This window comes from Anastrepha ludens, chromosome 2 (assembly GCF_028408465.1).
Source record: "Anastrepha ludens isolate Willacy chromosome 2, idAnaLude1.1, whole genome shotgun sequence".
Lineage (NCBI taxonomy): Eukaryota > Metazoa > Arthropoda > Insecta > Diptera > Tephritidae > Anastrepha > Anastrepha ludens.
This window is the reverse complement of record NC_071498.1, coordinates 67,578,369-67,695,234: the sequence shown is the minus strand read 5'-3', so window position 1 is coordinate 67,695,234 and position 116,866 is coordinate 67,578,369. Positions and strand designations below refer to the sequence as shown.

At 37.0% G+C, this 116,866-nt stretch overlaps 4 protein-coding genes across 9 annotated transcripts; 1 reads left to right on the top strand and 3 right to left on the bottom strand.

Moving 5' to 3' along the window:
- The first annotated feature begins 53,188 nt into the window (after positions 1-53,188).
- On the top strand, positions 53,189-96,313 carry LOC128871719 (serine/threonine-protein kinase Pak). 5 transcript variants are annotated; one of them, XM_054113701.1, is made up of 9 exons: positions 53,189-53,467; positions 53,765-54,231; positions 74,950-75,276; positions 75,346-75,500; positions 91,345-91,510; positions 91,618-92,265; positions 93,410-94,188; positions 94,663-94,881; positions 94,953-96,313. In XM_054113701.1, the coding sequence occupies exons 3-9, from the start codon at positions 75,114-75,116 to the stop codon at positions 95,034-95,036; spliced, it is 2,214 nt and encodes a 737-aa protein (XP_053969676.1). In that variant the 5' UTR covers positions 53,189-53,467; positions 53,765-54,231; positions 74,950-75,113; the 3' UTR covers positions 95,037-96,313. The 5 variants fall into 5 exon arrangements, with proteins under 5 accessions (XP_053969676.1, XP_053969677.1, XP_053969675.1 ...); XM_054113702.1 differs by having other exon boundaries at positions 53,760-54,231; XM_054113700.1 differs by having other exon boundaries at positions 53,189-53,571.
- A 10,731-nt stretch (positions 96,314-107,044) lies between these two features.
- On the bottom strand, positions 107,045-107,924 carry LOC128871717 (39S ribosomal protein L51, mitochondrial). Its single transcript, XM_054113695.1, has one exon. It carries the CDS (start codon positions 107,824-107,826, stop codon positions 107,278-107,280), a length of 549 nt encoding a protein of 182 aa, XP_053969670.1. The 5' UTR covers positions 107,827-107,924; the 3' UTR covers positions 107,045-107,277.
- A 1,773-nt stretch (positions 107,925-109,697) lies between these two features.
- Positions 109,698-116,092, bottom strand: LOC128871716 (transcription elongation regulator 1). The gene is made up of 9 exons (XM_054113694.1): positions 115,775-116,092; positions 113,893-115,598; positions 113,688-113,821; positions 113,403-113,611; positions 113,184-113,334; positions 110,824-111,321; positions 110,351-110,688; positions 109,942-110,274; positions 109,698-109,877 (listed from the first exon to the last, which is right to left on the bottom strand). Exons 1-9 carry the CDS (start codon positions 115,978-115,980, stop codon positions 109,751-109,753), a joined length of 3,702 nt encoding a protein of 1,233 aa, XP_053969669.1. The 5' UTR covers positions 115,981-116,092; the 3' UTR covers positions 109,698-109,750.
- Positions 112,134-112,679, bottom strand: LOC128871718 (uncharacterized). 2 transcript variants are annotated; one of them, XM_054113696.1, is made up of 2 exons: positions 112,454-112,679; positions 112,134-112,379 (listed from the first exon to the last, which is right to left on the bottom strand). In XM_054113696.1, the coding sequence occupies exons 1-2, from the start codon at positions 112,676-112,678 to the stop codon at positions 112,296-112,298; spliced, it is 309 nt and encodes a 102-aa protein (XP_053969671.1). In that variant the 5' UTR covers position 112,679; the 3' UTR covers positions 112,134-112,295. The 2 variants fall into 2 exon arrangements, with proteins under 2 accessions (XP_053969671.1, XP_053969673.1); XM_054113698.1 differs by having other exon boundaries at positions 112,134-112,295.
- Positions 116,093-116,866: the final 774 nt, after the last annotated feature.

Sequence of the window (116,866 nt, the reverse complement as noted above, 5' to 3'; positions counted from 1 at the left end):
AATGGTACTATTTTCACTTCATTTTGTTTCCATATGTTTTTGATTTCTTGCGCAAGCTCTATGTATTTTTCAATTTTTTCTGTATATTTGTTGTGTATATTAACGTCATTAGGGACACTTATTTCTATGAACTGTGTGGTTTTTTCTTTCTTATCTATTATTGTTATATCTGGTCTATTGCATATTATTGTCTTGTCAGTGTATATGGTTCTGTCCCAGTATAGTTTAAAGTCTTCGTTTTCTAGTATGGTTTCAGGTGTATATTCATAATATGGTGCTGTGTCATTGGTTAAGTTGAGAAATGTGGCTATTTCCTTGTGGAAGATTTTGGCTACTGTATTGTGTCTTTGTGTGTATTTTGTCCCAGCAAGCATTGGGCATCCTGCTGTTATGTGGTCTATAGTTTCTGTGTGTATGTTACATTTACGGCATCTGTCGGATGTGATGGTTGATTCTTTAATTATGTATTTTCTGTAGTTTTTTGTGGCTATGATTTGGTCCTGTATTCCAATGATGAATCCTTCTGTTTCTGCTTGTAGATATCCTTTTCTTAGCCACGTATATGTGTTTTGCTGATCGATGTTTTCCGTATATTTGGTTTTGTTTAAATGCTGCTAGGGTTTCTTCTATTGTATGTTTTGGTAGAAGTATGTTGGTTGTAGAAGTATGTTCTTAAGTTATTTACTTGGTTGTTGTGCAGCTGATGGATATCAATAAGTCCCCTTCCTCCATTTTTTCTGGGTATTGTTATACGCTCTTTACATGAATGTGGGTGATGTTTATTATGTTTTGTTAATTTCGTTCTTGTGGCTATCTTTAGATTTTCGATATCTGTATCAATCCACTTGATTACTCCAAAAGAATATGTTAACAACCGTATCGCATATGTATTCATGGCTTTAAAAAGGTTTTTCGAGCTCAAGTAGCTTTTCAGGATCTTATTTATACGCGCTAGATACGCAGCGGTTAATTCTTTTTTAGTTGTTGTACGGTCTATTTTTATATTTTGTTTAAAACCTAGGTATTTATAAAACTCATTTTCTTCCATGTTTAGGTTTCATTATTTAGTGTTTCTATTCGTCCATTGTCCGCATTCTACATGTTGGATTTTGCATTTATCTATTCCAAATTCCATTTTTATATCTATAGTAAACTTCTCAGTTATTTTTATTAATCTTTGTGGTTCTTGTTGATTTTTCGCATATAGTTTTATATCGTCCATGTATAATAAGAGATTTATTTTGTGAATATTTTGTTTTTGACTTTTTATATCAAATCCATATTTTGTTTTATTGAGTATGTTTGAGAGTGGACTCAGACATATGCAAAACCATAGCGCACTTCCGGTTTTTATTTTAATTGCATCTGTTGTTATATTTATGGATGGGGTTTGTAAAAGTATTTTGGTTGTCCAGTTTTCCATATTTATTTTAAGGAATTATATATATTTTGGGTGTATTTTATATATTTTTAGAACTTGTAACAGCCAGGTATGTGGTATTTTGTCGAACGCTTTTTTGTAGTCAATATTATTATTATTATTATGTTTTTGTTATTACACTGTAAATCTTATAGTTAGGTGAGTCGGTGTGAGCCGCTTTAATCTTCGTTTGATATTTTCTGCCGGTACTGTTTTACGCATTTGTTCGTTTTGGTGGACTGACAGTCGCTGTATATACTTAGTGCTACATTTTGTGATTGCTTCTTGGATTGTGTCTAAGTTTAAGTTACAATGTATGGCTTCATTGGAAATAAACCAACCAGCATTTGCTATATTTTGGATTGTGCTCGCTGTAGGAGCTGAAGATTTGTGTTTTTAGCCGTTCCCCATATTTCTATTCCGTATTTCCAGATAGGAGTAATAATTGTTTTGTATATTATAGAGTGATAGTTATTATAGATAGTTTTGATGCTCGTCCTATTAGCCAACTTAATTGCCGGTACTTATTCTTAATTTGATTTTTTTTTGTTAATGATATGTTGTTTCCATGTTAGTTTTTCATCAATAGTTATTCCAAGATATTTTGCTGCTGGGCAGATTTTTATTTTGTTGTTTTTTAAAGTAAGATTATATTTTGATGTCTTTTTGTTTGTATATATATGTAAATTGTATAGATTTGTCTTTATTAACTTCTATACCCTATTCGTCAAACCAGTTTACTGTATTGTTTATTAATTTTTGAAGTGTAAAAGTCGCCAGTTTTTCGTCATTGTTTGATGCCATTAATACAATATCATCCGCGAACGTTACTATCATTGCATTATCTGTTGTCGGAGTAGGCACATCTGCTGTGTATATTAGATATAAAAGAGGACCTAATACACTGCCTTGCGGTACTCCAGCTGTCATTGGTAGGATATCGGAATATTCGTATTCATATCTTATATAAAATTTTCGATCAGTTATGTAGTTCTTCAAAAGTTCAAAGTAATTTTGTGGATAGATTCGTTTGAGCTTATGCAAAAGTCCTTTATGCCAAACTTTATCAAAGGCTTTTGCAATGCCCAGGTATACAGCTACACAATATTTTTTGTCATTCATATAGTTAAGTATTTTGTTAGCAACCCTGTGGATTTGTTGGACTGTTGAGTGTTGCCGTCTAAATCCAAATTGATGCCTTGGTATCACTTTTTTTGTTGTCAAAATTGTTCGGTCGAACAATATTTTTTCAAACACTTTTGAAAGTATTGACAATAAGCTGATGGGTCGACATGCAGTTTTGGTGGCATCTTTTCCTGGTTTGGTTATGGCGGTAATTTGAGCAATTTTCCATAGTCGTGAGAAGTATTTAGTCTCTAACATGGTAACTCTTTTAAAATTTTTCCATTTATTAGATCATATCCTGAAGCTTTTATCGTTTAGCTGTCTTATTTGATTTTTAATTTCGCTTATGGTGGTATTTTTTGTTTTGATTTGCGGAACGTTCATTATTATGGTATCAGATTTAATGTTAATGTTTTGATTATCCATTTCGCTTATAAATGTGTCTAAGAAGTGTTTGGCTAGGGTATCGGCTTTTTCTTTGCTTGTTTTTTCCTATGTGCCGGCTTCTGTTTTGATGGAAGGTTTATGTATTACAGCGCCATAAGGAATAATTTGTAGATGCTGCTGTTCCCAGGTTTGCCATATAATTTCGAAGTTTACTCTCCTTGTGTTTTGTAAGTAATACTTTTAGCTCATTTGTCGCCTTATTAAGTTTGGTTTTATCTGCTGGATGTCTGGTGGTTTGCCATGTTTTGCGGAGTTTTCTTTTTTCGCCGATTTTCTCTTTAATGTAAGTTGGGATATTTTCTTTATTTGTCATTTTCGGTGTTGGTGTAGAGGAAGCAACTGCTTGTATTACGCAATCATTGAAATATACAATAGCGGAGTCAATTTCATCTTTAGTTTAAAGGAAGGAAATCACCAAAAAAGACAAGATTTGTGGGAAGACCACTCGTGAATTTCGCACCATGGTAACGCACCGTCACACAGTACCATCATTATCCGTGAATGTGTGACCAAGAACGAAACGAATACCATCCAACAGCTATCAAATTCACCTGCAATTTTTTTCTGTTTAATCGATTCAAAAAACCACTACGAGGAACGCGTTTTAGCAACTGAATGGAACTAATGGAAAATAGAGTTCCAGAAATATTTCGAGAACTGGATCAAATGCTAGATCAAGTGCGTAGCAGTTGATGGGGAGTACTTTGAGGACGATGCTATCGCTTTTGAGGAATAAATCTGTATTTGAATTTTCGGAATATATACTGAGAACTTTTTGATCAAAAATTAAATTTTGTTTATTTTAACTTTATTGTTGTGAACCCAAAACCTAGGTATAATTAGTTCCCTTTTAAATTAATAAATACCAAAAAAAAAAAACAAATATCATCAAACACTGCTTTTAGTACTGCGATTTTATGCTTATCTATTACGATCCACTTGAACAAGCTTTAATTCTATGAATTGGGAATTTGTGAGTGATATGGCACCGGCAGATGACCAAATTAACTTTCTCCGAGAAAGCATCAACAATCTTTTTGATCACCAACTGGCTTAATAATTCCCAACCAAACGTGTACCGATCTTGGTTCAATGTAAAGATAAAAAATGTAATTGCTCATAAGAATGACGCATATCATAAACGGAAACGCTTTATAAATAATGTCTTATACCCTGAATATAAGAAGCTCAGGTCTAAGCAAACCTGAAAACGTTTTCGTAAAATAGTTATCACTAGCAAAGACAATCCAGCTTCTGCGCCAAATTGTTAGACCTCCATAAAACCAGCATGATGTCAGGCATATTCAAAGAATTTCATCCAAAACTTTAGTTTTGTACGCGTCGATGACTGCGGCATTATTGAGTCACTATTTTAATTAAAATTTACTTACATTTAAATCGAACGCAACTGATTTAATGGAATACACTCGAAATATTTTACAGTTATTCTACCAAAGATCTTACCATGTGTCACGCACACACTGAAACCCCTCTTCGTGACATCAGACTTTTCAACCTGTTAGAAAAAATTAAAAAAGGAAATATTTTTTTAGTAATCGACTGTCAATCTGGGCTCAGATTCTACAGAATTATTCAACGAATTCAACAATTCTGAAATTCAACGAACAACGAGTCAAAGACGGAAATTGTTCATCACGAAACGAAAACACAATCCGAAGTTCTCAATCGAGAACTGGAGCGTGAATACCATTATGATTGTAATGAACTAAACACATTTGTAACATCAAATATATCGTAATTGAATGACCAACAGCAACATGTTTATGATACAATCATGAATAATGTTAGCCATGGAACTGGTGGATTGTTTTTCTTGGATGCTCCTGAGGGAACAGGAAAGACCTTTTTGATTTCATTGATATTAGCAACAATTCGATCAGATAATAACGTTGCATTGGCAATCGCTTCTTCCGGAATTGCGGCTACATTACTGGAAGGCGGTCGCACAGCACATTCTACATTAAAGTTGCCTTTGAATATGCAGGTAAATGAAACACCAACATGTAATATTTCGAAAACATCTGGAATGGCAAAAGTTCTTAAAATATGTAAGCTTATCGTATGGGACGAGTGTACTATGGCACACAAGAAACCATTGGAAGCACTTGATAGAACTTTGAAAGATCTACGAGGAAGCCGAACAGTCTTTGTAGGTGCCATGATTTTATTGGCTGGAGACTTCAGGCAAACATTACCTGTGATCCCAAAATCTTCGGCTGCAGATGATATCAATGCATGCTTAAAATCATCGTATTTATGGAGACATGTAAACACGCTTACACTTGCTACAAACGTACGTGTTCAACTACAGAACGATCCGTCAGCAGCTGAATTTTCACACCAATTACTGAAAATCGGAAATGGCCAAATGTCTGTCGATCCAACAGGAATGATTACATTGCCTAACAATTTCTGCACTTTTGCACAGTCTAAAGAGGCATTGATACAGAGTGTATTTCCAAACATAGTTCAACATTACAAAAACCATGGTTGGCTCAGCGAAAGAGCAATTTTAGTTGGGAAAAATAAGGGCATCAATGATATAAATGCAGCTATTTTGGATCAAATACCTGGTAACATAGTTGCATATAAGTAAGTCAATGGACACTATTACTGATCAAGATGATGTCGTAAATTATCCAACTGAGTTCTTAAACTCACTCGATTTGCCAGGCCTACCACCTGATAATTTACTATTAAAAATTGGAGCACTGATTAATATGCTGCGCAACATTAATGTGCCACGATTTTGCAACGGTACCAGACTCGCTGTGACGAAGCTAATGGGTAACGTTATCGAAGCAACAATTTTGAAAGGGAAGTACAAAGGAGAAGACGTTTTGATACCCTGAATTCCACTGATTCCGACGGATTTACCATTCGATTTCAAACGTTTGCAGTTCCCTATTCGCCTTGCCTTCGCTATGAGAATTAATAAGGCGCAAGGACAGTCTCTACAAATGTGCGGTATTAATTTAGAATACCCAATTCTTTCTCATGGACAATTGTATGTAGCTTGCTCACGAGTAGGCAAACCATCGTCATTATTCATTTACGCGAAAGATGGAAAAACCAAAAACGTTGTCTACCAAAAAGTGTTACAATAAAGTTCGAATGAAATTGTATCAAATAATTTGCTTTGTTTCGTATTAATTTTATTCTCTTTCAGCAAATCATTGAATTTATCGCCTAGCGAAGCGGGCGAGGGTACGCTAGTTATTATATATTTCCTGTAAAATCTATCTGGCCCAATATATGGAATTAACTCGTAAAAATTTACGTGCTGTGATTTATTATGATTTTTGACGTGAATTATAGACACGAAGTACCACACCTACCCACTATGACATGGCGGCGGCTAGATGAATTTCGAGAAGACCGTCCAAAAACAGATGCTGTGCATCAGTTGATAGCGCAAAGATGCAAAGTCGCATAATTTGACAATTGATCAAAAAAAGGACTCGTATCGATTTGGGTAAAGAAATGTGCGAGAAATGCAGCCGCGGTGCTTCGAATTACATGCTCGATATCGTAACAGGTGACAAATCTTGGAGCCATGCATATGGGCTGACAACAAAAAAAAACAATCGACAGTATGGGTATCGCAAGGTCAGCTTAAGTTGCTCACACAAGAAACACAAGCGTGGATTGCATGTTGCAACTGTCATTTGTTTGCCATGAGTTTTCGGAGAATTATTCAAAACCAACCGCCGAAAACGAAATCATCCTTCGCCAAGTCAATGAGCGCTTCTGAGCACTTTTGTTTTGGCACCTACTGATTTCTTTTTTTCTCGAACATGTACAATAAAATGCGAGGTCAACGTTTTTCAAAAAACTTCAAGCTTTTAGAAAGCTTAGAAAAGAAATTTTGGAGGTATCCACTTCCAAGTGGCAAAAGTGTTTTTAAAATTGATTGAAGCGAATGAAAAAGTATATTGACTTCCAAGGAGAATATTTTGAAAAACAATAAAACCATTTTTATGAATTTTTTACAACGTTTTCATTATTGGGCGTAATATCAAAGGAAACCCTCATCCAGTCCATTGGACTCATTTTTTCAAGGGCCTTTCGATAAAAACTCAACAAATATCGTTCCATAACCACCACATTTGCTTAACAAAACACTTTGTTACCTCAAGTTGTTGCCACAAGAGGCTGTTTCGAGTCATTCTGGAAATCGACTTAAAGCACCATTACGTGGGTTGGAAAAACCTATGGCAGGAATGTTTTGTAACCGAGGAAAGTATTTTGAAGGTGATAAAATAGATTTATTTAATTTATTTATTTAATTCAATTAATAGTCTAAAAATACAGTATTTCTTACAGACTATGAAAACAGATTAATGCTAAATTAATTAAACAAAGTAAAATTAAACTTATAATTAACTAGCTTCAATTGCAATGAGTAAAAGAAAAAGATAAAATTTCTAATAACTTACAGAGAGGATTAATTCATTTTAGTAAGTCAAGAAATACAAAGTTTCTTACTGACTACATAGAACTAAGAGTATTTATATAGAAGTAGTTGACAAAATTAAAGCTTATTGAACTAAATTAACAAAATATATTAGGTAATTATTTAGAATTCTTACAAAGGAAGAAATTTTTTAATTGGGTATTAAATAGATGTTTCGCTCTGGAAAAGTCTAGATCCAAAAGGGAGGCGAGATAGCTAATGTCAGACAGCGTTCTAACAAGAGGTGCTTTGGAACTAAATAATGTCCTCCTAACGCCAACATGAAAAATTTTGACACGGCGAAAGTTCCTGCAAGGAACATTAAAATGTATTCTTTCAAGAAGAAACGGGAGTCAATTAGTCCATTAACAAGATCGAAAATAAAAGAAACTGCCTGAAACGTACCTCTGTCACTTAATGGACAGAGACTAATCAAACGACAGCGTGAGGCGTATGATGGTTTGGGGTCTGAGAAATGGAGTGAATGTAGCGCGAAACGCACAAAAATTTTTTGAACCCTCTCCACTCGATTTATATGAACTGCATGATAAGGCCTCCAAATAAAAGAGGCATAATCTAATTTGGACCGCACAAACGCAGAGTATAAAATCTTAAGAGTATATGGATCAGTGAAGTGCGATAGCAAGAGAATTGGAAACGGCATAATTTAGGTGCGTGATAAAATTAAACTTTGAATCAAAGAAAACCCCTAAATCTTTTATCACATCAGACGAGGCAAGATATGTATAATTGATATGATAAGAGGTGTTGAGGGGGTTTTGAAGCTTAGAAAATGTGATTTTATGACTTTTTCAATATTAAGAAATAGACGATTTATAAGGCACCAGGAAAATAAATTATTCAACTCGGACTGTAGGGCGGCTGAATCACTAGAATTTCTTATTTCAGCGTACACTTTAAGATCATCAGCATAGAGAAGAAAATTAGTAAAGGAAAAACATGAGTAAATATCATTAATAAACAAAAAAAAATAACAAAGGTCCTAAAATACGACCCAGAGGTACACCAGAGGTGGCAGTGTAGTGTTTCGAAGAAACACCATCGATAACTAAAGTGCAGCATCGCTTTATTAAAAGGACCGAACCCAATCAAGAAACAGTTTTAATAGAAATAATGAGTGTCATAAAAAATATGTAATAGAAAAGGAAAGGCAATAATCTTTAGATCATTTTTTTCATTTATTTATAGAAGCGAGCTCTCTGAGGACTCTGCAAAAGGAAATTTAACCGATTTCCGAGGTATTATTACCTTTCGATATCGGTCGTCATCAACGTCATCAATGAATGCAACTCCTTGGGGACCTTCCAAAAAATGAGGACCAATGATAGCTCCGAATGCAGCATAATAGATCTTTTAGAGCGCAGTGCTGTATGCCCTTATAATATATTAGTAAATATAATAATGCCTCTGTATTTGGTGAGTTTTTCAGGTGTAGAGCTTGATGAATCTCTCTCGGAATTTCGTCACTATAAATCTGACAAATTTGTTTGTTTACGAAGCCACTTAACTAAAAATGAGCTTAATCATTGGGAATGATTTGCTTCACGAATATTTCGAGACACTGATAAAAAATTAAAAAAAAAACTGTCAAAGCGTTGTTTAGTCATGCATCATTCCTTTATTAAACTTCGAGTCACAGAAAGTATTTTAACCAAATTTTATAGCTATAGCCTCTATATTTTCAAAGCTCGAGCGCACCCATTGAAAACATCTTTTAGCACGAACATTGTAGTTGTATTAGCGGAATGAAATTAAAGAAAACGTGTATAAAACTGCGTAAATCAATCAAAAACGGGCAGTCCTAAAATAAAACAGCAACATTGTATTTCTCTAAATGCACTCACAAAAATAAACATTAATTATAGTCAAAATATAACATTACATGCACTTGGAACGGGAAGTGTTGTAATCCCGCCTATTTGTTGTGTTTTTGGCAGCGGCCTTCGTAGCCCAGAACTTTTGAAGAACGTTTATTGCAATTGTGTCTTACATGATTTTACACTTGGTTAATTAACTTGGCTACGCGGCAACTGAATAGCCAACCAACCAACCAACCGAGTAGCCGAGCAAACAACACCAATTGTGCACTGGGTCAATGAATTTAATTGAGCTTGGCAAAAATTTATAAAAATCATTAATTTGTTATTAGTCGTAGCACCAAAATAGTAGCTGCCATGCAATTTGTTGCATAATATGACAAAAACAACACACACAAAAAACAACGCAAACAAGAAACAAAAGCAGTTTAAGGCCACACTTAGAGAGTGAAAAATAAGTTAATAACAAAAAGTTTGACGGTAACGAAGTCAAAGAAGTGAATAAGCAAATTTTTTTGATTCGGCGTTTGCAGCCAGAAGAACCAAAATGCATTTGAAGTGTTTTATTTTTGTTGTTTGAAAACGGTGCTTGTAATTAAATTCTAGGAGTGTAAAAACAAGCGCGCACTCAGTCAGTAAATCAGTAAATCACTAAATCGTATGAGTAATTATAGCAGCAAATAATTAGAGCTCATCGAAAGATTATGAAATAAATGTGTAGACGAAAAAAGTGTTGGGTTTTATGGATATTAATTGCAAATGTTTTTGCAGCTTAAGGGTAAATATGAATATAATAATTGTAAGCACAAGTAAATGTGTTTAGCCTTGAAATTATGTATGTTTACAAGAAAATGAAAGTAGCACTAATGCAAATTCTATGTACATACATATTATTAAACCAAATATGAATATTAAAAGTTTTAGTAACATTCTTAATGGACCTTGATAAGTCTTATACTGCTTAATATTTATGAATGCATAATGGGTAAAATGTCTGAAACTTTAAGCTGAAAATCTTAACGGTGATTTCAGAGACTCAATAATGCCGAAAATTTTATCTTACATGCGATACAAAGAATATAAAATGGATCGTATTGTGAAGATGGTTTGGCTCCGTTCGGTCGTCCATCTACTTCTGTGACTTACGAAAACCTCACAGAAGTTCATGAAATCGATCTGCTAGGCTTTGTTGTCACGCAATCAGAGTGGCGGCAGAGATTTGATCAGATAATCACTGAAGATGGGAGCTAAAAATATGGAGATAACCCCGAGCTCCGTAAATAAAGTTGGCAATGAACGTCATAACCTCGATATTTGAGTAAACATAGTCAGCAGAGGATGGAAATGTATGGTGAGCGGTCACAGAAAATGAGGAAGTCCAAGTCAAAGTAATGTTAATAGTTCATCTACATCTTGAATAAGATGACAGATAGTATTGCACCGGCCCATTCCTCGATTTTTGACGTACTTATCTTATAGCCTCGATACCGTCGCCTGAAAATGTTGAATCACTAAAGTGAAGTTGCACCTAAAGAAAGCTTGTCATGGAGATAAAACGCGGTGCTGAACAAACTATTTCCAATAGTACTTCAATCATGCGAACAACGTTGAATTCATTGCGTAAAATTAAAAGTTAAAGTTACCAATGCTGAGATCGATAATAAAATTTTGCTCTAATTTGGCATAAGTTGACCAGAGGATCCGATTGTTCTCATTCACTTCGCATTCAAGCCAAGGGCGAGTTGATGTTTTGTACTGATCCTTAAGTATATTAATGCTTCATTGGAATAATACGAAGAAGGTTTTTCAGACACAAAATGTAGCACTCCAACTTTCATTCTAGGTTCAGAACAACCAAACTCGATTTATATTCATATAATAGTTTTTTTAGCTTTCGATAGGTATTTATGTTAAAGTCTAGGTAAACTCGTATTATTCAAATTCCAGTACCGGATATTCGTAGCCGCCGTCGCCGAATGGGTTGGTGCATGACTACCACTTAGTACATACATAAATTCGAATCTTCGTGCATGAAACACCAAAATGGTTTCTAATAGCGATTGCCGCTCGGCAGGCAATAACAAATCTCCGAGTGTATTTCTGCCATGAAAAGGCTCCTCATAAAAACAAAAATATTCTGCAGTTCGGAGCCGACTTCAAGCTGTAGGTCCCTCGATTTGTGGAACAGATCAAACACCCACGGTCTACCATCACTTTTAAGACTAATTTTCATCCAATACGTCTTCACACTGTAAGTGTGAAATAAGCCATCAGCGCTGTAGCGCGAGTGTGACAGAGCAGCCAAATTTTTCTATCCGTCGCTGTTATGAGTAACTCAGCCCATTTTGAGAAAAAATGTTGACTTACAATTACATACATATCTATATGGAATCTAACTGGTGCAGGAATATAAGCCATGGGACCGTCGTTTGTTTTGCATTTGTTTTAATTTACTATGCTGATTTACAATTTACTTGTTACATACATTAGTGAGATGAGGCTAGATCCGTTGAAAATGGTTCAATAAAGCGAAAATATTTATCAATTGAAAAACACGTTTATCTTCCCTGACTTTTATATCTTCTGATCGTTCTCAATTTGCTGTTATTTTAGGGATTGCTGTCAACAACCGACTGAATACAACCTATTATTTCTGCCATTTTGTTACATTATTGTGATTGGCCCTAAAATGCTAGATACATAATTTTTTACAATCCCACCAAACTTATCGCAAAACCTTCTTGGCTTTCAACTCGCGTTCGGCGATCACTTAGCCCGGTTCAAAAATTTCGCATCAGCATAGAGTCCCATGCGCCAATTGGGTCCAAAAATGGTAATTCGTCAAATCGAGCTTCTTTTTGAGACCAGTTATATGAAAAATAGAATAAGTGTGAATATACTATTCCGATTCCGCGATTTCTATCACTCTATTGGTCTACCGAGCGAGCCTCATCTTCGAAGTCCTTATTACCAGAGTGGAATCATATAGCATTAGGTACATGGTATTTGATTCGGTTGTAGCGGTTATCCCCTATAGGATACATTCAGTAGTATAGACCATTGCTACTTGTGCCGATCTCTCCTAAAATCCATGAGAACTGTTCAAAAGATTTCGAAGTTTCCTAACTTCTACAGAGCTGAGATCTTCCAGCTTATTTAAAAATTCTCTCTCTAACGTGGTGAAATTTTTTCTGGGTAGGGCAAGTCTACGTTCATTTTTTGCGCGGCTAGCTTCTCAGCGTGCTAAAGCTGTACTAATTTTCATTCAGAGAGCTTCTGAGCGTTTAACATTAAGGGTCGGCATATTTGCTCGAAGACTATGCACCTGGGTAACGGGAAATAGCCGGAATTTCTTACTGTACCTAATATGATTTCCCAAGTCTTAAGCCTATCAAGTATTTTTACACACCCATTTATGTCTATTGGCACAACAGGTTCTTGCGCCCTGTGGGCGCGTGGAGACTTTCCGCCATCGATGGTAGCCATCCCACTGCGTTCAAAAGCGGTTGTAAAGGAAATGAAACATGAATATGCAATAGTCTGATTCTCATAAACAATTGTCTTGTCTTCTGTGTAATACTGTAATAACTCAATCGCCTGTATCTACCGTCGGTTTGTCTAAAACAGTTCATCTCCACTGCCAAGCTGATAGTAAAGGAACATGTCCCGGACATGCCTACTCCAGCACTGCTCGTTCTTCACTGAAACGTTTGCAGTGGAGGGCCACATGCTTCGCGCTCTCAACTATATTCAAGCCAGCTGGAAACGGTGTAGGTATTCCAAGAAGCAGCTGTGTCCGGTGAGTATCTGAGTTAGGTAGTAGTCGATATCGCAATGCTTCCTACTCACCCACCCTACAAAATTAGGCATGAGTTTGTCTGTGCACATCCCATCACCATCCCATCTGTTTTGCCATTCGCCCATCGATCGCATTCCTTCTTGCAGCTTTTTCTGCTGCCGACGTCATACATACCTAGATCAACTGAAATATTCATAGTCCAACGTAAAAACATAAGCCTGCACGTATATCCGTGTTTCCAAATTGCTAATTGAAATGAGAAGTACTCATTTCTACAGCCGCATTGCCACAACATTAAAATAGTAAATGCTGCTGCATAAAAGTACTGGCAATTCAGTGTCAAAGCAACACGACGTCAATCACAAAGGCGCTTGTTCACCACAAACGACAGTCAAAGCGCATGCGCATATTGCAAGCGCTAGACCGAATTGAAGCGCTCACAATACAGTTGTTGTTGTTCTTGTTTTGCTATTTTCATTTTAATCAGACGGTTAGTCATTCAGTTGGTCACATCGACGACCACACAGTCGCAAACATTCGAGCCAACAGCATTATGACCATGGCGGTTCACTGTTGATTGTTTGCTGCTACTGCTGGCTTAAATCACCAGTGGTGGCCTTACTGTTTAGTGGTAGCTACAGCTACTGCCGCAGCGCTGCTCAAAACACAATGACCTTGGGTGAAAGTAGCAGCAACGACTGCTCTCCATTTTGCCACTTTTTTTCCTCTTGCCATTTTACGATATTGTGATTTTGTGATTTTGTTGTCATTTGTACGTGTCTTACTTTTTGTTTCGTTTTTTCTTTTCATTATATCTATTTTCTTTGGTTCGATTTTCACTCGTTCCGTGCCTCCAGCATTTGCCCCCGCATTACTATGCCACGATGACCAATGTGACTATTTGTGGCGGTAGTTTGTTTGCTTTAGTTGTGATTGCTGTTGATATACCAATTGGTATTGTTATTCGTGCTATTATTGGTGTTGTTGTTGATAGTTTTATTTACATTTGCCGTTGTCATTTGCTTTTGTAATGAATTTTCTGTTATTATTGCAACCTCAATATTTTCTCACACATACACACATATATCAATATGTAAATACATAAACATATACATATGCATATGCATAGATATATATACACACACGTATATCTATTTATTTAACTATTTTGTACTTACTTTCTTGCTGCTGCTTTTCTAATATTGTTTGCTCTGAATGTAATTGTAATTCTGTTTACGCTGGTATTTCTCATTTCGATTTTCATTCGCCACTTTTCCATTTGCAATAATAACAACTGCCACTTTTTTCTGTATCGCCGCTATATCGCTAACGCTCTTATTATTTTAGCAGTTGCCAGCATATGCATACTATGTTGCATGCCACAATCGCTAATAAATGTGTTGCAACCACAATAACAATTATGGTAGTAATGACAATGTTTGTTCATTCTGTTTCCATTTGTTATCGGTAGATCTTGGTGGCTCGTAAATATGCAAAAAATGTTAGGCAAACCTTCCGCTGTTTAAATGAAACAATTGTGGTCAATAATGGACCACAGCCAAGGTATTATATATGCGTATGTTAAATTTGTTAAATTCGCGCCAGCCGTTTCTTCCTCGTGCTAACCGATGTCAGTTCATTGCACCAAGTGAAGCTGGTGCCTCTCCACCTGATCTATTCAACGCAAAGGAGACTTTTCTCCCTCTCTGCTACCACCAGCAGATATCGCAACGAGTATTTTTAGAGGTGGAGCATGTGTATCTATTTGGACGACATAACTTAGCCACGGAGTAGCAGGATTTTCATTCTCTGTACATAAAATATGTCGGAAGAAAAACAGAATCAGTACTATTTTTCCATCGGAATTATAAAAATTATTATATTTTAAGAGTTTCTCCAAAATATTACAAAAATATATTAAGATATAAGTGAGATTTAGGAGAGCTGAACCAATTTAAGAACACCCCAAAAAAATCGTGTTTTTTATAAATAAAATTTTTAAAAAAATATTTTTCAAACAGAAAAATAGGATGAAAAGAGGTGAAAAGGGTGAGAAAATACCTTTCTAGTAATATCTTAGAAATCTAAATCAGTAAAAAGTTAGATGAAATACTCAAACTTTTCTTCTAAAAAATTTTATTTTTTTTTCAGTTGATACATTTTTTAACACTTTTACTTATTATCTGATGTTAAAATAGTTTGTTAAATTAATTTAATTTAAAAAAACACACTTTTTTGTTGTATTTTCAAATCCCTTTAAAGCATGTAGATCTTTTTATTTGTTCAAATATTTTGGCAGAAGACTTCAAATAAAAAAAATTTTATAATTCTGATGTAAAATCTGCATATTTCTTTTGTGAGACCCCCTGCTCATATATGAACGCGACTTTATCAATAAAACGGTCCGCGGATGACATATGGCAAAAATAAATTTTTTGTTGGATGGTAGGACTGTTATAAGCTTACATGGCAAATTTCAGCGTGATATGTCACATAGTTTGTTTTCTGTGCTACTGTAAACAAGTCAAGCTCGAGTGTGTTTTTCGAATTTAACGATGGAATTGTTGAATTTTCTTCAAAAAGAACAACGCAAAACTGTCGCTAAGGAAATGCTCGCCATGACTGATACGGACATCCGGCACATCATAACTAGTGACGAGACTTGGGTTTATAAGTATGACGTCGAAACAGCCCAACAATCATCGGAATGGCCCTCCCCGGAGGAGCCGAAACCCAAAAAACCACGCCAAAGTCGCTCAAAAATTAAGGCTATGCTGACTGTTTTTTTCGATTACGAAAGTGTGGTGCTCTCGGAGTTCCTTCCGCAAGGCCGATCGGTTAACGCTGAATATTATTTAGACGTTTTAAAGCGTTTGCGCGAGAACATTCGTCTTAAAAGGAAGGAATTGTGGGACAACAAGTCATGGTTCTTGCATCACGATAATGCACCAGTTCACACATAACGTCTTGTTCGCGATTATTTGAACAACAATAATGTTAATATCGTTCCGCAAGCACCGTATTCGCCTGATATGGCTCCATGTGACTTTTTCCTGTTTCCCAAGCTCAAGTTGCCGCTCCGTGGAAAAGAGACAATTGAAGTCATAAAAGAGAACTCGAAGAAGGAACTGAAATCCATACCGAAATCGGCCTTCCAGAAATGCTATGATGGTTGGAAAAAACGTTAGCATATGTGTATTGCATCCAATGTTGATTACTTTGAAGGAGATAAAATAAAAATTGAACCATAATTAACCGTTTGTGTTTTATTAAATCAGTCCCGTTCATATTTGAGCAGAAATATATTTGGGGGTCGTTTGAAAAGTCCGTGCAAAAATATACACTACTTAATTGCTTAGGATACACGTTTTTATTTTCAGACTTAGTCTCTCTTTAGGCTTATATACTTCGTCCATCGCTATTCTAGTTTGTTGAGCCCTTCTGAATAATAGGATTTGTCCAAGTCTGAAAAATAGCCATTCCATCGCAATCACCTCCTCCTTTGAAAAAAATCTTTTCCTGCCTACCATTTCTTCAAATTGGAGAAAAAATAGTAGTCTGAGGGATCCAAGGCAGCCAAGCCTGGAGAATAAGGTGGATATGAAACGAGTTGGAACTCTATTTCTATTAATTTAGCGACCATAACTGCTGAGGCGTGAGCTGGTGCGTTGTCGTGATGAAAAAGCAAAATCGCTGGGTTCACATGAATGCCAAACACAAAGAAATAAAACGGCTTAAACTTGGTTTGTGTTCTTCGAATGATGCAACTTACTATGCATAGCCTTGATACGCGCCGGTAGTACCCTCTCTCTGACTTTGGATGGGACTTTCAAACGACCCTATTACATATTTATCACTTTGGAGAGTTGCGTCTTTGGTAGTCTTAGATGCTCCCTCGACAACCTCCGATTCACCTGTGGCCAGAGAAACACCGTGACCTCGCATGTCATTGTTCCGGCAACCTGACTTGAGGGCCACCTATCGAATAGTAGAATACAGGTAAACAAAGTTACCTCCAAACTCTCTTTGCCCCAAGGGATCATAAGTGCACTACCCAGCCAAGTCAGCAGCCATTCAATCATACAAGCCTGATAAGTAAGTTTAGGGTTTTGAAATATTTGAATTGTAAAAAATTATTCTCTACGCTCTTCGCATCGCACTCCAAAAATTGCTGATATTTAAAGAATTAATTTTTTCATAGCTTCTTGACATGTGCTCAATGGTTTCCAATCACAATTGTCAACCTTTCTCCTAAAGTCATAATGCACTGCTAATTTCACTTCACTTTTAAAAATGTACATATATTTGGGCCATCTTGCATAAAAATTAAATGAAGTCAATTGACAGTTTTCTTTAAGGCGCCGCGCCGATTTTCAGTTTTTCTGCGGAAAGTCAATAGTCGCAGTTTTCGAGACACTACATTTGAACTCACTTCCAAGAAAGGAACGAAAATCCCATTCAAGGATATGGGGCATGGACATTCTGGCGATGCAGAATAATATTTTGAAGATTTTGACTGTAGCAGCAAAAAAATCGATGATATGAGACTGAAGACTGAAGAGTATAATGAGAGGTTACATACTTGAACAAATATGAATGGGCCTAACAGGATTGCTTTCCCAGGATAAATAAAATTATAGCTCTATGGATGTCTACTATTTGTCAATCAATAAATTTTCAACTATTTTTCCTTTATTTTTTGTTATGCTGGATCCTTGTCAAACCTGTCTTTTTGTCACCAACCGGCTGGTTAGTACATTATGATAATATGTAGGTATGTGTACAAGCGACCAGTTCTCATAAAATTCGGAATACTAAAATGAAAAGTGAGAAATAAATACGGTGAAACCTCCCACAAGCGGACACTCACGGTTCCACAATTTTCGTCCGCTTATGGGGAGTGTCCGCTTATGGGGGTTGAAAAAAAAACTCTAGGTTAAAATTACTATCCCACCTCTTTAAATAATTTTTTTATGTTCTTTTATGGTACGTTCAGTTTTTTTCATATTTATTGAAAAATATATATGCATGTATGTACATTTTTATATTGGGACAATGAGTATATTTACACATTTGAATATACATATTTGATTAAACATATTTATATTTTAGGCTTCAAAAATTCATATACCGTAGTCTGTCGTAGATTTTCCTGTTTATGTTTCAGAAAAAGGTTTTCAAGATGACATTCTAAAGTCTTGGTGTATTGGAATCCAGTAATATCGTCTCTTAGAAATTGTTTAATGCTTCAGGATATGACTTGATCTGACATTCATCCTGGACACATACATGATTTGAGTCTCCGCTTTCTCCGTCAGATAATTCCTCAGTATTAATTTCGTCAATGACAACGTCAATATTATTATCTTCTGTATTAACAACTTCGTCGATTAACAAAAACTCTTCAGTATACTGACCTTGCTGATTTTCATTTAAAATCTTTATCAAAGCCGCTAGTGTCGATATGGGAATATCATCCTCTGCCTCGAAGTCAAAACATTCAAGCGGAGGTTTTTGAAACCCGGCTTTCGAAAGACAATTCTTAATTGTTTCTGCCGTTACGTTGTCCCATGAAGATTTAATAAAAAAAACAGCCTCCAAAATGTCAAAAGTCCATTGGAATGCCTCCTAATTTTGTCAAAATATGTTTGATTATATGGCATCTGTAATGACACTTAAAATTTTGTATTATACCCTGATCTAGGGGCTGACAAACGGATGTTGTATTAGCAGGTAAAGAGATCAACTTTATGTTATCTAGTTTAAAATCTCGAGGGTGAGTTGTAGCATTGTCCAAAAATAATAACATTTTTCTCTTCTGGCAGCCCATTTTTTTTACCAAGCATTTCTAGCCACTCACACATAATTTCACGAGACATCCAAGTTTTCCGGTTTGACTTCCATTCCACTGGCAAACTTCCTATATTGCCTCTTTTAAAGGCGCGTGGGCATGCTGCTTTTCCGATAACCAATGGCTTTTCTTTATCTCCAACCATATTGGCACACAATCCTCGAAATTAACCTCGGAAGATTCCCAACATATTCTTTTGAAAGCCACATTATGACGCCTACGCCATTTCTCCAACCATCCATTTGACGCAGAAAAATTTTGAATACCTAATCGGCCAGCGATTTCTTTTGCTTTTTCCTTTATAATAATACCCGATATTGGTATATTTTGGCTTCTGGCCTTAACGAACCATTCGAAACTCAAATGGTCAATTTTTGAGCCATCCGCGTTTAAGAACTTTTTCTTTTTGTTGACGATATCACCGCCCATCCATATTCTTTTAATATCTTTTATTTCAACTATTGTCTATCTACTATCTTTGTTGTATCGCGTCCGCTTATGAGAGGTTTTTATTGTTTTCTTTACACATTTGTTCAGTGATATATTTTGCTTGTCCGTTACCGAGAGGTCCGCGTCCGCTTTCGAAAGGTGATTAGAACAAAAAAAATGAGAAAAAGTGTCCGCGTCCGGTTATTAGAGTGTCCGGTTATTAGAGTGGAATTCGTTCTAAAAACCCAACATAAATTTTGGTTCCTCAGTTTTTGTCCGGTTTTGGGGAGTGTCCGCTTATTGGAGGTGTCCGCAAGGGGAGGTTTCACTGGGGAGGTTTCTTATTTTTCAGAAGTCAAAAGATGATCACAAAAGCATTTGGCAATCATTGAACAGCATTACTGAGTTTCCAGTGACGGTTAAGTCTCTTCTGAGGTTTTGGTCATAGTACAGGGTCCGGTACTAAAAAGGACAAATGTAACCAATTAGTTTGGAAAATTACTTTTATTCAATTTAAAGTAAAAAATGTGTGAAAATAATGCAAAATTAAGAATCAATTTACTTTTGCGCGATATTACAGCCCTTTGCCTTGACTATGGCCTTGAGACGGGCCAAAAACTGGTTTTCTTCAGCACCTCGAGATTGGTAAATCTTTCAGTTCGGGCCTTGCTCTCCAAATTACCCAAAGAGAATAATCCATCGGATTCACCTCTGGTAAATTTGAGAGCCATTGTGTGGACGTTATAAAGTTCGGAACGTTGTTTTTAGCCATTCTTGATTCACTTGAGCTTTATCAGAGTCCTGTTGAAACGTCCATGGTCTGCCACCGAAATGTTTGTCTGCCCACGGCTTCAAAGCAACCTCCATAATACTTTCCCGATAATATTTCGCATTTACCTTGACGCCAGACTCGATGAAAATGCTTGGAGAGCGCCCATTTGCGGTTACAGCGGCCCAAACCATTACCTGTGGCGGGTGCTGCCTCCTTGTGGCCAATGAATGACTCAAATTCAAGATTTGAAGTCTTTTGATGACCACCTCCATGACGATGAACAAAAACTTTATTTACTTTAAGGTACTCGAGCTCACGAATAATCGCTGGTTGTGATTTTCCAGCCAAATATATATAAGGCAATCACACTATTACGTTTGAATCCATGCTTTTACTCTCGGCAAAATGCTTCCTCGCGCTTATAAACAATACTCTGGGCTGTCATTTAGCCAACTAACAGACAGCTGCGCGAGCGGTCTGAAGTTGGTTACACTTCGAGCGCCGGACCCTGTAATGGTAAAAAAATAAACACACTGCTACCATTCGGTATGGACGAAATTTCAGCTGGAAATGACGTTAGATTCGTATTAGTTTTTGATAAAAATCCGAATTAAAATCTTATGACTATCACAGCTGCTCACTGTCACTAAGTGGAAGGCACTATTTGTCTTCAGTTGAAAAGTAAAACTCGTGGGATGACAAAAATGATTGCTTCGACCCTACACAACATCATATCATTTATCTTGGAATGATACCACATGGGAATTTCAAGCAGAGTCCTCTTTCTCTCTCCAGCACAGAAGTAATTGCCCCTTTCTCAAGCCACCATTAATTGGTCCAGCATTTGCATCTTTTCAAAATATTATATTATAATCTTAGTAGCAGATCGCTAAAATGTGTCTCAAATGTATTTAGAGGTCTCACACCTAAAGCACACATTCCAGCTTTGCCTCCCTGCAAGAAAACTTTGGTACAAATGCTACAAAATTCAATCTCCACGGCGAAGTGTTTGGGAACTAACTAAGAGAAACCGATTACGCTTAGTTTAGAAATAGGTCAATCGGTTCCAACAGAAAAAATTAATTTTTAAGAGCATAATACTGCTGGTGAACCTAATGTCGACTCTTGTTAATAAACCCTATTCAAGGTGGTCGAAGTTTAATGGAAGAGTTTGCAGAGGACTATTTTTAAATAAGTAGCAGGTTGGCTGTATACTTGTGTAATTACTGTACAGGAAGAAAATATCTTGCTCTGGCCACGTGTGGATCGGAGGGGAGGAGTTCGAGAGAGCTTCTAAACGTAACAAAACCTCAGGTCTCGAGTTTTGTGGGTGCCCTAACAAGACATTGTCTGAGTGGTATGCTTGCCGCTCAACCATCTTTTTCGATTAACAGAGCTTTCGAGTTGAAATATTATATTATATTGGGAAATACGGGCACTGAGGAATGTATGGAATTTTATCTGTTTTTGCTATCATTTTTGAACGCTGTATCACACAGTAGTTTTCAAAACACAAACCTGAAATAAAAACAGAGAAAATTCGATGCATTCATCAGTGATATTACGGCTAAGAATAAAATTAGAAGAGGTGGACAAAATAATTAACTGTTTATGGACTCAATACAGTATTGAATTCAACAGCAAAAAAGTGGATTCATTGATTTCGTTCTGAATGTCGAAGACGAGGCACGCTTTGATTAATCAATTGTCGAAAATGTCTATAAAAGCATAGAAGTCATGGAATCGAGCCGAAATTCAAGTATTTATTCCATTGCTGAAGACTAACCTAAAGAAGAAGCTTGAGTGTTACATCAGTTGCCGCAAAAAAATCTTTCAGACCGAATAGTGTCAACTCTTTATCGATTTTTGAAATGAATGATAACTGGCGATAAAAAAATTATTCCCTTATGACAACAACATCCCAAAAATATCGTAGTCAATTCACAGTGAGCCGGCCGAAGAAATAGCTAAGCGAAAATAAATGGGCAAAAAGGAAACGAATTATTTACTATGGACTACTTCCATCGTGGAAAACACCCAAATCAAACATCTACTGCCCAAAGTTGGTTAATTAAGATAGGCGTTCAAAAAGAAACGACCAGAATTGGTGGCAAGGACGAGTGAAAAGCCCGGAGAACTTAGATGGGAGTTTTAACGCATTCGCATTATAATCGAAACCTGGCACCAAGCGATTGTTAACTTTTTAAGCTTTTGCAAAATTTGCTTGATCGTGCAAAATGAGCCTCAAGAGAGGCTTATGAAAATGAGTATGTCAAGAGTCTTGACAATGAGAGGAGGATTTCTTCAAACGCGGAGTTGTGAAATTTTGTGAAAAATAGACAGTTATATAGTTTTTACTTACAATTTAATCGCCAAAATAAAGCCGAAAAGCGTTCAACACAATTACTTTAATTTTTATATTTGAAATTAAAATTTTTCAGAGGCTATATGAATATGCATACATATATATGTAACCGTCAATAACAAAAGACTCTTTCATGTTCATAGTTTTATTGGTCAACAGTTATTTACAATAATTATATTTTTAACAAAACACTGAATCCTTAAAAACTAAGAAAATTTCTCCCTGTTACAACCGATTTCGAAAATTGAAATGTATTACCAGAAAAAAGATAATTTTCAGTGAAATTACAGTTCAGGCTGATTATTACAATTTTATAATTTCGTTATTTATACTTTAAGTGGAAAAAAAAATCAGATTTATTGATACTGATGCCAAAAAAAAACAAAAAACTCTGCATATCCCGCAAAAGGGCTACGTTGTTGAATGATTACCCTTGCATACATTTCATGAAATAAATAATAATCTACTGGATTTTGCTTTGTGATTCATGCCTCAAGATCTGGAAACAAAATATGCAGAGTCTATAATTATTTGCTTGAGATTTTCAACGGAAAATACAAGATCCGTGCCGACAGCAATGCAAGATATGTACCTACATATATACACATGTACACAGTAACAGCATATCAGCAAAGTTCAATTGGCAAACGAAAGACTTAAGCGACAAACTTGTTGAACGATGAACGTCGATTCCTGGTCAAAGGAGTGAATTGCCTGGTTGTGCCTTTTTTGGGGTGGAAAGAGTTACAGCAAGCGGCAGACAATCAATTGTAATCATTTTGTAAAACCAGCCAAATAGCCAGTTAGTCAGTAAGCCAGCTAACCAGCCAACTAACTACCAGCGGCGCAGTCATTCAGTCTTTCAGTCAATTGGCAGTTTAACCTAAATTGCGTGCTGCCTTCGCGTTCAGTTTGAATTTTGTGTGCGCACACATTCAATCACGATGTAACGACGTCAAACGCAGTGGAGGAGCGCGTGGAGTATGAAGCTTGGCAAACGGTGCACTTGAACGTGATGGTGTTACAACAACACCGGCAACAATATACCAGCCGCAAAAGCAACGGCAATCGAGTTATAAAATAACCAGAACACGACATCAGCAAGTGCCGCAACGATGTAGTGGAGGTGGGTAGTCGAAAAGGAGAAAGGGGGACGCATGCGAGGCAGGTGTGGCGAAGAGTGCAGCGCGGCAAGTCGCGTGTGCACATTTTTAAAAGTGAAATTCAAAGTAGAACAACAATGCTGGCTGACTAGCTGACTGGCTCACTGGCTGGCTGACCAAAGTAACTGATTGTTGCTGGTTGTCGTTTTTGTTGTTGCTGACTGCGCATTTGAATGTTGCTGTGATTTTGTATGTGTTGGGGCTTGTTGTCATGTGTACTGGTATAAACGCTACCTAGTATTGTTGGTGTTGTTGCTGCTTTGCTTGTAACTGTGGTGAATATCGTTATTTTATTATTTTTGTTGTTGTTGTGGCTTTTGCTGCTGCTGCCGCCGCGATTACTACTCACGACTGCCAACGTGTTGCTGTTGTTTGCCATACAAAATGAAATGAGGTCGCGCGTAGTTCGTATAAGAAAAACAAAAACAACAAACAACAACAGCAGGCGAAAAAGCGAAAAGAAAGCGCTGAGAAAAATTATGAATAAAACTACAAAAGCAGGAGAGAAGAAGGAGAGATGTCGAAAAAAGATGGTGGAAACAAGTTGCTGAAACAAGAGTTATATTAAAGGTATCGCCTTTGCAGATTGTGATCTCAAGACAGTAGCGGTAACGAAATTTGCATTATTTGGAAGTTTGCAAGTTTGAGGAGTCTGGCCAAGCTTCTTCAACGATTCGTGGTGTTCTTGCGATTTGCTACAAATTGGGAAGGGTACAGTTTATATGGATTTCGAACGGCAGATGGTTTTATGAGAACTTTTTTAATGGTAGAAACGCATATATACTTTATTGCAAATTTTTCTAAATCGACATTCCGGAAGTCATAAAGAAACGCAATGGCTTTTTGTAGGCTCTTTACACTGCTGCATATACCGGGTCTTTCTAATTTATTTTAAATTTTATTTCTCCAATTCACAAACTAAACTGAATCGAAAAAAAATATTTTTATTGAGTACATAGCAAATTTCAAAATGAAATAGATTTTATTGCCTAAATTTTTATCTATACATATACACTTTTTTTCAAGCATATACACCGTTTATTCATCTCCATACTCCTAATATTCACCATTTTTTCTTTCATTACACTGTAAATACTATTTCACAGTAATTCGGGCACCACTTTTTTCGATTGAAATTTACCAGCTAAGATTTGTGCATATTTTTCTATTACAAAATTATATTTACACGCCATATAGAAACATATAAGGTACAGCCAATTCCCTTGTTGCTCTCGTCTCCTCTGGGTTTGATCAAATTAAAGAAATATTTTGAATGGCAACTCATTATCTGTTTATCGGCATTTGTAGTAGAAGAACTGAAGTTTATGAAATAATATTCCCCAAATGCCACCCCTGTTTCGGTAATGATACTCTAACGAAAACAGCCATTTACGAGTGGCACGAACGCTTCAGAAGAGATCGTGGTTCACCGAGGATGACGAACAAAGTGGCAGGTCGTCGTCATCGAAAACTGATGAAAACATCAATAAAGTGAAATGAATAGTTGATCAACAACCGCAAATTAACCATCAGAGAGTTGGCGGAGGAGTCGAACATTGCTTATGGATCTATTCAGGACATTGTAATAGTCAATGATTTGAGTTTGCGCTGTGTTGCTGCAAAGATGGTCCCAAAAGAGTTGAATTTCATGCAAAAAAGGAACCGCATTGCTATCGCCATAGACATGATTTCCAAGACTGAATTGGATCCCACATTAATCAAATGCATAATTACTGGAGACGGAACGTGGGTTTATGAGTGTGACACGTAATTCAGAATCAGGCGAATGAGTGGAGAGCTAAGAAAGAATCAAGATAAAAAAACCACGTCGATTTCAGTCAAAAAAAGCGATACTCACGGTTTTTGTGGATTACGGCGGTATTGTGCATCACGAATTTTCGCCAGAAGGTCTGACAGTTAATAAGGCCTATTATTTGGGCATTATGAGACATTTACGTAGAGCAATTCGCCAAAAAAGGAAGTATTTACGGGAAAACAACTCATGGACTTTGCGCTATGATAACGCACTGTCGGGAAATGCGATCATTAACCATGAATGTTTAACCGAGGATGAAACAGGGTATTCAACAGCCATTGAATTCACCTGAAAATATCATATAATATGTAAAAAAATGGAAGGACCACATAAACACACAACCAACGCAAACACGTGCAATATCAACAGAGCAATATGAAGCAATCGAAGTAACATATAATAATAACAACACATCAATGGCCGGTCCCACACAGTGTACTATCCTGGTCCCAAACACACACCACACAATAGGAGAAATAGAAAACAAACTAATCACAAACACAATAAAATAGAAAAATACGGACCCAAAAACCAGACCTTCACTTCCAAAATTAATTTTTAAAGAATATACAAACACATATATATTATATATTGTATTATATAAATCGATACCTAACGGGCAACCAAACATATTTAGAAGAAACACAGAACTTGGAAGAATACCAAACATTGATATACACAGTCGCAACAACAGTAATAGAACTAAATCAACAAAAAATATCCAACAATAAACACACAATAACCAGAAAACGAGCCACAAAATGACAAACTCGTTTAAATACAAAAATTAATAAATTAAGAAAGGACATAGCAATAATCACACAATACAATAGAGGAAATACATCGAAGAAAGTCACCAAACACCTGAAGCGGTTGACAGGGAAGAGCGAATCCCTTCCAATCACGCTGGATATCTTGAAAAAAAATTAAAAGTATACGCATATAGGCTACGTAAATATAAAGAATAAAATGAACGGAAGAAACAAAATAAAATAGAGTATTTAAGTACAACGAAAAAACCTTTTATAAAACTCTAACAGAAAACAATCATCAATTAAACATAAGTCCTCCAACAAAACAGCAAATACCAACATACTGGCAAGATATATGGTCAAAATATGAAGAACATAATAACAATAACAATGTGGAACAACATCAACACGCACACCACAAATAGGAGGAGGAGCTCGGCCAAGCACCTAACAGAAGTGTACGCGCCAATTAAAAAAAAAAAAAAAAAAAAAAAAAATAACACATGGATAAAACAGGAAGAAGAAACACACAGTACTATCCCAACACAAGAAAACAACACAATAACCCTACCAGAACTTACAACAACTTTCAAAAACACACACAGTTGGAAATATCCAGGAATAGACCACATCCACAACTATTGGTACAAAACAATAACATCGATACATACAATAAACCAATCAAACACTTTACCAGTTTTTCTTACTCAAGGAATAACATTTATTAAACCAAAGAATGATCATACCAATAATCCAGCAAATTACAGACCAATCACAAGCTTCCCACTCTTTACAAAATTATCACATCATTAATGTCTCAAAAAATATACACGCACCTAATAAACAATAACATTTTAACAAATGAACAAAAAGGATGTAGAAAACAAAGCCAAGGCTGTAAAGAACAAATAATAATATACCAAACCCAAAAACCCATGTCCTTGGTGTGGATCACTTTCCACGGTCGACCACTTACTAGATGAATGCCCCAAAATCCGAAGCCACAGGATCAAAATATTTGGCGACATTAAACCCTCCGCACTTCTTGAAAAACCTGCTTCTGAAAACATTCACAAAATATATAACTTTCTGAAACAATGTAAGTCAATAAAGATTATTTAAACTCCATATTAGAACTAAATCAACACAGGTATTATATACTTAAAGAAAGAGTCGTAAGCCCTGGCAGCTAGTACTCCTCTATATTTAGATATAAGCATTTTGATATATCTAATAAATAATAATAATAATAATAGACCAAACAATCACACAACAAGCCATTAAAGAGCAAAGAAATCTACATACATGTTATATTGACTACCAAAAACCGTTCGACAAGATACCACATAGCTGGCTGTTACAAGTTCTAAATATATATAAAATACATCCAAAATATATACAACAAAAATACTTTTACAAACCCCATCCATAAATATAACAACAGATGCAATTAAAATAAAAACCGGAATATTTCAAGGAGATGCACTAAGTGCTCTATGGTTTTGTATATGACTGAATCCACTCTCAAACATACTCAATAAAACAAAATATGGATTTGATATAAAAAGTCAAAAACAAAATATTCACAAAATAAATCACCTAATATACATGGACGATATAAAGTTATATGCGAAAAATCAACAAGAACCACAAAGATTAATAAAAATTACTGAGAAATTTACTATAGATATAAAAATGGAATTTGGAATAGATAAATGCAAAATCCAACATGTAGAACGCGGACAATGGACGAACAGAAACACAATAGAAACACTAAATAATGAAACTCTCCTAAACATGGAAGAAAATGAATTTTATAAAGACCTAGGTTTTAAACAAAATAAAAAAATAGACCATACAGTAACTAAAAACGTATTAACCGCTGCGTATCTAGCGCGTACAAATAAGATCCTGAAAAGCTACTTGAACTCGGTAAACCTTTTTAAAGCCATGAATACATATGCGATACCGTTGTTAACATATTCTTTTGGAGTAATCAAGTGGAATGATACAGATATCGAAAATCTAACGAAAGCCACCAGAACAAAATTAACAAAACATAATAAACATCAGGAACATTCATGTAAAGAGCGTATAACAATACCCAGAAAAAATGGAGGAAGGGGACTTATTGATATCCATGAGCTGCACAATAACCAAATAAATAACTTAAGAAGATACTTCTACAACCAACATACTTCTACCAAAACATACAATAGAAGAAACCCTAGCAGCATTTAAACAAAACCAAATATACGGAAAACATCGATCAGCAAAACACATATACGTGGCTAAGAAAAGGATATCTACAAGCAGAAACAGAAGGATTCATCATTGGAATACAGGACCAAATCATAGCCACAAAAAACTACAGAAAATACATAATTAAAGAATCAACCATCACATCCGACAGATGCCGTAAATGTAACATACACACAGAAACTATAGACCACATAACAGCAGGATGCCCAATGCTTGCTGGGACAAAATACACCCAAAGACACAATACAGTAGCCAAAATCTTCCACAAGGAAATAGCCACATTTCTCAACTTAACCAATGACACAGCACCATATTATGAATATACATCTGAAACCATACTAGAAAACGAAGACTTTAAACTATACTGGGACAGAACCATATACACTGACAAGACAATAATATGCAATAGACCAGATATAACAATAATAGATAAGAAAGAAAAAACCACACAGTTCATAGAAATAAGTGTCCCTAATGACGTTAATATACACAGCAAATATACAGAAAAAATTGAAAAATACATAGAGCTTGCGCAAGAAATCAAAAACATATGGAAACAAAATGAAGTGAAAATACAAATTGCTCGTTAGTATCTTTATTTCGTTGTACTAGTTGTAATTTCTAAACGTTATTCTGCTTATACTTTACGATGCGTTAATAAAACAAAAAAAAAAAAAGAAAAAAAAACAGGAATATGACACAACATTTTCATACAAAACCTAAAATCCATAGATATAAACGAAAAAACGCACGCACAAATACAAAAAGCTGTTATACTGAAAACTTGTAATATAGTAAGGTCCTTTCTAAACCAGATCTATTAAAATTTCACACTCTTGCAACACTCTTAACACAAAACAACAGAGCATTGTCCCTTGATACCGATATCCGGGACACATGTTATCTCCGGTAGTTGCGAACCCTACCGAGATGGAGTAACTGTATAATAATAATAATGATGATAGGTTAAGGTTAAGTTTCGTGCATATTTTTTCCAAATTTTTTTCATCATCTGCCACGTAGTCTTGGACTACCGCGGATGTCTAGTATACAATCATACCATAAAATAACTGATTATCTCGTCTTCTTTCGCTTTCCTACATTATTCACTTCAGCATTTAAATTTTCGTGTTTAAAATTTTAGCTTTTACAAGTTATTCTACTTAGCGTGGTCAAGTATTACCATGAACCTACACATACACATTCCTCTATGGATAAGTATGCATTTAAAGTATGCATTATCTTCTTCTTGCTTATTATTCTGTCATTAACTGTTTGTGCATTTTTACTATACCTTTTTATTTTTCCTTCCTCTTCTTCGCCTTCTACTTCAATCTTTTTCTTTGCTGGTCTGCACGTCAGCAAATTTTCGCTTTCTTCTGCCCTTTTGCTTGCCTTCTCGCACTTCTGGTACCTTCTAGCTTCGGCACACCGGCGCGAGTCGCTGTATTTTCGTCAAAATTGCACTTTCTTTTGCGTTTGCGCGCTTAGCTTTTATCGCGATGAGACGGCATTGTCGACGTTGTCAACAACAATAAAAGAAACGTTGGCACACAACAGTCACTGGCAGGCCAAAGCCTAAACCAAAGTCAAAGCCAAAGCAAAAGCTTTACCCACTGTGCGAAGACCACGTTTCTTGGCAATTGTTGCGCATGCGCTGTCCATACGAAATCAGTTAACACCACTGCTGGCACTTCTACGTACTCACATATTTTCAAAAATAACACAAGCAACTATTTGCAACCGCATTGTCGTTCGTAATTTGTTCTATTTTAATGCACGTGCCACACAATTCCCCTTGTCCACCTGCATGCCCCCATCTTACTCTCTCTACCTCTCTCTATCTGTCCTTGTGGTTGTTTTACTGTTTACTGGTTTAGTGTTTGTTGCTCGGCTGCTATTACGAATGCAAATTGCCAATTGTACTCATTTTGCCCCCTACGTTTTTTCTCCGCCCCCCGTCATACATGCCAATTGAATTGGCTACTTGCATATTGAACACGGCTTTTTGCGTTGGCTAAGTCCATTTATTCGTTTACTCGTTTGTAGTAAATATTTACTAGAGGCAGCGAATTTCAAATGCTACTGAATATTGGAATTACTCACTTTTTTTGCTTTTGTTGTTGCATTATTAAAATTCATAAACACGCCGACACTTTTAATTTGGGTCTCCAACGTGATAGTCATGGATCAACAATTGCATGCAATGATGAATATGAATAGACAATGCTTTGCATTTTTATACACAACTCGTTTCTGGGTACATTTTTTAGTAATAAAAAAAAATTTAAATCAGAAAAACTCTGTCAAACCACGTCAGCAAATTTCTATTTCATTATATATATAATTGGCGCGTACACCCTTTTTGGGTGTTTGGCCGAGCTCCTCTTCCTATTTGTGGTGTGCGTCTTGATGTTGTTCCACAAATGGAGAGACCTACAGTTTGAAGCCGACTCCGAACGGCAGATATTATTACTATGAGCTTTTTCGTGGCAGAAATACACTCGGAGGTTTGCCCTTGCCTGCCGAGGGGCCACCGTTATTAGAAAAATGTTTTTCTTAATTTTGGTGTTTCACCGAGATTCGAACCTACGTTCTCTCTGTGAATTCCGAATGGTAGTCACGCACCAACCCATTCGACTACGGCGGCCGCCAATTTCATTACTCCACACTAAAATGCCGTCCAGCCCCACTTCGCTAAATAAAGCCTTCTTTCGCGTTTATGTATTTCTTCAACCAACAATAGACCGCTCGACTGACGGATGCTTGATGGCTATTCAAGTTCAAGTTTCTAAGGTTGGACGTGCTGTCATTGTGTCTATGTATTTGTAGGACCATACATTGTTATTTTTGCTTTACAGTCATCTGCATTTTTTGTAGATTTAAATGGCCATTAAATTGAGTAGCCGTTTGACCAGCGTGTTCTAGATATTAGCGGCGGTTATTGTCCTGGATGTAAATGAAATTTAATAACCTAACGAAATGGGCCGGTTAACTTAAAAAAAAAAATACCCAATTTTGGAAATTGTACACGAAATGTCGGTATATATAATACTTTACATATATATAATATGTACATATTGCTGAGAAATATTTCATTATTATTATTTTTATTAAATTATTACATTTAATACATTTCTTGTGCCAAATCAGCAAACTTTGAAAACGATTTGCAATTTTACCGTCTGTCGAAGTGATTTTCTCATAAAAATGTACCAGACTCACTGTTACCTCTCCGTGGTTACGTGGAAACCATGGCATACTATAGCCACCAATTAATGGACAAACTCACCCAATTTCATCCAGCGCAAAGTAGTTAGGAGTACTCTTTGACTCCAAACTTAACTGGAAACTGAACATTGAATAACAGGTACAGAAAGCAGAAATTGCCCTGTATGCCTGCATACGTATGCTTGAAAGGAGATGGGGTTTTCAACCTAGTATACTTTATGATCCGTAATCGGTAGTTTGATGGAGAGCTCTTGGAGGAGATTACAATATAAAACTACTTAGTAGGATTCAAAGATTAGCCTGTGCAATTACGGTCGACGCATCTCGATAATGCCCTAGGGAGACTCTTAATGCACTGACACATGTTACTCCAGTAGCTCTCTATATCAAGAAGATGGCTACCATGAGTGCATTTAGGTTAAATGAACCGGGCGCTTGAGGGAAAAAAATCCGTATGGTCATGTCAGTCTATTATTGCGATAAACTCAGTTCACTTCGGGGAGGACTGATTACATCACCCAAATGGTGACATTCAATAGGAATTTCCCTTGAAACGAAGGGATGCCTGCTGAAAATGGGCTCACAACACACACTATCACAGTTGTAAGCAACCAGAGAAAAAGGAAACGACTTTTCATTTCCTCTGTGAATGCTTGCCTTATGAAAGGAGAGAATATCAGCGCTTGGCAAACCACTGATCGGCAGTTTCGAACAACTATCTGGCTTAGACGCCAACAACCTAAAAAGGTTTTTAAACTGCACAAACTGGATATAGCCGTACTGTAAATAACCATTAAACAAGTTGCTAGCGAGGATGTGGTAACAAATACTTGCAGAAGCGCTATTTGGATTCTGGATGAATCACCACTGACACCATTGCCATTTCTGAAAAATACTAATATTTTGAGTTGCGCGAGCATAGCGTTCGACTAAACCAAATATACCCCAAGTCAGTCGGTGCTACATTACTGTAATGATCCGTTCAAAGACTGTCACTTCGGCAGGATTATTTTATGCTGCTAAAACAACAACAACTCGCATACGGTCAACATTAAGCAATGTGCAATCTTAAAAGCACTATAGCTAGCTCTAGGTCGGAAGTATTCAACTTTGAGTACCAGCTGAAATAATGTTGGACGTATTTTTGGACATTTTTGTGCTATTTCAACCAATTATTACGCTCCTCATGCACCGAACGACTTATAATTGGTAGTTAAGTAAAAAATTGTTAGGCCTTTCGGAGCAAAGAAGGGTTTTCGGTTAATTTGTGAAACGAATTCGGTTAAATGTAATCATTTAGAATAATAGTATTATCACATTTGTAAGCGAACGCGATTTCTGTAAAATCCACAATACTACCTCCATAAATAACGGCACTTAGAGGCATCAATGACCAGATTAATCCTGGTAAAATGTAAAATATGGATATCAAATAAAAAAAGAACATCATTATCGAATTAATTTTAAAGAGTGTTGTCTCTTGGTAACCAATATCGTAGATAATGGAACCTGTTTCAAAATAGTGGGCTTAAAAGGTCTAAATTCGGTGAACTTCGATTGAATGTAACACAGACATGTACTACAATTTGGGTATCAAACGAAAGGTATTTAAAAAACACATCGTCACGCAAATAATTTAAAGCAGCGTTTCGACTTAGTTCTTAAATTCGGTTTTAGGAGTTAAAGGTCGGTATTATAATATTGTTATCAATCGAATGTTATTTGCATTTTATTGAAACTTGAATTAATTTAATTAAGTTGAAACAATTAGGCCCCGTGCTTCAATTAGGAATGGTGATAAAATATATATATATTAAAACAATATAAGTAATATGAAAGGTATTTAATAATACTTTCTCTCCGGTAATGATTTGAACTTAGTAGCCACCATTTTCAATACGAGCAGTCATCCTAATTCATAGCACTCTCTATTTTTAATTTTAATTTACTTTGCTTGCAAAAGCAAAAGTTTTCATATTTTATTCTAATACCCTTACGCACATATCTTTCCCGAACATTTTTTGCTCGTGTTGCCGTAAGTTGGATATATATCCATCCTGGTGGCATCATCATCTATCATAGCATAAAAACGCGGATTGTGTTAAAGCTTCCTTCACAATGCTTCTCCAAAGCGCTCGATCTTGAACTTTTGCTTCGTAGTTACGAACTCTCAAATCTTTGAGATCATTTTCTACTGCCTTATCCATTGGTTCCATGGTCTGCCTGTGACTTTCACGCCTATTAGCTTCCTTCACATGACTTTCTTCAAGGTACATAGACATACGAGTAACGTAACTTATCCATTTTATGCGATGTGCTTTAACAAATCGCACAACTGTGTCGTTCTGAGTAAAATCGTTTAGTTCCGAGTAATACCGGATTCCATTCTTATTGGTCCAAAAATCTTTCTTAAAATTGTTCCCTCCATATGCACATCCAGCTAACTTAAGAGTCCACACATCACATCCATACATTAAACTTGGTCGGATAAGGATTTTGTACATTGTTAACTTTGTACTTTTAGTTAAGAACCGAAACTTGAAAAAACTACGGTGAACATAACTCCCAAATATTTCAAATGAAGCGTTGCTTCAAAAGTGACAATTTGGTACCTGCCTAAGCCGCCTCGATTTCAACAAATACTTGGTTTTACTCTCGTTTACTAAAAGGGTAATATCATCAGCATAAGCACATAACTATTTGGGTTGTTTTAAATAACAATACCTTTGTTGACGGCCGCCTTAGTCTAATGAGTTGATGTGTGATAACCATTCGGGAGTTCATGGGTTCGGATCTTCGTGCGCGAAACACCAAAATTATAAAAAAGTTTTTTCTAATAGCGGTCGCCCCTCGGCAGGCAATGACAAACCTCCGAGTGTATTTCTGCCATGAAAAAACTCCTCATAAAAACCATTTGCGTTAGGAGGCGGCTTTAAACTGCAGGTCTCTCCATTTGTGGAACAACGTCAAGGCGCAAACCACAAATGGGGAAGAGGAGCTCGGCCAAACACCTAACATAAGTGTACGCGGCAATTATTTATTTTTTTAATTTTATTTATTTGTTGACTTGTTTTAGGACGAAGTGACAGTATCAAATTGAATATGGCAGTGGATAGAGCATCACTTTGTTTCACACCTGTTTTATTTTTAAATTTTTTGGGACCTAAGTTTGGAGCTTTGTGATGGCCAATCCAGCATTGCTATTCTTTCTTTGGAAAGCCAATTTTTCACCACTTTTGCTTCAGGTGTGGTGTCGTTATCATGGATGAGTACTTAGTTTAGTGGCAGGGACTCGAAGGAATATGGCTCTGTCGTATTTTTGAGATTATCAAAATTAGCCAACTAATCCATATTGCCATTTTTTCTCACTATTGGTTCAACTGCATTCCATGAAATGATCTCAAAACTTTCCAGTTGTCCTCACTGTACTTTACGGTCTTTGTTTTGTACCGCGAATTGAACTCTGGGCTTTATTATAATAAACGAAAGCCTTCCCAGCAGGACCAATCACATTAATTATAGTTTCATCCCTAAAAAGTATTTTTTCAGAATTTATCGTTTTTTCGACAGTTACGGTTTTTTTTGACAGTAACGGTTTTTTTTGACAGACACGCCCATACAATTTATTTTCATGAAGGTGTATTCGCACAAGTCTTCATTTATTTTCGGTGTTACTGCTCGAAAGGACTTAACAGGGTTACCTTACTTTTTTGAACGAAGTCCTTGTCCTGCTAAATTGTGGTTTTCACCTTACCTCACCCATCAAAAAAAAAAATTGAGGACACTATAAGTGCGCTATTTCTCCGACCACAGCTGCATATTCTATTATCCCAGATTAAAAACTTTCAGAAAAACTTCATGACATAAAATTTCTACACAGTCATCAATCCGCCTTAGTTCAACTAAATTACTTAAATGCTTTCCTTAAGATTAGCCCGAAAATAATTTGTAAATATGCCCTTAAAGCGAGCTACACCTTCCATCATCAACCACAAATGCAAGCTTTTTGTGCATACACATGTGTGTGTATGTGTTTGTTAATATGTATACGCTGCACTTCCAAACAATCACTTTAATTTTTCCGCTCAATTATATTTTTAAATGACTTCAAAAGAAAAAAGTTTAAAACTCCATACCATTACATTGGTAAATTGTTTTAGTGACCTTGTTCCTCGACGATGGTCATGACCATTGGTTGAATGATGCCGAATCAAATTTAGCTAATCAAGCAAGCTAATAGTATGTAATTCATGCATACCACATAAAAAGCATACAAAATTTTGGCAATGCATAAAAGGTATGAAATGAACAGTTGAATGACTGTAAAAGTGGAGGAAGTAAATACAAAAAAGTGAAGAAATAGACTGCAACTTTTTATGAAAAGAAGAAAAACAAATCACACATACACAGCTACTTAAGATATAGGCACCCAAAAACTGTAACCTTTAAATGCAAAACTAACTTTGCATTTAATCGCCTTAATGCTTTTGGTAGCCACTGTACAGCTTATGTTCATATAAATAGTCCGCTGTAACAAAGCATCTACATAAATGAATAGTTGGACAACGAAAACAAACGTCAACATCAACGGTTACACCACTGCAAGCTGTAACGACGCATTATCGCTCACAAACGCGCGAGCGCACACCCACACATTCATGTAGCACTGTATTTATTTCCTCAAGTATGAAAGCATTGAAAAAAAGCGCTGCTTAACAATGCATGCAAAGTAAACAAACAATAGCAACCAAATTCAACAGGCAACAGCCAACAACATTTAACTTGATAGCTGCAACCTCAAACTTCAACTTTAGCCTTAAAGTGTCACTGTCATGGCCCTTTTCACTGCATTGACTTTGAACAGTTCGGTGATTGCTGTTATGCCTATCGTGTTGTTATTGTGCTTCTTGTTGGCACCGATATCCAATACCAACACGAAGTACTGGTATATACGATCGAGCCTTCGTACATTGGCGGTATTCGTGTTGTTCGTGTAATACCAATTTTCTGATCTGCGATCGCATTATGGCGGAAGGTGTATTAGTGTGAATGTGATTTGCGCCACATCTCTGTATGTATGTTCTGGCTTTATATGTATAACCTGTTGGAAATTTACTTTAAGAGAAGTTTTTTCTTCTCATAGCTTAAACATAAAAGGTCTACTTGCTTGCACAGTGGGCGTAACTGGCACATCTTGTGAAAATGCGGGGATATTTTTATAATAATATAAGTTTTGAAGTTTTTTGTAATACCTCCTTTTCATAATAACATTTTTGATAACAAAGAGTGACATTCTAGTGAAAACGTTTGCCTTTTTGGCTGATTTCGATTTCAAACCGTGCAAAATTTTAAAATTACATCATTTTGCATTTCATGTCAAATTATGTTTCAAAAATAGTATAAAAATCATTCATAACTTAGAGAGAAATTTTTACAGGATTTATTTTATTAAAAGTGTTGTCCATTGGCTTAACAACGACTATCACCCATCTTTCTGGCGATTACACATCCTGCGCTGAAAATATTTTTCGTCATTTGGGACGATCCAAGCATCAACAAAATTTTTGGAGTCCTGATCGCTCAAGCCATGGTATAATGCGCCATATCTAGAGAATAAAGCTTGGGGCAGGACATACACCTCATTGAAGAGAGTTTCTTTCACTACCGTCGCAAATTATGGACGAACGTTGTCACTTCTTCATGTCGTTTGCATATTGGTTCGTTTGAGCATAATTTTCGGCATAATTGTAGAAATCGTTGTTTGTAAAGCTATCTAAGTTAGAGTAACTCAGCCAATAATTCATCATATTTAAACTCTCCTCTTTTCGCCTTCTTTATCACTTGTGTCAAACACCGCAACCATTGCTTCACATAAAAACATATTTCTTGTTACGCTGTCGTTAAAAAACGGAATCCGCCGGTACCTAATAGGATTAATTTTAAATTATCTTGTCGTGGCACTTTATGAAAAGTTTCTTTCTCCTGATATTTGGCCTGCTCTCGTTAATCTGTGACCTTTTCGCTTTTTCGAAAAGAAAATCAACAGGGATTAGTTTAAAAGTACCTTATTCGTAGGCCATAGGTATATTTGCCAAATATTTCCAGTCTTTGAGCTAAGTCTGAACGTGTTCATACTCTTAGCCCTAAACTTGAGTATGCCATTTTCGTCATTGTTGAGCTTTGGTATAAAGCTATAATAATTTCCTGGATGACGTTTTCGACTCTAAGTTGCATGACGTGTACCGAAAGGATAGAGATGTGATAAAAACTGGCTGTGTAAGAGGTGGTGGAGTTCTTATTGTAGTTCGGAGGAAGTTGCGTTCATATATGTTGCTTTATATGGTTGGTCCTCTTCTAAAGCATTTCTTTTCTTTATCGCCGGCTTGCTGATAACATAAGATCCTTGTTTTCGAAGAGGTTAGCAGGTAATACTTAACGCATTTTGGGTGGTTTTAACCTTTGCAGCGTGTCTTGCTTCGGGTATTTCTCAAATTTGGGCCATATATCCACTAAAATTACGGCGTACCATAAGTTTTATTTCCTTGATAGTATTTCATGTCTTAACATAATGCAAATTAGTAATTATTATAATAAATTAAATGGAATTCTCGAACTTGTCCCTGTAAATGACAACATCAATTGAATAATATTATTCTCCTATGTCTCTTTCTAGTAAGCAACATGTGTCTTAAGTTCTCAAATTTGATTTCTTTAATTTTTCAAACTCTCCCACCTCCAAAATAATAGTTTTTTTCTAACTTAAATTACATCATTTCTGAAATTGATTGGCACCAAATTTTGGTTCCTATTCATGTCTGTAGATCTTACTTTATTCTTCAAGCTCTATTATTTGAGTTTTGCGTTAATAATATTCCTGTTATTACGAAAATACCATATAAGCTTCCATGGTATAGTTTACGATTAAACAAAAATAAAAAATATAGAAAAAAAGGGAATCAGATCTTCTTAGTTAATATAAGAAATTTTAAAAGCAATTTTATTGTTTAGGAATATTTTTTACAGAATTATTGAATCAAAAATTAAGTCTAAACCGAAGTCTTTCTGGCGTTTCAAGCGAAACAATCTGTATGTAGTTCCGCCATATCTTCCGCTGTTTCTTTTTTCCAAAACAAACATGCTCACTAGAGTGGGCCGAAAAAAAATTTTTTTAGAATCGAATTCTAATAGTGCGGAAAAGTTGCACTGTTAGACTAATAGAATGTGTGCCAAAATTCAGCCCAATCGAACGATATCTTCTGTCGCCAGCAGAAGCCTCAAATTTTGAAATTTCAGTTGATATTCTAAAAAATTTTATTTTTTCAGGATACTTTTTTTCTCAATGCATACATTCCGGAGCACATTTCATACCAAAAATAAGGACTATAAACATTAGACATACATTTATCCAAGATTAAGGTTGCTGAAGGTTTCTGCACTTTGGGTTCCTATTTTTTTGTTTGTTTTGTTTTTTTAATTTTTATTTATTTTTCAACTTTTATTATTTTTCATTTTATTTATTTTTTAACTGGTCTTGTTCTTTTTTTTACGTTTTGCGCATGGGCCTGTGGCATAAATTAGATGGCATGGGCTTGGGCAATATGTGGTTTCAATAAGACGTCGCCTCTTGCCACATAGCGCATGGAACAATAGCTATATTGTAAAGAAGAAACAACGAGGTCAAATGGGCGCCGAGATCTTGCCTATGGCTACATGAAAATTGTGGCCTATGCCAATAAGCCCGAGTTGATTTCAGAGCTAATGAATGAAATCATACTCGTACTAAATAATATACAGCCCGAACTATGCCAAGAGGACATGAGGAATTAACAGCCATGGAATAAAAAACATCATGAAATAAAAAATTCCGCGAAGTATGCGGTCTTATCACCCTGCTCAATAAAAAAAGTCATACGGGAAATTTAAAAATACATATACATACAAATACACATATTAACATTGTACACTTTCTTTTGACGCTTGCCGTATGTAAATAATTTTTTTCATAGACGAGTACTCTATGTACTGTATACTTCGTAATCGATTCTGGGTCATTTCGTTCAAGTCTTTGAAGAGCCCGTGCAAAAATAAAAACTACTTAATTGTTTGGGGTAAATTTTTTTTTATTTTTTGAGATAGGCTTAGTGTAAGAAATGCTACTAAGTATACATAATCATCTCTCTGACTTTGGACGGACTTTTCAAACGACCCTCGTAGTATGAATTGATATGTAGCACTATTAACCAGCTTGTCTATCGATATTGTGTGCCTTACCTCACAAGTCCATCTGTAATTTATTATAACTCGGCAAGTGATTGAGTTTAGCCCATAAATTTTGCCTGTACCTCTTTTATTACAAGTATAGACAACATTGTTGTATCGCAGAACTATGTGTATTAACTTCACTCCTATGCCGAAATACTTTTGTACTTGACATGCTGTTACAAGCAAAACCGAGCAAATGGTAAAAGTCCAGATTTACAAATTTCTAAGAAACAAAGTAATAAATTTGCTTTGAGTAGTAAGACTCAACCCACTGTGCGTGCCAAAAAGCCACTTTGAAATGCGGGTATAAGTGAACAGACTCACAACCGGCAACTTGAACAATTACACACTCACAAAACACACATACTTACATACTTGTGTAGGAATATCTACCAATACATTCATACTATAAATACTCAATTATACACGAATGACCAACACCAACACGTAGCTTTTGAAAAAGAAAGACGAAGAAATGAAAAAGAAATGAAACGTGCAAAAGTAGGTCAACGTAAATTACAACAAGAAAAAATACAATCAGTAAAGCAGACAAGTCAACTTATGCTGTGAATAGTGAGCGAGTTGCTGGTTTGGCTGGCGTTTTGTTGGCTATTGGCTGTTAGCTGGTAGCTGGCTTTGCTTATTGTGGCTAAAGATGTCGAAGCCAAAGCTGCGACTAAGACTGAAACTGACGCCATGACAGTGGAGCTACGGAGCAGCTGAAGCTTGTAGTTGCTGATGTATGTATGCATGTATGTATGTATGAGGAGCTGCAGCTGTAGTTGATGTTAATTTTGATGCTAATGCCGCTGAATTGAAGCAGCGTCGAGTCAGTGGGACGCAATCTCGACTTGGTTGGTTATGCGTCTGGGCTTGTATATGTACATAGGTATATATGAATGTGTGTGTATGTTTGTTGAATCGTGCGTGTGCATTCAGCGAAGATGTAAGCAGACAAACGAGTTGAGGCGGCTGCTGCCACTCAAGACAGCAATCTCCGCCCAGCCTTTCCTCTCCTGTCACCACGCTGACCAACTTATTTATGTATGTACATATATGTATGCATGTATTCTACTTACGTATATGCAGCACCTTATTTTTAGCCGCTTTTACGCCCGCTTTGAGGGTGAAAAAGTGCAGCATCGTTTCTGAGGAGTGAAGATGAAAATTTTGTAGATTTAATGGTAAAGTATTCCACATAGGAATATTAAATTTAAGTTGGTATGTATGCAAGTGTCTATGTGTGTGCGTGTTTTACGCATCGCGGCTGGGTTGTTTAATTTTATAAAAATATTTTCAATCTGAATTTCATTGCTTCCCATTATATTTTGTTGTTGTATCATACTTGCTGCGGTCTATTGACAGAATTTATATATAATAAACTCGATTTAGGACTTACACATACACGCAGATATAAGCACGCATAGATATGTAGGTATAAATTTACTCAGGTCACCTAAATTGAATGTAAATATTATTTTTAAATTACCATAAATGCATAAATTTCATTCAAGCCGAAAATAAAACGTATAAGTCAAATTAAAAAAATACTAGTAAGCCCATAAGGTAGCGAAATTAATGACTCCGTCACAGCGTTTTTAATGGTAATCAAATGAGCTCTTGTGGATTTTTTAAATACATTTTATGGCTCTATAATGGGCGCATGCATGTAAAAATTTGGCGAAATGTGAATATAAAACCTATGCAAATGAAGGTAACGTGCTGCAAATATGACGTTAAAAGGCGTAGGTATCTTTTCGTTTTTAGTCACGAAAGCGCCTTGGAATTTAGTTCAGTTAAATAACTACGTTTTATTATAGTAAACAAATTAGCAAAGGTTAAAAATGTACCAAAATAAATGCGAAAAAAATGTATGAAAATTATAACAAATTATTAACGACAACCTAATCCCTCTTTTTCATGGAGAAAAGATATTACCTTTTTTAATTTATTGAGCGATTCCACATTAAGTGATCCAAATATTTTGGGCATAGTCTTGAAGTTTTCAGAAAATTTGTGTATTTGTAGACTTGAGTATAATAAGAAGTAAACTTTTTAAAAACTTTTTTTTGGAAGAAATTTTAATTTTTTGTTAAAAGGGGTTTTCCAATAACAGGTGTTATGAATGAATGGATTGCGCTATCGAGAGATGATTAACGATTTTTTATGGCCGAAATTGGGTGGTATTGATCTGGACAACGTTTATTTTCAACTAGATGGCGCTACGTGCTACACAAGCAACGAAACCATTCATCTTTTACGGGAAAAGTTTCCGGACCGTGTTATCTCTCGAAAGTGTTTTGTGATTTAACACCTTGTGACTTTTTACTTTGGGGCCACGTGAAAGAGAAGGTCTACGTCAACAGCCCAGGGTCGATTCAAGATCTCAAAGATGGAATTCGTGAGGCTATAGAGGACATAGGGCAGCCACTTTGCAATTCGGTTATGGAAAATTTCATGAAAAAGATATTGTCCTGTATGCGTGGTCGTGGAGGTCATTTGCCCTGATGTTATTTTCCACTATTAACGGCATACTTTCCTCTTTATAATGAAATAAACATCCGATCATTTATATTAAAAAAATAGGATTTTTCCTTGATCATCAAAAGGACACCTCTTATGGGAAAACCCTTTAGTAGTAAGAAACTCAGTCAAAAGAACTGCTCTAAGACTGAAGATGCAGCACAATTCTCACAGAGGCTTTCTGGTCACAGCAACATTCTGGATTCGAACGGAGGGTCAAGCTGCGTAATTCCAAGAGTTAAATTTGGCAAAAAGTCAAATGACGCTAGTCATTATAGAGCAAAATGGAAGGCAGAAAGGTCTAGAATTCACATACCATTCATACAATTCCTTTACAAATGAGTCCAAAATGGCGAAGGAGTAAGAGCGCCTGTCTATTGTCTGCAAACAGCCTTTCAGCCTCCCTAATTACAGTAATATATTTCCAGATGAAATCTATGCTCTTAATTCACTTAATATTCGGACAAACATTTTCCTTGATAGCCACGCGGCTATTAAACAATTACAGCTCCTTGCACTAATTCGGAATGTGTTCAAGAGTGCAGATCCAAAATGTATGAACTCTGCGGAAATGGGCAGGACACAATTTACTAAATACCAAGACAAAAAGGAATAGAAGGAAATGAGAGAGCTGAAGAGCAGGTATTAGCTTGCCAAGATTGAGTACGTCAGATATATACCCATAACTCTTCTGAAAATGGAACTAGCTCTGGAAACGCAGCCGATATGGGAACACTCATACAAAACTGTCAAAATTATGCTAAGGACTTGGAATACGAAAACTGCGAATTTTCTTTTATCGCTGTCTTGGAAAGCCCGCAATATATTGGTTGGAGTACTGACGGCAATGGAATTAGTCCAAAGCGAATGGTGTAAAATATGCAACGAAGCGAATGCTTGGGGTGTATGGAATCTCTACTTTACCGCTGCCCTACTCTTTGTAGGACAATGTGCTAGGATCAACATATTTTTATCCTTGAAGGGTATTGTTGACAAAAGGCTGAACGGCTTGTTAAAACTCTCGAAGACGTACATTAAGAATTACATAAAATAATATCTTCGACTCCAAATACACAGCACTTGCAACACAATGTGCCCTAGAGGTATAAGTGAGATCTTTTTATAGATCATCCAACGCTTCCCAACCTGACCTTGTGAAACACAAATGCCTCAAATTTTTTCTTATCTTTTTCATTAATAGCTGATACTACGTATGAAAGTTCAACTCAATTTACATTCAAATACAAAGGACCAGTGAAAAATACCATACCATATATTAGGTTGTTCAATAAGTTTTGCGGTGCGATAAGAGAGGGCGTTGCTACTAGTCTAAATGTGTTTCGTTATATTAGTATCAGCGTGCCACAGTATTTTCTACAATGGAAAAAATAAAATATCGTGCCGCGATTTAAATTTTATTTTTGGAAGGCGTAGAAAGTGTATAAGGACTTTTCGCCATCAATTAGTACAGTAGAGCGTGTCACAAGAGCGTTTTGACATGATTAAAATACTTGAATTAAAGTCCAAGTTGTTGGAGCATCCACCGTATTAGCCAGATTTGGCCCCTAGTGACTTCCGTCTGCTTCAGACTTAAAAAATGCATGCTTGGAAAGTGTTTTTCATCAAATAATGAGGTCATAACATTTGCGGAAGCGTATTTGGTAGCCCTTCCACTTTCGCACTTCAGGGATGGCGTTCATAAATTGGAACAAGTGGATTGATGTTCAGGGAGACTATACTGAAAAATAAAGTGTATTTCAAACCATAAAATTGTATTTTTCTATCAAACCGCAAAACTTATTGAACAAACAAGATGCTTACAGACAGATGTGATAGATACATACAAATGAGTAACTCCTTAAAAGTAGACTCAGAGTAGATGTGGAATTGGGGTAATGTCCACCCAAAAGGAGCATTCATCGTATAAACAGTTTCAGCCATACCCATATAAAGCAATTCATTACAACGGAAAATGCGTGAAGAGCTTTGAAATGAGTTTTATTGAGCAGATACGGGCAATCTATTGAGCCTGCACACATCGACAATAGAACACGCCTAGACTCTGAAGACATGAGACTTATTAGTAAGCAACGAGATCGATACGACGTAATGGGATCAACGAATTTCATCGACCGCAAAGCAAAACGCCCAAAAACTCTCTGAACAGACTCTAATCTACAAGTATTAAGATGGACTGCATGAAACGGACTTCAAACGAATACCGCGTATTCTAACCAAGACCGAACTAAAGACGAGTACAAATGTTTGAGAGTATAGAGATCAGAAAACGAAGAACGAAGAACAATATTAGGAAAGGAAAAATTTATGTGAGTGCTAAAGTTGAGCTTAAAGTCAGAATAAATTGAAATTTGAAAAGGTCCAGCCAAGCTAAAAAGCCCATTGTATTTAAAGCTCTGGAAAGAAGGTAGATAGTCAAGGAGGGAAGGAGAAAAGTATCAGAGAAAGAGATAGGAAAGAATAGAGACAGAGATAGAGATAGTTAGTCCTGTGAGAATTTTCCAGATTCTTTGGCAAATCAGTAAATATCCTCCAGTTTTAGAGAACGAGTATTACTCATTCTCACGGCATCGGAACCCAAAACTCGTAGCCGTGCTCTAGCAAAGGCAGGACACTCACAGAGAAAGTGCTCAGTGCTATCCACCTCCTCCAAGCACGACAGCCACATTGGGTCCTCAATGATTCCAATGGTGGTCATATGCTGACCCCATGGGTTGTGTCCTGCAAATATACCGACAATCAACCGAACGTCTTTCCTTCCAAGTTTTAGTAGAAAGTATGACAGTTTGCTGTTCGGACTTGTCCCAAAACACTTTGCAGTTCTGCAGTCTAGAAGGCCATCCCTCTTTATATAGATTGTCTACATAATAGCTGATCCAATTCATGATTCTTGCGGAACTTATTCCGATTATTGGCTCTGGCCCTTGTGGGGGCCAGATCCACGGTTGGCCAATTCATCGGCAATTTCGTTTCCTTGAACACCGAAGTGTCCTGGAACCCATATAAGTACAAGCCTTTTTTGTCTTGCGACAAAATGAAGCTTCTTCTTTCATTCTTTAACAATCTTCGAGATTTGCTTTGCGTTCTCCAGGGTCCCAGTGCAGCCTGACTGTCACTTAAAACTCAAATCTGTTTCCCGCTCTATCTCCTCTCGATTATCCATTCGGCTACTTTCATGATGGCAAAAACTTCCGTTTGGAAAACAGTTGCCATTTCCCCCATAGCATAACGATACTTATTACTATCGTTTAAGTACCATTCGGCTCCAGACCCTATTTCATTCTTGAACACATCGGTAAAGTAAATATCCGTCAAACTTCCCTGCATGCATTCTGTACACATGGTACCCGTGATGCATAAACATACACTTCTTTGCAGCCTGTATAGTTCCCAGATTGTGGACTTAACCATGCTCCGTCGCCACCAGACCACAGGCGCGTAAGTGATGATTGGTCTGATAAGTGCTGTGTATAGATTTTGCCAAAGGCTCTGCGGCATTGCTGAAAAATCCTTAATGCGCGATTCACCTTCAGTGAAACGTGTGTCTCCCAAGTCAGCTTCTTATCCAAGATTACTTCTAGATATTTAACTTCATCGGAAAGACCAAGTGTCACACCTTTCAGTGTTGGAAGACTGAGTCCATCCAATTTCCGTTTTCTCGTAAACAAGACTATGGTTGTTTTGTTCGGATTAACGGAAAGACCTTGTCTCATGCACTAGTCATTTTGTCCAAAATCCTCTGCACTTTCGTGCAAAGCCTCCTTTATTTATTTTATCCAATGTTAGTGCACAGACATCGTCAGCATATACTTGGACATGAAAACCGAGTTCCTGCATCTCCGCTAGTAGAGAGTCTACGACCAAGCACTACAGCAGCGGAGAAAGAACACCCCCTTAGGGACTTCCTTGCTTGGCCCTGACGGTGATTAGTTCGTCACTGTTCTCACCAGCCGTTAACAGCCTCTCAGAGAGTATGTCCATTTTACAATGGTTTGATTAACTTCGTGTCGTTCGGCATTATCAAAAGCCCTCCCAAAGTCCACGAACACGCCCATTGTGTATTCGTCAGCTTCCAGCCCGACTTCAATCTTGCTAACAATATCGTTTAAGGCTGATTCACATGATTTTCCACTCTGGTAAGCGTGTCGATTTCTACTAAGTGGACTTCTCGACAATACCCCCACTCGAATATGTTTCTCCGCCACTCGTTTCAGACTTTTCAACACAACCGATGTCAAACTGATTAGTCTAAAACTGTTTGCTAGTGAATAATTGTCTTTTTCTGGTTTCGGAAGAAATACTACTCTGACGCGTCGCCATTGGGATGGTATATAACTAAGTGTAAGACAGGCTGTGAAGATCCTCTTCAGGGCCTCAATCAGCCTGTCTCCTTCTTTTTTAAGCATTGCTGGATATATTCCGTCAGGTCCAGGGGACCTAAAGTTCTGAAAGGAAGACAAGGAAAACCTTATCGATTCTTTTGTCACCATCCGACTAGCAATATATCAGCTCTACCTAGAGGTTCCACCGTTGCTACCGTTATTGTTCGTGCCACTCTCTACTTCAGAGAGAGTTCTACTACCCGGAAAACGGGTTTCGAGTACAGCATTAAACGTTTTGGATTTGGAAATAGTGTATGAACCATCAGGTTTTCGAATGGAATCTAGCTTTACTGAGCAGTCTAGATGAAGGACCTTACAAAGTCTCGCTGTTTCCCTCATTTATTCGACGTTACTGCAGAAATTTCTATAAGATTCAAGTTTGGCTTTCCGTACTTTTTCTTATATTCTCTCTGTGTAAGTCGATGATTAGCCCAGTCCTCTTCTGTTTAGGTTTTTAAGGCATTATTAAGAAGTTTTCTGGACTGTACACGAAGCTTCGACAGTTCAGGGTTCCACTAAGGAACCGCTTTCTCTGTGAATGTTTTGTGAATTTGCATCACATCCCATTATTAGCCCCAGATTATTGGATCCTGCATACTTGACTACTTGCAACATCGATATCTCCGGAGCATAGCTCTTTTAACATCGTGTGTTCGATCAACCTCGGCATGATAATACAGGTCTCACATTCCCTTCATAATGAAGTATTTGTCCCCACGACATAGCACCTAGACCACAGATACGCTTGTGACATATCCATGGTTCTTGCATTAGTATTATGTGTGGGTTTGTTTGCAGTTTTGCATGCCTACGGCACAGGAGAGCCGTAGACGCTTTGCTATGCTGCTGGACCCAGAATCCAGACACTCGCTCGTACCAGCCTTTCTTTGCTACTCTCAACAAGAATGAACATGCTGTTTTCGCAGGCTGGAATTTTTGCTATCTCTTTTTCCAGCCATTCTCGGGAAAAAGCATTGGAACAGTGCACCTTTACGATGCCGTCCACCACGCTTTTACCCTCGAAAGTCGGCGCGTCTTTCAACTCACCGATAACTTTCGAAAGATAGCTGTGAAGATAGTCTTGTTGCCCTTTGGACAGTAGACCGTCTTGTTTGTCAGTATGTATCTCTACCGTCATTTCCTTTGCTGCCATTCTCGCGAATGATTCGCCAGACGTTGACGGAAGAGTGTCATTCGACATTTAGGGTCCCTTAGCCTTTGCCTTGAGAGGTAAAGGTTTGTCTGCCTTGTATTGGGTCGAGGATGCAGGCATTCAACTCACGCTGGAGAATAGATGAATCGTTAATGAAGAGGACAAATAGTAACGGACTTAGGACTCTACCCTGGAGGACACCAAAGGAAGCAACAAAAGAATGCAATGTATGGTCGTACGTATCGAGTCGAACGACGATACGAAGTTATCCACTTCAGAAATTGAGAGTGATAGCTGAACTTGAGGGTTCCATTTTGGGTGAGACACCCTATCAAAAGCCTTAGAAGATTTGCGGAAATTGTGAACATTTGAAAGGCAGCTAATTTAACGTAGATCTACCCGCAATAAGAGCATGTTGACAAAAACAAAACCTGTTTACCAAAAATTTTGAACAAAAATTTTTTTAATTCCCGAATTTTTTTTTCAGTTGCATTTTATAGCCAAAAATTGACAAACAAAATTTGTTTAAAAATATTAAAATGAAACTAATATATGTACATATTTGATTTTAAAAACTCCATACTGAAATTTTCAACAATGAGGAAATCTCAAAATTAATAAATTTGTTTGAAACAATTTTCAGTTTGCTTCTTATTATGCTCAAGTGTGCAAAAAAAGAGGTTGTCTGTAAAGTCGGTTTACTGACGATAGTTTAACGTGACAACGTCATAAGAAAATATTGATGGAATGGTTGCAATTTTCAAAACAAAATTTTAATTTTATTTGTTTGATAGATATTTTGTATGGATATAGAGGAGGAGGTAAATGGAATTGCAATGGAATAGGTCAAGTTACATTTACACAAACGTGAAAAATGACGAAACATTTATCAAATTCATGAAAGATATGTTTAATTTCGATTGTGCATCAGACGTTAATAAGTCAACAACACTAAGTGGCACCATCATCGATTTGCCTTTTTCAAGACACTTTACACTCGAAACACTCCCTTTAATTTCCTACTTTTTCTATCATCGTCCTATTCTGAACAGAGAAATGGTTCATTACCATGCACACAGGAAGAAGGCATATGCAAATACAAGTATGTGTGCCGTTCGTTCCGCGCTCTCGCTTGCAGTTCAAGCACATTAGCTTACATTTGCTTGCGTACGGAATAGATTCGTATATTTGATATGTCCATATGACTTGTATGCATCTTTACATATAGATTTGTTCTTTTTGAAAATTGCGCGAAATTGTATATGTATATGCATGTTTATATACATATATTAGTATACAACATATCTTATAAGGTATATGGTAAATATTACTATACATCTTTTCCTTCATATATAATAAAAAAATTAATAATAATAGCATTAAAACAACAGGTATTATTAACAAACTTGGTTTTATTTTAAATTCTTCAAGTAAATCAAATTAATAATAATCAATAAGAAGGCATTTACAAATACAAATACGTGAATTTATATATGTACATATGCGCATATACATACATATATACGCTCACTTAAGTAGGAGAGAGCAAGATGTCGAACGTTGCCGTTCGTTTGCTTTGTCGTTCGTTCCGCGCTTTCGCTTGCAGTTCATTCAAGGTAACGACAATGAGCAAGGTAACGACAAATGAGCAAGGTGCGTGCAGCCGGCTAAATCGAATTATAAGACGTTATCACGTCAAAAAATAATTTAGAAAAAATTCAGACCATGTCCAAAGTACTTTGATCGCTCTATTCAAAACAAGTATAGAAGAGTGTAAGTTCGGGCGAAACCACACTTTAACATGTGCGGAATGAAATAGAGTGTAGGCTAACTGGTTTGCCCAAATGGGTAGATTCTTGCTCTGATAAAAATATTATTTTGTCATTCTTATGACGATTAGGTACTAATGAAATTCTTAAGAATAATTCTACATTTTTCATATTTATTTCAGTGGACTTGGTTAATGCTCGATTGGATTAATTTTTAATAACAGCCTATCTGGACGAAAGGCAACATATGTACCAAGTTTCATTTTGATCTTGCACTCGAGGTATCGAGTCTCAAGCATGGCTAAATCGAGAGGAATCATCTGAAAATTTTGATAGACAAATATATAAATTTACACTTCTTTAAGATTCGCTCAGGTGAAGACTAAATAATGGCGTTTTAATTCCAAAAACCCTGACTCCCCATCAGTGCAATTTGTTTCAGAAGAAACCTCTACTTTCTTCAAAAGAATTCACAAAAAATTACTACAGTCCGCAAGAAGATACTGTCGCGGCTTTTTAAAACAACGAGAGCTCACTTTTTCGGTTGAAACGAATATAAACAAACTTTTTCGGATGGAAAATTACATGTATGTTCGTCACCCCATCCAAGGGGTATAACCAAAATACACCCGCCCTACATGTTATTGTTGTTGAAAAAAGAGTACAAAGTTAACAAATATTTATAAACTATTTTACAAATACCAATGCATATTTTATAAAAAGAAGTTCTTAAAAGTGTTCGCACGGCAAGCAAGTTTGATCAAGCTAGTACAAGTTAGCACAAAATTTGATCAAACCGCTTTCCTTTACTCGAAAAACTTGCGAGGAAATAGTGCGCTGTGAAAGTTTTAGCCAGAAAAAACTTTTTTCAGATTTGATTTAGTTGTCTCATTTTTTTCTACTGCATCACGACGGTTTGGGGAACTTAGCAGATTATATCTGCCATAAGTTGCACTCTCGGATTCCGAACATCAGGGGGTAAGATACAAGTGAGGAGGAGCGATTTTGATGGGCAAATCTTCTCACGGAGGATGGTTTACCAAACCCCACTCCAGGCATAACGAAAGTCTCCGAATGACGAATTGCAACTGCAAACAACGCGCATAAGCGAAATAATTAATTTTAATTGAAATGAAAAATACTAATAATAAGTTTACATGATTCAATCAACTCATAAATCATATAATATTAAGTGGTTTTTTTTTGTTTTGTATGGGACATGCAAATACCGTTTTCACGGAGACTGCACGCACTTAATTTTTATGCGGAGGAAGTTTTCTTCTTCTTCTTCTTAATTGGCGCGATAACCGCTTACGCGATTTTGGCCGAGTTTAACAAAGCGCGCCAGTCGTTTCTTTCTCGTGCTAACCGGCGCCAATTGGTAAGGGATAAACGCTAAAAAAAACACTTTTTTCATGAATGTATTGTAGCGAAACGGTTCAAGTCAGTTTATTAAAAGTTGTTGCATATTATAAAGTAACATTTCAAGAATATTTGATAAAATTTTCATGTAAAAATATTGCAAAATGAGCGAATGAGAGCACATTTACGTAGACGTCTTTTCAAAAATACATTTTGCAGTAGTCAGCATATCTCAGCGTAGAATCATCTGAAATCAAAAAAATCGAATAATTTAGTTAAAGTATGAGTTAAACTTCCCCCCAACGTTTATTTTGACGATTTATTTTCATTTTCAGCCATTTGGTAGTCGTTTGAAGTAAAAAGTGATTTTTGACGAAAAAATGCCGCCATTTTGTAGGTGTAAAACCACCTTAATATAAAAAAAAATGGCGAAAAAAAACGTTGGGGGGAGGTTTTTTATATGTAAAATATGTGTGCAAAATTTCAAAAGGATCGGTTGAGTAGTTTTCAAATGCCAATGACTACGCACTTTAAAAAAAAGGTTCGAGAAAACCGCGTTTAAAGTTTGTAACGGACTACGCGCGCAACTGCTGCGTCTCGGCAGATGTTTGAGGCGGCTCGGCTTTATGCTCTATAACTTAAAAAGTTTTGCTCGGATTGACTTAAAATTTTAACACGGTATTTTTGAAATGTTTTACTACAATAACATGCAAAAAAAAAAAATCGATTTTTATCCCTTACCCCCCCCTTAAATTAATTACAGATCACTGAATTACATATCAAGTATATATTTTATTAATTTAAAGTACTTAATTGGGTACTTTTCACAATTTTTTCTCAGCATTCAACAGAACTCAAACAAAAGCAAACATTTATTACATGATTTTCTGCTCATCAGCCAGCTGTTTTTGGTATACAAATTTCGGTCGCCAAAGTGTCATGACCTCTTATTGATAGTTCGTTCATGTGCTAATGAAAGTAATTTGGACTTTGATGAAGACCCAACTGCCGAAGATGCTAAGGAATTTTTAAGTTATGATGAAGTACCCAGAAGAAATTGCGTACGAAATACTATTTTCCAAATTATTTAAAATCGTTTGAAAAGGAATATTTAATACTTTGTAATAGTGTATTACAATTCAGCCTTCATGCAAATATAATTGAAGAAAACACTCAAAGTTGAATTTAATAGCTTAGCGAGTATGTGTCAGTAGTTTTTCGTTTGCGCCTGCTGATTTTTAATTTTTTCAAATAAATTTTTTGTTATTTTTAACTATACAACGATATTAAACTTATTAAATAAAATAGAATAGGGCGTAGAATATACGTTCTCTATCCTTAATATTCCTAGTTTTTATTTTACGTGCGCCTAAAGATAGGCAAACAATTGCTTCCACTTAGGGTCTGTTCAATCTTCTCCTTTAAAAGATATTCGCTGTACACGTAGTTATAAAAGTTCCATAGTGATTGTTAAAGCAGGTAAAAAGTTTCCTTATAATACGTTCACATATAAGTAGATGATCTACTTTTTCGTGCTTAACTCCAAATCCGTAATTAAAAAGCGAGATTTCCCATACAACATTTTTCTCCCAAAATCTAAGATTATAATATAATTCTAGATAATAACCATACTTTTTGCCATACAACCCTGTGTTTTTTGTGTAATAGATCATTATTTTTACGAGTGTAAAGAAAAACGTCAAAGTAAAAACTAAATAAAATGAATGTCGGCAAAGAAAAAAGGTTTGTAGACATAATTCTAATAAAATGTTTGTCAGCTATTATTAAACTTATTGTTCGTATTACTGTTTGAGTGCCACTGAACGTGGCGACAGAATCGCTATACAACCCTGCAGCAATCCAATTGGAACAATACATGCATTTCATTCTAGCAAGCGACATTTTTTGAAAGGTGCGAGCGAGATATAAACACATAAATAAAAATTTGACAATCGCTACGAAATATGTGATCAAAAGGAAAACGCTAAATTGGCCTAAGCAAGTGTTGCCTGGTTGCGGTGTTGCTTTGAGAATTGCTCAAATAAGCAGCTAATATTTCTTTACATTAAATTTGATTGTGAAACAGATACAATTAGTTTTTAACATTACCAAATAACCTTGATTTGCTGACATTACATCCAATACTTGAGTGTGCAGCGTTCGGGGACATTAGAAATTTTCATTATCGCCCACGCTAAATGCAACCTTTTCCAATTGTGACGGCAACTGACTGCATTTCATTTTTTCCACGGTGTGTTTGTGTGCTCCAATAAACGTCTAAGCTTCGCTGAAAAACTGCTCCGCGAATGTATAAGCAAAATTAATTTTTTATTAATACTAGTGAAGAAGTAAAATGTATGTAAAATTCTTAAAATTTTTATGAAATCACTTAAACGCCGCGTTCACTATAGACAGATTTAACGTCCTTTTAAACATCTTTCCATTCTGTTCATCGGTGAATGTGCGATTCTTCATTTTTTTTATTACCTTTTCAATTCTTTATTCGCCTATTAATTTTTTTACCATAATGGTATGTTCAAAAGTGCAGAGCTGAAAAAATTATAGTGGAAAACGAAACTGAAGTAAAAGAATAAGCGAGAATTGACTACTAATCAACCGACCGAAAAGCAAGTGGACGCATTTCTAGCTCCACAAAAAGTTGAATGAAAAAAAAATACATTTTTCTTAAAAGAGAAAAAGAAGTTCGGTTGAAATGTGGAAAAAATTGTGAAGTACTAAAAGCGGCGTATCATAAAAAAGGGTAAAAGTAAGCAACGGAGAGTTCAACTGCAATTGTCACCAGCTGCTGTTGTTACAAATTTGCTTCCGCCAACTGCGCTCGAACTGCCGCTTGTGCTTTGTGCTGGAGCGCTTGTGGGACACCTTGTTGGTGACTTTCCGGATTCTGAAGCCGCCAGCGTTAATGCCATGCTGAAGTTTACCTCCTACACCCACATATAGCCCAACAAGTACGGAATCAAGTGTTTTACCCAACCTCTGCATTAATTTTGATAGGTGAGTAAAATTTTGTAATTAAAACGTCGCATTCAATATTAAACTTTCTACTTTCAATTACCTTTCTACATACCTCCATAATTTTGCCTATTTGGTTAAAAAACAATTAAATCTCTAAAGCGAACTGCCGCTAATTGCTGATCACATCGCAAGTCAAACTTTTAAATTGATTTTTCAACCTTAAACTATTAGATCCATTGTTAATGTTAATTTGTTTGTGTTAATTGAAGGTTGGTTGGTGTTGAAGCTTGCGCGGCTTGAATGTTTGGTCATTGTTAATTCAATTCCATGTTAAGGACATGATGTTCAAGCTATTTATAACTACCTATACAAATTGTTTAAAACCTGTGATGCTGCATACAGCAGACAAATGTCAATGATGCATGACATGATGGGCATCGGAAAAAATGATGTAGTAATTGAAAACAATGATTTTTATCTAACAACAGTGATAATTCGTATTTTTAATCAAAATATTAATAGTATAGGATATAAGCGAAACAGTTTTGTGTTTGAATTGAAATGAGTATATTTTGAGTAAATCTTCTCGATTGATAGGCCTGAAAAATAATATTGTCCTCTCGCCTAATTCCTCCAATCTAAGTTTAAGAAAATTGGCAGTTTTTTCATGCATTTAAAGTATAATAGGTGTCGGAGTTGCACACATACAGTTTTGTAAAATGTTTCAATCGTTTCAATAATGTAGACGAATTCCTCCAAGGAGGAGTTTCACCAAACAACCAACAAAGGACGTAAGCGTCAGCGTTAAGTATTTCTTATTCCCTCGAAATAGGTTCAGCGGGATTGCTCACAACTTAATCCCAGTAAACTAGCCCTTTCTACTGCGCTGAACCTCACAGCACAATCTCTTCCTCCATTTGACGGAAGTCTCTTATGTTGTGCAATAGTTTATGTAGCTCTGTTCAATATATCTTGGAATGATTCGTTCTGTGGCATTCCAACAAGTAAATTAAAAACTTCAGAACTTTTTAGTTTTCTAATCCATTTTTTTTAAGCTTTGAATTTTAACCCTTTTTCTACTTACGGATCGGTTATGCCAAAAACTTTTTAATTTTGGGGACCAGTTACAAATTTTTAATGAATGAATTTTTACTTGTGGCAGTTTACTCGGCAAGAGAAACAGCTGTTTACAAATTTGTGCTCATACAATAAACAAATAAAAAACTCAGTCTTGAAACATCTGTTAAGGAAATGTTTAAATAACAACAAATCAGCATAGGAAAAGTGCACGAAATACATATACTTAACCGAAGGATAACTCCCAAAATTACCTTTTTCATTGTCATGTAAAAACGTATTATTATATACAAATTTTATTTATACATATATATGGCATACAATTATTTTATTCCCTATAAATTGTGATGAATAATGGTGCCAGCAGTTCATATTTGTAAGCTTGACAATTTTCTCTGCAAGTTTGCTCATTTAGTAAAAACAAAGTGTGACACCAAATTCATGAACGCACTTATGGTTCGGCCCGCTTAATCAATGGTTCTTGTGTTAACCGCATTTTTAAATTAATGTTTAATTTATGTACATAAGTATATATGTACCTATAACTGATACTTAAATATGTAGGTATGTATGTCGCCATGTAAATAAGGCAACCTTCCGCTGGATGTGCATAGGCATATCAGATTTGCAAAACCCAACGGCTCTTCCGCCTAATGTCTTAGCACACGCTTCGACTATTTATCGGAATAAAGATGAAGTGTTTTGGACGTTGCTTGAGTTATTGGAAGTTTAGACGTTCAGTTGAGGCGTTTAGCCACTTACTTATTCTAGGCCCTTAGTTGTTCAGCCACTTATGATTTACATACAATATTTCATGCATGTATGTATGTGCACTCACCTTACTAATGTTGTTGCAAACCGTCCACTCACTTGAACACACTTTGAAATGCTGGCTTTGTCACACCCGCTTATGTGCTCTAACTGCAGCCACTGTAGCTGATGTTGTTTTTATTATTATAGCGACTGTGGTATATTGTTAATATTTAACAACTATAAGTAGTTGTTGGCATGTTCTTACATACATACGTAGATATGTATTAGTTGTGGTTGTTGGTGTTAGTTTTCCTTTTGCGGGTTTCACATTTCCGTTGTACAGTTCCGGCGGCACCTAAAGAAGCGCAATACAGCCACTACCACACGGCAACAACGACAATAACAAACCGACGATTTTGTCGTCAGCATTTTGCAAACAACCAACTATACAAAATTATTTACGCATGACATGTTTGTTTTTGCTATATTTGTACATAGTAGTTGAGAGAAAAGGTAGAAAAATGAAAAAATTTGAATAAAAAGTAGAAATGAAAACATTTCCGCCTTCAAGTGTGCCCTAAAAGTCCGCGCATAGAAGGAGGTTGGCGGACGGTGACGGATTGGAAAATGTGTTGTCTTGGTTGGTTAGCTTATTTTGGAGCAGCTTTACACGCTTGTTTGCAGTTAGAACTCGATTGTCTTGTTGTTTTCGTCTTTGCATTCGCTATATTATTAAAAAGATTTATTTTTGTAATAAAAATGTGTACGAAAAAGAAAAACTAAATGTTGTCAGATACATATTCACATGTGGATAGCTCTAAATGTACAAATGTACGTATGTATGTGCCTATGCAAATGTGCATTTGTAAAAAAATTTACTTGGGTATGTGTGTTTATAGGCATATTCATATCTGTTATTTTTACATTTGCAATGCGCCATAAGCTCCTACAACTACGTACAAATCGCTAATACCACCACAACACCGCAACCGGCACCGCTCTAGCCACTTCTGCCACTCCAATATACCTCCATATGTATCTGTACATACATATAAATATATCATAATCACCAGCTCATCGCCAAGTGGGTTGCTGTTGCAGCAGCAGAGTAGTGGCTAACCCCAAATACAACTGAGCGTTACACGCTGAAGACGTTTCTTGAAGTGGTGTAGAGGGGACACCAAAGAAAGCACCTACCAGGCAATGGCCCCAATAGTATAACTCACAGTACTGCATAGATAGTGTTGTTGGTGTCTCAACGACGACGGAACCGCAGCATATCGCTCTAGTGTGTTGCACCTTTGTTGCAACTGCATTAATATCTGCATATGCGGTAATGCCACTGCGCTTGACTGCGTTAAGCAGGCCGGCAGTCAGCCAGACATCCAAACAACCGAGTCGTATAGCCAGTCAGCCAAAAGCTAAAGAAGCCGAATAGCCAGCCAGCCCACTAACTATTCTTGATATTCTGCTTTACTTTTTTTAAATATGTTTTGTTGTTGTTTTCCTATACGACAAACCTTGTATGTGTGACACCTTTGTTCCGTATTCACTTCTTCCAGCCTATACTTAGTTACTTCGGCGTGCTCGCCAACTATTGCTAGATGGTGACTGGTGGCAAGCGGCAGTAGGTAATGCACAAGTGCGATGCTTTCGTGCATTCATTCTGCAAGTGCTTGCGTTCTTGCCTCTTTTGTTTTCTAACTGCGCCTGTGACTTGGGTTCATCTTCGCTGCCGCTATCGCTGCTTGCTGCCATGTTATCTATTTCTTCCACTGTCTATGTTTTTGCGAATTCCGTGCACGTGTGCATATTTTTCAAGCATGTTAGGTGGTTAATACGAGTAACGAACGTCTGACTGCTTCTATCGTTAAGGGGTTTGCAGGGGCGTATGTGTATGCATGATTTTGATGTTTGATATTTCAAACATACCTGCTAGTGCTAAGAGTAAAGAAGAAAAATCTGCGTGTGTTTTCATAACTACGGGACTTGCTAACATTTGTTTTTACTGTTTTGCTGTATAGTGAGCATTTTCATTCTCCAACTATTATAATAATACAATCGGGAACTAAAACTTTGATTAGTAAATATATTGAAAAATAAATAAGATATTCAATTGCATGTGGTTCTATTTCATGGTTTACAAAAACAAATGTAAATAATAATACAAGAATCTTTTAAAACCTATACCAACAAACAAGAAATATTCATGTGGTCATTAAAACAGGTTCGAAATAGAAATAAATACTATACAAAAACACTTAGTGATTTTATTAAAAATGCATGCTGTTTAAATTATCCAAGTTTAAGACTGTGTCCATCATGATTGTCACTGACTTTTTGTATTCTTGATTTGGCATAGAATTGATGATCCTACGGCAGATTTCTGAAGAGTCGCAATTAAATTATCAGTAGTGCAAGTCGTTTACTTTTTACCACCACGTCGTTCAGTGGATTTTTTGGACTTTACAACAAAAGTTTTGGACCGTCCAAGTGACTCAACGATAAATATGTACCATTTTTTTTGTTTTCGAAGATTGGCAACAATCATCCGCTCATGCTGCGCGCGAGCCATCTTTGAAAGAAATTCATATTAATTATCTATATATATAAAAATTAAGCCGAAAAAAAGTGTGCATTTGTCTCCGGTAATCTCAGCAACGCGTTTAAGGAAAACAATGAAAGTTTCACACATTGTTGGTGTTGCTTTGGCAAAGGTTTCTGTGAAGTTTGGTTGAAATCCAAAACCGCGTGTGTGTGCGGTGCGACGGTTATGTGAGTGTGTTTTTGCTATTTGCCGCACGTATTTTTTGTACCGCACATAGCATTCATTAGAATTGAATACATTTTGGTCGTGTGTGTCTCGGCCGATTATTATGAAATTTGGTATATATAAATATTTTTCCACGGTGAAGGTTAGTATAATATGCTTATTGATTCCACTCGCCACCAGGTGGCGCTGCCGAAGGCCAAAACGAGGACCCGGGTAACCCTAGGATGTGTTTTTACAATGTGGGTATCAAATCAAAGCTACTGATGAGTGCTTTAATATAGAGTATTTTTTAGATCTCTGAGTTACCAGGGTCTCGAGATATAGCCGAAAAGGTGGACCAAGGTACCCTTGGATGTGTTTGTACAATAAGGGTATCAGATGGAAGCTGTTGATGAAAGCTTTTAAGTGAAGTAATTTTTACTGCCTGTTTCCGGGATAAAGAAAGGAGATGGAGCTGGAGATGGAAGAGGAAAAGGAATAGCTACAGGAAGAGGAAGAGGAAGACCACTTATTATTAAAAATTAAAAAAAAAATTATAAAAAAATTTTAAAATGTTACATATACGCTTATTATATAAACGTTAATCTGAAGTCAGTTATAGTGAAAAATTCATTGTATCATTGCCGGCGTGATTGGTGATCGTTTCCTTAATTTTTTGCAGAAAGGTTATGCTAATATGAGATAGGTATTACCTATATCATTCATATATTTACGTATTACCTGTGTACTCACAAATATGCGGTTGAAGCAAATACATAGGCATATGTCAGTTTTTTTACTTCGCCTGGAAAAGTTTATATACATTTAAGAAGAGTAAATAGAACTTCTTTTATATCAGACTTCACGCAAAAAAGTCATTTGCACCTCAACACATAGCTGGGTTAAAGCGGGGGGGAATAGAACAGTTCTCTTCTCCTTCTCCGCTTTTTCGCACACGTAATTGTATGGGATGAGTGCCCGATGGCACATAAAAAGTCACTGGAAGCGCTTGATAGGACATTACGAGATTTACGTAGTAAAAATGAAATGTTTGGTCGTGCCTTAGTGCTGCTGGCAGGTGATTTTAGACAAACACTGCCTGTTATTCCTCGAGCAACTGTAGCAGGTGAATTGGCTGCATGTTTGAAATCATCATATTTGTGGAGACATGTTCAAACACTCAAACTAACTACAAATGTACGTGTTCTAATGCAAAATGATCCATCAGCTGCTGAGTTTTCACAGCAATTATTGGATATTGGAAATGGCAAAGTTTCTGTCGATAATTTAACTGGTTTAATAACTTTACAACCAAACTTTTGTCAAATAAGTCAAACGAAAGAACAGTTAATTCAAAGTATTTTCCCATATTTGCCTCAAAATTACAAAAATCATGATTGGCTTAGTGAACGAGCCATCATGGCTGGCAAAAATAAAGATGTGAATGAAGTGAATGCGGCTATTTTGGCTAACATACCAAGTCCAGAACAAACATATCGATCCGTTGACACTGTTACAAATCAAGATGATATTGTAAATTATCCCACTGAATTTTTGAATTCCCTTGATTTACCTGGATTACCGCCACACATGCTAAACTTGAAAATAGGAGCACCGATTATTATGTTGAGAAACATAAATCAACCACGACTATGTAATGGCACTCGATTAACAGTTAAGAGATTGATGAATAACGTCATTGAAGCAACAATTTTGAATGGAAAATACTCTGGTGAAGACGTTTGAATTCAAACGGCATATCCGATGGTATCATTGGTATTCGCGGTATTAATTTCCTGTTCGCTTTGCATTCGCGATTACTATTAATAAGTCACAAGGCCAAACTTTATCAATTTGTGGTATTGATTTAGAATACTCATGTTTTTCTCATGGCCAACTTTATGTTTCATGCTCAAGAGTTGGTAAGCCATCGGTATTGTTCACTTATTCAACAACGCATGGAAAAACGAAGAATATTGTATACCAAAGAGCATTACAATAAAAAAAGTAATAAAGTAAATCACATCAAACGTTTTTTAATTGCTACTACTATTCAAAACTTCTTTCATTACTATTCATGCGCGAGAATTTTTATAAAAAACACACAGTATTTTTCGGCTTAATTTAATTAATTAACCTAGGTTTTTTTAAAGACAACCAGCGGAACGGGCGGGTTTTCGCTAGTTAGTTATTAAAAGAACTATCTAATTCGCTACTTACCAATATAATTCCTTTATTGACTTAGTTCGGAAAATTCTTAAAAACATGGAATTTTGTTGTTGTAATAAGATATACAATTTCCACATCCCCAAACTGATAGGAACATCGTCACGGTGTCACAGAAGTAGAAAATTGTATAGCCCTGGCGAAGGGCAGCGGAAATGCAATACTCTTACATGAAAAGTATACAACGCAGGCTATAAGATCAGCGAAGTCCAATAGGGTGTGGCAGAGAGTGGCTAGAAGAAGTAATGGCGGGTTCGTGCCGGAGTGATGAGTTCATCCGGTGGTTTTAAACATATTACTTTGGGATTAAATTGGAGTTATACCTAACATGCACACAGTTAATGCTCACGTTCTTCGAAACCTGCAAAAGGCATCTCTTTGAACAGCGCTCGAAATTGGTTTCTTGGTCTCAGGTCTTAAATCGTAGCCGTTCACATTCAGTTTATTGCTCCTCTACTGCTCTCGAATCTTTATTTATTTATTTTAATAATCTACGGTACAATTTGTCATACAGACTAGACACAAATGCAAAAAACAAGCAAGCCAAATTTGGCAACTATAATATTAGCAATCAGTATAAATACAATATTAAATAACCAAATTAAAATTTTTTACAAAATTAGATCTGGATAATGCAAAATCAAGCAGACAGGTATTACATAATGAATTATAATCTCGAAGTGAGTGAGCAATGGGTGCATTACTCGCAAATTTAGTCTTAAAATTGTTATCCATAAAAGGGGTAAAAAATGTGAAGACTTCTTTGGGGAACATTATCCGCTCAAGTATATTTGGGCAGTCTACGATGCCATCAACAATACTGAAAATAAACGAAAGTGAAAGGACTGCCCTTCTCTTCTTAGGGAGATTCTAGATTAATTAGCTTTAGCCGGCGACAGATGAAGCCTAGAAACGAATACAATTTTGAAAGAATAAAATTAATGTTGGCACTGAAGAAAAATTTCGTATCGAATAATGCTCCAAGAACCTTAAACTCGTGTCACAAAAAAGAAGTGGCCCTAAGATGCTCCCTTGGGGGACACCTGCAGTAGCAACAAAGTGGTTCAATAAAACTCCATCAATTTTTACCACAAACCGTCTGTCCGTCAAATATGACTTAAGCCATTGCAGAAAGGTGGAGTGAAAGCCCAAGCACACCAACTTGTTTACTCGTGTCTCGTGCGACACTTTGTCAAATGCCTTAGAAAAGTCAGTATGTACGCAATCAACTTGGAGCCCTCTATAAAACGATAAAATAAAAAACTCGCTAAAAACAGCGAGATTAGTAGCTGTAGAACTGCTAGTTACAAAACCATGTAGGTTTGGGTTAATTAAAGACTTAACCGCAAAATCTATTTTGTCCTTTACAATGCATTCAAACAGTTTAGAGATAATTGATAGCTTGGAAATTGGCCTATAATTACGAACTTCATTTTTCTTCCACTTTTAAAAAAAGGTATAATGATTGTAAACTTTCAATCATTTAAGAAAGTGCCCGTCGAAAGAGATTTCGCCTTTTCCTCATGGGGTTTATTGGACCCGTCGAGTATATCTTTTCGAAAGTTTATGAAAAATGCTTGAAGCTTTTGAAACCACATGGACTGATCACTGCTGCTAAAACAACAGCAACATGTGTATAGTATTTATGATCATTCAACTAATAAAGTTGTGGAGAAACTAGGAAATTTCTTTCCAGGGCTCGAGAAGTCCTCCAATGCTTTCCTCTACCATCTAGTGGTTTCCATTTCATTCCGTCTTATTCTGTTTTCATATTAATGCTATGTTTGAACAATTTCTACAAAATAAGTCTCAATCCAATTTGCTTCCACACCCGTTTTATTGCGAACCAAATTTACATATGCGGTCAAGTTTTAAATTTACTCATAATTTCCTCTTTTACGCATTAATTACATGTTCACACCTTTCAATCTGTACCAACATAAGTTGTTTGGTGTAATTCAGCAACACTCTCGCTGCTCATGGCACACGAGTAAATTGCAAATTCCCCTGTTATAGCAATTCTATAATAATACTTACATTACTGACAATGTTCTTAGTTTCACACACATTTGCTATACAAGTGGCTATCCCTGCAACTCTCCCGCACTTTTGTAGTGATATCTCTAGTCAAATATTGGCGGCATGGCATAACAACACGCTGGTCTCGACCAAAGCCAGAGTCAGAGTCAGTGTGAGTTAGACTCACTTGGCTGCAGCCTTGCTTTCTGCCCTTTGCTGTCGACCAACGGCCGTCGACAGTCTGATAAAAATGAATCATACTCGCTGTCGCTACTGCTGCGTGCGTCAACATGCCGGAGCTATTGCTGTTTTACTTACATATGTTGCTGAACCCCACTGCGCTGTCCCTGTTACCACACTTTAATCGAGAATTTCCAATGCAGCAGCACTCAGTCATTCCCCCATTCATTTGTTGTCATCGCTGGTCGTACATACATTTGTATAGTACGAGTACCATTCACCAGCAAGAAAATTTACTAGTTCGAAAACTTGTGAACTCGTGATTTCGTGGCCATGGAAGTTCCCATTCCTTTTATTTTGTACAAATTCAAATTCGATATGATTTTGAACTAAATAAATATAAATACGAACATAAACTAGATCACAATTGAAAATTGTGGGGGTATGCTACAATAAACACATTGAGCTGCAAAGTGGGTAAATTGCTTATTAATTTTATTTATTAAATGCATACCCACTTGCAATTTACGAAAGTTTACAGTCGCAAAGAGCTTTATTTATTTGCATAAACTGATATGAGATTTGGCCAACTTTTTATGTGGCTTTTATGTCAGCGTCAGTGAATAGCTTCGTATTATACGCAGGGTGAAAGGTATACAAGGTCCTTCAGTGTGTTTTCTTTTTTAATATTGAGTATGGGAATAAGTTTTCGCCCTGGTAAAAGAGGTGTCGCTTCTGATACTATTTTTGTGTTCGCTCTAGTAATATACTGGTGATTTGAAGGTGAAGTCTCGATCGCAGAAGTTGACATTCGTTTAAAGCGTAAAGATCCTTTTTTATCTGACGTCAAAAATGCCTACGTTCGTCCCGAAAAGAACAGCATTTGCGGGAAGTCATGCTTCATTATTACCTTTTATAGAAAAGTGCAGCTGAAACGTGTCGTATATTTATCAATATTTACTGTAATCACGCTCCACCAAATACAACTAGTAAAGAGTGGTTTCGACGCTTCCAAAGTGACAATTTCGACGTGAATGATAAAGATCGCGAAGGGGCACCGAAAAAATTCTAAGATACTCAACTACAACAATTATTGGATGAAGACGCATGTCGAACCGTTGATGATACCTCTAAAGAGCTGGATTTTGACAGATCAACCGACGGTAAACGTTTGCACGCGATGGGAATGGTCCAGAAAGCAGATAACTGGGTGCAACATCAATTGAAGGAGAGGGATTTTAAGAGACGTTTGCCTACGTGGAAGATGCTTCTTGAACGGCCGAAAGGAAAAGGTTTTCTGCATCGCATCGTCACTGGCGATGAAAATTGGATCTATTAAGATAACCATAAGCGCCGAAAATGATGCAGCCTGCCAAGTGAACCAGGTCCATCGACAGCAAAAAAAAAATATATATGTATATATATTCATGCTTCAAAGGTTATGTTGTGCATCTGGTGGGATCAGAAGAGTGTCATCTATTATGACCTCCTTGAAATCGAGAAAAGCGGCCGGAATGGGACGGTAGACACGATAAACTGATTTTTCTGCATGACAACGCCAGGCCACACGTTGCAAAATCGGTCCAGAAATATTTAGAGGGACTGAATTGGGAAAACTTGCCCCACCCGCCGTATTCCCCAGACATTGCATCTTCGGATTACCATCTGTTCCGATCAATGCAGTCAGGCCTTATTGGAGAGCGGTTCACTTCTTACGAGAGCATCGCAAACTGGCTCAATGAACGGATCAAGTCAAAAGAACTCGAATTTTTCGGCAGAGGAATCCGTTTGCTGCCTGAAAGATGAAGTAAAGTTATAGCTTCCAATGGCACATACTTCACATAATACCATGTATTATTTAATTGTTTAAATAATTCGTAACTTTGGCTATGAAAAGACGGGACCAATAAATACATGGTCCTATTCTATAAGACTAAGGAACAATCTCACAAATGATCGTCTGCGATCGGATTTCTCTATCGAAAAAATTTTAGACGAAACGAACAATCACTAAGTCATAGTCAGAATAAGGCGTGGGGCCATTGTACTGGTGTCGTTCGTCGGATGTTACATATCATCAACATGATACATGTGAACACGTTTTGAGTCAATTGAGTCTTAAAAGAGAATTCGCTAAAGGAGTTGATGGTTTTAAATATTCAATATGTATGTATATATTTACATTCCTTAAACGACATACTTGAACACCAGGAGACAATAAAGACCTCCTAATATTGAGTTTGGAGCGTTTGACTGAAGGCGTATGCATCGGTGGTAATTCCACTTACTTACCTTAACATATTTTGCATCGTGACAAAACGGAGGTTGTAAAAAGTTGTCTCCCTGAAGGATTGGTATTTCTCTCCCAACCATCTCATTCGCTTTTTCAATATCTTTAGTATTATTATATCCGGGAACCCAGCAGAGAGTGCCGTGTTTGTGGCACAGCAACAATGTTGTAGACAATGTGTCTGTCTGATCTTCAGGTGCTCTTAATAAAGACCCACTCAAATTCCCCACTCCATCCTCTAGCCTTCATTGTTGCAGACTTTCCTGTTATAGGTCCGATTCCCTTTTTGGAAGCCATATGAGGATCATTGTACGGAAGTTCTAGACCAATGGATGACATTCAATTGTTATAGGTCCGATTCCCTTTTTGGAAGCCATATGAGGATCATTGCACGGAAGTTCTAGACCAATGGATGACATTCAATTGCCTCGGCTTTGAAACACGCCATAGGGCGGCATAAAACTGTAGGTATCCCCATTTGTAGGACGCTCGGCCAAACACCCAACAATGGATGTGCATGCCAATTATATATGAAACCCTTTTCTTTTAGGTCAGAAAACTTGAAAACAGCGTGGATTCTAGGCGTTTTGTTAGGTGAGCTCGGTAACATCAATTAACGGCATCGTCAATTTTGCAAGGACTTAGTAGTAAGGGGAATGTTTATGCTGCTACAACAACAAAAACAACGCCAATAAAATCATCCTTGAATGAAGCATAAAATTATGTGACAAAACTTGAATACTTTTCACAAAAAATATAATTAATTTCATTTCCACTTCAGTTTATGCTCACCTACAGTTAAACATCTGATTAAAAGCATTAATTCCCATGCAATTGTTATTATATTAAAGTTCGTTAAATCTTTAACTCAATTTAACTCAAGTTAACTACAAAGTTAACTACAAATAAATTTTTTTTTTTGCAACATACGTTCAGGCGCAGCTAGAAAAGAGATAAGCAAACAAAAAGGGATCATTGATTAAGTTTTATAAGACAGAATTTTAATACTAAAAATTTATTAGTGATTTATTTTTAGCCTAAATATGTATAACATCTCTAATAGACGAAGTAAATAATCCCGAATGCTTAAATGCGACCCAAAAATATGAAACTTGCCGAATGCTCTATTTACATAAAAATACAGTCAACCTCTTGTCAGCGGATCTCAAATTTAAGCAAAATTCAGCTGTTTGAGTTAAATCGATTGTAGCGAAAATGATTAATATTTCTGAAACTTAACAGAGCCCTTAACGGTAATGGGGTTTTTAATGGGGAATAGGCTACTACAAACGAAATCCTAATACATGCTTTAAGTTACTAAACTTTCATTTCAAGCAACGAATCTCTCTTCCATCTCTCTTTTCAACTGCTGAAAATCTAAGCATTACCAGACTAGTTTGCATTTACAGTAATATTAGAACTAACTCTGAACAATAAATTTATTTCAGCAGTTCAAATTCTTCCTGCGGGGGTTTTTCGTTGTTACTGCCGTCGCCGGTGGCTCATAATCAGTACATATCATTTACCACGCTATAATATTATGTGTAGTTTTTTTTTTTTGTGTATTTTACTACCATACTTGGTATTTTCGCTGATAATTTAAGCGCGACACTTTGCTTCTGTTCTCACCATATATTTATAATATTATTAATCATCACTTGCTTTGATTGCATGAATGACTCTTATGCTGTTGTATATGAGTAGTTTCCTTGTTTTTTGATTTTATTTTACTTATTTTATTTTGTTATTGAATTCTTGATTTAATTTACTGCAAGTATATCATTAACATTATAAACACAAACATTTCTTTCCCAAGGGATTTTTAATCAGTAATTTGATTATATTTCCTATGTATGGTACATTGCCCCTTTCGCTTCACGCCTTTCAGTGGCATCTCACAAATGTGACAGCTTCTACGTACTATATAAGTATTTTTTCCAAAGCAGCCACATCCAAAGCGACTGAGCACTATAGCACTATTTCATACTTGTTCACTCGTGATCTGCCCTTCTTATCGGGCGCGCAGCTGTCTCCTGGCTTCTGTAACCTGCCGCCGGCACTGCCTATAAGATAGCACACTATGCTCTGTTAAAATGGGTTTCTTTCATTTTTAGGTCTTTGGATTTTTTGTTATTGTCTCTGACGCTTTTGTGTTGCTGCAACAAATATTTTGAGTAGATTTGGCTTCCACGTTTGAATAGCTTCAGTGGATTTTATTTTTATCAACGTCGCAGCAAATTTATTGAAATTGAAATTATGGCCGACAAAATATGCTGCGGCTCACACGCACCGACCGTTGGTATGCAAATAAACACACATATACCTAGTGTATGTATCGGGTTCCACAATCGGAACGTACGAATTTTGTATATAAATTCAAACTCCTTAATATTTTTTTCTTCTATCAATCATAAGTCAGGGGTTAATTTTTTTCTGGTAAAATGTACGAACAAATTATATTTTGAAATTGTTAACAATTATTATCAGAATTCTGCGTTTTTTCAACTGAAAATTATCTTCGCTCTCTAAGCGAATTTGGCTTGAACAACTTGTATCCACTTACAAAATCAAATTAACTCAAAAAATTAAACCTCTGGTCGAACTTCTCCAATTTGGCTCTGCAAAAGTTTGAAGAAATTCTGAATTTAATTGAACAATCTTCATCAATGAAAATGATCGCCATGTTACCTTGACTGGAGCACGTTATCATACCATTTTGGAGGATTAGTTGAAAATCCTACAAGATAATACCAAATGCACAGTTTAGTTATGGAAGAGGGTGTTCGGTAGTTGTGTAATTTCGAGAAATTTGTCGGTCGAATCACTCAAGCGATTTAACACCTCGCATTAGTTTTTATGGAGTTACGTTGGGTCGATTTTTATGCCGTCAAGCCAGCAAATTTAGAAGAATAAGAAATTGGCGACGCCTCGTCCGATATTAGGGAAAGAGAAGTGCAAAATTGGTTCCATAGAACCGCATGCCACAAAGTTGCTCGCGACGCATCGAACTCCATATTTAATCTAACATATATGCAACACCTAGAATAAGATTTAACCAGATCGTAATTATTCTACTTTTTACATACTTAACAACTAAACAAATTTGTATGGCCCTACTGAAACGCCCTACAGTAACAAAGTATGCTAAGAGTATGAATGTTCGTATGTCCTTCCGTAGTTGATGTTGGTGCCATTGCTCTACGCCGCTGTTCCTGTTGCTTTTTAGTCCCATCTCATTGGATTAGTTTTGCCGCCACAGTTTCAACATCCAAGTTTCTGTTGTTTTTAATTTTTTTATGTTTTCGATTCCTGATTCCAGCATTTATCGTATTTTCTCGTTTTTTCAGTGTAGTTTTGCCGCCAGCGTCACTGTTGAAAATTCAAACTAGACGCCACTGCATGCGTCCATGTATACTTACATACATATATACTCACATACCTACATAGTTACATACATACCTACATATGCGCATGCATGCATTGCCTTTTGTCGACAATGAATGACAGTGGCAATCGTCGCCACAAAAGCAACAGTTTTTTTAGTCCGAGCGCGGGCGGTTAGAATTGTGGGGCGGTATTTGTTTTGTTACTGCATAAAAAACCGCCACTTTGAATGAAAATGTTGGAGTGTCAATCCTTGCGCAAATATTACATTCGGATAGTTCTCATGGGCGTCATGTAAACGGAAGGTTTTTTCAATCTGTCAGACATACATGGTAATCTAATACTTCCTTCATTTTTTCAATTAACGCTCTGTTTAACATAATTTATCGGATTTGTCTGCAAGTATAGTGATTTTGCTTTAGAGTTTATCTAGTCACTTGCTCTGAAAGTGCTGGGTTATCAAAGATCCAAAACAAAATTACGCCAGTATATCTCACAGTATATCTCGCCAAACGATATTCGAGGAATGGTAGTCCAAGAAAATGTTATGATTGCATTTGAAACCTTGCTCTCGGGAACCCAATGACCCGGCACCGGAAAGCACTGTAATAAAATTTTCATCTTAGAACAAAAACGAAAGAGGGACGTACGGAAATTAATTTATATCAGGTTTTACAAAAATGGTGAACATTTGAAAAAGTCTTGGAATGCTTATAAATTTCTTCATAATGCTATTTCGAAGGTACAGTTTAATTTTTAAGAAAATCTGTATATGTTTATATCGGGTATGTTTCCGACAGCCTCTAAAAGTATTTTCGAGAAAAAAGCGTTTAAATTGTTAATAACAATTAGCGAAAGATTTTCTGAAAAGCTTTTGTGTCCCTATTTTGAACTGTGCTAAGGGGTTCCTATATCGAAAATGAAAAAGCAGAGCGCAATTAAATTGCACTGCTATTCAAGTTCATCAAGGCTAAGAGGTATATTTCCTAGCAGTTCGAATCGAAAGAAATTTCGTGCGATTCTTTAAATTTGATTCCTTTGTACACCTAAACGACATTGTTTTCATTGAACTCATCAAAGAGGCTTTAGGAAAACCTGCTTCAAATTAGAACGGTAGTAGTAATAGACCAGTACGTGACTAGGATATCTCACAAAGATCTTCAACTCGTTCATGGCCACTCTCATAATTTCTCTCAAATGGAAACCTGGGAGAATGGTATTACCATGAAAACCTGGGAAACCCGCCAACCAAGGAGAGTCCTATCGTCCGATAACTCCTTTCCTCGATAGTGAAGACACTTGAGACCCTTGTACTCCCGTTCTTTACGAAACACCTGATCCCAGGTACACATCAGCATGTCTTCCGTAAAGTGTACTGTATCTCCACAGCACTTAATGTCATAAACTTACAGATTAGTCATGGGCTTAACCTATGCCGCCCCTGCGCGAGAGTTGTCCTAGTAGTGTTGGGCCCATTCAAGGCTTTCGATAAATTAACCATGCAATGCTACTAGATGATATTCAACAGTCGACCCTCCCGCCGGGACTGAAGAGGTGATCCGCGAACTATCTGTGTGGACGTCAGTCGGTGTACTTTTTCTAGACCAAAGCTCAGAGTGATGTATTTTTTTTTTGTGGATCCGTGCTTATGCCTTTTAGACACACCAGATACCTGCGTTCAGGTTGCTCTCTTAATTGTGTATTGGCGTTATACGCTATCGAAAGCATTCATTGGTTTATACCAATGAGGCATCGGAAAATTGCAACATCGTTACTCGATATCGACTTTGCTTGTCGTTCGTTCTCCCTACAGGAGATCTGTTACAAAATGGCTTCTTTGGGCGTCGCATCCGCTTTACTCTGCTCGAAAATCGAAAGGAACTTTACTCGCTATAACGCAGATGGCATCATCAGATACTGTTCAGTACGCTCATGCTACTCTGAGCGCGCTAAGTCTGTTAGCTTACATCAGAGTGATGTATGACGTACTGACGAGGCATAGTGAACTGAACAACAAGAACAACCAAGGTGGTGTAGACAATGAAATAATTTTATTTGTGGCAAAATTTAGATATTGACTTTTATAACTGCGAGTTAGTGAAAACTTGATCTACTTAGAAACTGGCACGCACCCCGAAAGCCAAGACATAAAGCCGAAAATACGTTGAACAACATGGGAAAGTTTAATGGGGAGGGAAACAAATATGCAAAGACTGATCTTGTCATATGCATATAATTTGTATGCATCCCCGGTAGAAGATTTGAAATATAGATATGCACCTCGACCTTAAGGTTGTCATTTTCAGGTTTGTTTCATTTAGACTCGGATCTTTCAATAAATCTAAGATGATACTAGGCTGAGATAAGCGTACATAAGTGCAACTCTAGGCCGAGATACTTACTGTTTCTTCTACATATGGCATTGTATTCGAGAAGCAAGATGGAGATGAATCGCACATTCGACAAGAGCCATTCGATCAAAACCCGAGCCTATTCAAATAGCTTCACGGTGCCTCAGTTTGTTCTCAGAAAGATTTATTGGTATATAGGTTGAAACCTTTTAAGATTTTATCGTCCTAATAAGGCGATTGCGAGGGTTTTGCCTCTCTATACAATCCAAAGCTTTTGAAAATTTTAACTCAAACGGAGATAAAGCTTTTAATGGGTGAATAGCAGGAACAAGGGCAAACACGGCGAACACTTTACAAAAAACAGAAGAACCTCTGAATATTACTTTCACCGAAAGCCTCCGATGCTAGCGCTGAACTACTTTTAGTTTATATATTGGGAGGTTGAATTAGTTTTAAAGGTTTTTTTCGAAGATTTGGGGCTTTATTGTGAAAAAACGGTACGAAATATTTTATTTGAAGTATTGGCCATCGCTAGCTACAACTTTCGCCCATCTTTCGGGCAATTTCCGGATGCCGTTTCTCCAAAATTCTGGCCGCTGCTTGGCTATCCATGACGCACCCATATTTTGGTAGCCTCGTACGAGGAGAACCGCTGGTCCGCCAAATCGACACTCATATGCCGGAACAAATGATAATCGGAGGGAGCTATGTCTGGACTATACAGCGGGTGGGGTAACACTTCCCAGCCAAGCGTTCCAAGGTATTTTTTGACAGGTTGAGCAACATGCGGCCGAGCGTTGTCATGTTGCAAAATAACCTTGTCGTGCCTTTTTACCGTTTCCGGCCGTTTTTCTTTCAATGCCCGGCTTAAACGCATCAATTGCAGTCGGTAACGATCCCCCGTGATTGTTTCGCCCGGTTGGAGCAGCTCAAAATATACGACGCCGACCTGATCCCACCAAATGCAGAGCATGATTTTCTTGCCGTGAATATTCTGCTTGGCCGTCGACGTTGATGCGTGGCCGGGCAAACCCCATGATTTTTTGCGTTTTGGGTTATCGTAGTGGATCCATTTTTCGCCGCCAGTCACCACCCGATGCAAAAAACCCTTCCGATTTTGTCGCTCGATCAGCAATTCGCACGTAAAAAATCGCCGTTCGACGTCGCGCAGCTTCAACTCGTACGGGACCCAATGTCCTTGCTTTTGGATCATTCCCATCGCTTTTAGACGCTTGCAAACGGTTGATTTATCAACGCCCAATGATTCAGCAAGCTCTTCTTGGGTTTGGCACGAATCCTCGTTTACCAATTCCCCCAATTCCGCGTCCTCGAACTTTTTGGGCTGGCCAAGACGCTCCTTGTCTTCGGTGTGAAAATCACCACTTTTGAATCGTCGAAACCAGTACTCACATGTTGAAATCGACGGAGTATGGTCTGCGTAGGCCTCCTGCAGCAATTCACGGGCTTGGGCTGTATTTTTTTTCAAATTGAAGCAGAAAAGCAAAGCTTCCCGCAAATTGCGTTTCGACGGCACGAAAGTTGACATACTCGGAGCACGAAAACACTGCGTTGTTTATACTTCAGCGAAATGACAGATACTGATAAACAAAGCCTAGGGATGAGGCTTTGTCATGAATATATATTCAGTATTGCCAACGCTATAAAGTGATAAATAGCGCCATCTGTGTGTCACCTTTAAAACTAATTCATCCTCCCAATAATAATTTTATTGTTATGTAAACCTTTATAAAATAAAATAAAAAATATTTTCACTCAGTCCAAACCAACAAACGATAGTACAATTAGAGCCACATAAGAAAGATAAAGAGTTTCTTAACAGGTAAAATTTAAAGACAGCTAATTTTGGAATTCCATTTCAGCTCTGTTAATGTGATGTTATTACATAATTGTCTACAAATGACCTCTCAGATTGAAAATGCTTGAGCTACACATTAAACAATACAGATTCTAATTCATTTGATATTTAGTCAATTCAGCATTTGTACGCCTACACAATCGCTATGTTTGAGTGTTATTTTTTTTTTTGTTTTTTTTTCTGTAGCACATCAATTTACAGACAGTTTTCTATGTTGTGATTGTATTTTCGACACTATGATTTTTATTTATTTTTCTTATTCGCTCATGTCACCGTCATCGTTACCGTCGCTACCTCCGCTACGAGCCAACTCAATGTTCTTCCATTTCTGCTGCCACTGCCGCTGTTTTCAATCACTCTATACTTCTGTCGTAGTTGAATTTTTTTTATTTTTTGCGCGCGCTTATTTTTAGCCGTGTGGGTTGTCGAGTTTTTGATTTTTGGATTTTCTTGGCTGCCGAATCTGCTGAATTTCTACCGCCGCAAAATCATTGACACTTCTGTTCTCTTACTTACATCTCTATCCGCTAGGCGCTTGAATGCTGCGCGTACGCACAAAATATTGTAGTTATCAAGTAAATACAATTTTCTCAAAGAATTTATGGGGCACTCGCTCTTGTCACCTACGCGGTTGCCGCTGTTGATCTTCTGGCCTACGCCACCCGCCGGTTGCATAGCCGAGCAGTTGTTTGTCATTGCGTTGCGCGCGTTCAAATTTCTTTTTATTCGTTATTATTTTTTTTTTTTGCTCGTTTGTTTGTGCATTTATTTATGCACGCGTGCGTGTGTCGCTGTTTACTTGTGCATACATACATATATATGCATCTATGTGCCTGAGTGCGTGTTTATATCATACATTTTACTTTATTCATTCCGCCCACACTGCACTGTCGTGCATTTCCCGTGATTTTCAAAGCCAACCGGAAGAGTAACTTCGAGGAATGTCTTGTGACTGCAAAGTTATTGAAATTTTTTGCTGCTGTCGATGCCGCCACCGCGAGTACTCTAGTTCGTTTTTTATTATTGTTGTTCTTGTTGCTGACGCGTCCATGGTGGTTACGAGTTTATTCGAATCTAGCTTTCTATTGTACTAAACTTTTTCCATATCTTCATTTACTCGATGCTGTTATTGCTGTTCTATTTAGTTGCCATTGTGTTCTTTATCACTTGCTGATACCAGGAATGGGCCAAACGAAGTTGCTCCAATTTCCAGCAAGACTTTTTTACAACAACGTTGGTACAGAAACATAAATAAGCAAGCAGCAAACTTGGCAAACAAACTGTGAAGGCAGATAACAAAAAATATTATTGTATAATATCATATTCCTGTTGTGTGCGTATATATGTACATATGTGTGTGTGTCGTGCCCATATTCTCTAATATGAGTGCCATATATGTTATTATTTAATATTTTCGTCAACGTTCTTCGTTTTCATTCGTCTTCAATATCGTTTTGTGCGCTCGCCCTCGCCTTGTGGCGTTCTCTTAACTTGTGACTTCGCATTGTTGTTGCTCTCATTTGATTGCCTTGTTTGCAAAAAAATATGACAAATGCTTTTAAGTGCGAATTTCAATGACGTGACGCGATCACCATCGCGGTCACTACTATCAGCGTCCTAACCAAAGCTTGACGATTGCTGGCCGCGAAATGCTAAAAAGATAAATAGAACCGAAGTAAATTCTGCAAGGAGCAAAACAAAAGCCATTTAGTCTGAAAGCCTATAGGTGGTAAATTTTAAAGCCTAAATGTAGTAAATAAAAACAATCGTTATACAGCAACAAAAACAACGTGCTCTACTTCCTAATTCTTATATATTCCCACTCTCACCCATATGTTCTTCTTTTCAGCCGCCGCAGTTGAGCGCTTACCGGTCACCGACGCTCCTCAGTTTGCTATCGCACGCCCGACCGTTTGCAACTGTTCGGTATACCAATATCCATTTGAAGCGCTACAAATTGAACTACAACAACATCATCACCTCCTCAACAACCACACTCTACAGCAACGGAAAATGTCCAGCGAAGAGGACAAACCGCCAGCTCCGCCTGTACGTTTGACGAGCAACCGAGGTGGTGATCGAGTCGGTGGTGGTTCCCTAAACACGGGTAGTGGTGTAGGCGGCGGTGGCGGTGGCGGCGATGGGCCACCCGTCGATATGCGTCCTTTGCCTAAAGGTAAGTGTGAATGTTTTGTAGAAAAAATGGATTTATATTCAATTACTTTTCAATCATTCGCTCGCGCAGAACCCGATGATCCTGATCGCAAAAAAAAGACATTGAAGAATAAGATAAAAGGCTCAAAGCCCTCGCATACAGACTCTAAGCCAAATATATCATATCCCACGAATTTCGAGCATACTGTGCATGTGGGTTTCGATGCGGTCACCGGGGAATTTACGGTAAGTTGCCATATTCATTCATGTTGACTTATACAGCAACGGTTATTTTGGTTTTATTTTTCTTTTTTGTTTGTTTTTTCGAATCGCCTCTTAATATGCACACATTGCAATTTTGCATATATATTTCTGCTGCTTATTTATATGCATACTTCATGTTCGTATCGTGAACGCCACTATAAATTTGAGTTTTTCCTGCATTATTGGTTTCTACTTTTTGTTTAATACTCAAAGTGTCAGTAAAAACGAGAAAAATAGAAAATGCGTTTTTTGTATTCTCACCTTACCGTAGCATTTCAAAATGCTCTCTTATAAAATCAATCTGCATATTCACTTGGTGACAGCGTTTATTTCAAAAATTTAACAAAAATAGAAAAGCAAAAAGATTCTTGAAAATTCTGTAATATGGAAAATATGTAGCGTTCTGAATTTATGGGCCTGGGCGCGCTCTGCTGACTCACCGCAATCATGACTCTCACACTTTCAAGTGCAGCAGAATAAACATTCTTTCCGATAAAGTTAACTGGTAAACACACATAGATAACAGTGTTTATTCACATATTCAAATTGTTCTTGTCTAATTTCCGCCAATCTTATTTGGTTGCATATATTTTGTCTGCTGAAATTAAATTGCGCTAACTGTAATAATTTAGCAAGTGTATCATTTTTAATATTACTGGCGAAAAATTAAGTCGAAAGTGCCTATGATTGCACAGATCCATTAAGATTGCAGTACCGTGCGTTTATGCAGAAAATTAAAAGCAAAAACAAATCAACATAAATTAAAATGAGAGCGATAGAACGTGAAGAAGAAAATGAAAGTGTAAGTCAGAGGCAATGCATTAAATATGTATGTGTGTTATGGATTACTTCTATAAACTATTCGCTTGTAAGGTTTTAATTAAAACAATGACAAGAATATGTTACTGAAATTTGAGGTAATAGTAGAACGTAATACACGTTTGATTCCTGTATTCGTTAGTAGTCTGTAATTTCAAGAAAAAATGTCTATTCATCAAATGTAATATAATAATAAACCCTCTCATTTCTCATGGTCTTATTTATTGGACTGGCATAACTAATTACATACGCTACTCATTCCAAAAACACTTGATATCCATACCTAAGCACAGCGATTTTAGCTCGAACTCGAGACGAACTCGTTTTCTCTGAAATAACTATCGAGACGATAGCTCGTGAATCCGAATGCATAGGCGAGTAACTTTTCGTTAGCGAATCGAGTACTTCTAATTTTTCGAATCTTCTTATCAAAAAATTTAGACGGTGTGGAAATTTTAACACCATTGTAAAGGTAATAGAAGAAAGCAAAAGCATTAAAAAGATTCAAAATAGATTTGTGTTTTATTCAATTAGAAATATCTTGAAAATTCTTCAATAAATTACCATACTTTCATATTTTGTCGGAGTGAGACTATTAGAAATGTAAAAATAAACTTTTTGGAAACTTCCTTACGAAACTGACAGTTTCATATGCCGTACTTCAAAAACATCTAACTCTGATCGCTTTTGTGAGAGTAACATAACATTCCTTTTGCAGGTACATTCTGCACGTTAACGGATATTTTATTTCCAGCAGATTTCTTTACCGAATATGGTAACGGTTTTTAGTAGCAGGTATTCTTTCCAAATGTCAGCGTGAAACATCATTAATGCGTCAGTAACTTATTCGAATGCATCAATAGCTAAATCGAGCCGAAATACTGACGTTGCATATTTTTGGGTCCAATATTTATTAATAGAAGTACTTTTAGAGTATAGATTGCAACTTATGTAAAAGGTGCTTTGAACCAACAATTGACGCTTTACTATAACCCATATGAGCTACTTCACTCTTTCAAAAAAGTGAATGAACATCAGCTGTTTTGTGCTTATTACAGTTTTGTTACCAACGGTAGATAGATGGAAAGGATTCTATTCCGTACTCTACTCTTAAAAGTATTTCAACTAAATCTTACCAAATAAAGAAGATGATTCGAAAACTTCTCGCTTAGAAATCGGGATCATGTCAAGCAAGCGAAATGAGTTATTCGACCATACTCGTATGCCGAGGCTATGTGGATCGTTTATACAGTGAATACCAGTCAGCATCATCATCATTAGCACTACAGTCTGGTGCAGTCTATTGCTTCCACAATGTTGGTTCGCCCCTCTAGGAGAGTTAGATTACCCATTTACTACGTTCCCTTTCCTTCCACTAGAGTTTCCCACTTTGTGAGATACCACATCTATGGTCGTGGTTAACAGTTTCACCGCTAGAAGGATTCAAGTTGGGAGATTGACAGTAAGAGGTGATATATTGTACATACATCATGTCTCAAGATCAGTATTCAAGTTGCACATTACTGCACTTTATGAAACCAGTGAATACGAGTCAGAAACCTTAAATTATTCATGGAGAAGTTAATGAGTTTTCAAAATCTTTTCCTAATATACTCTGCCAGTAGATTGTGGTCATGTTCTTTATTTCCATTGCAGATCCCTCAGTAGTCCATATTCTCTCTTGAGCGCCCCTTTGGTAGTGTATAGCCGCAGTTCGTAGGAGGATTTAGAATGTGGTATACATATGTATAGATTTTTTTTTCTGCTATTTGTCATTGACAAGTTATGTAACAATTTCCACTTTTTTATTTACGTCTAAAAAAGTTTGATACTATTTTTGCAGCTATGGCATTTAGCTTATCTACGCATTCAAAGGCCAATGAGAATTTTAACCCACATAAAGTCCAAATTATTTAATTAGTGACCCAAAGTGTGTCAATGGATAGAGAGCCTGCTTAGAATATTCAAATAACGATTATTGTTTTTGTAATAGCTTAAAATATTCCGCGAAGGAAGGACTGTTACCAGGAATTTATGGGGAATGTTTAATAGCGCTACAACATCAAAGGGTAAAGAAGATATCCAATGTAAATCACTACGTGGACTGAAAAGTGAGTTTAGAGTATTGAACAGTATGGGTTAAGTGTATTTTGTAAAGTGTAAAAGTAAAATTACTTTAAAGGTCCCAAGATTAATCAGACGTTTTCTCATATAGCAAGATAGATGAGGTAGTAGACTTTATGAGCCGACACGGAATCTCAATAGCTGCGGTCCAAGAAACCAAGCTGCACGCTAGCTCTTCCCTGATAACCAGGATATGCAAAGCTAATTGGGCCGGCTTCGCGGAATTCACTGAGGACACCTTCGCCGCTCTTCCCATCCCCACTGATGTGCGTATAGGCGAACACGCATCCCCAAGGTATTCACAGCTGCTGCGGCTCGCTTCATCCCTGCTGGAAGGATCAGGGACATACGTCCTAATTTCTCAGCCGAAGCAGCCGTTTTAGCAAATGAGCGTGACCACCTGCCCCAGGTTGATCCCGGCTATACCCGCATAAGGGATCTCAATTCGCAGATTCGGCAACTGGTAACTCAAAACAATCGGACCAAACTGGTTGAGTCCTGAAGACCTGTAACTTCACCACTGGTGTGAGTAAGCTCTGGTCCACCGTAAGGTCCCTGACAAAGCACAACGATAAGGTGGTCATCACCTTCAACGGTTGCACTTCGTCAGACCCGAAGAAATGCGCGTGCTATTTTAGCAGGCAATTCATACTGCATTCTCCGGCAGACAGATCCAAGCGTCGTGCTATCAGATGGCTGCACAAACTAACGCACAACAGTACGCCACTTACTTTCTCTTGTGATGAGGTTCAGGCGGACATCAACAAAACCGAATCATCAAAATCCATTGACCTTGACGGACTAAATATGCTGATGCTGAAACACCTGGGCCCATTGAGAGTAGGGTTTTCAATTTGTCCTTAGCCACTCTCATTATCCCTGACAAGTGGAAAGTAGGGAGAGTGGTTACACTACTCAAACCTGGGAAACCCGTCAACCAAGGGGAATCTTATTGGCCAATAATTCTCCTTTCCCCACTAGTGAATACACTTGAAGCCCTCCTACTCCCACTCTACACGAAACACCTGGCCCCAGCCCCACATCAGCATGGCTTCCGACGAGTGCACAGTACCACCACCACCCCTGCGAGAGGACTGTTCTGGTAGCGTTGGATGGGTGCGTTAAAGTATGTCCACCGCACACGAGCGCTGTACGTTCAAAATCATGAAGCTGTTAATGAAATCATGCCACCGTCACAACCGATTAGATTTCTTCATGCCTACCACGCCATTGTCCCAAGTTTGAAACCACCAAATTATAGACAACAGTTCAAATAGCGCCCACCCTTCAGCAGGCAACGATAAACTTCTCGAGTGTATTTCTGCTTCTCATAAAAACCGTTCATCGTTCGGAGGCTTTTATGCCGCAGGTCCCTCCATTGGTGACCAATCTGCCAGTTTTACGGTGTTAAACTCAGTTTAAAAATTCATCACACTTAAACAAACTTTTATAAAAACTGAGCCTAGGCGTTTCTTTACATGAAAAAATTCGCTTATGCCATTCGTAAGATCGCATACGGGATAAACAATTACCACTTTTTTTGTTTGAATAGAAGGTATACGAACACTATTTATTTTATAGGGTTTTTTAATAGGTGCGCTTCAACTTTTTTCCGATAGGGAGGGCGAACGACGCAATATTTTTTATTTTTCGCTTGTCATTTGTAAACTTCATTAGTATAGATTTCATCATGGAACGCTACACACTTGAGCAACGATTGCAAATCGGGCAAATTTTTTATGAAAATAATCGTTCTGTTGCTGCTACTTTAAGAGCATTACGCCCATTTAACAAGCCGTCCCGTTTTGGGGTTATGTGAAGTCATTGGTCTACAGTAACAAGCCGGCGATGATTTGTGAGCTCAGAGCCAATATTGATCGCGAAATTGCTGGAATTTCGGCCGATTTATGCAAAAGAGTGGTCGAAAATTGGGTTCAACGATTGGACTTCGTAAAACGTGCACACGGTGGTCATGCAAAAGAAATCGAATTTCATACTTAAATGTATATGTTCAAACTCGATAATAAAAAAAAATTAGTTAAAAAAGTAAAACCGTTTGTGTTTTATTCAAAAAAGTTCAAAAGTTGAAGCGCTCTTACTGAAAAACCCTATACTTACCCTTTGGATTTAAAATTAAAAGAAAAATGCTTTTCAAAAACTTCGAAAAAGGAATGTATTTTAAAACGTCTGTGTAAACGTAGTACGAGACAATTTTGCTTTCTTGCTTCTTCGCTGCTTTTTTCAGTTGCATACGATGTCAAAAACAAACTGCAACAAGCAAAACTCATTTAAACAAATGCAAAAATTAATTTCAACAAATTTCAGCACAGCCACAACAACAAAAAGTTAACACACAATAAATGCGTGCATCTCAAAAACATAAACAAATAAAATTAATATTCAAATTGAGGCTGTGTTTAGTTGTATTTTTGGTGGTTACTTTATTTGTGGTCTTTTTCTTCTTTCTTTCTTTCTTCCTTACTACTTCATATTTATTGTTATAATTTTTTTTTTGGAACTTTGCGCGTGCGTGTTTGCATTAACATACCAGCTGCCGATAAAAGTAAGTATCGACTTGGACAGTGAATGCAATATAAATGACATTAGTGCCAGTAAGAGAAAATCACAAGGAAAATGGCAATCGCTATGCACACTTGAGGACCTTTATAACAACCTCGCCTCGCATCCCAAATGCGCGCAGAAAAGTGCTACATTTAATATTGTGCCAATTGTTTTTTATGTTTTTTTAGAAAAGTTCTTTACACTTTTTCACTTCCACACTAACCCATATATGTTCAACACCCATACATACTTTCACACGAAATTTCCTTTCTGATTAATGCTTTGCCGCTTTTTCTACTTGCAGTTAGTTGTTATTTCATTCAGTGTGTATTTAAATGTATTTATATATATGTACATACATATGTATGTATGCATTATAATAATAGTTATAGCCATCTGCAACCAGCTCTCTCAACTTACCGTTATGCAAATATTGAAGTTGGTACACGACCCTTGCTTACGTTTGTATTTAGTTTTATTTTAGTATTGACAATTATTTAAAATACTACAATTATTAATTTATATGTAAATTATTTAGTTTCGAAATTCTAGTATTACAAATATGTCGGTATTCTGACGACAGCCGCTTGATAATATTAGATATTGCGTGTAGTAGCATCTGTTTGTCTGCATCAATGCATCAATATTTTTAAAGCACAAATATTTATGAGAAGAAATATAAATTAGTTTATAGTAAAAAGAAATAAGTGCAAAAGTCAAACGTATATCTATACTATAAAGGTGAATGTCTGTTCGTTGTCCGCGCATCAGTACGAAACGACAACACCAAATGGCGTAAAAATTTGTATACATTCATATTTTCACCCAATGAAGGTTATAGGCATGTTTTTATGATGGAACTCCCTTCCCACAGCCCCCAGGCCGCGCCACCACTCTCATTTGTCACTAATAATCGAATATTTGCTTAAATTTAATCTAAAAAATCTTAGTTTTTCCTATTTCCCACTATTTATAGCACACTCTAGACTTCTTAATCCGCGAAGGATTAAACGTTTCGAAACCATGCTTGTGCGCGGACCATTCTTCGCTTGCTGACTCTTGTGAACGAGCACATTGTCATGCAAAAGAAGCTCACCTCGCATCCATTTTCCTCTTCTGATTCCTCTGTTTCTGTGCTCTTTCCATTCCTTTTTTGGTTTAATGCAGCGTAGCGCTCTCCCTTTTTCTTTATAGCACCGTGCAACAAAAAAAGGTATCCGGAAAAATTTCATAATTACGTGAAGCTATAGATTTTATATAATAATGTTGCATACTCAGGTTTTCATTTAAAGGGCCCTAAAGTTTCCAAAGATTAAATTTAAAAAAATAGTTTGAAGTATTTATACACACTAAAATAAAAGAGGACAAATTTAGTTGTTAAAGAAATGTTTGTTTACTTTTCGCCGAGACAAATATAACACAATAATATCATTTAGAACATTATTATTATTATTATTATTATTGACATGTTCAGGTGTTACAATACATATAGGTATATGTACTAAGAACTTAGTCTATCTACAAAAGATTTCCACATATTCCGATTGCTGGCTAGGAATTTTAATTCATTGAATGGCTTTTTGGATTCCTGGTTAACGCATCTACGCCAAGTCATTTTGGGACGCCCTCTGTTTCTAGTGCCTTGCGGGTTCAATTGTAAGGCTGAGTAGACTATTTCATCGGGTTGTTTTCGGAGGGTGTGCCCGATCCATTTGTACTTTCTGTGCATTATTTCCTTTTCAATAGGTTTTTGGTTCGTCAGTTGCCACAGGCGAGGGTTAGATATAGTACGTGGCCACCAGATACCGATAATGCGTCGCAAGCATCTGTTTACGAATGCCTGTAGTTTTCTCGTTGAGTCTTGTTTCATGTGCCACGTTTCGCTGCCATACAGTAACACAGATTTTACGCAAGCATTAAATATACCGATTATAGTGCCTCTTTTAAGCGCTTTGTTAGACCACACTCGTGACATCCCAGCAAACGTGTTCGTCGCTATGGATATCCTACGCTGAATGTCAGCCGTTGTACCACCATCGGGGGTTAGGATGCTACCTAGATACTCAAATTTGTTTACATCGTCAACTTGTCCTCCGTCTATTTTAAACTCTGTGTTGTTGATTACGTTAATTCTCATAGACTTGGTCTTCTTTATATTAACTTGTAAGCCAAGTTTTAAGCAGTCGTTTGTTGTGTTGGAGAGTCTTGTTTGTAGTTCGTTATAAGAGTTACTAATTAGAACGACGTCGTCCGCATATGATAGGTCGCCAAGTTTTTGAGTCATTTTCCAGTTTATACCACATCGGTTATAAGTTTCGAAAGCTATGTCCAGTGCTGTTATGAAGAGTAAGGGAGAGAGTGCGCAGCCTTGCTTCACGCCTGATACAGTAGGGAAGGACTCGCTTAGTTGTTTTTCGTGCAACACTCGGCAGCATGAGCCGTCATACATGCATTTTATGATGTTAATTATTTTATCTGGGACACCTCTCGCAGATAGAGCAGACCAGATTATATCCCGCTTTAGGGAGTCGAATGCCTTTGCAAAATCGATAAATGCCAGGTAGAGTGGTGAGTTGTACTCAGCAGATTGTTCTATCAAGATTCTAAGAGTATGTATATTGTCGATACACGAGCGTCCAGGTCTAAAACCGGCTTGATTTGGTCTGATAAGTTTATCCAGCGGGGCTGATATTCGTTCTAGGATGATTTGAGTAAAAATTTTTGTGATTGCTGGTAGAATAGATATTCCTCGCCAATTCTCACATTTTTTCCGATCGCCTTTCTTGGGTAGCTTAATAATGATAGATTCTTTCCAATCACTAGGCATCACTTCTTCTCTCCAGATTTGCTGGAATAGTGGCAGCAACAGGGATGCCATAGCCTCAGTATCGACTTTGAAGAGTTCAGCAGGGATACCGTCATTTCCAGTAGCTTTGCCGTCTTTCATCATTTTGATTGCTGTTGTTATCTCTCCTAAATCTGGCGGTTGCACGCTTATATTTCTGTTAGGGTGACGCCGAGTTCTTATTTCGAAACTTTCTGAGCTTTCATCGTACACAGAGTTGAGAGTTTTTTGGAAATACGTTTTCCAGATGGCGAGCTGTTTTTCTTTACATGTTTCTATTGTGCCATTTTCGTCATATAGTGGCGACTCGTATGTTCCCTTGTAGCCACTCAGTTTACGGATTGCTTTGTAGACGTCTCTTGTATTACCTCTGTCAGCTGCATTTTGCGCGTTCCTTCCTAGTTCATCATAGAAATCTTGTTTGTCTTTTACGACTTGCTTTTTAATCAATTTAGTTAGCCTTCTATATTCAGAGTCAAGCTCTGTCTTTTTTCTTCTGCTGCAACATCCTGTTAGATTCACCTTGACTTTTCTGCGTTCTTCTATAAGGTTCCAGGATGTGTGACTTAGCCATTCTGCACGCTGTTGTGGGTCTGCCTTGATCGTATCGTCACAGATCTTCTGTAACTCTTTTTTAAGTTTAGCCCATATATGGCTTGTATTGCGTATTGGGTTTGTAGTATCTATGCGAATATTGTTTATTTTGTCAACAACCCTTGTTCTAATGGATTCGGTCTTTAGTTTGGTAGGGTCGTATCTCTTAGCTTGTTGAGCGCGCTTTCTGGTATTCGGGAAGAGTTTGATACAAAGCTCTGCGATAATTAGGTGATGGTCGCTTCCTATATCTGCGCTGCGTTTATTACGTACGTCGCGAACAATATTAAAATACTTTCTTGACACGCAAATGTGGTCGATTTGAGTTTCTACATTCTTCGTTGGTGAAACCCACGTAACTTTGTGATTTAATTTGTGTGGGAATACGGAGCCTCCAACTCTGAGATCGTGGTTGCTGCAGAGCTCTAGTAATAATCCTCCATTTTCAGACCGCGTCCCTATCGCGTGCTTTCCTAGAACTCTCTCAAAATTCTCGTTATTTGGGCCTAACTGAGCGTTAAAATCGCCCATTAGCACGATTATGTCATTGATTGGTATCGTGAACAATGTATGATCTAGTTGGCTGTAAAAGTTTTCCTTGACTGATAAATTTAGAACATGAGTTCTTGAATATTTTTTAAATTTTCTAATGACTTAAACCAAAACAATAGTTGAACTCCCTTCTATGAAAGAAAATATACGCAATGGATACCTTTATTTACGTTTAAAATGATGAGAAAATGAACTACTAAATATGCAGCATTACTATATAAAATCTATAGCTTCACGTACATATGTATGAAATTTTTCCTGGCTAACAAAACAAGTTCATTTTTATCGCACGATGTAATCGACCAATAAGATACCATCTGATTCGGAAAACCTGTTGATCTCATTTCTCCAGCCCGTTGTGACACCGATAACTCCTTAGACAGCGGTGCACCTATTTTGTACCACTGCATCGACTGCTGTTTTTGACTCAGATTCTTGGTGATGAATCCAAGGCTCGTTTCCAATAAAAATAAATTTTTAATTGTAATTTTTTGAATCTTAAGTCGGAAAGGAAGCTAGAAGCATCGGGAAGAGCTGGAGAGAATTAAAATGCATTGCCAAGAATCGCACAAGATGGCGCCTAGGCGTGGTTGATGCCCTATGTCCCATAATGGATTGAGGGCCAGAAGAGAGAATTGTAACTGAAATTCAAAAACTCGCTTGAACATTGCCTCCAACTTGCGCTAACCGTGAACATATAAAGAAGTTCAAAACCTTTAGAGTTCATACTTCAACGATTTCTGCGATTCATTTCATTTCCAAACGTGTATCTAGAACAAATTTTTCAACTTTTCCAAGAATGTTTGAGGGCGTCGCCTCAATCGGCCATACTGCGCGCTAATCGTCTTCAATAGACTGTCTATATTTACAGAGATTTTACTAAACCTTGGTATTTATAGTTGTATTTGTTACCACCAGTAACTAAAATTATTGACTGACCGATTCTAAACTGAAGAAGCCTTTATTGTTTTTAAGGCTCGTCAGACTTGTATTGTAGGTAAAAGTTTGAATCGGTAACATAAAAATTGTATAATAAAAATAATGTAATTTTTGAAGCAAATGCGGGCCTAAAGTAAGCTAAGGTTTAAGCATATAATATTTTCATTCAAATGCAATTTCACATAGAGCCTGCCTCCGATTTGACTACTACGGTCAAGTTGAAAGGTTCATTTCTAATTTTAACCTCGCGATATATAGATACTGTTATTATCTTGTCTAGTCAGATTTACAAGTTCATCAAGTATATTCGCCCATATAACTTCTTCTTATTCAATATACTAATAGGACCTTCTTCGAGAACTGTCTGGCGGGGATATGGGACCAATCTTGCGCTTCATAAAAGCCACGAAGGAAAATTAATGAGGCTCCCGTGTCGCACAGTGGTATCACAACGGACCCATAAGGTCTAAGTGGGTTGGTCGTACAAACCGACTACCGCCATAAGATAACCTAACTAGATTTTGTAAAATTTATCGACAAAATAGTCTCTTCAATAGTCACTCATTTTGCTTATATTAATGACAATGACAAACACCGGAAATGGTAAACAAATACGAGTATATACAGTTTGTCAAGAATATCTTTGCATAGTGAAGAAAAATTTTAAATTTTAGCTTTGATCGAGAATTCACATGTACACATTCCATTACTGTACTCGTCTACGACTATTAAGCGCCAACAGTCTTTAAATAAACACACACATTACAAAAACAACAACAAAAAAGATGTTTATATATAATATATTATATATATATATAATTGACGCGTACACCCTTTTTGGGTGTTTGGCCGAACTCCTCCTCCTATTTGTGGTGTGCGTCTTGATGTTGTTCCACAAATGGAGGGACCTACAGTTTCAAGCCGACTCCGAACGGCAGATATTTTTATGAGGAGCTTTTTCATGGCAGAAATACACTAGGAGGTTTGCCATTGCCTGCCGAGAGCACCGCTATTAGAAAAATGTTTTTCTTAATTTTGGGGTTTCACCGAGATTCGAACCGACGTTCTCTATGAATTGCTAAGGGTAGTCACGCACCAACCCATTCGGCTACGGCGGCCGAATTTATTCTATTTAAAAAGTGTCAAAAAAATCTTTGCTTAACTGATGAAAACAACAAAATATTTTCCGCCATTCATTCATTTGGGTTTTTTTGCAAATGGTATGAAATGTGAAAGGTGTAAGAAATTATTTAGTTATTAAGTGATTGTCTTCAGTGCTACAAGTGATCTCAGATTTGAATAAAAAAATGCCAGGAAAACGAGTTTCAAAAAATATTATTCAATTAGTGTATTTCAATCACTATAAAGGCAAATCAGCCAGAGAAATCGCCGATATGTTCTCCCTCAAAATTAGAACTGTGTATAATATAATAGACCGTGCTGAAAATGAAGAAAGACTCGAGTTGAAAGGATCTACAGGCAGACCAAAAAGAGTGACGCAGCGAATTGAACGTAAAATTATTAAAACTATTTATAATTGCCGCAAAGCAGTACAAGAGGATTAGCTCTTCAAGTGGAAAAAGACTACGGGTTAAGAGTTTCTCATGAAACTGTTAGAAAAGTGTTGCAAAAACACAAATATTCTTCAAGAGTGGTTAGGAAAAAACCCTGTTATCAGCACAAAACGTTGATAAAAGATTGCGATTTGCCACAGAGTACTGGGATGACGTTATTTTCTCAGATGAGACGAAAATGATGCTCTACTACCATGATGGACCCCAGAAAGTTTGGCGTAAGCCTCTCACAGCACTACAAAACAAAAATATTATCCCTACCATAAAGTTTGGAAAACTGTCAGTAATGGTTTGGGGTTGTAATAGGACTATGAATAAGTTCGTGCGGTTTTTTTTCGAAATTTGAAACTTTATTGACGTAAAATGGTTACAAATTTAATATTCAAAATATTGTCCATCGCTTACTACTACTTTTTCCCATCTTTCTGGCAATTCACGGATTCCCTTTGTGAAAAATTCGGTCGGTTTTGCCGCAATCCACGAATCGATCCATTTTTTGACTTCATCGTAATTACGGAAGTGCTGGTCAGCCAGGCCATGTTGCATCGATCGGAAGAGATAGTAATCGGATGGCGCAAGGTCTGGACTATACGGCGGGTGGGGTAGGACATCCCATTTGAGCGTTTCTAAGTATGTTTTGACCACTTGTGCAACATGTGGCCGAGCATTGTCATGTTGCAAAATAACTTTGTCGTGGCTATCGGCGTATTGCGGCCGTTTTTCTCGCAGTGCTCGGCTCAAACGCATCAATTGTCGTCGGTAGACATCCCCCGTAATCGTTTCATTCGGTTTCAGTAGCTCATAATACACAACACCCAGCTGGTCCCACCAGATACACAGCATAACCTTCAGGCCATGAATATTCTGCGCCGACGTCGATGTTGAAGCATGGCCAGGGTATCCATACGTTGCCCGACGTTTTGGATTGTCGTAATGGACCCACTTTTCATCGCCAGTCACAATTCGATGCAAAAAACCCTTTCTTTTGTGCCGTTGAAGCAGTTGTTCGCATGCCATAAAACGGCGTTCAACGTCTCTTGGCTTCAATTCATACGGCACCCAATGGCCTACCTTTCGGATCATTCCCATGGCTTTTAAACGTTTGGAAATGGTTGATTGATCAACTCCCAAAGTTTTTGCAACCTCTTCTTGCGTTTGAGCCGGATCTTGATCGAGCAATTCCTCCAATTCGGTATCCATGAACTTTGGCGGCGCACCCTCGCGTTCTTCGTCTTCCAAGCCAAAATCACCACTTTTAAAGCGTGCAAACCACTTCTGGCACGTTCGCTCAGATAGAGCATGCTCACCATAAACTTCCACCAAGATACGATGACTTTCGGCTGCTTTTTTCTTGATATTAAAATAATGAAGAAGAATTCCCCGCAAAAACACATTATTTGGCACGAAATTCGACATTTTCAAGTGTGGTAAAAATATTGTTGTTTACGCTTCAAATAAAAAACTTATACTGACGTTTGTGCCTTACGACAGTAGCTCTCCAATGAATGTTTGGAAATGTGGATCGATGGAATAATAATCAAGTTACGCCATCTGTTGTAAAACCGCACGAACTTATAAATAGTCCTATTATATCAATAATGGGAGTGGCTGAAATTAAAATTTTGGATGAAATATTGACCAAGGAAGTATGTTTTGATATTTTAAAAAACGAATTGACTTCCAGTATTAGAAAATTCGGCTTTGTTGACCCGAAAAATTCGAACAAATTTAAATACAAATACTATCCATGTAATGATCCCAAACATAAATCTTATTTGTGCAGGTTCTGGTTACTCTACAACTGCACCAAAGTTATTGATACTCCCGTCCAAAGTTCCGACATTAACCCAATCGAAAATTTGTGAGTTCATTTAAAAAGAAAGGTAGGAAAAAGATCGCCAACTAATAAAACTGAATTAATAAGATTCATCAGAGAAGAGTGCGAAAAAATACTATTGGAATTATTCCGAAACTGATTAAATCAATGCGAAGTCGTCTTCAAGCGGTAATTGATGCCCATGAAGGACATACAAAATATTAACCCCGAAAGACTGGATTTTTTGTTGTTTTCATCAGTTATGCAAAGATTTTTTTGACACTTTTTAAATAAAGTAAACATCTTTTTTGTTGTTGTTTTTGTAATGTGTGTGTTTACTTAATAACTGTTGGCGCCTAATAGTCGTAGAGAAGTACAGTAATGGAATATGTACATACATTTTTTGTTTGCTTTTTTATTTGTTGTTGGAATTCTCGATCAAAGCTAAAATTTTAAATTTTTCTTCACTATGCAAAGATATTCATGACAAACTGTATATATTTTTTTCTTAATTCTCAGTTTATAATTTTTGTTAAGCATATTTAGCAGGAAAATGGGTTAAAGCCCATTAAAATATTTCTTAATTCCCATACATGATCAAATCCATAACAGTATTTTTACCTAGTGGAAATAAAATTATCATTAGCTGCTACATACTTTCCATATATGAGGGGCAACTATTAAATAATGAGAAACGACGCTATAAAACATTTTATTTCGATTTCATACCTATTTAACTTATTATCATCTTCAATATTCACCCTCATCTACTCCTTCAATTCTCCATGAGAATTTTCAACTCTTCAAAACAGTATTGGGAGTCTTCTGTTAGCTTCTCTGTTGCAGCACTTTAGCTTGGCTGGCCAAAAGCCAGCATGGCGTATGCGTACTTCTACCATAACAGCGTCACTTGTTGTTGTAACAGCATAAACATTCCCCATACCAGAACGGGGAATGCTGCTGGAGTGACAATCCTTGGCCCGATATAAATCCGGGTCGTTCTGGTAACGTAGAACCGCCTATCTCATGTTTAGCTAAAAAAATATAACAATTAGGGGTTAAAAAGTATCTATGAATTGTTGTTTGATTTAATTCAGAAATAAAATGTGAACTAAATTGGTACAATCTGTGTAAATACTTTAATGTATTTTAACATTTTCTAATACTCGATAATGATAGTTGTCATACCGTCATTACAAATCAACGAAGGTCGGCATTTGAAACACCCTTTACCAGCCACAATTTGTTAATTTGTAATATGTAGCTGTTTTTAATGCCACACGACAAATTGGTTATCGGAATAAGATTTGGCGATTGCGTATACTTCTCGTGGCCTTAATGCTGCTTGCTAATTCCGGTAGTGTAGACCTGGCACCATTTTACTTGTGCTTTTTTACTTTACTTTTACTATTGGAAGTTGATTTAACGTTAAATTGTTCTCGTAACGATCTTATATTAAAATGAATAAAAATAATTGTTAAATGCTTACTCATTAAGCACACTGCTATTTTTTTACCACGACGGTATATCCGCTTAATTGTAAATTTTTCGACCCGTCCTCACATTTTCACGTTAGCCATATCTGTGACTCCTCGATGCAAATTAAGTTTAAATATTTCATATTCGCAACGCAATTCATTATCGAATTGCCAAAAACTGTTTTTTGCAGCGCTACTTAGCAGTTGGCAATGGCTAGCAAAATACATATACGCTTTATACTCAATACTACTATACAATGGCCCGCGCATAGTAGCCAATTTTTTGTGTGATTATAGTTTTTTATTCCTCTGCGCAAATTACTAACTGCCTTTTGTTTCTTACACTCTATCTTTGTATTGCTACTGTAAGTCATACGCACAAGCAGCTCAAAATAACCGAATTTAGTTTGGCTAGCTAGCACGCTCATTTGACTACTATATCCGAGGCACAGCAAATATCGAGTATCGCTACGGGTCTGGATTTACTTACTTATTAATTTCCAACTTTTCTCTATGTTTACAGGGCATGCCGGAGGCGTGGGCACGCCTGCTGATGAACTCGAACATCAGCAAGCAAGAACAGAAGAATAATCCACAAGCTGTGCTGGATGTGCTCAAGTGGTTTGACAATACAACAAAGCAGCGGCCAAGTTCCAAGTACATGACAAATGCCATCACGACGCATTCAGGTAAATGAAAAACAAAAGAATACAGCACTTACTTATGCACATGTGTAGATATGTACACATAATTTGTATAAATTCAGCGTTGTTAATCGTAAATGTTTATTTTGCAGGCTCCTCGTTAAGTCGTGTTAGCAGCAGCAGTCCCAGCAGCACACCAACTGACTCTGAGTTGCACGCCTCGAACAGTGGCGGTAATTTGATTGGCGTTAACCTGAGTAATCTAAGCCTTGGCGGTCCAAATGCCAATTCTAATGCGAATACGGTGGGATTGATAGGTCAATTGGGGGGCAGCGTTGGTGGTGGTATTGGTGTACCGACTGTGCATGGGAATCACCATCAGACGCATGGCGGCGTTTTGAGTCAGTCGCATTCGTATAACTTTGGTGGCAATACTGCCTCCTCATCTTCGCAACATTCGTCCGCCAATGAAGATGACATACTTGGTGCACCACAACCGGCGCCACCGCCGATTGCGTCGCGACCTGAACGTACGAAATCAATCTATACGCGTCCGATTGAGGGAGTGAGTGGAGTGTCGGAGGGTATCGACCATTTTCGAGCGGCCACACCAACTACACCGTTGCACCAACAAATACAGCAGCATCAGCATCAACACCAACATCAGAATAATGTGGCGCAACCGCAACAGCAACAATACCGCACGCCGAATAACGCAATTACGGCCACCGCAGCCGCCGCCGCCGCAACAGCAGTAACAACTGTGACAACAACATTGGATAAGAACAAAAATAACGAAAGTAATTACAGCATAACATTAAGATTTTTTTGTTAATAATATTGTTAGTAGTTAGTAGTAAACATTACATTTAGCGAGTTACACGCCTTCCAACAGAACGCAGAGTGGTATATTTTGCATAAATTTACAATTAAAAATTTACTTAAAAATTGTATTTGTTAGAAAATAACTACACATTTGTTGGCACGTGTGTAATCTGCATACTCAAGCACGCACATCCTCGTTTTCACATGCTTAACACCAGCATACATACATATGTATATATACGGGAATATTATTGCCGCCGAAAATGTGCGCGTTGGTGTTTTAGAATGATGAATTATCGGCTGCGTCAAGCTGATTTTCAATAAATTCAATCACCTTTCGCATATTTTCGTGGTCGCTGTATGCATTTATAACTTCATACGCTTTAACACTTGTAATTTTTCTGTATCACTACAAACCAATTAACAAAACAAAAAATTAACAAATAACAAATAACTGACTTGAATGTTGCATATCGTCTGCTTCTGTTTCGTTCGTTGTTTCGTCTGTTTTGTTTTTGTTTTCTGTTTCGCTTGCAGCAGCAGCAGCAAAGTCAGCAACAGCAACATCAGAGTGCGTTGTGACTGCGCCGTCTCTGCCACAGCAATATGTTGAGCCTGTCGCAACGCATGCATCGACTTGCATTTGTACTATAACCACAACGTTGACTACGTCGACGACCATTGCCAGTAATCTCAGTAGTAATACGAGTATTATTGGTGTCATTGGTTCTTGTTCTACTTCTACCACTACTACTACTACTACTAACATTGCAACAGTTGACACAAATACAACAAGTACTAACTCCACTGCTAGCACTCATTTGCAATTTATCGATTGTAATGCAACGACGACTAATCACGATTCTTCTGCTTCCTCCTTTTCATCGTTTCCATCATTTAACGACGATGCATTGCTGCTGCCACCCATCTATTGTCCCTCGGTGTCTTCCTCGATCTGTGAATCTCTGGCAATGCCAACGCCACCACCACCTCTTCCAACGCCAACAACTGTCACAACAACTACAATCACACCGGCCACACCCGTCATTGGTGATATTACTGCTGCTGCCGCTAATGTGCACACATTCGCTACGGCGGATGGCGACGCATCAACTGCAGACATATATTCTACCGACCCAACAACCAAACGCTCGACCGCTTCACCAGCTGCACCGATCAATGCAGCAGTGGCGCAACAGCAACAAGGCACCACAACGGCAACGGCACAATTGGTGACTCCATCCACGGTGGCACCGAACACAGCGGCGGCCACACAGCCACGTTCCGGCACCGCCAAGAAAAAGAAAATGTCTGATGAGGAAATATTGGAGAAGCTGCGAACCATCGTTTCGGTAGGCGATCCGAATCGCAAATACACAAAAATGGAAAAGATTGGGCAGGGGGCTTCGGGCACTGTGTACACAGCGATTGAATCCTCAACCGGCATGGAGGTAGCCATCAAGCAGATGAACTTATCGCAACAGCCGAAGAAGGAACTGATCATCAACGAAATTCTTGTGATGCGAGAGAATAAACATCCGAATGTGGTGAACTATTTGGACAGCTATTTGGTGTCCGAGGAATTGTGGGTGGTGATGGAATATCTGCCTGGTGGTTCATTGACCGATGTCGTCACGGAAACGTGCATGGATGAAGGTCAAATAGCAGCAGTATGTCGTGAAGTGCTGCAGGCATTGGAGTTTCTTCACTCCAACCAGGTGATACACCGTGACATCAAAAGTGATAACATACTGCTCGGCCTCGACGGTTCGGTGAAGCTAACTGATTTTGGTTTCTGCGCGCAAATCTCGCCGGAACAGTCGAAACGCACAACCATGGTGGGTACACCGTACTGGATGGCGCCAGAAGTGGTAACACGCAAACAATACGGCCCAAAGGTAAGTGAAATTGCATACTTTTAGGCGCGGAATTACATACTTCCAGCATTATTGGAAGAGTGTCGTAATCCAAAAAACCAAAATATAGAGAAAGCCGGATTTAAAGTTTTAAATTTACTATTGGCGCCTGAATAAAAATAAATACTCAATTTTAATAGAAATCGCTAAAAATTTCACACACGACAGAAAAGAAGAGATGAGGTTTTGTATCCATTTTTCTCAACAAATAAATTGTTTTTTGAATTATGACATTCTTGCAGCAAACGATTGATATTTAGCCTCAGATATTCCCCAATGCGTATTAAGGACCAAATTTTCCAGTACATTTTTGCCAGCTTTTAAGTTGAGCTTCATTTAAATGTCCTTAGTACAAAAAGTCACAGCAGTTAAACTTGTACTGAATAACTTTGGCCTACTTGTTAGCTTTTAAAGCTTTTAAACTTTTAAAACTAATTTTTGTTATTCTCTACGCAGGTTGACTTGTGGTCACTCGGTATTATGGCAATTGAGATGGTTGAGGGTGAGCCGCCCTATTTGAACGAGAACCCATTGAAAGCCCTGTACCTCATTGCCACAAATGGCAAGCCGGAAATTAAGGAGAAAGAAAAATTATCGACAGTATTTCAAGATTTTCTAGATCAGTGTTTGGAGGTTGATGTCGAGAGACGTGCGAGTGCGCACGATTTGTTGAAGGTAATGCGTGCTTAAATTGTTCCTTGTCTCTTTCATTAATCAGAAATATATTTTTGTTACTTTCGCTACAGCATCCTTTCCTGAAATTAGCACGTCCATTGGCTAGCCTAACCCCTCTAATTATGGCTGCCAAAGAAGCCGCTAAAGGAAACTGATTAAAGAAGAATTAATTTAATTTACGCGAAAGTGATGAAATTAGAACTTAAACACTTGAATAAAAAATAATAATATACATATAAATATAAAAACAACCACTACTACTAGGAATGAAAAAAAATTGTAATACACAAAACACAAACACACAAGGCAACACGAGTAGACCAACACATACACACTTGCAAAGCTGCAGTTTATACATACATATTATATTTATATACATATATATATTAATTATGTATTTAAACGTTTTATAAGGCGTGAAAAGAGAGCAGGAAGCCCATTAAATTATACTATACCTATATCTAAACATAAAGTGATCGAGTGGTACACAGAAAAATGAAAAACAAAAGCAAGGTGAAAATGCGAAAGCGAAATTGGAAAAAAGGGTTACAAGAAAGAGAAGGATTAAAAATTATAAATATGCGGAATCGTAATTATTATTGTCATTTGATATTGCTTAATGTTTTAAAACACAGTTAGAGAGCTTGAATAAAGTTTTCAAAAATTAACGCTTCTCTGGCAAAGTGCCAGTGTTGAACATTTTCAGGAATCCATCTTTGTTTTTAATTTCATATACAAAACTTGATCATTTTGTTGAGAGTGAAAAATAATTGAATTGATACAATTGCCGACTCTCACACATTTTTTGCACTCCGCAAGGCACCATATGTATTTTCAATCGAAATATAACTCAATTCGCGTAAATTTATTGGAAGAAATTAATTTTTCGTACGTTTAAGATTTCAACTCCAAACAATTTAGAGAGGCGTTGTAAATGCCATTTTAAGTAAGTTTTTATTTTATTTTAATTACTCTTTATTTAATTAATTATTGTTGTTAGTACTTTAACATGAGAACAAATAAATACAAACAAGAAACATACATTTAACAGAGAAACTGAGACAATTTTTGTAAGACTACGTCATTCTAACTGCATACAACTTAATTATAATTAGCATTTTATACATAATTATAAATTATAATTAACGAAAGTTAAGTAAAGAAGAAAACAAGAACAAGTGACATCTAAAACCGCTCTACTGACATTTTTATTTATATAATATATATTTGTAATAATAGAAAACTTTAAGACTTTGTTTATTTTAATTTCGTTTTCTCATTACAGTGATATTCAATACAAATGGTGAAATAAGCATTTTCCGTTATTCACGAGATTATTATTGTATTATTTTGTATGTACTTCTGTGTTTCCTGATCATTGAAATCGAATTTCTTTTATTAAATTGAATGTAAAGGCACTTTTTTTCTATAATACGTAGTTTAATGAAATTTTTATCTTCATGACTTTGATTCTAACAACAATGGAGAGAATAATAAGGTGGCGCCGATCGTGGCAAGGATGGTACATTTACCGGGTTTGGCCAATAACTATGATGAAAAAGAATGTTGTGAGAATAAATTCGACTCCTACGTCACCGGGGAATTCTGTCCGCTCACTTCACACGTATTGACATACTCGTGCAATCAGTCGTTGTTCAGACGGCAATGAAGACACATGAGCGAAGACCATGATAATTTTTTTCGCATATCACCAACACAATCTCAGTTTTTTTCGTAAACAAACCGATTCATAACTCATCAGCTGATTGTGTTAAATTCGCTGAGAACCAATTGCCGGTGACGTCACGCCTCTGTGATGGGCCCAATCTTGGACCCACATTTAAATCCCTAAATTCCCATGTAATTTTGGTATGTCAAGGCTTGTAAATTCGCTTTCAGAACCGGAACTACTCATGGCCTAACAGAAATCGTTATATCAGCAAAAAAGGATTTATTAAGCTTTGTGTGGCACATTTTTCATACAGAAATTTTCTACTTTAGTTTTCGCGTAAACTTATTTCCATCCCTACATAAAAAAGAGGCAGCTCTTGTGGCCATCTGTTGTTAAAAAAAACTTTCGTTTGTGTATATCTTTATTGCGATGGGAACGCTTGAAATTTCTGAAACTTGGCAGAGCTCTTAACAACAGTTAAGTTCTTGGTGGAAATATGTTATAAAAATTAAAAATTATTAGATTTGAATATTCTTCATTTTGACATTTTGTTTCCATCCAATTACAGTCTGTCTAATGGAAGCGTGACCGACAAAATTCAAACTTCGAGTTCGGTTATAAAAAAAAATTTAAATGTTGCTAAATGGGTGTACCCTTTTCACAATATGCGTTGTGCAATTTACATATTTTGTGAGAAATTTGGAAAGCGTATGTTATTTTTACAAAATGAGTCCCGCGTGTGATAAAAGATTTGAGTGATTGATGGTTAAAATGGGATTTCTAGGCAAAAAATCAGTCGCAAGAGTGGATCGATGAGATGGTGCTTTAGCATGCAATAAGCGCCAGCTTCCTCCTTCGCGGTATTCAGGGCGAATTCTACGAATTCAACGAATGCGATGCAGCAAACGCTTCAAAACGCCAAGTTAGAAAATTGCATTGATGGTTTGGCCCGTTGGCCCGAACTCCTTGTGGGCAATTCCCTTGGAATCGTAAAAACAAATAAGCATCGACTTGATTTTTGACTTCTCCACTCATGCCAAGGCAAATTCGACTGATTTGGAACCGATTACCTCGACAACGTGGGCAGAAATATGCAGCCATTAAAGCCAATGGAGGGACTATACATTTTATTGAATATATTACCAGCAATATATAAGGCCATATAAGTAGTTTTTTAGAATCGAATTGGTCAAATAGTTTCTCAAGTTATAGCGGTCACGCTCCTGTTAGACAGACTGGATCTTGTTCGGAAAACTCTAAGAAAAGTGTATGTCACTGCGGTTTGATATACATGCAGACACAACGGACACATTCGTCCTAATATACTTATACAGCTGTTGTTGTTGCCATTGTGATATTTGTTGTACATTTTTGAAGAATGCTGCGCAAGTGGCAGTCCCTGGCTGAGTCATTTCTCTCTTCTAACTATTAACATTTTCTCAAGCTTTACATAATTTTTAACTAGAAATTAATTAATTTTAAGACTTTCGGCTAACAGTAACGTGATATCGTATTTAATAATGCACATTCAATGCAATGATTTCGCCTTCAATACTGCACGACATGCAATAGATCGGCAACGGTCTAAGTGAGTTGGTTTAAAGACCGACTTCCACTTCTATTAGAATCATAGCGGCTACTAAAACGGGAAATCTCTCGAATGAATGCAAATCAACCTCAAACTAGAATTGACGCACGGAAGTTCTCTATGTGGCTTAGTTTGAGCAATATACTTATACAATCTTAGACGATTATGGGTGCTGACGTTGGATCCTTTAAATTCAGAAGCAACAGCATAAAGCAATCAAGCGGAGAATATTTCATTAAGGGGTTACATGGGTTTCGCCGAGTAAAAAAACGCCTACTTTCAATATTTTTTTTCTATGTAAAAAATTATTTATTTAATTCAAACTTTTTTCTGTCTTATAGATACATAATATTTAAAGAATAATTTCTGAAATTTTCAAAAAAAAAAAAAAATTACAACTCCTCCATTGTGACGTCATTTCCGGTGACCCCTCGAAAAAAGGTGCGCCCGCGTTGTCAGCATAACTCCTGACAGCATCATCGAAAATGAAAAAACAAAAATAAGTGTTTTAGTTAAGACCATAAACTCGTGCTTGAATGAAGGAAAGAAAAGAAAGTAAAAATTGGAATTTTGGCACACATTTTTCCAAAAAAATGAAAATTTCTGTCAAATTTGCTTGACATTTTGTTTTTTTTAAATAGTTGTAATTGAAAAAAAAAAATATCCTTCGTCCAAGCACGAGTAAATTGTATCTCGAACACCTGTGAAAAATTTCATCAAGATCGGTTGAGTAGTTTTCGAGAAAATTTGACAACCGACTTTGAAAACACGGTTCCGAGAAAAACGCGTTACAAGTTTTGAGTAACAATAAAAGTGGCTTGGAGCGCACACATTCCGAAGGCTCTATCTCCGAAACTATTATTCGGATCGACTTGAAAATTTAGGATATATTCTTGAGATGTTGTAGAAATTAATAAGCCAAAAAAAACTTCGATTTTTTAAAGCCACGAAACCCATGTAACCCCTTAATTTACATGATTTTAAATTAAAAAAAAAAGAAATCGAAGGAAGTGTATGTATTCCAAATTAATATTTTACCAAATAATCTAATTACGAACGAAGATGTAGTAATATTGAGACTACGCCTATGAAAGACACTCTTCTCGAACTCGAAACGAAACTGCTTCGCATAAAAACGTAGACTGCTAACATTTGCGAAACACGGATGGTTCTTCTTTCTTTCACGGTGATATACCATTCTGGATCTAATTATTATGATTCAATTATTAGGGGACTAAAATTCAATTTGTATGTGGGCCTACTGAGAAATTTGTATTCGCAAATAAAATGCTATTTATTTTAGGTATTTTATTTGCATATTTTTTTATTTTCCTTCACCCTTTCCAATCTTATTATCTAGAATCTTAAGTGGAGAATATTTTAGCAACAGAATACTTTTTGGGTTTCGCGATTCGACAATACAGGCCGTTTTATATTTATTCCACCCAAGTGGTCAAGCAGTTCTGCTCTCACTTGCGCTTAGCGATGAAAACAACAAAAGTTCATTATTTGACCCGACCCGGAAAACGATAAGTAGAATAGAAGATACAACAGCTTGAAGTGGAATTTCTAGAGAAGCTACGAAAATGCTGAAATAAATCACTTTTTTAAGCAAAAACGAAGATAGAGATTAATTTAAACATAGGAAGAGAATACCATGGAAAAAGAGATTTTGTGAAATTCAATTTGTTTAACCTTCTGTATTCCCTTAACCGTGATCGGCCCCATTTTGCTGTGTATTTTTGTTCCTCTATTTTAAGACTTTAAAGATCGAAACGTCTTATATATATTTCGTATCGGAAACTTGAATGTATAGAAATGCATAAGCACAAAAGGAAATTTCGAATTGAATTTCAAATTTTCAAGTGGGCATTAGCATCGTAAATGGACATCCGAAGTAACCGATGGTGGTTAGGCCATTGGAGAAATTTAACTTACATTATTTTGTTTATTTAATTTAATTTTTAGTTTTTTTTTTATTTACAGTTTTTAATATATTTTCTTTTTACAGTATCTGCTTTCTTTATGGCAGCACTTTATGATCTTCGATAGTCGATTCTTCAAAGAGTGTATGGCTTGTATTTTACAGATTTGCACTCTTACTTTAACTGACACTATCGCTTACCACACCATAGAAAACGAAAACACATACAAACAAATTATATACACATACATACTTGAACTAATTTAGTACTTTACACATACTTACATACAAACGATATTTAAATTTAGTAGGAAAGAATACGCAAATAGAAAATAGTTAATAATTAAAGTATAGCAAAAAAAAACAAAAACACCAACAATAAAAACAATGACAAAAACAATAGCGTCTAGTGATTACCAAGTAATAAATAATGTATTAGATTGCAGTATACTTGAATGAAAACAAAAAGTAAATAGAATATACTTTAAAGCATGCATACATACATATGTACGTATGCATTTATGCAGATACATCTGTTTGTAGCAATAGAACCTTACCGAAATTAGGACGTGTATAAATAGTAGTTTTCCAATTGCAAGTAAGCCAAGTGGCCTGACTTGTATGTTATAGGTATATATGTGTTTGTATGTATATATGTAACCGTAACAAGGAAAAAAATACGAAAGAAAAACAAATACAAAGCAAAGGTATAGCAAAGTTGAAAGAAGTGGAAATTGGTCAATGGGTTGAAAATTTGAAGCAAGCCAATAAAATAAATATGGAAATCATACTTTGTGCCTAACCATAAAACAATTAAAGAGAATAAAACTAAATTACTAAACTGAAAAGTGAATCAATAAAATAAATGTATGAAATGAAGTAAAAAGTCGAAAAATATAAATATTTATAAAATTCATCATAAACACTGATAAAACATATGCAATGAACCACAACAAACAATAGGATGCATACTATAAACCGGATATGGAACGTTTTGTTGACATTTTTTGTATAACAAAATTTGATAAAATTTAACCACCAAAAATGATGCAAAGGTTTTCGATAGAGAATTACTCACTCTTATTTGGATTTTCATTGGCCTTATCCAAATTATAACCGATATGATTATAAAAAGGCGCACGAGAGTTAATCCATTTTGGGTAATTAAAGTCCGCTGAGCATGTCGGGCACTTAGTTTTTTGAATAAGAAAGTAATCTCACATACTTAAAAATATATACATATATGTGATACATGCGAGGGTGGTTCAACAAGTACCCGTGTTAAAAATGAGGACACCATTTAAAAAAAATTGTTTTTTTTTTCTTTCAACATAGTCCCCTCTTAGAAAGACGCAAATCAAAAAATTGGTCTCGTCGAACTCTCCAAATTACGCCTCTATCTCGGCGATGACTTCCCCGTTTGAACTAAACTTTTTTCCCCGCCATTTCCCGAGCCATTTCTTCATGTTAGCGAACAATACGGGAAATGTGACAGCAGTTCATAACGGAATTCATGCAGTTTGGCGGCAGCAAGTCCGGATGAATGATGCTGATGCGTTATAATGGTGAAACAACGCCTTCTTTTTCGCCAAATGCGGCCGTGCTTCCTTCAATTTTTTGTGAAAGCGGTCCAATAACTCATTGTAGTGTTGTCCAGTGATCGTTCTTATATACATATATATAATTGGCGCGTACGTTTTGGGTTTTTGGCCCAGCTCCTCCTCCTATTTGTGGCGTGCGTCTTGATGTTGTTTCACAAATGCAGCGACCTACAGCTTCAAGCCGACTTCGAACGGCAGATATTTTTTATGAGTAGCTGTTTCATGGAAGAAATACACTCAAAGGTTTGCCATTGCCTCCCGAGGGCCGACCGCTATTAGAAAAAAACGTTTTTCTTAATTTTGGTGTTTCACCGAGATTAGAACATACGTTCTCTCTCAATTTCGAATGGTAGTTACGCACCAATCCATTCGGCTACGGCGCCGCGTGATCGTTCTTCCTGAGTCCAGGTGTCATCAACGGTGGCAAGTCGATACAAAAATCCCTTCGGATCTCGCTTAAATAGCTCCAAACACTTAATGGAAGTTAACAGCTGCATCCGCTTGTTGCTGCTTTTTCATCACCAACTTATCATATAAAATATTAATTGCCATTTCGATCGACACACTAACTTTCGTTCATCGATCAGCCAGAATTATATCGTGGACTTTTTGAATGATTTCCTCGGTAACCACGTCTTGCGGGCGTCCTGATCGCTCCTCATCAAAAACAGATGTTCGCCTACGTTTAAATTCGTTGAACCAATATTAACTGTGGTCATAGATGCCAAGCATAGACATCATTCAACTTTGCTTTTATCTCCCCACATTTTTCCCATAAATAAAAAGCGAATTACCGAACAATACTCTTTTTCCATCTTAGCTAAAATCACGAAACTACCAAATCGAATAGCTACCAAATCCAAACTAACCTATAAATCAGTCTGAAATTTGTTTTGCTGTCGTTTGATAGATGGCAGCACACGATGCTAACACCAACTTCCCTCAGGAACGCCCTCTGTCATCAAACACGGGTATTTATTGAACCGCCCTCGTATAGTAATTAAATTGAATATGAACGAAAGTTGAGGGTCACTGCTATTTTAAAGCAAAGTTTTTTTTTCTTATTGAAAATTTTGAAGTAATTTTCTGCTTCACATTGGCAATTCCCAAGGATAATCAAAAATATATTTTTTTAACGAAACATTTTTTTTAAATGTTCACTCTGACAAAAACTAAAATACTTATATATGATTTGAAAATAGTGTGATTCTCCTCATTAGTTTGATATCTGCATATATAATTACTATAGAATAGAATAGGAGTACAGTCAAACATCCATAACTCGATTTTTTTATAACTCAACTCAACTCAAACTAAATTGAATTTCAACAGCGTTTAAAGAGCAATGTAAACTTCGAACTTGTCCATAACTCATAACTCGAATAAGTATTTTGGTACTTGGTTTTTTGTTTTTTTGTGATGCTCTTATTTGCATAGAACTTTTGTATGTAAAGCAAATGCTGTAGTGTCAACTGGGGTCCACTTTTACTGGTTGCGTTTGGTCGAACCCTAAGCGATGCTTGAACTATTTTACCCGAAAATTTGTTTTGCATCCTTCGGTCGACAAATTGTATGTATAAGCGTCGTGTAATCACTTCTCCAGCGAAGAAGCCAAGGTGGTCATCAGGAAAGGTAAATCTTCCAAAGCCATTGGTTTTGACGGTATCAACATGCTGATGCTAAAAATTTGGGTGCGACGGGAACAGCATACCTCACAAGGACCATACATTTTCCCTTGACTACTCTCATTGTAGTCGGCAAGAGGAAAAGAGGGAGAATGGTCCCACTAATGAAACCTGCGAAACCCGCTAACCAAGGAGAGTCCTATCGTCCCATAACTCTCCTTTCGTCGATAGTGAAGACACTTGAGACTCTTGTGCTCCCGTTCTTTACGAAACACCTGATCCCAGGTTCACATGTCTCCCGTAAAGTACACTGTATCTCCACAACACTTACTGCCATAAACACACAGATTAATCATGGGCTTAACCTAAACCGCCCCTGCGCGAGAACTGTTCTAGTAGCATTGGGCCTATCGACGGTTTTCGATAAGTTAGCCATTCCATCTTACTATATGATATTCAACAGTCGACCTTCTAACTAGGACTGAAGAGATAATCCGCAAACTATTTGTATGGTGGACACATGTCAGTAGCATTGCAAAATCAAGCTTCTTAACAGAGTAGCTCAAGGAGTGCCGCAGTGTGGTGTCCTTTCACCTTTGCTTCTCAACTTCTATATTTCGAAGCTTTCTCAGCGATCTCGTACGCTGACGATTGCTCGGCAATCCGGAAGAAAGGAGTCAACCTACAGCTGAAGTTTGAATTCGATGACATACCTGTACCGACTGTTAACAATCCCTAAATACTGTATGTCACGTTCGATAGTTTGAGCTCCTTTTCAACGCATGCAACCATAATTGCCACTAAGGTCCAAAATCGCAACAAGGTCCTCAAATCGCTAGCCGATAGCACTTCGGGCAAGGTTCAAGAAATGCCGTTCGTGACATTTAAAGCAATTGACCGGCCGTTTCTGAATTAACAGACATAGCGCCTGGTACTAGTTACACGTAGTTAAAGGAAGTCCAATACTACCATCACGGCAGCCACTGGTTGCTTCCAGATGTCTCCTTTACCACTTCTTCACAGCATAGCTATTGGGCTCCTGGTTAACGAGCATAGTATAATGCTCAGCAAGCAATACCTGCTGGATTGCTACCGCAGGAACCACTCCTGCAGGCACTTGCTGGAGGCTGAGACTCCTCCCTCCCTCTTCTAGGAAGTATCTCTTTAAGTATATTGAAGAAATCCAGGACACACCTACTACTATACACCACCCTCCAACAGTTTATACACAAGCCTTAAACGGCATTCAGCGGAAGTCTCTTACCATCTTTTTAAACTTCCGCCCTCCGAATACCATCATCGAAGTTGAACCACCACATATTACATATTAAGAACTTCGGCTGCCTCGCGAGACCCGCGTAACTTTGGCTCAATTACGGTCTAGTTATTGTAGCAGGGTGTGAACTCCTACCTATTCAAAATCGGCCCTACATTCTCAATATATGGCCGACATGTGAAGGTACGGCGCACGACACTAACCAGCTATTTATGTCCCCCTCAAATCCACTCACCTAACACTCCTCGCGCTTTGGATCCCCCTCGTCGAAACAACATGTTTCTTGGGCCTACCGGTAGTTGAGATTGATGATAGCGATCGATGGCTGCACCGTATAGGAAGGGTTTGATGAACTGTTACAGAAACGACTACAATATAAGGCTTTGAACAAATTCGAATTTCTTTTAACTGAAAACTCGAAAAGGAAAGTAGGTTTTCATTCGCTTTTTCTGGTTACTTTAATTCATTGTAACTTTAGATATGTATGATAAATGTGTTCATTATTTAAAATGTGTTGTTGTTGTTGTAGTATCATAAACATTCCCCATAATTACATACGGGGAATGCTGCTGGAGTGACAGTCTTTGGCCGGAGATAAATCCGGGTTTCGGTAACGTAGAACCGACTATCGTGGAAACGATTTAAAATCTGTGTTACATAATGGTAGTTTTTTAAAAACAAAATAATATAAATATAACAACTAGAGCGCCTCCATAAGTCAAACATTTTCATTCAATAATGATAATGCGAGTTATAGACGTTTGATTGTGTTTAAAGTGTTCAGTGGCTCTTAATTATCCAACATCCACCATAAAACAGCCTGAATCATTTTGGACTTTTACTGTGTAAAACAGAGAACTAGGGTAATGTGAAAAACTTGCGGCAAATTTTAGGGTTAGAAAATATTAATAGAATTATTTTTAATTTTTATTTACTTCATAGTTTTGAACTTGTAAAGTTCAAAAGTTCTTAAGTTTAGCCTAAGAAATCTTTTCTTATGTTTTTAAAAATGTTATATTTCAAATTCCTTATGAATATATGCAGTGAAGGTTATTTTTCGAACAATCATTGATTGCCTATCGATGTGAACAAAGCAAAAGTAACAACTAAAATATAAACCAATATAAAATCATATACTTTGGCCAAATAAGAATACAAAGTCTGCAATTCACAAATATCCTATGTATTTTAATTTATTGTGACAATGATTGTTATACTCGTACTATAAAATTTTTAAATTTATTTAATTTTTTTAAAACAATTTAAAGCGACTTTTCATTCACCTTCTATTACCTTACCTTCTCCTTATAATTTTTTATAAAAAAATTTGGAACCATGTAAACTACAAACAAAATAAGAAAACGCAAAAACGAATGTATTTCACAATAACTTCTAATATTTACGATATTATTATATGATTATTATGAGTATAATTATTATTATGAAAGAAAAATATATATATTATGAAATATAACATTATGAAAGAAACCCGAATAAAACTTATTTAAAGTAAAACAGTTTTAAGGCACTTGAATTTTGTTAAATGCAAGGCGATTTTGTTTTAAATTGTTCAAACACTACGTAGAAGAATTTCAAATTAAATGACAACTAGAAAAAGGTCAGTAGGTAGCAATAAAGGTGAATTACTGTAGACATATTACTCTCACTTCAGCAGATATGGACTGACAAACCTTGATCTCAGCTGTTCCATAAATTGCGACCCGCCATCAAAAAGTTTTTTCTAACAGCGATCGCCATACATGTATTATACACAATAGGTGCTTACCCCCTTTATTGGGTGCTTGGTCGAGCTTTTACTCCTATTTTTGCCGTGCGTCCTGATATTGTTCCACAAAATGGAGGGAGCTACACTTTTAAGCCGACTAGGAATGGCAGATGGTTTTTTTTATCAGAGGCTTTTTTCATGGCAGAAATACACTTGGAGGTATTTCATGACTATAATATCCGAACCCGGAACTACTCCGAAAGGTAGTCACGCACCAGCCCATGCGGCTTCTTTTACTGAAGGAGGCATAATAAATTGAAAACTTTGAAGCCACTTTTTTAGTCTTACCGTCTCGACATTGTAGTAAATTAAATTCCTACTTTACCAGAATCGACCCAGTTATACTCAATATATTTAATTATATCTGACATTTTACCGTACTTCGCATGACACTAAGCAATTCCCCTCATGCTAGCATAAATCCACTCACTTAACACCCATTTCCTCTGATCCCAGCCTGTAGTTGTTGTTGTTGCATAAACATTTCCCATACACGCAACCGGGATGCTGCTGGATTGACGGTCCTTGGTCGGTTATAAATCCGTCGTAGAACCGATCATGCCATCATGTTGCAACAGCCTGTTTCCACAGCCAATAACCTGTTGGCCTAACTGCAACGGACACGTCTTTAGAGAAAGTAATTTTATTCACTACGTTAAAAATGTACTCAAATAAAAAGTTATGTTTCATTTTTACTTAGATACGATTCTTTTTATTTTATTTGAAAAAAAATGAAAATTCACGTCACATTGTATTCAGTAATTTCCATAAAGCACAACAACAACCCATTATAACATTTGTTATAATATTAATGGAGAAATTTACAAAACACTCTTCTCTTACTATTCCATAAGGTATTGAACACAAAAGTTATATATGAATTTGTTTCCCCCAACTTCGCTTCCACTCAGATACATAGTAATTTTATTGTTTTGAGAAACTTGTTTTAGTTTTGCGATTGAGGAATCGATACAGGTAAAGTATCCGTTTCTGCAATTGCTTCCATTTTGTTGGTCGCGCAATTGGATACTTTGTTTTGGCAAGCATTTTTCGTTTACGTAGCAGCACTTGATATTCATTGCCGGAGACACCACGTAACCATGATGGCACTGAATACAGTACACGTGTAGGATGCAAACGATCCGAGCCAAGTATGTCAATGTAATCATTTTGACCAAAAAGTGCACGCTTCTCAGACCACACATTTTTGGGTCGATAATCGGGCATTGGCAATTTTTGTCCATTATCCCAATGTGGAAGCAAACCACGTTGATGCAGGCGATTTTTGTAACCATACCGTCGAATTAGTGGGCCTTTGGCACGCTTTTCTTCAAATGATATGTAGCGAAAGCCGACTGCATTGACGGGTGTTGAAGTAATTGATGTGGTTGATGTAATCCATTTTTGTAAAACTTGTTGATGAACATTAGTAAAGGTGATTGCCTTGCGGAAACTATTCGCAAGCCAGGACATAGTTAGCAAACTTAGTATTGGTGGTTTTTTTGTTGCGTTTTATTAGGTAATGGATAGTGACAGTTTATTGTGGCACACCGACACCAAAACAGCTGTTTGAATAATTGGGTGTGTTCAGTGAGTAATTTGTTCAAAGAGAAACAAAGAGAGCCGTATAATAAATTTCCTCTTATATTTTACGATTCGGTAAAAATTCTGAACGTTATTTTATCAAAAACAAAAATAATCAAATAAATTGTTGACCAAGTTTAGCTAGAAGAACCTCAAAAACGAGATTTGATAGAACTTGTTATGCTGATTATGGAAAACCAAAATGGAGCATCATAAAAAAGTTAAGAGCTAGTTACTCTGAAACAAAAGTGCGATTATTTTGCTGTTACTGTATATACATACAGTGGCACATGCAGGCAAACTACTAAAACTTCGAATGCAGTATTTTGAAAGCTTAACTTTTTTTGAAAATTACGGTTTTTATCTGATCTCTATTGCTTATGTGATCTGTGCGGATTTTTGTTTCCAGTAATGGCCATAAATTCTCAATGACGTTCATGTCAGGTGATTGAGCCAGTGGTTGCATTAAATGTGGACAGTTTCATATGAGCCATGTCTGCACGATTGCCGCCTTATGTTTAGGGTCATTCTCCTGGTAGAAACGGAAATCTTGAGGTATTCAAGTTTCGCAGCACTTTGGAGTAGATTATCTTTTAGAATATTGAGGTACATTGTTTTGTCTATAATACCCTCGACAAATACTAAATTTCCTACTCCGGCTGCTGACATACATGCCCATACCATTACACTTCCACCACCATGTTTCACAGTCGGTTGTATGTTGCTTTTGTGGAGCTCTGTATTAGGTTTCCGCCAGACGTAAGACATTCCATCTGAGCCGAATAGGTTGAATTTGGACTTGTCAGAAAATATTACCGTTTTCCAGAAATCAAAATATTTATGGCTACTTTCGTGCTACTCGACCATTAAAGTCCTTTTCACGTAGTGCCCGTCGCACTGTTTCGACGCAATATGATTTACCCACTTCCTGCTGAATTTCGTTCAGCAGTTTTGGAGCCGATAGCATTGGGTTTTCTTTTATTTTTCGAACAATTAAACGCTCATGACGTTCGTCATCAAATATTCACATTAAATTGCGACAATTTTTCATCTGCAATAATTTAAATTCATAAACTGAAACTGCATGAAATAGCTGCGAACCACTGTACATGCTGTGGCAATTTTTTATTGTTTAATGTAAAAAAAAATTGTATTTAATAAATTTTATGTATTCTATTATCATTTCAAAAATAAGAAAATAGTAGAAAATTTAATTGGTGAAATGTTTGAACCAATTTTTGTTTGGTCAAAAACTCTGTGTGGTGTCGATATTGTCGATGCATTAAAATCTCTTTCAAAACTCAATTGTACTGAAAATACTTATCAGTAACATTACATTTAATTAACATTCTCTGCCAGCAATACTCCACTACAGTTTAATTTAAGCCATTTAGTCTCTTCTTGTTAATTTATGGTGCATAAGGTGTCTATGATGAACCATGTGCGCAATAGGAGTGCCCCTCAACATCATTGTTCTTAACATTGAGGCTTATCTATACCTTGACGTTCTCCGCCACTGTTAAATGTGCTTGTTTCGTATTTCATATATTCCATCAATGTCATGCACAGTTATAAGACCTATTCGTTAATTAATTAAACATTTAAAAACTCTTTGTGATGAAACCACTTACTTTAAGAATTCCAATTTATTTTTAATTTATTGCTGAAATTCATATATAATTAACTAAAACTAGCAAAGTTTAAAAAAAAATGCATTACATTAATGCAGTGTATTTTTGGAAAATGGTTGTAACTTCACATAAAAACTAGATTTCGGCGCAAACTGTTTTTTTTTTTTGTTGAATGATTTAAATTACTTATTGCGCCTAGTCGACTCAGAAGCGGTTGGTGGTGGTGGCGGCCCACGCTTATGTAACTCTTCCAAATAATTCACAATAATAGTGGTGCGCTCCTCTTCCATGTGATCCAAAATTAGATAGCTGCAAGTTTTCCGATTTTAAAAATTGTATAAAATAGAGCAAAGCTAATGTTAAAATTACATACCGCTTATCATTCTTTAGAATATCCTGTATTTCCTTGAGATGATTGGGATTATCTTTAACAACTTCACTGCTCTTGTGAGTTATTAATTTGCATTCCAATAAAAGTTCTCGCAACGCTGTCTTTGCCGCTAACGTTTTGTCTTTAGTATAATCACGAAATTCGCGTTCGCATTTGTCGGAATTATTGTATTTGAGATAACGCGGATCGTCTTTAATTAATTTTTTGATATCCTTCCATGAGCTGGTTAACTCTAATGACGGCAATTCGTCGAGCATTTCACGAAATTTTTCGCGTTTTCTTTTCATAAGTGTATCGATGTGCTCATTGAATATTCTAAGATTAAAATCGAGAAACATCGATTAATTTAAGGATATATAATATATATACAAAAATATAAAAATCGACCCACTTCTCACGATCATCTCGATCCAAAGTTTCAATCAATTCCCAACGACTATCCTTGCGAAGCTGTCGCTTTACCTCCTTCCAAGTTAGATCTGGGTTGCGTACCAAGTCTGTAAGCAGAGCATTGAAATGACCAATTGCCTCGTCGCGCTTGTGGTGCTCCCGTTCCTTATCACGATCACGCAGATGTCCAGCCAATGTACGCTGGACTTCCTTCTCGCGTTCGCGAATGCTTTGTTCAACACGCAACTGCTTTTCACGCTCCTTTTGCAACCGTTCGGCTTCATCATCTTCGCTGTTGGTGTGACCGTCTTCATCGTCATGATGCTCACCTTCTTCGTCCTATGAGACGCAAAATAACAAACGGAATTAATATGCTGTTATTTTTACTATTGTTTTCAATTGTTGGGAGATGCTGGCGGAGTGATAATTGTAGGTCGGATATGAATGCAAATTATTATATTTTAGTTGACTTACGGACTCATCGTGTTTTCGCTTCTGCTCGCCGTTCTTTTCTTTATCTTTCTCCTTTTCCCTCTCCTTATCCTTTTCCTTGTCACGATCTTTTTCTCTTTCCTTATCTTTCTCACGCTCTTTGTCCTTCTCCTTCTCACGCTCCTTCCCTTTTTCCTTATCACTACGATCACGATCACGGTCTCGACTTCGGCTCCGGCTACGATCGCTACGTCCACGTTTGCGATCCGATTTACGATCACGATCCCGATCTTTTTCACGTTCACGTTCTCGCTCACGCTCACGCTCTCGTTCTCTTTCACGATCCTTTTGCTCACGCTGCTTACGTTTCTCTTCTTTCATGATACGCATATAGTCCTGAAAGTACTCCTCTCGATAAGTAGAACTCTCCACCGAACGATAACGCGGATCTGCGTCAAATTTCTTCTTGATATCGTGCCAACGAGTATGCCGATCCATATCCGAACGTTCACGCAACATATCTATGAAATCTTTGCGTATCTAAAATTGTAATGAAGTTCGAAGTGTATATGGCAAAGGCAGTCAAGGAAGATACAAAGAGAGAAAGTAAAAACAAACGATAATTAGACGACTTCGGGTACTGGCTTTCATTTTAGCTTACAAAATACGACTATAGTATAATAACAGGGGCTTAAAGGGCGCTCTTACAAACTAACTTAATTGGCTACGATAATAGCTTAAGTACTAATTATACTTTGCTGTGCTGAAAAAGAAAGTTTCAAGATTAGCAATTAAACGAAGTTTGTAGCTGAAAAAGAATAAATTAGTGCACTGAATGGCATCCAACAGTACAAATCTGAAAATTGTAAATTTTATTTAAATTATTTAAAACGGCAGGAAGTGCGAGCACTTGTTCGACGGACAGACGGACAACATGTAAATGTACGTGTATCATATAATAAAAATACATAAAAATAATGTATTGAATGATTTACTTTACGGACTTAAAGTAAAACTCGACAGTAAAAAAACAATAGTTCACATTTGTTTGCAGTGGCTTTAGTCAGCATGAATTTTGAAGAACTAATATGTATGTGCATAAGATGTTTTCATTGGAACTTATCTATTCTTGTTCGTTAGACTTGCATTTTAAATAGTAGTTAGTATACTTGCAAACTTACACTATTTTACAAATGTGAAATATCGTTTTTTACTTGCTTATTGCGCTGTAACAAAATTTTTAAATGTATGAAGTTTAGATTGAGTTTTTATTCATACTGTTTGTCTCTTCTCGCTCAATTCCCACTCCCGCTCTGCCACACTCAGAGACCAGAGACTGGAGACTCGAGCGCCAACATTAAATAATCTGACTGCTGTTGGGAGATTGGCATGCCTTGTCGCCTGCCTAACGCCTTCTTTAGTCTTCCTTGTTTGTGCCCGTACCTCTCCATCCATCAAAATTCGCCATATAACTATGAGCATCCAAAAAGCTTCAACAAGTTCATTTGACGTTCCTAGCGGAAGGGTAAATCACCAAGATTTATCGTTGGTTTATATATATTGTGATTTGCTGATTGTTTAATGAAGTCAACGTTGATCTGATTTGTTTTGCATTTATTTATTTTTTTTTTTATTTTATTAATGCTTTCATATTTGCATATAAATAACTCACCACGCTTCGAGCTAGATAGATAAACAATTTGGGTAAAACGAGCCGAGCGGGCGTACGAAGGCAGTAACGAACAATCAAGTCACTGGGATGGTAGGTAGCAGGACGGACATGGATGTGTTGCCGTTCAAAACAATTTGATGCGGTTGTTGGCACCTCCATGACCAAATCAATTACACGATATACTTTAACAATTATTTTGCTGCGTTTTTCCTTACGTCTTCTCATTCATCACGTCTATTTGTGTTAATGCAGATAAAACTCCTAAAATCTTTTTGCAATTTTGCCTTTTCTAAGATAATTAGTTTGTATGCGCTCAAATAGAATAGCACCAATTTCAAGCGCATTTCTTGCGGCTGGTTTATTTTTGCATTTTTCGTTGAAATCAACTATTTATGGTCGTTGTTGTGTTGAAAGTTTGTTGATCGTTTGCAGTTGAAGATGATATTTTTTACAAGTTGAAGTAGAAGTGGTAGATTTTTTTGTTTTGAAATTTCAAGATTAGAGTGAAGAAAATTTTTATAAAAAAATAAAAAGTACAAACTTTGCTGTGGAGCATTAACAATATAATAAGTATATATACAAATAGAGACGTACAAAAATTCCAATTATTTAAGAATACGAATTACTAAATATTTAAATAAGAAATACGTTTGCTGCAGCCCAAACCCAAAATGATGTAAGCAATCAAACGCATCCTCACCCGCATGAATCTTATAAAACACGCACATACCTGTTCCTTCTTTTGAATTTTCTCCTCTTTTTCACGCCGACGTACATCTACAATGTATTCGTTGAAGAGACTTTCACGTTCCCGTACCTTTTCTATAGACTTATAGCGGTCATCTTTCCCATAGCGCTGGCAAAAGTCACTGAATGATGATCTGGCAAATTGTTAACAGAAATAATAATAAATTAATGAATGCTTAAAAAATATTTATATACTACTCACTTTCCATGAAGCTTTGCATCTTCCATAAGCTTGCGAAAATCTTCACGCTTTTGTCGCATTTTATTACGTTTCTCTTTGCGTTCCTCTTCGGCGCGATCCTTAACATATTTTTCAAATACCTGTTTTCGCTCCTTGGATGTCAGCAGCAAGTATCGTGGATCAAATACAATTTTGTGCAACTCCTTCTCCCAAGTACTGAATGCAGAAACCTTTTTAAAATATATAGAAATAATCGTGTTAACATATGATCACTCAAAACACACACAATAGCTAACGTTCACTTACATCCTTCTCACGCAACATTTCCTTGAACTGCTTAACACGAGTTTCCAGGGGCACTACTGCCCGCTCCTTGGCCGCACGCACTTCAGCTTCAACAGCTGCTTCATTTGCATCAGCCTTCCTGGTTTGCTTTGCGGCTGAAAAAAAAATAGATACACAACAAAAATAATAGTAATAAATCCCAAGTTTGGATCTATATTTGACTTACATAATCTGGACTTCTTCGTTGGCACCTCCTCTACACTCGACTCAGATTCAGTGCGAATTTTTATTACTTCATCGTCATCTTGCTCTTCCTCTTCCTCATCCTCGGCAACTTCAGCCTCCTTCTTCTTCTCTATTTCTATCTTTTCCACAGGTTTTTCCGTTGTCACATTTCCTGCAGCCTTCAATTGCTCTGGTGGATTATTGACAGCTTTGTCTACATCAGAACGATCTAGTAAATCGTCTGGTCTCTCCCACACGGATGTCCGTGTTGATGGATTGTAGAAGAAGACACGAGCATCTCCTGTCCAAACGACGCACCATGGAGTGCCTGCAATGGGTGTACTTGAAATAGGTCGAGACTTATCAACTGGCTTTGCAGCAGGTGCCGAAGTTTTCTTCTGTTCCTCCTCCTTTTTTCGTTTCTCCTCAGCCACTTTCTTTGACTCCTTCTCTAACGCAGCAGCTTGTGCAGCTTTTGTTTGTTCAACTGGTTTAATATTCGCAGCGGCTGCCGCTGCTGCGGCTGCTGCTACCGCAGCTGCAGCTGCAGCATTATATGCCATCGCTTGATCATAGCCTCCAGGCGCTGGACCCATATGCATTAGGGCAGGATTTGGCATCATATGTGGCGGCATAGAGGGTGCGACTTGTGGGGCGACGGCCTGTTGCGGCGTTGTGCCTGAATGAGCAGCCATTCTTGCCGCTTCCATATCACGTAGTGCTTGCGGTTTTTCCCAAACACTCTCACCTCGACCTGCATGGTAGTAATAGGGCCGTCCGTCAGGGGCACGGTGTTCCGACCATTCGGCTGCACGTGCAATCACGGCTGGATCAATAACCCCAGGTTTGATAATTAAGGTTTTGGCGGGTTTGTCTTGTGTTGGAGGTCCATGAGCTGGATGCATGTGTGGATTCCAAGGCATCCCCCATGGTGCTGGTCCGCCAGGAAAACCACCATAACCTGGTGGGGGCATCCCGAATGGAGGTTGGGCAAAATTTGGCGGATGCATGCCAGGTGGAAAGAATGGTGGAGGTTGTTGATGGATAGCGGGCGGAGGTTGTTGGGTCAACGGTGGTGCACCGGCTGGTATGACATTCGGTGGTGGTTGTGTTAGGGGCTGTTGTGTTGGCGGTGGCTGTGACATCATATTCGGAGGTGGATGCTGAGTTAGTGACTCTGGTGCTTTCAGAGGCGGCGCAACGGACATTGGAGGCATCTCTTTTGCCAGATCCATATTACCACCCAGTGTGTGCTCACCGGAATCAGGCGCTTTTCCACCGGCTTCATTGACTTGTTGAGGTTGCTGCTGTGGTTGTTGCTGCATTTGTTGTTGCTTTTTATTCATTTCTTCAATTTCTGACTGTGTCATAACTTTAATGTTCGGAGCTTCAGGCTTATTCCATGTAGTCTCACGAGTCAGAGCATGATAAAAATAAGACTTTCCATCTTCCGTTTTAGTTTCCACCCATAGCTCCATCGGTGGCCCATTTGCGATGTTTGGCGCTGTGCTTGAATTTTGCCCTGGCAAATTTTGATCAAAATTTCCCGGTCCACGTCCCCCGAAATTTCCTCCACCACGAGAACCACCACGACTAAATGGCATAATTTGTATACCCCCGCGTCCACCTCGAAATGCCATAGGTGGTGCACCAAAAGGCGGCATACCAAACGGTTTAGCCACTCCAACGTTTTGTGGACTTTGAGTCCTAAAAATATGTTTAAAAAATTAATTAGTTGACGTTGCCAACGAAACGAAAACATATGCCGCTTATACAGCCATATACAAATTTATTATACATACATATATGTGCCTAAATGCTCCAAATGTCACATATATACATGTATACATATCAGATGATGCCGTCATTCCTATATTACTTACCACTGAGTTTCACCTTCATTTGCATCCACTTTTTCTACTGGCGGCGTCTGCTCAACGTTTCCATTCACACCGGTGATCGCAATGTTCTCCTGCGAAGCCCCTGCCGCGATACTATTAAAAAGCGGCTCCCCATCTCCAGTTGCAGGTGTTATATTTTCTGGAGATTGCAGCTTTTTTTCAACTCCACCATCAACTTCAGCTTCCATATTTAACAAGTTTAACTTATCTTGAATTTTCAGTGAATAATTAAAAGATATTTAACCAATTTTTTCACGAGACAATTAAAACACCGCACACTTATTGGAGAAAAAACTATATATGATTAAAGGTTATCGATAGATTTCAATCAACGACTATGAAGGAACCTAATAATCGAATAAATGTTGAATATTAGCAAGTGTTACAACCATTATTGGTAAGAGTGCTTTTCAGATTTTAAGACTTTTTTTAATCATTAAAATTTATTAATTTTTGGCGTTTTGCCAAAGATTTCCAAGAGAAAAATTATTGTTCTTGTGAAATGACATGCTACCATGTGACATGTGATTAAAATTGTTAATTAATCAAAAAATATGGAAAAAATTCAATGTGTTCGAAAAGCCGTAACTGTTATTGGCAAAATGCTAAACTTAAAATGAAGCCCCCAACCAGGGCATTTAAATAGAAAAATAACAAGTTCACAACTTTAGGGCTGTTTTCTTGACTGTCTGTAAATGTGAGGAACAGGAGTATTAGTTAGACTCTAAATGCACGTTTACCTATACAAAATTCTCCACATAAATGGTAAATCTTTGTTATCTTGAGAATCTAAATGCTGAAACCTGAGTTGTAAACTTCCAAAAATTGGTTAAATTGAGCAATATTCTGAACGCTTTTGTAATTCAAAATCTGACACTCAGTTGTTTATTTTATAACACGTTCACGTATGTAATAATACCAAAATTAATCTACCCGTTCACATATGGCAAATTACCTGCAAAATTGACCATCAGCTGTCAATACTATTGTGAAAGGTTTTTCTTCATAGAAATTGTTTTGATGGAATATTTCGGTGTTTTTGGTTTGTTTAATTATTTTTAACGATATGATGAA

Excerpts from the sequence above, each read along its gene's own strand:
- LOC128871719 (XM_054113701.1), top strand. The coding sequence starts at position 75,114 with ATGTCCAGCGAAGAGGACAAACCGCCAGCTCCGCCTGTACGTTTGACG. Across the intron at positions 75,501-91,344 it reads CGGTCACCGGGGAATTTACG|GGCATGCCGGAGGCGTGGGC; the intron begins GTAAGTTGCCAT and ends CTATGTTTACAG. Across the intron at positions 92,266-93,409 it reads TAAGAACAAAAATAACGAAA|ACATATATTCTACCGACCCA; the intron begins GTAATTACAGCA and ends CATCAACTGCAG.
- LOC128871717 (XM_054113695.1), bottom strand. The coding sequence starts at position 107,826 with ATGTCCTGGCTTGCGAATAGTTTCCGCAAGGCAATCACCTTTACTAAT.
- LOC128871718 (XM_054113696.1), bottom strand. The coding sequence starts at position 112,678 with ATGAGAAGACGTAAGGAAAAACGCAGCAAAATAATTGTTAAAGTATAT. Across the intron at positions 112,380-112,453 it reads TCTATCTAGCTCGAAGCGTG|ATCAACGTTGACTTCATTAA; the intron begins GTGAGTTATTTA and ends AAAACAAATCAG.
- LOC128871716 (XM_054113694.1), bottom strand. The coding sequence starts at position 115,980 with ATGGAAGCTGAAGTTGATGGTGGAGTTGAAAAAAAGCTGCAATCTCCA. Across the intron at positions 115,599-115,774 it reads AATGAAGGTGAAACTCAGTG|GACTCAAAGTCCACAAAACG; the intron begins GTAAGTAATATA and ends ACATATTTTTAG. Across the intron at positions 111,322-113,183 it reads AAATTCAAAAGAAGGAACAG|ATACGCAAAGATTTCATAGA; the intron begins GTATGTGCGTGT and ends TTACAATTTTAG.